Source organism: Triturus cristatus, chromosome 8 (assembly GCF_964204655.1).
Source record: "Triturus cristatus chromosome 8, aTriCri1.1, whole genome shotgun sequence".
In the NCBI taxonomy this organism is placed as follows: Eukaryota; Metazoa; Chordata; class Amphibia; order Caudata; family Salamandridae; genus Triturus; species Triturus cristatus.
Window position 1 is genome coordinate 1069891710 of NC_140591.1, and position 144179 is coordinate 1070035888.

Below are 144179 nucleotides of genomic sequence, written 5' to 3' on the forward strand. Positions count from 1 at the left end.
GTTCAGTCACCGAGAGTTGGAGGTCCTTGTTGATCAAATCCTCAGAGTCGAGCCACAGATCTTTGGAACATTGGTCAGAAGCACCAGCCTGGCAGCCAAAACAGCCATGTGGCAGACCATCGTCGATGCTGTGAATGCCGTTGCGGACACCAGGAGGACCAAGCAGGATTGCCAGAACAGGTGGTACGATCTGCGGAGGAGGGTCAGAGCCAAGAGGCAGGAGGAACACGACCAGGCCAACGCCACCGGAGGAGGGCCCTCCCGCAGAGCCGTACAGTACCATCCCTGGGAGGAGAGGGTGATGGCCATACTGCCGGTGGAGGCAGTTGAAGGATTAGAAGGACTCCGAGACCCGGGTGAGTACACAAACAACGCACCTCACATGGGGGGAACTGCAACCACAACCAAAATCACTAACAGGCACGCAACCACCACAAGCCATCGCATGACTCAACCACACTCCATGAGCATGCACATGCCACTGCTGCCACCATGCCCCATGCACCCAGCTGGACAATGTCAAGTCACAGGCCACAGAAGACAACAACACATGACACGGTAACCCGGATGGCGGGAGGCTGGGCACCAAAAATCACATAGTGCGACTCCAAAGCAGACAACAATGCCCTCTGCCCATATGGCCTAGGTCACAGCCAGACAAACAGTGTGTCCCAACACAGGAATGACTTGCCAGCAAATGCCGGACGCCTTGCATCAACACATGGGGGTGAAGGCACTGGTTTGCACATGACGGCAGCTAATGAACAGCCAACATTGTGAAAGAGTGGCAGCACACACCACCACAGCAGCAGCGCACAGACACACATCACACCAAATGGGTGCCTGGAGATCAGAAACAAACTCACATCAACAAGCCAAGGGCCACTCAAAGATCTGCTAACAGTGTGTGCCCAGGAAGCTGGGCTGAGGTGACAGAGGGTGACACACGGAGGGAGGGAGAGGGGGACAGAGAGGGAGGGAGAGGGGGACAGAGGGAGGGAGAGGGGGACAGAGAGGGAGGGAGACGGACAGAGGGAGGAGGCTGACACACGGAGGGAGGGAGAGGGGGACACAGAGGGAGGGAGAGGGGGACAGAGATGGAGGGAGACGGACAGAGGGAGGAGGCTGACACACGGAGGGAGGGAGAGGGGGACACAGAGGGAGGGAGAGGGGGACTGAGAGGGAGGGAGAGGGGGACAGAGATGGAGGGAGACACAGGGAGTGCAAATCAGCCGTGTGGCGTGTGCGAATGGCTGCTCGTCAGCAGGTAGACTGCGTGCATGTAGACAAGGGTGGCCAGTGCCAGAACCCCCCCTCTTCACCATGGCAAAACGCAGGGCCATGTCACAACCTGTACACGAGCACAAGGACAGCTACCTGCATCATATAAGTGTGTGGATCCACTCCATGTGCACATGTACAGTGCTACAAGGAAGGCGCAAATGCATGGCTCGCCACACCTGCACACTCCACTGCTGACTGCAGTCACACTTGAGGCAGCAAGTAAGACTGTGCCACACATAGTTAAAGGGGCCAAATTGGTGCCCAAGGGACACACCCATGCACAAGTGCACTGTGAGTGGAATGCAAGACAGATCCTAATTCCAAGAGGAAATGTGCCAACTTTGAAACGGATGAAACATGGATGTTGCATGGACCAAAATTAACATTGTCTCTCTCACACACAGGTCAACGTCGTGGTGCACCCCCCAACACTGGGGGGGAACACTCACAGGACCCGGATCTGCAGGAGACCGATCCCACCGGCAGCGACCACTCTCACCACTCTGCGGACGACCCCGACCAACCTGGCCCCTCTGGTGTCCAACCACCTGCAGCACCTGCGTCAGGTACAACTGTGCCAACCACCACCCCCACTCCTGCCACATCCCAGGAGACACCCAGGATCCCTGCCCCAACACCACAATGCAGCCAGGCTGGCCAGGAGGGACACGGTGTCCCGGGCACCCAGGAGGAGGCAGGCGACAACGCCAATGCCACCCCTCAGGGGTCCCGGAGACCCGATGTGCCCACAAGTGCAGGCCAGGCGCAAGTGGGCAGGGGTGGTGGGAGTGGAGGACGGCGGAGGCGTGAGCCTGACCAGTTGGCTGGGGATCCGGTATTTTCCCATGTCCGTAACATCCTGGACTCATACCGGCAGGACACCACGGGCATGGCCCAGGTTGTGTCCACCCTCACTGAGATCAAGGGGAGCCTCGATGAGATTAAGACCCAGCAGGCCCAGCAACATGCGGAGCTACATGCCTGTCTACTGGTACACCAACGGAGGATGGAGGACAGACAGGCTGAGCAAGTGACGGCGTTCCAGGGGATTCACGCTACACTCCGTCGGATGGCCGACACCATGGCCGACCCTCCCTGTGCCAGAAGGCGGAGAACATCACCACCCACAGGGAGGGATCAGGAGGAGGAGGAGGAAACATCCGACGGAGCATCCCAGACGTCGTCACGGCCTGCTGGTGAGGTTCCCCGCAGGAGGCCGGGTCGTCCACGGAAAGGACCGTGAGGGTGGCTGCTACATCACCATCTCCCAGGACACCTGGCCTGGCACCTGGCCCACTGGAGCAACAGCATCACAGCATCAAGAGACATTCTCTGCCACATGGCCCTGCTGGTCACTGGCTGACCAATGTTGACAAAGACTGTGGCATGGACTCTGAGGATTTCCAATGGCAAGGACACCAACTCCCCTACTGAACTTTGGATTCCCTAATCCCGGAAAGCCCCTCACTTTGTCCCCCCCCCCCAATAATAAATCACACTATTAAGAGTAGATGCCTGCTGGTAGCATTATTACCTAACATGTGTCTTGTAAAGTCTAAACATGCCTGAGTCATCTGTTCTCTTCAACCATCCACACCCTGGGGCCTGAGTCTGGCACAGGACACATGGGTCACAGTTTATTAGGCAAGACAGACATGGAGCACCATACACACCCGTGATGGGCACAACCAGCTGAGGGGGTGGCCGAACAACCGTGCTGACAGACACATTGAGTACAGCAACAGTCATGCGCAGAGGTCAGGGATCCTGTCCAGTGTCCTGGGGGGCACCCAGGTATGTGTAGACAGGTGGCAGAACCATGTCCTGCAAGCTTGAGTCCGGTGGATGCAGAGAATGGGGTCATGGACAACGTTGGATGCATGGGGATGGCACATGTCACAATACCCACACAGTCATGGACATCATGCCCAATACACAGTCTCAGCACACACACACAGCTTGCATCTTGCCACTCGACACATTGACACATAGCCACAATCAGGGAATACCATGCCAGACATGCAGGATGCACCGTGCCAACACACCAGCATTGACTGAGAAGAGGCACCTTGGAGGCATAGGGACACCTTTATTAGTCATGTTTTCGGGATTGCAGAGGCAACTTGAAGTACACATGAACACATCATGTGGAGTAACATGTGGGTCCAACACTGGCACCCCCCTTCTGCAGCACAAATGCGTGATAGCCATGGTACTGGCACACAAGCGTCGCCTAACAGCTAAATACCCACAGCTGCACACGGAGAGCCTGCCATACACCATAGATCCGCTGATGTGGAAGTCCCACGCCATGTCAAGCCAATGCTAACCGTATGTGTCCGAGGGCAGTGTCACACACATTGATGCCATCATCACAATCCACTATCCCATCACTGATGACTGACAACCAGGCAGCCCATCTATTCAGGTGTACCCAGCTGCATGTCGTGTCCCATGGGGATGCGACATGTCTGCAGAGGAACCAAACCCCGACCGGGGCAGTGTGCACACATCGTGAACAACTGCCACACCCAATACACCCCAGATGCATCCCTTACCCCATGGAGACTTCCAAACGTGTCCGTGCCTGTAACGCTGAGTCAGCCCACGATGCCATGTCCATGAGGAATAGCAGTGCCACAACAATGCAACCAGCAGATGGCATGCGCAGGTACCTGGGGAAGAGAGACACACAAGAAGTCAGCCACAAAAAGCACAGCCACTTGCATGTGCATTGACTCGACACATGTATGGATGACAACATGCTAGGTCACAATTATGACTGGGGAAATACTACCATCACTTCCACCATCACTCCAGTGACACACCCACACACACCTCTGACTCACGTGCCATACATGCAGGTGGAGACACACATCACAACACATGCCACACGGGGACCAAGGTGTGCACACTCAGACACTGGTACTCACCACTAAGCAAAGAAGTCGCGTCTGAGCCGAGTCCGGATGTCCTCTTGCGGCTCCACATCCTCCACATCACTAGCCCCATTTCCAAGCCCTTCGTCCTCCACGGGTGGATGGTCCTCGTCATGTTGATTCAGGATGAGTGGCACAGCTCTTTCAACTGCCATGTTGTGCAGCATGCAGCAGACCATGAAGATCTTGCAAACCTTCGCCGGGGCATATGGGAGTGCGCCGCCGGTCTTGTGGAGGCACCGGAATCGGCTCTTCAGCATGCCAAACGTCCTCTCTATCACTCGCCTTGTCCGGCCATGTGCGGTGTTGTAGCGGAGCTGGGCCGGCGTGATGGGGTTGCGGAGAGGTGTGAGCAGCCAAGGCATGTTGGGATAGCCAGCGTCCCCTACATGGAAAGCACATGGATATCGTTAGAACTGGCGAAACGGTCGTGCTGCTCGGCTATACAGAATACAGGACAGACAGACTGTACCCACCAACAACACATGCCCGTTCGTTGCGCAGCTGCATCATCATATCAGGCATCCCGCTACGCCGCATGATGTAGGCATCGTGTGCTGATCCTGGGAAACGAGCACAGACATGTGAAATCACCATGTTGGACAGACACACCACAAGGGCATTGATGGAGTGGTAGTGCTTCCGATTTCGGTACGCCACCTCCCGTGCGTGTGGTGGTACCAAAGCTACATGTGTCCCATCTATGGACCCAATGACATGGGGCATCCCTCCCAGGGCATAGAATCCACGCTTGACCTCTGTCATCTGTTCAGGGGTTGGGAACTTGATGAAGTCATCCAGGTGAATCAACATGGCCTCTAAGAAATCATGCAGCACACCGCTGAACATGCTCTGGGACATGCCACCAACATGAGCTATGGTATATTGAAAGGTACCCGTGGCAAGGAAATGTAGGGCAGCCATTACCTTCAGCTGGGGTGTCAGTGCCGTGGGATACCTGTGCAGCGGTTGCAGGTGTGGTGCCAGTCTCGCCGTCAACTCCAGAATCAACGGTTGGGTGAAGCGGTAGAGCCGGATGCTGTCATTCTCCTGCATGGCAGCCAAGTCTGGAATTATTCGGGCAAGAGGCGGTGCTCTGCAGTAATGAGGAAGTGACAAGGAAGAGTGAGTGCACTACGACAACAATTCATATGTACTGAGCACATGTTAATCTGTCAATACACATATGCTACATATGGAGTCAGGTATGTGCTACATGCCCAGGACACGTATGGATGCAAGGTGACACTCCTTCCAAGACCCAGCTACACACGGTGATTGAGAACCTCCCCATGCCACGCCATGGGAATAGCTGTGTCCCAGTGCAAGTGAACAGCCCGACGCAAGACAGGAGTGACATACACCCACACATCAGCAGAAGTGGGATGCCGATTGCAGAGACTGGTAGCGGAACACTGGAGCCACAGGTCACATGACATTACACTAGTCCAGCCCACACACCTTGCCATGAAGGTGCACATGTCATGACTCACCACACATTCCTTGTGAGGATGCTGACATGGCCTTGTCACGCTACTCCGTGTCCCATGCATACATGTGCACCACACATCCGATAACACATGTGGCATGGTGTGCGGAACAGTGTGCAATGACAATCTACACACAGACACATGTTGGTTGCTGCAACGGCTGCAGCTTTTGAGGGTGCTACAACATCAACCTGATGTAAATCCCGGACACATAAATGACATAGTCACATTGTGCACTGTGGGTAGTGACAAGTCATGTGTCATGACCCCTGTACCGGGCATCATGGGACACTTCCGTGTGTTGGTGTCCGTGCCATGCCAGTGACGCTCACCCCAAGTGCGCAGTCCGACATGCACACATGTCAAAGGAGTCAAGGGCATGCCTGGCACACATTGCACCCTCACACAGTACACCTGTACACATCTCATCATACATCTGGTGCCTTCTCCACTCAGGAGGCATGTTCCACATCACAGCCTGTCACACCTGTGCCCCACACATGTAGTAATGCACAGACGATGCCTTGATGTCCATTCCTGGACAAGTATGTCCATCCATGGACAAGTATGTCCGCCCTATTCCTACCTGTGTGTCGCCTATCACCACAGTGATGTGTAAAAACCGCCGTACTGCTGCTAAGAGGGCCTGTGTATGTTCCCAAATCACTGTGGGAGTGCTGCCGTATGTGTACCCATCGTGATGGCGAGCGTACAGGCATTTGTACGGTCCGTACCACTACTTGTACGCATACGCGTGCAGACCCATAGTGATAGGGCCGTACACACGCATCTACGCTCACTATCACTATGGGTCTGCACGCGTATGCGTACCCGTAGTGGTACGGACCGCACACACGCATCTACGCTCACTATCACTTTGGGTCTGCACGCTTATGCGTACAAGTAGTGGTACGGGCCGTACACTTGCCTGTACGCTCACTATCACTATGGGTCTGCACGCGTATGCGTACTCGTAGTGATAGTGAGCGTACATGCGAGTGTACGGCCCGTACCACTACTTGTACGCATACGCGTGCAGACCCATAGTGATAGTGAGCGTAGATGCGTGTGTACGGTCCGTACCACTACGGGTACGCATACGCGTGCAGACCCATAGTGATAGTGAGCGTAGATGCGTGTGTACGGTCCGTACCACTACGGGTACGCATACGCGTGCAGACCCATAGTGATAGTGAACGTAGGCATGCATGTACGGGCCGTTGCCATGCATTTGGGGTGCCCTAGGGCCCCGAAACGCACCGTACCTGTGTGTGATGCTCCAAATTACATAGGGGACAAGTATTAAGGCCTACATGCATGCTGGTTGTCATGGAGACCAAGTTCAAATTTCGAAATTGTTCTGGAAGGTGCACAGCATAAGTCAGTTGGAATTCTTCTACTTTGTTGCAATGTGTTTGTGGGGCTGACATCATGCAGGAGAATGAAACCGATAGAGAACTCACAGACTGCTAGGTTTGAAGGGATTGGTGGAAACATAGGATGCAAATGTGAGTGACCAATCACTCTGTACTCCTGTGCATGAGACTGGGCAGAAGGGCACATATAAGGCAGCCAGGTCCCATGAGGGAGTACTTGCCTGCACTTCTTTGCATTCGTCGACCCAGCTGCTGCTACTGATTCCCTGGAACCATGTCAAGGGCTGTGGAGAGGACACAGCCATTCACCCTGGAGGAGAACATGGCTCTGCTGGATGTGATCCTCCCACAGTACTCCATGCTGTATGGGCGACCAGGGTATCAGGTGAGTGCATAGGCCACTGCCACAGACTGTCCCTATGTTGTGACTGTGACTTCAGGCATTGTGTCCTGGTGTGACACACATGCCATGTACTGTCGGGGGGGTACCAGGGGGGGGTGCCTGATGTCTCCCAGCAGTGCCCTGAGACAGGCGGGGTGGGGGCCTATCACTAACAGCAGTGCCCTGAGACAGGAGGGGTGTGTGCAGAGTCCTCCCAGCAGTGCCCTGAGACAGGAGGGGTGTGTGCAGAGTCCTCCCAGCAGTGCCCTGAGACATGAGGGGTGGGGGCCTATCACTAACAGCAGTGCCCTGAGACAGGAGGGGTGGGTGTGATGCACAGTGTGAGCCTGGATCATTGATTGTGTAGTTGCCCTCATTCCACCTGTGTCCTTTCAATGGCACGTACTGCTTTTGGCCTTCCCCCAGAGGATCATGTCCCTATGACAAAGGTGCAATGCGTTGACTGCATGACATGCCTTGTTGTAACCAGCTAATTTGTACTCATATGTCTCTCTGTGACATGTGGCTGGTGTATTGATGTGGTGTCACTTGTTCTTCCTCACAGGTAGGCGCCACTGCCAAGGAGCAGATCTGGCTGACTGCCGTCAGTGCCGTGAGGGGTGTGGATGGTCGGAGGCGGAGCCTGTCCCAGGTGAGGAAACGCTGGCAGGATATCCGGTGCTGGACGCGGAGGATTGCACGGCTCCTGCTGGGGGACTCACCTGAGAGCCACAAGAACCGCGGCCGCCGCCGTCTGAGCCACCTCCACAGGCGTGTGCTGCCGGTGGTCTTTCCAGACCTGGAGAGGCGCTTACAGGCGATGCAGCAGCCGGAAGGGGGTAGGTACATGTGCGTTTGTTGTGTGTCACCGGCATTTGTAAGGGCACAGTGGCATGAATTCACTGGCAGGGTTTAAAGGTGCTGTGCAGATCCTGTTTGCCCCAGTATAGCGCTGCGCCCCTGCCACCCTTCCCCTCCTTGCAATGTGTTCCCTGGTCTGTGTGTAGTCACTCCTTCACAAGGTAATGTAGGCTGGCGCTTTGTCCACGAGAACAATGACTGTAGCATCATGTCTGGGGGTGGTGTGTAACAGGTTGTGGGACCTTGCCTGTGCACTGTCAAGTTCACTGCATGTGGGTTCCATGTCAGTTGGCACTGATGCTGACTCCAGACATGGGAGTTGGTCTCTCATGTGTCATGCCTCACAGCGCGCATGTCCTATGTAGTGGCCTGTGACATGATGTGCATGAGTGTGCGATACGTATAGTGCAGGGATGGTGACGTGTGTAGCAGTCATTACCATTCAGTAGCATGTAGTTGCGTGCCCACTACTGTCCCCTGGGGCACCTTTTCCTCAGTGTTGTATGTGTCATCATAAACGTGGACACTCTCACTGTCTACAGCGTAGGTTGTGCTCTGTGCCATTGTCCCCTGTCACCATGTATATAGACGTGCTATTATGTACAGGTGTCCACTGTGCAGCCTGACCTGATTGTCCTTCTTCATACTCACAGTTGCCAGTGCCTGTGTGTCTTGTTATACTCATCTGAGGATGGGCACTGGTACCTCATTATTTGTACAGGCGCACCTTGGCTGTTTGGCGTCCAATCTTGCTTTTTGCCTGCCCCTGTGTTTATCACCCAGACTATGAGATGTTGGTGCCACCTGTGTCTCAACAATTTGCCTCGTGTAGGGGTTTGTTGGGGCGGGCAATGCCTATGTGTCAAATCCGGATTGCTACTTGCTGGGACTGGGCAGTGTGTGATGTTACTGGACACACACGCAAGGTGCAGTGACCGAGTCATGTTGGGCATGTTTGCAGCATTACCTATGCAGCATGTGTCTCAAGTTCATGGATATGGTCCCTGGTCATCGGTATTTTCGCGCACGCTGTGTGGTGCAGATGCAGTGCTGGATTGTCCCCAGGGCCTGGGTGCTATGTCAGACTACGTTTCCTGTCTTTAGCTATTGTCTCATGCTCTCCATGGTATTTCAGTGGCATGGTGGCTCATCCAACTGTGTGTTTCATGCCCTACATCGGTACCTTGTTTATTAGATGTTATGGATCTTCCTTTTCAGGCTATGCAGTGTTACCTATTTCGATTGGACTCATGTGACTGATGTGTACAGCTGTCTGATTAATTTCTGTCTCTCCACCCTGCCCACAGCATCGTCGGGGGACACAGAGGGAGACATGGACACAGGCAAGGCGGAGGGACCGAGCACCAGTGCCAGCCGTGACATCGGGGCTGGCACATCGAGTGGGACAGAGGTGGAGGATAGTGCGGCCGAGGACCTGTCGACTGGCACGTCAGAATACGAAGCTGACAGGTCCGAGGAGGAGTTCTCCGAGTGGGCGGTGGCTGCACCAGCAGCTGACAGCGGAACAACACCTCGCACCGCCCCCTCAGTTCCCATCAGCTGCCTCCCACTTGCTCGTGTCCCTTCCCAGCGTGCCCGGTCCCCACATGTCTCCTTCCTGCCAGGCACCGCACCCCCTGCCCCTGTCTCCACTGCTGCCGCCAATGCTGAGTCTGTGGACATCCAGCGGCAACTGCAGGTTGGTCAGGCTGCGATCCTTAATGTCCTCCATGCCCACGGGAAAACCCTCACCAACATCGAGGCATTCTTGGAGGGCATTCATTCATCGCAGGCTGACCAACGCAACTTGCTGAGGTCCATAGACTCCACACTGACTGCAGCAGTGGGTCTCCTGCAGCGCGACCTCCCCCCACCTACCCCTGCTCCATCCACACTTCCCACTCCCATGCCTGTCCCATGTACACCCAGATGTCGGCATGCACCCACATCAACAGACACAGGCACCACACCAGCAGGGAAGGGCCACCGCACTCCTCCTGACACGCACACACAGGGTGAGGTAGGCACACCCACTGGGTCGGGGGGCAAACGTGTGACACGCAGCCAGAGTGGGAGTCCGCATTCCACACAATCCACTCCCTCCAAATCCCCTCCCCTCAGCTCTCCTGGCCACATCTCCCCCAAGGACTCCTTCATGGCCGCTCTGTCCCTGAGCCCCACAGTTCCACCACCACGCAAGCGGTCAAGGAAGTCCTCGGTCAGGGTGGTTGAGTCTCCCCCCCTGTCTCCACCCTCCCCCGGTGGCGCTGCGACCCATCCCTCTGACCCCCCCCCCTCCTTGGGGCCTGAGGTCACTTCGGGTGCAGGGGAGTCCCTGGAGGACCTTGCTAAGGTGTGTAGTTCCATCCTGGTCTCCGCCTTTGGCCATGACACACCCCCTGTGGTTGAGTCCTCCATCCCTGCACCCACAACGCCGCCCCTTTGCCCTGATGTCCCTGCGGTGCCTGTTGCTTCCCCCCCCCTGATGCCCTCACCAGTATGGAAGACGATGCCATTTGACTGTGCAGGCAAGGTAGGGGACACACATCCCACTGTGTCCCCCATCCAGCTGGGAATCATTGACTGCCCTATGGGCTTTGTTAAAATTGAACTGCCTGCGATCCACGGACATTGTGCTCATGCTGATTAAAGCTTAATTTTTTTTTCATTATCACACTCCTGCTATGGTGGTATTGGTGTTGGTGGGGCTGCTACATTGTTTTGGGTGGTGTTTAAGGCTTTGGGTGTGTGGGATTTGTAGTAGTGTGCTGCTCATTGGTGGGACCCTGAGATCTGTGTGCCATCACAAGGTGTTGGCTAACTTTCTTTGTTCATGTAAGCAGTTACTGCATGGTGCACTTGTCCCAGGGTGTATTCCTTCCTCGTGTACCCAGCTTTCTTCCCTGCAGGGTGTTCCCAATGTTTAGCGCAGAGCTGTGTCTACATGAGCTGTGTGTGTGACGGGGCCCTTCTACTTTGGCCATGCATGCAGGGCCATGTCTCCACCTGCAACACTCGAGGCATCCTTGGTGATCACTGTACTTGTGTGTGGAGTCTGTTGACATGAGTTCATGGGGACATGTTCCCTTGTAGGCAGTATGGATGTGGGTAATTCTGGCCTCACACACATGTGTTACACCCCTCCTGTCTCTGGGCACTGCTGGGAGGACTCTGCACCCACCCCTCCTGTCTCAGGGCACTGCTGGGAGGACTCCACACCCACACCTCCTGTCTCTGGGCACTGCTGTTAGTGATAGGCCCCCACCCCTCCTGTCTCAGGGCACTGCTGTGAGTGATAGGGCCCCACCCCTCCTGTCTCAGGGCACTGCTGGGAGTGATAGGCCCCCACCCCTCCTGTCTCAGGGCACTGCTGTGAGTGATAGGGCCCCACCCCTCCTGTCTCAAGGCACTGCTGGGAGGACTCCACACCCACCCCTCCTGTCTCAGGGCACTGCTGGGAGGACTCCACACCCACCCCTCCTGTCTCTGGGCACTGCTGTTAGTGATAGGGCCCCACCCCTCCTGTCTCAGGGCACTGCTGGGAGGACTCCACACCCAACCCTCCTGTCTCAGGGCACTGCTGGGAGGACTCTGCACCCACCCCTCCTGTCTCAGGGCACTGCTGTTAGTGATAGGCCCCCACCCCTCCTGTCTCAGGGCACTGCTGTGAGTGATAGGGCCCCACCCCTCCTGTCTCAGGGCACTGCTGGGAGGACTCTGCACACACCCCTCCTGTCTCAGGGCACTGCTGGGTGGACTCTGCACACACACCTCCTATTTCTGGATATGTACGCTTGGAACATACACGGTGTGGGTGCGCTCCATGCATTCGAGGTGAGGGTACGGGTCTAGTTACACTGGTGTGGTGGGGGTACGGTGCGTGAGTCCGCGGTTGGGGGTACGGGTCGTACTTACACTGTTGGGGTGGGGGGTACGCTCCTTGCATACGCGGGTGGGGGTACGGGTCGTACTTACACTGTTGGGGTGGGGGGTACGCTCCTTGCATACGCGGGTGGGGGTACGGGTCGTACTTACACTGTTGAGGTAGGGGGTACGCTCCTTGCATACGCGGGTGAGGGTACGTGTCGTACTTACACTGTTGGGGTGGGGGGTACGCTCCTTGCATACGCGGGTGGGGGTACGGGTCGTACTTACACTGTTGGGGTGGGGGGTACGCTCCTTGCATACGCGGGTGGGGGTACGGGTCGTACTTACACTGTTGAGGTGGGGGGTACGCTCCTTGCATACGCGGGTGAGGGTACGTGTCGTACTTACACTGTTGGGGTGGGGGGTACGCTCCTTGCATACGCGGGTGGGGGTACGGGTTGTACTTACACTGTTGGGGTGGGGGTACGGTCCGTGAGTCCGCGGGTGGGGGTACGGGTCGTACATGCATGGTTGGGGTGGAGGTACGCTCCATACATACGCGGGTGCGGGTTCGGGCCGCACATACACGGTTGGGGTGGGGGGTACGCTCCTTGCATACGCGGGTGGGGGTACGGGTCGTACTTACACTGTTGGGGTGGGGGTACGCTCCATGCATACGGGGTGGGGGTAGGGTCCGTACATATCCGTCCCCACGCTATGTGATGCTTGTGCGGGCCGTACCCAGGCCTTTGCCACGTGGGTACGATCCGTCCGGCCATTGTTGGGGTGACGTGTGTGTGGGCGTGGTACGACTCGTACCCACGCTCTTCAGGCATGGGTACGGGACGTACCTGTCTGGTTGTGTTGCCGGTTCGCGTGGTGACGGACTTCCGTTGTGGCGGTCGCTGGCTTATCAGGACACGCCCCCACCCCCTCGTGGTGACCAGGGCATGGGAGTCAGGTATGTCCAGGCCATGTGTGGTGTGTAACTTATGTGGTTGTTTTGTGGCCTGCCCTGGTCGTGCAACCCCCACCCCACCCCACTTTCCCCCCTCCCTTAGTTATTCTGACCTTCTGCGGCGTCTGCGTCGTAACCTGTAGAGGAGGTGTACTGCTATGAGGGCAGGGATGACTCGTAGGTTCGGGTCCATGTCTGTCCGTCGCGTACTGGTACTCCTTGATCGCGTCGTCCTGTCGCGTACGGGTCCTCCTTGATCGCGTCGTCCTGTCGCGTACGGGTCCTCCTTGGTTGCGTCGTCCTGTGTGTCCGTCACGTACTGGTCCTCCTTGTTCGCGTCGTCATCTGTCCGTCGCGTACTGGTGGTCCTTGTTCGCGTCGTCCTGATTTCCCGGCAGTTTTTGGCTGCCGCAAAATATTCACCGTGCGGGGTGACGTCGGTGCGAATCGTGATTCCTGGGTCGTGAATGGCTGGCTGCGAGCGTCCCGACGTCAGGTCAGCGCTTTCCCGGATCGCATTGGTAGGTGTTTTTTTGTTCGGTCGGGCTTTTTTACGATTCGTACGGTACTGGTGTACCCGTGCGAATCGTAATTCCTTGTTTGTAAAAATTGACGACCGGGTACTCGTCGGACGGAGATTTTGGTCCGTCCGACGGTTTGTACCCGGTTTTTACAGGATCGTGATCGGCACCATAGTCTTTGAGGTGTGAGAGTGAATCACATGAAGTCAGCGTTGTCTTCCTGGAAGAGCGGTGGGTGTGCTTGATGCTTGATAACCTGTCTGGCCTACTGAGAGATACGAGGGCATGTTGGACCCTGCAGGGAGTTGACGGCCTGAGGAGGGAGGAGAAGTAAATACGTTTTACCTGAAGATTGGGGCAGCCAAGATAGCACACTAAACCAAAGGAGTGTAACCAGTGCTGACCGGAGTGTAGGAGTGGGTCTCTTGGCCTCACAGTAACCGACCTGGCCAAGCATCATATATATGTGGCTGCACAGCTGACACCCTGAGAGTATGCAACCCAACAACAGGAGTGGACTGAGTCTGCCAATGGTGGTGGGGCTCCATATTGTTTGGGTGGTAGGGCCAGCTTGGTCTGTACTTCTGCTCTGCTGGAGTCACCACTTACTTCAAGAAACACTGGGAAAATGAGGCAAGGCCGCCCTTCTGGGCCAATGCTGTGAACCGAGTGCAGGACCACTCATGTTGCTGATGTCTGTGGGCCTCATCCTCATGTTTTCCTAGTGTCCAATACTGCAGCAAACAAACCAGGTGAAGTTGAACACTATCTGTGCTTTCAATGCTGAATTGAATGGATATTTCTTCTTTATGCATTGAACCCCTGAAAGAAATTTTTAATAGAGGGATATGATTGAACTGACCTAGGGGTTACAGAACTATAAAGGCTGCTTGCATATAGTGAGTGCGCACAAGTGGCATAAATTTGCCTAGTAATTTCCTGAGTGATTACAAGCCTGTCGCGCTTCTATTAGTACCCTGTACATGACAGACCTTACCTTGTGTAATATTACATGGTGCTTTGTAATAATAGTACTGCGTCTTCTCTGTAAAGAAAAGCACTGGGCAAGACATATTTATTGTCTAAGTTGCATAACTGTTCAAGTTTTGAATCTCTGTTTCACACATTATCTTCCTGAGAAGCCATTTCATTGTCTCTCTACCCTGAGTCAAGTGCAAAAAGTGTATAATTGGCACACAGTTTGCGATGCCCTAGTAGGCCAGTCCCTGGGGCATCAGTGGAAAAGGACCTGAACCACTATGGTTGAATTCCAGTGAACCCTGCATGCCCCATGGCTCACAAAATTACATTTAAAGCACTCTGTCTTACTTACAGGGCTCTTCAGAACTCTGGACCTTTGTTTTTGAAAAAAACACTAACCTGGTATACACCTACTAGAAATTTAAGATCATTAGGTGCTTTTAAAGTCAATTTTATCAGATTAAAAAAAGTAAGGGGCATATTATCAAGCGGCAGCGATAATTATCGCTGGCCGCTCTTAGCGAGAAATTATTTATCGCCGGCTATCGCTGGCAATTACCGCCACGCTATCGCTGTATCAACAACGCATAGCGCAATGGCGATCATTTTCCAGTGATAGCGGTGTTTTCCATGGACCATCACTGGTTTTTCTGCGATGTTTCATGGAAAACGGTGATAACCTTGCTGATACAGCCCTGTGGTCGTATCAGCATAATCCACCCCCAATGGCAAGTATACCTAAGTCAGCTTTTTTGCAGACGTTAGTTTTCGCCAAAAACTAACGTCTGCAAAAATGCATGGGCCTCCTTGTAAATATCGCGATGTGCACATCAGCGATAATTTACAAGGAGTACTGCCCAGTGACGCCCACTTTGCATCTCATTAGAGATGCAAAGCGAGGCATCGGGAAAACGGGTGCTAACATGCACTAATGCATGTTAGCTTCCCCTTGTAGATAGGGCAAAGTCATTTTCGCCGCTTTTTTGGTTTTTAAAGCCAACAAAGCGACGAAATGGCCCTTGATAATATGCCCCTAAAATGGGGAGGAAGCAGTTTTCTAGTGAGAGCGTCAAGAGCTTGGAGCCTTCTTCCGCTACCCCAAGGGCAGCCCCATCCCTTCTCCAATTCAGAAAAAGTTTAAAGACATGGCTTTTAAATCAGTAGGCTCTCGTTTTAAGTTGACTTACAGTTGTTTGCAAGAGTAGCGCCAAAACACCTCCGGTTAAACGCTACGCTCTATAAATTGGCTAACATAACATAACAAACTGGGTCTCAAAGTGCTATAAAGGGTTTTCCCTTCCTCTGTTTGGCTCAGGGAATTATGGCAGGTAATGCATTTGAACAACGATGTTTAGATTTCGGTAACTCTGTTTACCAGGGAATTACCAATAAAAACATGACTAGATTGCAATATATTCAGAATGCAGCAGCGAGAACCTTGCTGAGATTGAAAAGGTCTTGTAGACTTTTTGTCATCTTCATTGTCTCTCTGTGGCCAACCATATTTTTAAATCTGTTTTATGTCACAGTGACATTTTTTTTAATCAATAAATTTACTAAGTATAAACTACTAAGAACAATGATATCGGCTGTAACCCTTATGTCCATAAATTAAAGCACGCAGATTGAGTTGCAGAGCCTGTGAAATGCGAAGTGTGCAGCTGTGAAAGTCTTATCACTTCACATACACAACAAATCATTACACCTGAATTTTCACAAGTTCTCTTGTTTTCTCATTAGTTATACCTGATTATGTGGCATCTGACTGTGTTTCCTATTGAGCTTAGAATCAAATACAGACTGAGTGTTTCACTTAATAAAACATTTTAGATATATAATTACTAATACCTATTAAATGATAAGAAATTGTTACATTATGCTCTTACTATCAGAGCGGGTCTCAGAGCCAGTCCAATAATGATGGAGATGTAAGCCAGAGTGACAGCTTGTGGAATTTACCTGGCAGGCCTGCAGACTTGCAAAGCTCAGCAGCACACGTGTGAGGATCAGCCGAGACCCCAGTGGAACCACCTTAGCCGGACAATAGGATGATCAGGGGATGCACTTGCTCACTCAATTCTAGGGAATGAGCCAAGTGTTTATTAAGTCTTGTCAGCAGTCCTATCTCAGATTAGGAGGCAGATGCATCAGGTGTCCAGCAGGCCTTCACTGAGTACAGTGAGATAGACCACCAATGACCAGACAGCTGGACAGTTCCTCCCAACTGATCCAGAACATTCAATATACCCATTTCAACAATACCATTTGTCATCATTGAGTTCTAAGTTTCATACTTGTGTGCATATTATGGCAGTCTATAGAACATCAATTCTTTTGCACAATGCAACAAAGTATTAAAATCATTGAAAGTGTTATAAATAGGTTCCGCCTATTTACTCCACCAGGATTTTTCACTTTTGATCACCTGGATTTTGAACCTTTACTGTGGGTGAGTTTCACTACCTGAGTGTTACTCACTGAAATGACATTGCAATTGGACTGAGCATGGAGTCTACCTTTTCAGATAAGGCTGCTGCGGTGTGAAGGCACGTGTGCGGGGTGCATGCGAGCGAATGTTGTCATGCACAGCCCGGTAGCTGCACACAGGTAACATTACTGTGTCAGTTTTAAACTACAAATTCGACCTGTCAAAATAACCCGTTTTGACAGGCATTAACCTTCCTTTTAAATTGTAAGACTTGGCATCCTTAGGGTGGTCTTACCCCTGACTTTATGTCTTCTTACCTCCTCTTTTTGCTGTTTTTGTTTTGTTGGCCATAGGACTCTGAGCACTTTACCACTGCTAACCAGTGCTCAAGTGCATGTGCTTCTCTTCTAAAACATGGTCTGTTTGATGTATCCACAATTGGCACATTTGATTTACCTGTAAGTCCCTAGTACAGTGCACTACCTGTGCCCAGGACTTGTAAATGCCACCTACACAAGTTGCACTGTGAACATGTTTCAGGCCTGCCACTGCAGAGCCTGTATGTGCAGTTTACACAGCCATTTCGACTTGCCATTTAAAACCCTTTGTCAATCCTTAAACTCTCATTTTATTACATAAAATAGGGGTGAGCGACGAATTTTGCTCTGCCGGCAGAGTTCGCTGAGTTTTGACCACTCCGTGCAGAGGAAGGAGTTCTGAAAAACGCAGCGAAGCAGTGTGGAGTGGAGTTTTCCCTCTTGCATGTCTCACCAGCATTAAGTTGGTGGCCGAGCGAGAAAAATAATACTCTAGACCACCTCCAGGTGAGATTTCTCAATGCAGGAGGTCGAGGCCGGTCGCTACCGCTTGTGTTGATAAACCTACTGCAAGCGTTGCGGAAGCTGCTGCTCAAGTAGAACATCTACTCCAGCAGCAGAAAGAAGCTGCGCACTCTTGCGCTGCATGTGGTGCCGTTTGCGCTGATTTTATAGTATCGGACAAACTCCCGGTGCTGAAAATCAGCACGAGCAGGAAAGTCTTACCTCACTCTGCCTCTCGCAGAACTCCATGGAGTGTGGTAGAGTTTTTTCAGCACTTCGCGGAATTTTACATAGCAGAAGTCTGCGCACTCCGCCCAGACTACATATAAGTCACCCCTAAGGTAGGCTGTAGGTAGCCGATAGAGCATGGTGCTATGTAACAAAAATAAGGACATGTACTTGTAAGGTTTGCATGTCCTGGTAGTGAAAAATTGTCAACCTCGTTTTTTCAATACTGAGAGGCCTACCGCTCTCATAGGTTAACATTGGGAATTCCTTATTACATTTATTAACCAAAACACATTTTCAACTTTTGTCAAAACTCCATAATTCAGTCACCCTAGACCGCCATCCTTATTACATTGTCTAAAATAGGATTCTCAAATTCGGCCACGGGCCACTCAGTCTTGTCCACTGTTCTTTCATTGACACACATAATTGAAATGCATTCCTCCTCCTTCACTTTGCCCTCAATAGGTACGCTAGAAACAATCAGCTGCCTTTTTTTCTCTGCCACCCCAAAGATAAACTTTCTAACTCTTTCCATCCACTTACTGATCCTGGGTGTGACCCTCACAGTGCCCTTGCATAAAAATACATTCACCAAACATCTTTGTGAGATGCTGAGTAGCTTATGTACATGGCAGGCCTTCTGCTCTAATACTGAATAAATAGTTTCTGCTCAGTTGAGACAGTGAAAGGCAAAAGTCACAACTCTTTTTTTCCACCCCCACCCCCCACATGGGCAACCACAGTACCTAAACCAAGTAAACAAGCATCCGCAGACAGCAGCTTTTTTCTTCTCATGTCCAAATGTCCCAGTGTGGGCATCTTTCCCATCTATTCCTTAGCAACATCAAATGCTCATTGGCAGCCTTTTGTTCATTCAACCCATTTCGCTCAGTAACATCAATGGATGTAGAGTGCTTGCACCATTTTGAATAAACTTTGATTAATACGCTGCTAAACCAAGGAAAGAACGCAGCCTTGTCCCTGGGACCATGAGCTCATAGTATAGATTCTGCCAGAATCAACTTTAAGTCATATGTCCTTACCAGAAATGGTATGTCCATGTAAACCACTAATACTACATGAAACTGGCATTTCTGTCTCTTAACCATCAACCTATTCTCCAGTCACTTCAAAAACCTTGCCAACACACTGTCATGATACTCCTTCTTCATCCCATACACCCAATTATCATATAAGAGGAACATTACTTGTTTTATTCTTTTCAACACCTCCTTCATGACCCTGTAGAAGCTGCTGCAGATACAAACCTGAATGAGACAAAGATGAAACTAAGTTCCCAAAAGAGTCACAAACAAAGTGAAATGCCTCAACTCCTCCTTCGATAGTGCCTGGTGGTAAGTTGATAATAAGTCCATCACACTAAATATTTGTATTTGTATTTTTCTAGCTCTCTAACTTTTCAGCAACCCTGGTAAGTGGTTCCCTGTTTACCCATATGTTAGGGCTCAGGTTCCTGAGGTGAAAATATATTCTAGTACTTTTCCCTCTATCATTGTGTGCTAACAACACCGGTGCCAACCATTCAGGTGACTTAATTTCCTTGATTGACCACAACCATTCAGTCTTTCCAGTGGTGCCTCAGGCATTCCAGCATCAAGTGTGGGCCCTTCCTTACTTTATGTACTACTGGCCTTGCTCTTTTCTTCAGTACTCTTATGTTAAAAAATACTAAGAAACTATAACCTTTCGCCAGAGTCCTTGGGAACCCTGTCCGTAATGCCATTATCCTACCCTAGTAGCAAAACCAGCAACACCTGATTTATTTATTTTAAACAACATTTCATTATTTTAATATATTAAAAAACAAAGGACGTTAGCTGCCAGGATTTAGTACTTCAGAAACAGACAATGATCTATGGACTGTGGTAGTACAGGACATCAAAAACAGACAATGGTCTATGCGTAGTAGTACCGAGGTAAACAGGTTAATGTTGTGCACATCTTTCAAACTCATACAGCCCGAGTGCACACACATTAAAACATACCATTTCTCCCCTCAGCTAGCAACTAACAAGCAGCAACACTCAACACCCCCACCTTACCAAGCTGTCATATTTGTAGTTCCCCTTTGCCGAGCTGGCATTTATAGAGTTCTATTACCCATTGACAACTTGAGCTCCCGTCTGTAGTACCAAATCCCACATAAAGCGTTTCCCATAAAATCAATTACAACCACCCCAAGCAAAACCTGGGAAATGTCCGATGTATCTGAGCCAATGTCTGGAGCTCCTAGGTTATCTACTAAATGCTCCCATGCTTAATCAATTTTCCCCACCGTCTCTTCAATTCATGAAGCAATACAGCACTCTCAAGTCCTGTCCATTTAAGCAGCTCATCTTGTTTAAGCAGTCGTGGTTCCCCAGCAGATTTCCATTGCATTGTCAATTCTGGATTTGCATGTATCAATGACAAATCAAAAGATCTAGTAGTGTTTCTTCACCTTTTAGGGCGTGGGTAACCCCCAAGTAGGAAGGCCAGGGGTGTATAAGTGATCTCCTGTTGTGTGTTAACACGTTCCACCACTGCATGCCAATACCCAGCTAAAGAGGGGCATGACAATACCACATGGAGCAATTCTGGCCAAAATCTCCTGCATCTTGGACATGCTGCAGCAGCAGCTGCATAGAACCTATTGATCCTAACAGGTCTAAGTAAGCTCTATGCAGAAAATAAAATTTATTAATTTGAATCTGGTATTGCAAGAAACAGTGGGTTTGTGTGCTAGGATCTTTTTCCCATCCATATCAGTAATCTGCAGCTCTATCATTTCACTTTAAAATCTGTGAGGGTAGTTAGAATGTGCGCATGGATGGCTTGATATAGTGACATGTCCGCTTTTGCATAACTTGTCATTGTACGGAGCAGATGAAAGACTTTGTGCGTTGCAGGTTCCAAGTCTCCATTTCTCCAATGATTCTTAACTGTGACTACCATTGACAAGTGCAACAAGAATTGGCCACCAGGAATATCAAAATCCTCCACCAGGTTTTCAAATAAGCGCAATTCTCCGTCCTGATACAGATCGCCAGCACAATTTATCCCATAGGCAGTCCACCCCGTAATTTCACCCAAAGCCCCTTCGCTGGTCACCATCTTCAACCACCTTGGTGGCATATTTGGTGGGTAAGGCTCCAGGATGCGAGTTCCCTGCCGATAACGTCGTCAAATCAGCTGTGTCACCAGGAACTCCTGAGAGGCAGCATGTAGTCGCCTCCAGGGGAACCAAGAGGACCTGCAATAAGTCCCTCAAGTCAGAAGGCGCACTGATAACACCCTCTTCAGGATGCAACCTATAAGAAATCCACTGGTTGAACCATTGCATCTGTGCCACCAAGTAATATGACTCAAAGTCTGGAGTAGCCAGCCCACCTTTTACTTCAGTTTGCTGCAATTTAGCTAATGAAAAACTATGTCTACAAGTCCTTAAAATCAGTTCCAATAGCAGTGATTCCAGATCTCAGAACATCTGTCGAGGCACCAATAGTAGCAGAGTAGAGAAAAAATAAAGTAATCTCAGGAGCAACACCATCTTAGCCACCCCTATTCTACCAGCCACAGATAATGGCAACATCATCCAAATGTTTATGCTACTTCGAACCGCTTCAACTGCTGCCCCACCATTACCCTCCAATAAATCTCAGAGGTTATGATATATGTTAACTCCCAAATATTTAAGGCATGTAGGGGCATAACAAAAAGGACCTTATCTCCGATTTTTTAGATTCAAAAACCAAAAAAGCGGAGATAAAACTATCGCTCTATTTACAAGTGGGTGCTAACATGCATTAGCGCGTGTTAGCACCCGTTTTCCTGATGCCTCGCTTTGCATCTCTAACGAGATACAAAGTGGGCATCCCTGGGCAGTACTGCTTGTAAATTATCGCTGATGTGCACATCGCAATATTTACAAGGAGGCCTACGCATTTTTGCAGACGTTCGTTTTCGGCGAAAACCGTGGTTTTCGCCAAAAACTAACGTCTGCTAAAATGCTGATTTACCTATACTTTGCATTGGGGTGGATTATGCTGATACGACCACAGGGTCGTATCAACAAGGTTATCGCCGTTTTCCATGGAACATCGCTGGAAAACCAGCGCTGTTCCATGGGAAACACCGCTATCGCTGGAATAATTATCGCCATTGCACTATGGGTTGTTAATACAGCGCTAGCATGGCGATAATTTCCAGGGATAGCCGGCGATAAAAAATCTCACGCTAAGCACGGTTAGCGATAATTATCGCTGCCACTTGATAATAAGCCCCGTAGTGTTCCAGGCAAGTCTGTGTTGGTTCCAAAGAGGGGCGGTATCCCCACAGAGAGGAAACAGATGGGATTGCTGCTAATTAATGTGTAGGCCTGAGACTGCACAAAAACGCTCCAGCAGCACCTGATGGGGTGCATTTGGATTTAGTGTATTGGCAAGATCCCACCTATTTCTCCAGCCCAAAATATTATCTACTCCTAGGTGTACTTTGCCACCAGTCTCTCGTAGTCGAAAACTAATGTGCATACTTTTCTTCTTATAACTATCAGGGATTGTGTCAGGTTCAATAAATCTAATATTGTTCTCTCCAAATATTGTATCCCATTGCTGATATTCCATCTGGGTATATCAGGAATCTGAATCTGCTAGCACAGTCACTACTTGGTCACAAACTGTGATGGCACCCTCTAGCATGATGTGTTCTCTTTGATCAAACCTTTCAAACCTTCTACTTTCCCTGCTCCTGTAACTTGCAGAATGTTTTTCCAAGTCCTCTAGCACCTCTTTCAGCAATTGCAAAATACTTCCCCTGAATGCCCTAGCATAGTGGCCTCTCGTGCCACATTACCTACACATACACATCTTCAGAAAGCTGTTCTTACTGTTTGAACTATGCTCAAAGCTGTGTTGACTATGCTATCATAAGCAGCCCTATCGTGTTCCTGTGTGCTCTTATGAGTTTATTTTTCTCTTCACCATCAACATCTTTCATTCTTGCTACTTCTGCTTCACCACTATTCTCCTTTCTTATCTTGTGCACTCAACCAGACACATTTCCATTCCTTAAGCTATTGAGATGGCCTATTTTATAACTGGGTCTCTCCTTATAGTTTTTCTTAAACATAAGAGTTACTGGTGAATTTACTGATCATGTATTATAAAGCCTGTCAAATCACCAAAGTTACAAGTCCTCACCATACTCCTTAAGGATGTGACATAATGTCTTAATGCTTCTGTTCTACATTTTTGGTGAGCAAAACATTTGTGTCTTTCTAAGACAATAATACGTCCACCAAAATATCAGAAGGTAGATGGAAATGGACTTTGGGGGCCCCTAGCAGGGTCCCCGTCCCTCCGCGGCCTCCACTCCGGTGTCTGGAGGGCACCTATGGCGCATGGTGTTTTAAATGTGCATATTTTCTATTAAGGCTGGTGCTGCAACCCGCAGCACAAACCTCAAGAGAAATATACATTTTACGACTGCAGTGAAGGTAGTCACATCATCAAAGTGGAAGTGGAACCACCGACTCTTTGTCGGGTGGTCCCGTTTCTGCAATGATGTCAGTCGTACGCTCTTCCGACCGACATCGTAATTAGGGCCCACGGGCCGTATTATCAAGGAACGGCGATAACATTATCGCCGCTTTAGCGGCAGAAATCTGCCGCTGAAGCGGCGATAATGGGCTTGATAATATGCCCTAGAGAATTCCAATAGAATCCCAGGTTCACACCAGAACATGGGCTTCTATGGGAATTCACAAGGCCATATTATCAAGCCCATTATCGCCGCTTTAGTGGCAGTTTCCTGCCGCTAAAGCAGCGATAATGTTATCGCCGTTCCTTGATAATATGGCCCACATTTCCTTACTCGTGAGAATCTATCGCCTCCTTTTGCAACTAGATATGAGTCATTTCGTTTCTCCCACGTTTTCCAGTCTAACAGTGGTTCAGCTGCTTCAGGAAGAGTCATTGTGGCTACTATCTCCAATAACACAATAAACTCTGCAACAAATAGCCAACACAAAAATATAAAATTAATTAAAATATTAACATACTTCTCTGTACAGATGAAGTTTAAAGTCTCAGGCAGTCTGCTACTAATTTCTCGTTAAACTGTGTGAGGAAACACTCTGCTGAGTTCTCAGTTACATTGGAGTGTTGTGGTTGAGGCCCTCCTCAACCCTGACATTGTTTTCTACTCTTATTATTTTGTCTGTATGTACTCTGGCAACAATTATGAAAGGGTTTTGTTTTGGAGGGTGTTTTATGTAGTGCGAATTCGACCAGAAGGTATCAGAGCGCTTTAGATCAGCACCACTCGCAATACAGAGGGACACATACATTTTTTTAGGCACAGGGAGATTAACCGATTTCCCCAGAATCACAGGATGTTGAGCGTCACTGCCAAGACTTGAACCCAGCCCACTAGCTTTGAGTTTGACCATTCTAGCTGTTAGGCCACATTCTCTCTCCAAATGGTCCAACTCATGAGCAAGGACTGTTAATATACTTCAATCATTGACTTCCTTGGTCACTTGTTACTGAACCAAATGGGAGGAAAAAAACATTATTTTCCCACTGATCCCAAAGTTATCATCTCCTTAGAGTCTGACACTACAGTTTTAGTATACCTTCCATCGTACTTGCACTGGGCACCCATTATTGGACCTATTCAATATGGTGGCTGCACAGTGTGATACGCTGCTTCGCCTATGTTCCTTAGAACTGCTCAGATGGAAGTTGCATTAGTGTCCTGCCCTCTATACTAACGATTGCGCCATGTTTACGACCATTAATTGGCTCACGCTGTTGTCACTTTTGGTTCTTACAAAGTATTTTTCATAATATTTATATAACTGGAACGTATACAGTAGTTACACACTAAGATATCTTAAGGAATTAGTCAACTGCTCTGTTTGTGCAATGGTCACCTTTCATAAGGTGTGCCAGGTGCAGACCGAGATAATGCACCCTATTACAATGAATGTTCTGCCCCTAGGGCAGCCAAGCTGTGAACTGCCGCTGCCTTGGCACAGTGCATTCAGTGAAATATGTAGTGGCTGCTTGCAAGTTGCTCCATGTCTGCACTGTATGCCGCCTGCACCTTAAAGTGGTGAGAGAGGCCCCCTTGCTGGCAGGTGCAGTAAATCACTGCACCAACTTGCAGGGGTTCCCTGGGGTGTTCATGGGACCCTTTTCTACCCACCCAAAACTTACCTTAATGGGCCCACACACAGTGTGCCACCTTTTTGTGTGGAACATTGTCCCAAGGGCATGCTTGCCTTTGTGCACTGATCCATAATATGGCACGAGAGCAGAGGCAAAATGATTCCCTCATTTGATTGGGGCCACACCCTCATTAAATGAGTGAACGCATTCTGAAGACAGCACTGGTGCTTCACGAGAGACAGCGCTATCAGTATTTTATAAGGGGCCGCATATGTATCTGCAGCCCCTACTGTAATACCATAGTGCACACGCCTGTTGCACTCCAAGACGACTATCTGAGATACAGGTCCTGGAATTATTTGCAAACATTCTCAGGGGAAAATCCTGCAATTTACTTTCACGTCTACCAGGGGTAAACCAAGGTTTTCTCAGAGCACCAATGTTTATCTAACAATGTGCTAGTTTGTTACAGTTGTGAGAGACTGTCCCCCACAGTTGTATTCCAGTTTTCTTCCATTACTTGTTTTAGAATAGGCTGGTTTTATCACTGTCTGTGTTAATGCAAATATCATTAAAATCAAAATTCAAAATAGCTTTGTTGTATTTCTTCATATTGTAAATAGTTTTTAGGAATTAAATGGTCTCATTAGATTAGTGGTTCTTAACCTTTCGTCAGGGGATCCCTGGGGGACGCTAAGCCTACTCAGGGGGTCCACAACTGCTTAGAAAATTAAATAATATTTACATATTAATAAAGTTGATATAAAGAACAAAGAAATGTACAATTGAAAATGTTAAACACGTTCTGTAAATGAAAATAAAGGCAAAAAATGGAGTTAGTTTCCACATATTGATTCACAGGAGCAGTGCAAGTATATCTCACAGAATGTAGTATGGACAGTGAGTACCCCCTCTGAATTGTTTTGCCATTCAAATGACTCTATGGGGGTCCCCGAATGTCATTAATGATTCAGTTGGGTTCACCGGTTTCCAGTAATTATTAAGTGGGTGTCCACACAAGTCAAAACATTAATAACCTCTGCATTAGATGATCTTTCTAGAGTAACATGTTTTAAAGTGATCAAATGTTTGTAGCATTCTGAAGGCTCTGTGTTCATAGATAATATAAAATAATGACTTGACATAAAATGAAAATATAGATTTTTCTAAATAAAGTGAAGGAAACTCTGAATGTATTAAAACATATGCAGGCTTTACCTCTACCCTATTTTTAGGGAATGGACTCCCCACCCCTAGAGTCAGTTTCATCAATGGCTCCAGGGAACTTCCATGTGTTCAGCGTTTCATCCTGCTGGCTGAAATCGGATCATTACATTCTTTCCATCGGATGATCTATGGAGAGATGGGTTCTTCCAGATTACTTTTATTTTATCTTTTGCATCAGCAAAAAGTGGATATGCTGGCATAAGATCAGACTAAGAATCGTGCTGCCTTTGGACCGGTTCCTATGAGGAGAACTGGTTCCAGTTGCATATATTTAATTCTGCTACCCTTACTTCTCCATCACTTTATCTCTCCACCTTCACTTTGTGTTCTACAGAAGTTTGCAAGAAAGTTACCCGTTCCTCAACCTTATTTCTTATCTTTTAATTGAATTGAATTACATTTCATTATTACCAATCATTTCTCTAATCCTAACTTGAATTAATAACATTTTTGTAATCCTAATGCTAACCACAGCCCTATAATTAACCAAACTAAAATCCCTGAAAACACGTTCAATTAGCTAATATATTTTATTTTATTCATTCTAACCACAGCCTTACACTTAATTTCCTTTCCATTATCATAAAATATAATACTAAACACACATTTGAATTTTGTTAAATACCTTAATTTTAAATTATGCGATTGTTTTAAACTTACCCTTACCGGAATTATCATTTATTTTTAAACTGAAAACAGCTAAACTAACAGTCAATGGCACTCTAATAATATGTTTTTCATGGAAGCCCTTTTCTGATTTCTCAAACTGCCATGGAAGAGCTGACCAGTTATTTTCCCTCATGTGTATGATGTTTGCCTACTTATGTGCTTCTCTGTGTAATATTACAACAGTCCAGACATATATATTAATTACCTTGACAATAGGTAATATGTTCAAGATATCAAAATCTCATATGTGGTAACCTATACATGAATCTACAGCCCAAGGTTCTCTCCAACGAAACAAGACATGAAAACCCACATCAAATCAATGGCGAAAAGGGCCCGTTTTCACCTGAACTACATTAGAAAAGTGAAACCACTCATTACTACGTCAGACCTCAAATTGGCGGTTCAGTCATTAGTCATATCAAGGATTGAATATGGCTGTACAACATTAACGAGTCTACCTAAAATCTCCAAAGCACCACTAAAAGTCTGTCTCAATGCAGCCGAAAGACTTATTACAGGTTCAAGAAAATATGACCACATTTCCCCACACTTGAAGGCATTAAACTGGCTACCATATGAAGCCAGAATTTAACTTAAACTGGCATGTATTACCCACAAAGCACTCCACTACAAAACCCCAATGTACTTAGCTCAGACAATTGAGTTATCCGGTGGAGGCAGACCATCCCGCAATGCCAGAGACCTTGTGCTGAAACTTCCCATCTTTCAGAAGAAGAAAACGTATGACAGAGCATTCTCCGGAGCTGCCCCCAGAATCTGGAACTCACTCCCTCCAAACATTAGAAAATATCCAAACACTTCAACCTTCAAAAGGGAAGCAAGTATCTTCCTAATGAGCAAATTCTTACCCTAAACAACGATTGATCATCTGCATAATGGTTAATTGCTAGGCGCTGCATAATCCTGTCAGATATGGATACATTCTAAACAAGACAGATCACAAGGACATGCCAGTTAGATCTGATATAGCGGTTTACCTCAACAGGACAATAACGTATGTAAGGATAAACGCACCAGTTAGCTACGAAGGCACTTCAGGCGGTTCACTACTACAATTAATAAACCCTAACAGTGATATTGTTGTAACAAATACGAAAGGTACACATCGGAACCATATGTATAATATTACTGTGATACCTGTTGTACTCCAAACTGATCCTAATCTTGTTTTTGTTGAAACTGATACGAAAAGATACGCACAGGAACCATTTGTATATTATTACTGCTATACATGTTGTATTCTAAATGACTAACGGCATGTAACTGTGAAGCGCTCTGATACCCATGGGTCATGTTCGCGCTATACAAAACTCTATAAATAAATAAATAAAAGAAGGCAACATTTTGGTCTGCAATAAAAAGATGAAACAAATAAATATATGATATTTATGTTATCAAGCGCTTGTTTACCATGAAGTGCATTCTTACCACTGATAAAAGACCTTTATGTTTGCCGAAGTCATTACCTCCTCATAAGTCTTTCTCGCCACATGAAACACAAAGTGAGCTTCAGCTCCACACCAGGACCCTCCAAAGCAAAAGTCAGCATCCCATTCTTCCCATCCCTCCCCAACATAGCCGACCCACCTCACCTCTCACCCACCATAATAGGAGAGCCGGCCCATCCCATGGCCTGTTTTTTTCGTTCTGTGCTGGACTCTCCGAGTGCTCAAGAGGTAAGTCAGGGTCCTGCTCTTGCAGGACCCACAAACCCTTGGTGGAGGCCCTGCCTTAGCTGGCCTGAGTGTGTGGGGGGTCTTCCCCCTTTCTTTCCCCATGCCTCCTATCTGGGTGTTTCAGTTAGGCTCTGCTGTAGCGAGCCAGTGGTTAATAGGAGTGAGTTGCTCGTGATCAGGCATGTCAATGTTCTTCTGGTCCTCTGCGGCTTTGGAGATTCTGGTTGTTGAGCCTTTCCAGCATAGTGTTTCATCGGAACAAGATCCAACTTCCGATCTCGGTTCCTGCCCACACTCAGTCCAATTTGCTGCTGAGCAGCAGTTGCCCGGCAAGTAGCTCTGCTGAGGAGGCCAGTTCAGGCCTTGCGGTTCCCCCTATTGAGTCCCTGCTCACCTGCATTGATGTCCCGGGGGCAGTTGATGTCCAGCTGGGTCCCTTCCCTCCTCTCCCAGCGCCGATTCAGTACACTTCTTTCAGCAGGGAAGGGGGGTGAGGGTTGCCTTTCTTGAAGGTGGCATTGGATAGCGTTTGCAGCGGCATGTCTCCCTGGCCTATCCGGCATCCGGGGGGCAGGGCGGAGGTATTTCCATGTTCCTGTGTTCCATGGTTACCTGGAAACGAGTAACCATGAGGTATTTGTCTATCCACCTCACGGTTACGACAGTGGACACTACTTTAGGTGGTGCGATCGGTCCCTCTGGCATTCTGGTGATTCTTTCACCTACAAGGGCAGTTCTCCAGGAATCTAAGTATTTGTGCTTCTCCTGCCTTTACAGCATGGATCAAGGGGTGGATACCCCTGTGGTGGCAGGTCCCAGCCCCGAGCCACCCTCTAAGGCCCTTTCTTTACATTCTATCCAAGCTATGATTCAGGCAGCAGTGGTGGCAACCTTTGAGGAGTGTGAGGGGGCAGGGATCCTCTTCCCCTAAGATGCAATGCCTGGACCCTCCTCTGGGCACTGCAGGGGATGGTGAGGAGGAGGACCTCAGGGAGCATTACATACAGGGCCAGGAATTGTGTCATGTCCTAACACATCAAGGATAACATGGCATTTCCGATTCCCCTATCGATGAACTGGCTGATGATTTCTTCTTGCAGCGCCAGCGCAGGGAGCCCAAGTCCCTTCCGCTGCATTCCTGTGTGGAGGGTTATTGATAATGAATGGCAGGAGAAAGATAAACAGAGTTTTCATCGTTACCTTTCCGAATGCTACGCCATCAAGGAATTCACAAAGGATTTCCCGTCCTCCGTGAAAGTCAACTCTCTCATGGCAGGTCTGGCTTCTCAGGGTTCCATCATAATTCTGAGGATGATTCTCCTTCAGACCCGGTCGGCAAAAGAGTGGAAGGTGCCGCCAAACGTTCCTATGCGGCAGCCAACTTTTCCATACAGGCTTCCGCCTATTTATCGTACACAGTTCAGTCTTTATTAAAAAACTTCCAATCCTTGGCTGAACTCCTAGAACAGGGGGCTGGCGATCATGGAACAACAGACTAGACTTTTGTCGAATATATCTTTCGACACCTGGAGGGCCACCACTACGGCTGGGGGTGCTGTCATCCAGGCCCATCGCCAGGTGTGGCTCCGCCACTGGAAAGCTGTTGCGGCCCAAAAGGCGATGCTGATCGAGATTCCTTTTTCAGGCACTAAGCTGTTTGGCTCCTCCCTGGAGGAAATGGTTAAGAAGTCTGCTGAGGACAAGAAGCTGTTTGCTCCCGTCCATTCCTCACGGAGTCGTTTTTTTGGTCCTAAACATGCCTTTACTCCTAATCTAATTCTACTGTCATGCGCCTCCGTCTGACCTACAATAAAGCCCTTAGGCGAAGTTGGTCCCTGTGCAGACGTATGCCTGCGCAAGTACAATCTACTCTATACCCACTTAAAAAACCCACCCCTGTCCCGTGCATTCAGCACTGCCTAGTATAGTGTTTAGAACATATATGGTGGCTATTGTATGTATATGGTGACTATGGTATGTCTCTTTGAAATTCATGGTAAAAGTCGTCTTCCATGTACCACAGGAGTAAACATGGCATGTATGCTCAGGAAAGAGTTCAGAATATATTACGGTTTACCGTAAAGTGGATGTCGGCCAACTTGCTTAAGATCAATCCCGACAAGAAAGAGGTCCTGACTGTCCCCCCAAAAAACAGCCCGTGGTGTGAACTTTTTTGGCCACGGGAGCTGGGGTCTGCCCCCTCCCCAGTCCCTGTGGTGAAAAGTTTAGGTATTAAAATAGACTGATCTCACCATGGCTAGGCAAGTTACATCAGTTGTGGAGTCATGCATTGGCCTCCTGAGGCAATTACGTAAACTTTTGCCCCTCCTGTCTACGACCTCATTGCAGATGATTGTGTCTGCTACCATTATTTCAAGGCTGGATTATGGCAACGCCTTGTACATTGGCCTGCCATTAAACTTGATTAGGAAAGTCTGCTGCAGCGCATGGGGGTAAGCGAGGCCTTTATCGGTTACATACGACTACTTTATACAGACATTACTGCAAGGGTAAGGGTCAATGGGTTGATCTCTGAGCCTTTTGCCATTCGGAGAGGCACGAGACAGGGCTGCCCCCTGTCACATTTGCCCCTCTCGCTGGCTGGCCGGATTGCGGTGGCAAAAATGGTGATCCTGCCTAAACTCCTTTACTTATTTGCGAATATCCCGCTGCCCCTTACCGCACACTTTCTGCGACGACTGCGATCATTGATGGTGAAGTTGGCGTGGGGGGGAAAGCAGCCGAGGGTGTCCTGGGAGACCCTCACTCTCCCACAAAGACAGGGTGGCCTGGCTGCGCCAGACTTCTCCTTATATGCATACTGTGCACAGGCACAGTTCTTGCATTACTGGGCGCACCCCACACCGTTTCAACCGCACGTGGCGATCGAGACCGACAGGGCGGCACCGCTGCCGCTGGCGGTTGCCCTATACGCGCCGCACGTCCGACGGTGCACAGAAATCGACCCGGTTCACGCGCTCAGGTGGGCCTGGAATGGTTTGCGAAGCAGGGCCGGCTTAGATGTGCTTTATACCCGCTCGGTGCCCCTGCGTGGGAACCCGATGTGGCCGTCGCTGCGGGCTATGCGAACCGGGGGGCGAGCCGCGGAGCTGGGCCTCCACACTGGAGGCGATCTATTTCCGAGCGATGCCTTCCTAACGATGGAACAGATGTGTGGATCGGAGGCACCGACGCTACTAGACACGCTTCTATATTACCAGCTCCGCAACTCAAGTCGTAGGTTGTTCCCCACTTTCCCGGCGCCACCGCCGGATCTGCTTGCTTTGGAGAATGTGTTGTCTGTGGATTCTGGCCGCAAGCTGGTCTCCAGACTGTATGTGCGAATGCAGGCTAACCACCCCGTGATGCTTCCGGCGGCGCGGGGCGTGTGGGAGGCGGAATTGGGAGCTGAAATCTCTGATGTGCACTGGGATCTGAGCTGTCGGCAGCTTGAGCTTCTATCCCCCAACTACAGGCTGCGCCTGATCCACTTCAAGTACATACACATGCTTTACCGCACACCAAGACGGTTGCACCGCATGGGTCTAAGGGATACCGATGAATGCTGGCGCTGTCATGCACCGGGGGCCACCTTTATGCATATGGCGTGGGGCTGTACTGCAATAGCGTTGTTCTGGACAAGGGTGCTGGAGATAATATGCACTATCACGGGCCTACTGATCCCCTGCACTCCCCAGGTTGCACTACTGGGGATTTTACACATGATTGAGCCCAAACACCGTAAACTGCCAGCAATGCTATTATTATTGGCCAAGAGACAGGTTGCTATACACTGGGGGGCGGGCACATCACCTCACATTAAGGTTTGGATTCAAAGCGTTGCTTACTGCCAAACCCAGTTAGCCCTGTACTGGGAGCTTATGCCGGCGCGGTCCAGACCCAGAGACATCTGGGAGCCCTTCATACACTGGCTGGAGCAAACCCCGCTACAAATGCTGTAACACGCTGCTCTCCCCTCGGATGGGGGGGAAACGTTAATATTTGCTGCTACTCGTGGGGCGGGTTGGTGGCTGTCGAGGTGGGATACCCAGATGGGCAGATGAGGCTGATAGCCGGTTGGTTTGAAGCGTAGATTGTCATGTAAGACTGCCTGGATATCCTGTACATTCCGCACCCTGTGCCTTGTTGGGGGGGGGCCTGTCGCCATTGTCTGCGATGCGTACATAGCAGTGTGAAGCAATGTTTTAAGTTTGTTATTGAAAATGTCAATAAAAAGAATTTTTAAAAAAAAACTTGATTAGGAAATTGCAGGTGGTGCAGAATGATGCAGCCCGTCTGATTTTTGGCCTGCCCAGAAGGGCGCATGCCTCTGACCTCCTTACCAAACTGCCCTGGCTGCCGATGAAGCAAAGAGGCATCTTCAAAGGCCTCTGCATCACTCATAAAGCCCTATACGGCCGGGCACCTGCATACATTAAGGAGCCCTTTCAAATATATACCCCGAGACGTATCCTGCGGTCCTCGGAGGCGGGTCTTTTAGTCCCCCCTCGGTTTAAACTCACCTCCAAGGGGGGCAGGGCTTGTTCGACTCTTCTTCCACATCTCTGGAATAACCTGCCGGAACACCTGCGCAAGGAGCCCGTTCTTTTGAAATTCAGGAAACTTCTTAAAACTACACTGTTTAGAGAGTCATTAGAATAACACCTCACTTTTTCTTATGTTATTGCACGGTACTAGGACACTATCTTCCTCTCCAAAGCGCGAAGAGACCAGTTGGTGAATCTGCGCTATATAAAAATCCTTTAACATAACATATTATTAGTAAAACATGGTGGTGAAATTTTTGTCAAGCAATAACTGATTGTTCAGTATTTCAGACTTACACGCGGTAAAATGGGCTCGCGCGCTGACAAGCGCATAAAGGAACAACACCGTTCTGACTGCACGTTGCCTCGCGCTGCACGCATACAACGTGGCAGTCATTGGGGCGCGGTTCGGGTGTGGCAGACTATAAAAGCCACACCTGAGCTTCGAGAAGGCGCTTAGCCTTCCGTCTGCAGTCGCGTCAACAGCAATTCTACTTACCTGAGTTCCGGATTCCTGCTCTCCGACTTCAGCATTCGTCTTCATGCATCTTCGCGGATACCTGAAAAGGAAAGAGAAAGCCAAGTGACCTTTTAATTCTTCTATGCATAAGGCGCTGTTGCAATCAAAGATGATATCGAGGTGGTAGATCCAAGTTGATGTTTATTAGTTGATTACAGGATGGTAGTTACATAGTAGATGAGTTAGATCAGGTAGATATATGGTCCCACCAGGAACTGCATCTCTGCTGCTCAGCCCACTCTCTCCAACTGTCATACCTCCCAGTCAGCCAGGCACACCAACATTCCATACAATCATCATGCATTCCATCATTCCATTCACATACCCATGCATACTGGCTAAGCAGCAAGAAATGTAGATACAACACATCCTCTTCCTTTACGAAATCAAAAACAAAACTAATATAAACAAGCCTAAATGAGAATAGCCTCAAAATGCAGAAAGCTCGTTAAAACATTACATTCAAAATATACATCATAATTGAAGAAATTATTTATAATGACAAAAGATAGTGAGAATGCTAAGTGAGTGAAGATATATATACAGAAAAGAATTAAAGATAGTGAGAATGCGAAGTGAGTGAAGATATATATAGAGAAGAATTGAGTGCAAAAGAGAATATAACAATTTTACACAGCACCCATCCCCTTTCATTGGAAAAAATAACCTCAAGAAGAATACAGAAAATTAGAAAAGGTAAGAATGGAAAAATATGACACAAAGAATTGAGGAAAAGAAAGAAATTCGCATGGAAAGAAAATTTCACCCTGAAAATGAGAATATGACAAAACCACCATATTAAATTAAATTAAATAATAACATGTCCAATAAGCACTCAACATTTTGACAATTCAAGCATTCAATAATAAATTGTCATAGTGCATTGAACACTTCAATATTTCAACAATTTCAATTATAATTTAAGTATCGGGAACACTGCCCATTGCGCATCAAACCTTCAAATATAGGGAACACTGCCCATTGCGCATCAAAACTTCCAAATATAGGGAACACTGCCCATTGCGCATCAAAACTTCAAATATAGGGAACACTGCCCATTGCGCATCAAAACTTCAAATATAGGGAACACTGCCCATTGCGCATCAAAACTGTCAAATATAGGGAACACTGCCCATTGCACATCAAAACTTCAAATATAGGGAACACTGCCCATTGCGCATCAAAACCTCAAATATAGGGAACACTGCCCATTGCGCATCAAAACCTCAAATATAGGGAACACTGCCCATTGCGCATCAAAACCTCAAATATAGGGAACACTGCCCATTGCGCATCAAACTTTCAAATATAGGGAACACTGCCCATTGCGCATCAAACCTTCAAATATAGGGAACACTGCCCATTGCGCATCAAACCTTCAAGTATAGGGAACACTGCCCATTGCGCATCAAAGCTTCAAATATAGGGAACACTATATCAGGCAAAACAACTTAGTGGCACGTTATACTTAAAACTTGGCTAACACCAGATAATAATAAGAGAATAACTGTAATAAACACAGATATCATTGAGAAACTTATTAACTGTAAATCACTAAGTAACGTTCAATAAAAATAAATAAAGATCTTTTATAATGCAGTCATTTTTCTTGAAATACGCTGTGAAAACTGCCAATAATCTTCTAAATGTCAGATGTCAGCAAACGCGTTGAACCAACCAATGTGATCAGCAAAATATACGTTCCATTAACACGCTGACAGAAAAGCACAGAATTAAACACATTCTGCTCAGATACAAACTTGCCGCGTCGTTAAGTGGATTGCAGCATCTAATTAGTCCAGGAACCTTTGCGTGAGCATGACATGAAAACGGCAACTTGGAGTTATGTGCACACGCTAATGACTCTGATGACATCATTGAAATGACAGGATACAGTACTTAAACAAGATGGCGGCACGTAAGTAATCAAGACGTCGAGTGGTTCACGTACGTCGAGTGGCTCACGGCGAAGATGTGCTCCTCTGCCTCCCGTGAGTAGGGTAAAGTACAAGACAGAGCGTGCTCCATTATGTTTCCTCGCGACACAATGCTGCATAGGTAAGTGGCGCATGGCAGCCTCACGATAGATTTGAAAGTCGCCAGGACGCGCTGAGGTGTTAAGCACCAATTGAATGGTTGGCGTTGCGCGCGGCTCAAAGTAAACTCAAAACCAGTCAAAGTCAAAAATACACCTCGACAAAAACTCACCGAATGATGAGACCTTGTGGTGGCTGCGCACAGTCCAAAATCACGAATAAAACTTCTCCCAGCACATCTGACACTCCTTGAGAATGAGTGTAGGCTCTCCGCTTTCACCATATATCACATTTAAGTAGGAAAATTTTCTCAACGAAAGATTTCTTATAGTTTCATTCGTTCATGGCAGCATCTCTTCTTAAAGGCATTATATCCGGGCAAATCCTCGGCTGTCTTTCTTGTATGTTGCCAGTTTCTAGTAGTTATAAAATTAACGATGGTTTGCTCACCACAGGATGCTCGTAGTTTACTGTTGTTAATGCTGTGTCTTTCCAGCATATGTCAATTAATAATTTCAACTGTTGAAATGAATTTCCTTAAGGAGTGTGAAGCACCCAAAGTAGGCTGTCCGGTTGATGGAGGACACTGGTGGGACAAAATTGGGTGTTCTTCTCCTCTTTTTCAAGTGTAATTTCCTTCAAATTTTTGTAGAATTAGTCTTTTGCTTGTAAATTCAAAATCTTCACTTCAGGTATGCAGGAAATAGTGCACGCAGGTTTTTTTTATCCAGATCGTCGCCAATGTTGCAATCAAAGATGATATCGAGGTGGTAGATCCAAGTTGATGTTTATTAGTTGATTACAGGATGGTAGTTACATAGTAGATGAGTTAGATCAGGTAGATATATGGTCCCACCAGGAACTGCATCTCTGCTGCTCAGCCCACTCTCTCCAACTGTCATACCTCCCAGTCAGCCAGGCACACCAACATTCCATACAATCATCATGCATTCCATCATTCCATTCACATACCCATGCATACTGGCTAAGCAGCAAGAAATGTAGATACAACAGGCGCCCACCGCAAGACAGCAGCAGTAAAAGCCGCGCATAAGAAGGACTCATTTTTGGACACTCTTTTTGTGATACGAAAAGACAATTTAGGCACAGTTGTAATTCTTAGAAAGAAAACAAGCATTGCTAGATATATGTTATTTGAAAAACGAAAGTTTTGTGTGTGTATATATTTTCTCATTTGTGAAAAAGAACAGAACACTAGAGAGATGGAGTAGAAAAACAACGAAGCATGACAGAAGGTGTGTAAAAACAAGTTAGGGTGTGTAATAACAATAATAGAATAAGTATCTTATGAATATAAGAATTGAAAGAGTAATATGTAAATTTTTTTCTGTTCAGAAGAAGAAATCAACAACACTTGACGAACACATCCCAAGAGACTCCATTGATGTGACAACGTTTACGACGACTTCCTCCATCTTCCTGCACCATCCAGGATGCTAGGAACAACTCTGTAGAATCGCAGGTAGGGCAGTTACATTTTAAAAGAAAAACACACCTGATTGTAACTTTAGAGAGTGTAGAGTAGCTAAACTTTTCGTAGGACGAATTCCTTACGGATTTTCTTGTTGCCTCGCAGGTCGACAACAGGAATCTCACAGCGTCTGAACCCGGCCCCCCTCCCTAGTTTCTATTTTGTAGCCATAGTGTTGAACAAATCTTTGGTTATACCTTAGGGGTCTTGGGAGGTTGGCTCATAGCGTCTCTGCGAAACCTCACTGTAGGTAGGTGGAATCTGACTAATGGTTGCCCCCAACTTTTTGCCTGGTATTTGAGTGGTTTTTGACTAGTCTAGCTGGGATCCTGCTATCCAGGACCCCAGCCTATCTGCTTTCTCCCTAAAACCGTTGTGAGTACTCTAGGTACAAACCTAATTGGATGCTGGGCATGCCCTACCAGTCCCTTGTAGATGGTACCCTAGGTACCCAGGGCATGGGCCCCTCAGTAGGCCTACCAGGGCTGCAGCACTTATTGTGCCACCCTGGGACAGCCACACAAACTAACACCACCAGACCACTACTGTAATCTGGGTACGGTGGTGCTAGCACCCCTTACAGGGATGTAGGTACCCTATATCCCACACCATTACAACACATATACTCTCATAGGTCACCCCTATGGCAGGCCCTGGTAATCTTACAGGGCTGGGTGCTGAGGTATGTGTGAGGGGGGACCCCTACGTGAGTAGGGCCTCTCTGCAACCTTCGTAAAATCGTTACTGGGTTGTTTGTAGTGTAGCCATACCATATACTCTTAACCGCATTATAAGTGAATCGCGTCATCGCAATAACTTGAGAATGGCTACACAGAACCATATCGTGTTTGGTGTCAAACATGAAGGAATCATACCCCCAGTCGAGCCATGGGCATGAGGGTACGATTCCCCCTTGCTAGAAGGGCGATATGGGAAAAGCGGTAGAATTTAGACAACAATTTAAAAGTGCACATGTACCACAAAATGGCTACTGTCCGCCACCTACACGACTCTGGCTGGCTGTTGCTGGGGAAAACTCCAGCCTCGCCATCTGGACAATAGGGCTCCTGTGGCAGGGAGGTGCCAGCACCTCCCCAGACAGGATATGTGGATTGGAACAGGGTGGGTGCACCAAATGTCCTTTCAGAGTTGCACGTAGGCAGCTGCAGAGCCCCAATTCTGCATACACCACCTGGAACCGGTTCAGGGGCATCCTGCCCCTCGCCCAGGCGGGAAACACACAAAGGGGAGTGGGTGTAGCCACCCTTTTCCGCCTCTACTCTGATTGGTAGGCTCTGGTTGGGACCATCCCCTAATCTTGGGGATATATGTGAATAACGTGGCCCCAGAGCCTCAGATTAATCCAGAACTTCACAGAACTGACCTTCGATGAGCTGCTGCCCAGCTGACTGAAGAAATCTCCCTTGGGATAAAGGAGTTATCCCCCTGCTTGGCAGGCACCTGAAAGACTGCAAGATACCCGGTTGGAACTTTGCTGCTCTCACGAACTTCGACGTCTTTCAGCAACCTTGAGGTGAGTCTCTAGAGCATCCCAGAGTCCTGTGAGCGTGCCCAGCAAGTCTGAGCACCGTGGGCCACGTGGGTGCCGAGATCCCTGCATACCCTGAGACACCAGCCACCTCTTGCATAGCACACAACCCCGACGAGTGGGGAAGTTGTGCTTTGGCCCATTTCTGAGCCAACCTTCAAGCAGCATCCGTGTCAAATCTCAGCTCCCTAGCCCACTCCGGTGGCCCGTGGGAGCCCTTTTTACGCACTCCATTTTGCTGCCTTCCGCGGTCCCTTGTCTCTCGACTTGTGGGCCCTGGCGGAGGACAATCTTCACATCTGAGAGTTCCCCTGGTTGCTCCAGGCCTGCTCTGCGCTCTCTCCAAAGGAGAGCACCCTCAGACCTCGTGGGTCTGCACCAGCAGCTGCTTTGTTTATCTTGCGTGGGTTGCGGTTGCCAAGGCTTAGTGGATCCAATCGGGACACTAACACCGCAGCGACCCTCATCCAACGTGGGACAGTTGCCCTCCAGAAGCTGGCCTTCCTTGAAGCCTCCCGGAGCCCGTGACTGCAGAGCCAAGCTGCATCTTCCTCACCTGAAGCACCCGACATCGAAGGGCTCCTTGCTTTGAGCCCCCTGGTCACTGTGCCGTGACCCAGACTCTGTCCCCTCTGCTTTCAGGTTCTTCACTACATTTTCTACATCTTAGATCTTCACGACTTCATCGACGCTTTCAGCTAGCAGCAGTTTGGACTACTTTTCCATTGAAAATCAGCCCGCGACCTGACACCAGAATCGACCTATGCACCCGGCTTCCCTGGGGCAGGTAACAGTGGTACTTCGGTACTCCCGTGGTGGTGGGCTCTCCAAAGCCTTAAGTCTCAAGCCTTAACTTTGTACTACTGCTAGAAGTGTCTTTAATCTTTAAATATTCAACCGCGACATTCTCCATAGGCTAACATTGCGATCCGGATAGCAGCTCTTTGCACTGCAAGCGTCTCCCGTGGGTCCCCTTCCTCATAATTGTGGGTGGATTCTGAAGGGGCAAGCGATCCTGAATGCCCTAGGCATTGCCTGTAGAATTGTTGTGGTTCTTATACCACTATTTTAGTATATGGTTTGGTCCCCCCCCTGGGGCCCATTGATTTCTGTGCTATTTATTGTGTTTATAAATGCTTGTTTGAAGTGTAACTTTGCCACTAGTCACATAAAGTGCCTGTGGGATTCTGCCTAGAATAAATACATATATTTTATATATATACCTGGGTGGACTACTCTTTCATTTGGTTATTCAAGAGGTTATTATGGTAAAACAATAAGCTTAACACTCCTTCAAGACTTAGCCTGAAGGCTGCTCTCCACAGCTACCACTAGGATAGCTTTCTTTAAAGGTTGTCTTAAACCTATCATCCATAAGAGTCGAATTGGACTGGTGCAAGGTGTTCCTATAACTAGGAACAGCATATGATAATATAAGAATTGAAAGAGTAATATGTAAATCTTTTTCTGTTCAGAAGAAGAAATCAACAACACTTGACGAACACATCCCAAGAGACTCCATTGATGTGACAATGTTTACGACGACTTCCTCCATCTTCCTACACCATCCAGGATGCTAGGAACAACTCTGTAGAATCGCAGGTAGGGCAGTTACATTTTAAAAGAAAAACACACCTGATTGTAACTTTAGAGAGTGTAGAGTAACTAAACTTTTCGTAGGACGAATTCCTTACGGATTTTCTTGTTGCCTCGCAGGTCGACAACAGGAATCTCACAGCGTCCGAACCCGGCCCTCCTCCCTAGTTTCTATTTTGTAGCCATAGTGTTGAACAAATCTTTGGTTATACCTTAGGGGTCTTGGGAGGTTGGCTCATAGCGTCTCTGCGAAACCTCACCAAGCACCTTGCAGGTAAGAAGAGACACCTTGCAGGGAAGAGTGATTGGTAACCTGACATCTACATCCAGGGCAGTCTGCTCATTCTGAATTTCATTGCTGCCAGGGAACACTCCGTCTGGGACCAGTGGGCCCCATGGATTGTCCGGTAGGATGACTCCATTGTGCTCAGCTCCCTTCCTCCGGATGCTTTCCATTCCACCCCACTGCCTTCTACGCCAGGGAGGTGGTAGGCCCTGCTAGCTGGTGTACAAGACCTCCTGAGAAAAGGGGCTATTCAAATGGTTACTGCTTCTCAGAGGGGAAGGGGCATCTATTCCATCCTATTCCTGGTGAGGAAGGTGTCTGGGGATTTTCTTCCATTTCTGGATTTGAAGCAGGTTAATTCTTGCATTCCCCATGTAAAATGTAAAATGCTCTCATTGCTGGAGATCCTCCCGCTGCTGGTTCAGGGAGAGGTTGTAGCTTCTCTGGATCTTCTGGATGCCTATCTCCATGTGCCCATCCACCCATCCTCCCTGCATTTCCTCCGGTTTTACGTTAGGGTTACCACTTTCAGTTCCAGGTACATGCCTTTGGTTTGTCCGCTGCCCCAAGGGTCTTCACTAAGGTTTTGGCCCCCATGGTTGAGATCCTCGACAGGGAGGGGATCAGTGTTTTTCCATATCTGGATAACTGGCTGATTTCTGCCTCTTCTTTTTCTAAGGGGACTCGTCACATCCGCAGGGTCTGCAAAGTCCTCTCCATCCATGGGTTCCTGATCAACCTCCAGAAGTCTCACCTGTTACCGACCCAAGACTTGGTGTTCATCGGGGGTCGCCTGGACATGATCCAGGTATGGTGTTTTTGCCAGTGGATCGATTTGAACTCTCTTCTGGATCGGGACTCTGCTCCTGTCCATCATTAGTTGAGGGTTCAGGGGTTGATGTCTGCTACTATAAATGTCCTCCCGTGGGCTCGCATCTATTTCTACCCCTTTTTGAATTATCTCCTGTCATGGTGGGCTCCCTGTTCGGAGAATTATGAACTTCCAGTGGTGGTGTCTCCACAGTTTGGTGCCAAACTGGGGTGGTGGTTAGGGGAGTTCCATTTCTTTTACGGTCTTCCCTGCCTGGTATCCCCATCCCGGGTGGTTACGACAGATGCCAGTCTCCTGGGCTGGGGGGAGACCCTGGGTGCCTGGTCTGTTCAGGGTTAGTGGGATCATCTTCAGGCGGATTGCTTCTCCAACTTTCTGGAGTTGAAGGCCGTTCACTTGGCATGCCTGGAGTTTGCCCCTGCTCTCCGAGGTCATCATGTCTTGGTCCAGACGGACAATCAGGTGGTGATGGGGTATATCATTCATCAGCAGGTTGCAGGGCTCGCTTTCTTTGGCTCCCTACCCAGGTGTTCCTTTCTTGGGTGAAATCTTTGGTCTTGTTTCTCAGAGCGGTGTATCTCCAGGGGAAGGATAATGTTGTGGTGGATTGCCTGAGCTGGGTGTTTCCACCGATGTCTGCCATCTCCCTGATGTTCTCCATGTTCCGCCAACTTCTGGCCAGTTTGGTCACCCGACGAAAGGCTTGTTCGCCGACAAGTTCAATGCTCTCCCACCTGGCTTCTGCGCTCCCCCCCTTGCCCGTGAGCGTGGCGGTTGGATGCATTGCCAGTCCATTGGCCAGCGTCCCTGCTGTATGCATTTCCCCGTTTCCCTTGATCCTGCGCATCCTGTGCAAGATTCGCCAGGAGAAAGCGTTTGTTCTGTTGGTGGTTCCCAGATGGGTTCGCCGTCCTTGGTTTCCTCTACTGAGCGAGTTGGCTTTCCAGGAGTGCTGGGCAACTCTGGATCTCCCTTACTCCTTGAGGGGCCCCCTGCTCCCGGTGAAGGTGTTGTGTCGGTTTCTTCTTCAGGCCTGGCGGGGGAAATTGCTGGTGCAAGGTTGTTCTTTAAAAGTGCTGGATTTGCTACATGGTTCCTGCTGGGCTTCTACTCTACTGTCTTACTCTCGCAATTGGTCCTCCTTCTCTCGTTGGTGTGGGAGGAAAAGGGTTGAACCTGTGTCTGTAGATCCCTTGAGAGTCCTTGATTGTCTTGCTGAGGGGTTTTCCTTGGGGCTGGCTCCTTCCACCCTGCAGGCACAGTGGGCAGATTTGCGGGCATTTTGCAGTCTGGTGCTGGACGGGCTTGATCCTCTGGTGGCTCACTTGCTGCGAAGTTGTTTTTTGCAGTGTCCCTGGGCTGCTTGCCTAGCTCCTTCCTGGGATCTTCCATTGGTATTACGGGCCCTCCAGGGTGCTCACTTTGAGCCCTTGGGTTCGGTGGATTTAAAGTTTCTCACCTTGACGGTGGTTTTCCTGGTGGAGATCATCTCAACCGGTCAGATTGGGAAGCTGGGCTCCTTTCTGCTATCTCCTCTGTTCTTGCGGGTCTTCCCCGATCGTGTTGTTTTGCACCCGAATCTGAGGTTTCTCGCCAAGATTCCTTCAGTGGTTAACCACTCCCGCTAAATGGTCTTACCATCCTTCGCTCTTGATTCGGAGTTTGGGTCGGATTCCTCTCTCTTGCTTTTAGATGTTCATAAGACTGCCTCTTTCTGTTGTTGTGACAATATGTTATTGACTTTTGGCCCGGTTCGCTCTGGTCACAAGCCTTCTCTATCCATTTTAAGTCGTTGGATCAAGCAGGCTATCCTGCTTGCCTACGATTCTTAGGGGTCTGAGCTGTCTGTCAGGGTTCAGGGTCAGTCCACCAGGAGTCTCTTTGTTTCTTGGGCATCTTTTAAGGGTGTTTCTACCGAGGATATCTGTCGGGCATCGACCTGGTCCTCCCCGCACGTTTTCATGGAGCATTACCAGGTTGTTTTCGGTGGTCCTCTAGCTGGGGTGTTTGCTGAGGCTATTCTCGGGCTGGTTCTTTCAGCTCGTGATTGACTTTTCTGTCATGTTCACTATGAGGTTTGGTCGATTGTTTGTGCTGTTTTGGAGTAAACTTGATTCTGTGCATCTACTCCTTGTCAATGGTTTCTTTGTTTCGTATGAAGCCGCTTAGCTTGGGTATATGCTCACTTTGTGTTTCATGAGGCAAGGAAGACTTATGAGGAGGTAATGCCCTGGTTACTTACCGGTAACCTTCATTACTCTGATTATTGTCTTCCTCGCCACATGAGTTCCCATCCCTCCCACCCTGTGGTTCTATCGGCTTCATTGGTTTGTGGCTTGGTAGTTTTCAGGCAGTGGGATGGGCCGGCTTTTCTCTTATGGTGGGTCAGAGTTGAGGTGGGTCGGCCATGTTGGGGAGGGATGGGAGGTATGGGATGCTGAATTTTGCTTTGGAGGGTTCTGTTGTGGAGCTGAAGCTCACTTTGTGCTTCATGTGGCAAGGAAGAAAATACTCGGAGTAATGAAGATTACCGGAAAGTAACCGGGGCAATAGTGCTCATTTTACCAAGTTTGGAAGGGTAAAATGTTGAATGGGCCAACAGGATTTTAACCTGTGAACTGCAGACTCCACATAGATCTCTGCGTGAAACATTTAGGTTATGTAGCTGTTTTACCTCCATTATTTTAGCTCAGATCATTTAATGTTGCGGAAGTCCATTAAAGGTGGATGACTTCCTGACTAGTTGCAAAAATCCCAAATAAAGAGATTCAGACCTGGGGTTGGATTTCTTGAATGCTCCAGGAGAGCAACTGGTGTTTGCACCAGCTTTGCGCGCACCCGGGGCACTTCGGTATTACTGAAGGGGCAGACACTTTTGCATCCCCTTCTGTAATACTGATAGTTCTGGCACACATAAAGCGCCAGTGCTATCATCAGAGGGGCATTGCTCCATGCAAATAAGAGAATCCTTTTGCCCCTGCACCTATGCCAAAATATAGACGCATACACAGAGGTAAAAAAGCTGTCAGGAGGCACACTGACAGTGCGCCACGTAAAATGTGGCCCACTGTCAGTGCGCCCCCTGATGGCAGCCTTCTGCAGGGGGTAAAGGGAGTCCCATTGACCCCCAAACTCCTCCTTGCAGGCGGGTGTAGTCACTCACTGAACCCACCTGCAAGGGAATCTCTAATCCCCTTCAAAGTGCAGGTGGGTTGCTGCCTGAACAGTGAAACATGAAGCGGCTTCAAAGCAGCAGCTCTGTTTTTCACCTGAATGCACTGCCCCCAGGTTATTACTAAAAATAATTGAGAAACGTGTAGGCTGCTGTGTTGAGCAGAGTGCAAAGCATAAGTAGTGAGGAACAACTACACGTATAAGAGTGTTGGTACAAAGAAAATAGGCAAAGTTTGAAGGCTGTGTGGAAAGGTAGGCATGGTTTAAAGTTTGGAAAATGCAGAATGTGGTACCACCACCCTTCTTTTCAAGTAGCCATTTGGAACTAACGCTAAGCTGGAGCAAGTGGAAAAAGATGTTTGGGCACAATGTAAAGGTATGTGGTACCACTTGAAGTGCATAACGGAAATGTGCTTTATTGCTCCATTGTCTTGATGGGGAAGGTCAGGAAGATAACTTACCAGAGTTGAGTAAGGAAGAGCTAATAGACCTCAGTGAATATGAGATTTGTATTTTGAAACTTGATAAACATTACTTGCGCGCATCAGCACAATTCTTGAAAGGGACCATTTTTGTCTGAAAGAACAGGGTAGAGATGAGTCCATAGAATAATTTGTAACTAGGCTCAGGAAGTTGGATTCGAAGTGCAAATTTTAGGGGCCAACAGAAGAGAAAATAGGGGACCAACTGGTATTAAGGTGCTGAAGTGACAAAATCAGAGAAGAACTGTAGCTCAACGCTGAACCACCACCAGAAGAAGTCATACTGATGGCTAAAAGGCTTGAGCACATAATGAGATGTGTGGCAGAACTAAAGGTTGAAAAGAGGTTGCAGAATCAGTACAACCAGAGAAGGTTGATGAGATTGTGGGTGATTTGAAGAAAAAAACTAGGGGTTATAGAAGATGGTACGCATAGAGTCAAATTTGCAGGGGAATTTTATCATTGTGGCAGGAGTGGTCACAAAGCATTTGCTAGGAGTTGTCCAGTGGCAGATGTGATATTCCATATCGGTGGGAAAAGAGGACATTTCAGTAAATGTTGTAGGTCCACGTTCAAAAAAGACCTAGGAAAAGAAGTAATAAAAACCGCCACACATGAAGTAGTATTCCAGATTACAAATGATGCTGGGAGGGAGCATCCGTGTGGTTTGGTGAAAATCAATGGGGTTGAGGTGACTATGAAGTTTGATTCATATTCACCCTTAATGATTATTTCTAACAATATGTACAAACAATGGTTTGAAGGCAAAAACAAGTTACAGACTATGGATGTAAGGCCAGTTGGATATGGTGTGCAACCTATTAGTATGTGTGGCTATTTTAATGCATGCATTTAACTGAAGGATAGTATAGTTTAGGAAAAGCTATGTATCAAAGCATGGTGATAATTTAATTTGGTGGTCTCTTCAGCGACATTTTGGTGTGACACTCAATCCCAATGCAAAGCCACAAATACAGGAGGTAAAGGACAAATTGGAGGATTTTGTGTCTGAGTTTGCAAATCTGTTTACAGAAGATCTAGGATGTTTGAAGGGGTATAAACATAAAATAAGGGTAAAAAAAGGAGCTGTGTTGTCTGAAGCTAAAGTAAGGTGCATCCCTGTAGTCTTACAAGAAAAGGTTGAGCTGGAACTTAAAAAGTTGAATGATCTGGAAATAATTACACCATTGAAACAACAGAATGTTTGGCACCAATTGTGGCAGTGAAGAACATTAATGGGGGCATCAGAGTTTGTGTGGACATGAGAGCACAAAATAGAGGTCATAGGTGACATATTTATGTTACCAAATATTGACGAAATTGTGTCTACCTTAGCTGGGGCAAGATACTTTACTACACTGGACCTTTACCTCAGTGTAGCATCAGGTGGAGTTAGTGGAGTCATCTCAGGAACTTACATCATTCATTACACCTATGGGTGCATTTAAATTTGGATGCTTGCCTTTTGGACTGGTGTCCAAAGCTTCTGTTTTTTAGACGGTGATGACAACAGTTGTTAAAGGAATAAAAGGTGTGAAGTGTTACTAGGACAACCTGTTAGTGGATGGAAGTACTGTTCCTGAACACAATACTAGGGTGAGGCTAGTATTACGGAGGCTACGGCTGGGTTAAGTCTAAAACAAGAAAACTAGGTTTTTTGTGAAAGAAGTAAATTGCTTAGGACATTTGATCACAGGGGATGGTGCAGCACGTAAAAAAGAGCTTGTGGACACAATAGTTGGCTTGGTCAGTCCTATTTTAAGAGAAGACGTTGTATCTTTTCTTGGAATGGAAGAGTATTATGGGAAGTTTATACAGAATATGATTGAGAAGTCCTTTCATTTAAGAGGTCTGGTTGTGAAGAATAAGGAATTTGTTTGGACACCTGAATGCCAGCAAAAATGTGTTAGTTTGAAAATGAATTGAAAACAGCACGCAGTTTGCAAGTTTACACTCAAGAAGAAACATTTATAGTAACAGATGTGAGTTCCAAGGGTCTGGGTGCAATTTGTAAACAAATGCTGTTTGCATGTGCTTTGATATGTGTACATGGAGCAGACTCAAACTGTTCTGTAATGGGGAGGGAGGCCGTGGCCATTTTCTGGGCATTAAACAAGTTTTGAAACTTTGAAGTAATGAAATACATTTTTGAGAAAAATGGTTTAGATATCATATAATCTTGTATACGTGATTTGTTGATTGCTTTGCAAGATTTCAAATTTAATGTAGAGCACTAATCTGGTGTTAAGAGTTTATCAGCGGATTGCTTGTCAAAACTGGTGTCCACACAAGATAAACAAATTAAGGAGAAGTTGGCAGACAGCATTAATGTTTGTGAAATAACACTAGGTGTGTTGACTGAGGACCAGTGGAAATAGGAGCTAGGGAAAGATAGTGAGTAAATGGAGATAATGCAGATGATGCACTTGGGGAAGTGTGGAGTTTTAACAAAACCTTGGTCCTCCATAAATGATGAATGTAAGCGAATAGAGGGTTGCTTTAAGGGGAGCAAGATTGCTTGCTCTGTTGAACCTAAGGAAAAGTATTATTTCAGAAGCACACCAAGGTCCTTTATATATTGTAAAAATTAAGGAGAGATTAAGGGAAAGTTATTGGCGGCCATGGTTGGATCTATGTGTTAAGCGAGAAGTAAGAGACTGTGTGGACTGTAAGTATAGCGACAAGGTGTTTGTTGTTTCATGTCAGATACCATTGGTGTGTCGTAAATTACCAACTTGTCCATGGCAGGAAGTGGCAAATTGATATAGTAGGCCCATTGAAGGGAGAACAGGGTACACCCTACCGTGTAGTAATGGATCTGTACACAAGGTGGGTGAAGGTAATTGGGGGTTGAGAAGTAGCTTCCAGTGTAGTGACTGGATTTCTAGGAGAGAGATTCAAAAGAGAGAGTTATCCTGTTTCCCTTCTTTCTCTCTGCTAGTGGCCCCCACTTTGTTTCAAAAGTCATGAAGCAGTTTTTGCAAGCTTGTGGAATAACAAATAAAAAGCTCAACTTATCATCCCGAGATGAATGGTGCCTTGGAAAGGTTCAACAAAGTCATCAAAGAAAATATTCAATTATCTTGAGCAAATAGTCCTTATTGGAGGGACCATTTGCAGAAGTGTAGAACTGCACATAGAATGACACCACATACTTCAAATGTAAGGTCACCCTTCGAGTTGTTTAAAGGTAGTGCTCCCAACACTGCTTTGTGTCCAGGATGGATGGATTGGAACAAAGGGGTAATGAATAATGAAGTAGGTAAGTGGAGAGAACAGGAATTGAGATTGCAGAAGAAAAGAAAGTTGTACTTCGATGATGAGAATGCTGTTAAAAAATATATGGTACAAGTAGGAGAGTGGGTAAGAATAAGAGCACCTGTAGGGTGCATGCTTTGGTCAAAATATACCAGACCGGTTCTTGTGATTAAATGCTTTAATAATGCAGTTAAAACAGAAGATGTCAGGGTCCGAACATAAGTCAGTGGTGGTATTTGAGAGAATTATGAACTTGGAGGAAGATAAACAGAAGATAGATAATTAATTGAAACTAAAAGTAAATTTAAAGCATGGCAAAAAAATCTTGTCAAACATACTGGACAACAGAAAAAGTGCTTGTGAACACAAATGACCAAATTATTTAAAAGACTATGTTCAGTAATATGTTTCTGTCTTAGGAATTCAGGTAGCATGATAACTATGTAGTTTGCAGCAAAGGTGAACTTGTAATAAGGTGCAATGTGCTTATGTTCTGTATTTTTATATATGTTCATCATAGGCTCGGTTGCAAACTACAATTTTATAACAGTTATCTGTTGTATGGTCTTGTTTAATATTTGAATTTTTTATATTTAATCTTGTAACATGTTTTAATATGTTTTAATATGTTTCTATTAATGAGAGGAGTAAAGTGTGATATCTTGTTCCAAGTACTTTAGATGGTACATGGAATATGGGTGTTGGAATGTAGAACGTGGAATGTAGCGCTCACCTCAGGAGCTGGGCTACAGTTGCTCGGGCAGTTGCCCCTAGATCCTGATGGGTGAGGTGCTTCAAAGAGTACCTCTTGTTTTCACTTACCTTACAAAGATGCTTTGCGTGGTTATTGCTTCTTTACAGGTGGCTACTTGTTTCTTTTTTAGGAATATGAGGTGGGAGCAGCACACAGGTAAGAAAAAGAAAACACATGTGCTTCCATGCGCTGAAAGAAAAGAAAGAGTTCCCTTGTGTGGATCGGTTGGACTATACAGGCCCTTTAATCAAAAGGCTGGTTAAGAAGCTTTCTCACGCGGAGGGACAGTCACAAAAGGAGTAAGGAAAGCCATTGAATAAGAAGTAAGGAAATGAGATTGACGAAAACACCAAGCAGTGGTAAGCAATGGGCTGAACCTAATCCCTCTCTATATAGGGTATGTACAAAGTCGGTAATTTCCAAAAGACTGCTAAAAGCAGTCTTCACAGGAGACCTAAAAATGAGAGCCAGTGCATATCACCTGTAACAGTTAGCACAAATTAAGCACTGAGGTTAAGGGTGCCAATGCCATTAATATTAGCATTTATATAATACCTCTTAACCATGACGATTTCCAGAAGTTCCTTGGACGGATGAAGGCCGGGTTACTCATTTGTTGTGCTTGTTGTTAGAGTGTGGGATTATAATATGGCCTACATGAGAAACGTTTGGGTGTCTTAGCGATGCGCCTTGATGCACACAAATGAAACACAGGACTCAAAACTGTCCTGAAATTAAAAAATTGCCACTCACATGGTAGCATCAAGTTTACCAGGCAACTTGTCATCAGCCTGTAGGCATGGTGAGCAGCATTTAATATCATTTAATTCCTCGAGTTTAAAATGGGAATGTGTAGCACTGATTTAAAGAAATGTGCTGACTAAGACGAAAATGATTATTTTTTGCGGAGCCAGATGTTGATATTAATATGTAATATGAGCCACATGTTCATGCTTTTTTTCTCTGCTACACCGGATTTTCACTTTCTCGCTCTGAGTAAATAAAGCTTGACGATTTGTATTTAAATCTAAAGTTTTCGTTCTCTCATCTGCTGCATATTTTTAAATACATGCTAAGTGTGATATTTCCAGAGTGCGTCTCACGCTGTGTGTGCCTGAGACTCAGAACAAACTCTGTGCATGGCATTACAACACATTTTAATTGCTACATGTCCAATTAATATGTCCTCTTTCTTTTTGGGTGCACAGAAGTGTGAATACATGCAATTTCGCATTTATTTTATTGCACACATCTCCCCGTTAACTACCATTGTCTTTTTCATTTGTTTAAATTAGTTATCATATTTCTCACCATGCTCATTTGATGTCAACAAACAAAACACAAACACACTGCTACTCATAATAAATGTTTTACATCAGCTCACTTAGAGTATGAAAGTATAATCATTATTTCTGTTTGTATCACGCTGCCTGAAATGATAGTCTGTGAAAAAAGCTTCAGTGTGTGAGCGTTGCTTTCTGGAGGTTGTACCCTGCTTGACCGTGAACTTTGAGAGTGCTCGAGGCCGTTCTTTGGATGATTGTAAATCCAGTGGCACTGCTGGGAAATAAAAGTGGCCGGCAGTGCGGCGGGCAGTGCAGGGGGCACTGGGGGGAGAAAAAGAAGAAAGAAATAGCATTTATCTGGCGGCCACCTTTTCGGTGCTCTCTGGTCCTCTGCTCCTCTTGACTCCCAGCACTCTATACACAGGCTCCCAGACTTCCTACACCAATCCAGACACTGCTTTCATGCTGGTAATACCCAGTTTGAGCGGTCGGGTTTGACACACAGTCAGGCCCTGGGAGCCTGTGTCCGTTCTCCACCCAGATGTGCAGCACAGCTCAGGTGGAGAGATCTAAGTGCGCATGTTGGTGTGGCTGTCCTATGACAGCCAGCCAAAAAGATAGGCATACTTGCAGCAGTACCCACCACTCCTCCCTTCTGCTGTCCAATAGGATGGCCTGGTCTCGCCCTGCTCTAGATTCGGCTCAGCAAGGAAAATAAATTGATAATAAGCTATTTTATTATCATTTGATTTTCCATGTTTTCACTGCTGAGAGAGCAGTGGGGCGACAATCCTCTGGCTTAATGGAAAATTCGCCACTGTGTAAATTCTATAAGACATTGGGGTGATATTATGGGCAGCAGAGTCAGTATTGGTCATGGGCGAGATGGGCCCAGTCCCAGGATGCCAACATTCCGAGGGACGCAGCAGGGAACTGCCTGACTTAGTGTCATGTACACAGCTTCTCGTCCATCCCACTTGGTCCCAATGGGGTCCCGTTAAAGACTTTCTAATAAGCCCATAATGAACCTCAGCGTAATTGTTAGCATCACATCAATCCCCTGACCTCCTCCCATCTTCCTCACACTCCTGCTGTCACACCACAACGACCTCTGGCCCCCAACATACAAGAAATGTTCTTTACCTTCAGGGCACTGTACCGGTCTATCCAATTTATGGCTGACCCTGATGGGCGGTATCATGAAATAAACCTGCAGGCCCAATTTGGACCTGTGCATCTGTTGAAATAAAATGAAACAGTCTATAGCCATCATTATCAGTGGCTTACACAATCTCAGTGGGTACCATAAGTGCAATTATTTCCAAACCAGGCCTCTCAAAGAATTATGGATTCTCACTTTTGTAGATTACATATAGAATTATAGATGGTTATCAATCATTTTTGATGTCTGAGTGACATCAAAAAGACAACGAGAGCAAAAAACATCCCCATTGGTAACTTTTTACACATGTATAATATTATATTATCTATGTCCTTCAAAATCATCTACTCCTGCTTCCAACTGCTGCAACATAGGGGCGGAGGAGTAACAGGGAGCTACACATAATATGGCTTCTCGCCGGCCCAATTGTAAAATAGAATAAGTTGTCTTCAGCCACCCAACCCACCACCACTCTATTATCCCCTGAAGCTGTGTCCTCTGCCTTCCATCAGAGCAGATAGCCAGTGCTAAACTGTCAGATTCTTAGAGAGGCCTGCCAGAACAGCCTGGAATTCCTTTATGACATAGCAACGGTGGGTAGAAACATTTGTTACCCAATGTTACTATGACATAGCAGTGAATAACCAGATTTAGAACCTATTGTTAATATTAGTGGCTCTAAATACCTAAAATAAACTAAACTGGAGTGTAAACTAAAGTGGAGCGATAGATTCCCCCTCAAGATCATCAAATGATGTTGTTTGGTCAAAGGCAAGTAAGGAATGTGGAGACATTGACCCTTTCTGATTAATGTGTCTTTTTTCAGCACAATGTAACACTAAGAGTTGAGGGTGGTCCCTACTCTCAAGATGTCTTTACTCCGCATTAAATCCTGAAGGTGAACCAACTTCTGATAGAGACTTGCCCTTATAAATGTTTCAGTCTTTGAGTGGGATCTCATTTAGTTATTACAGAATGATGGAGATGTGATTTTGACATCTGATGCGTGCGAAGGCTCTAACCTTACTCTCCTCCTTCCTGAGATCTAGATAGCAAAGGGTGTGCTGGGACAACGTGAAATCAGATAAGTTCTGCCTCCCATGTGGGGTGCCACAAGGTTCAGCACTATCACCTACCCTGATTAACATCTATGTTACCCCTTTAGCCATGCTAATCAGAGAGCATGGTTTCACGTTAATCTCATATGCAGACACCACTCAGATAGTCATATTTATTTTGTCGAGTGTTGAAATCACAGCTGCCAGTTTTCATAACTGTCTGGAGTGCATTATGGGATGGATGAATCTGAATTTCCTCAAACTTAACACAGATAACACAGAGGTCATGGAGTTTGGGAAGGGCTCACGGATATGGAACCAAGCATGGTGGCCATCAGAGGCGGGGAATTGCCCCCTTACATCTGCTAAGGCGAGAAACCTGGGAGTGATGTTCGACAACCAGTTAAACTTCACAGGACAGATTAATCTCCTGACTTCCTCATGCTTCTTCTTACTGAAGATCTTATGTGAGATCCTGCCTTTCCTCCCTCAGGATGTCAGAAAAACAGTAATAAGTGTGCTAACCCTATCAAAAATAGACTACGGTAACTCATTGTTTTTGGCCATTGACAAGTACCAGACAGTTAAATTACAGTCACTGCAGAATGCCGCAGCACGACTTCTACTTGACATTCCTAAATACCACTTCATCTCCAGTAACATTTGGCACCTTCACTGGCTACCGGTTAAACAACATGTTGAATTCAAAGCTCTATGTCTGGTACATAAGGCACTGTATGGTAAGGGAGCCTTGGACATGCAGAAACGATTTATTTGGTACTCCCCACAATGGAATCTTAGATCAGCCAACACAGGGCTAGTTCAGGTTCCTAAAATCCAAAAAGCCAGATGGGGAGGAAAAAGCCTATCCTACCTGGCAAACTCTGGAACAGGCTGTCGACCACCATTAGGCTATAGCCTAATAGGCTTCAGTTTAGGAAAATGTTTGAGACCTGGCTCTTCCTGTACGAAAGTAGGATCCGCTTCTTATGGTTCGCCCCACCTTTTGACGATATTACACTGCTTTGACTAGTCTAACTGAGATCCTGCTAATCAGGACCCCAGTGTATCTGCTTTCTCCTTAAAATGTTATGCCATGTACTTTGGTACACTCCAGATTGGACACTGGGGTACGCTTATAAGTCCCTAGTATATGGTACACATGTACCCAGGGCATAGGTACCCCAGAGGCCTCCCATGGGCTGAAACATGTATTATGCCACCCATGAGAGGCCATGAAAAATGGAACTACAGGTCTGCCATTGCAGCCTGTGTAAGCTGGTGCTTGCACCACTTACTTTAGATATAAGTTCACTATATCTATAGGTCACTACACTTAAAGCTTATGTCATACCTATAGCAGGCCATAACAATCCTGAATGCAGGGTGATAGGTTTTACGTGAGAGGGTGGCCCTGCATGAGCAGAGCCCCTCTGCAGCCTTCGGAGACCATTCTCCCGGGTTGTCTGTGACTCAGCCAGACATATAGGTAGAGGTGCATTATAACCTCAAAGTAAATGCTATCTCCAAAACTTCTGAAACAAAACATGTGTTTGGTATCAAACACCTTGGAATCATACCTACACACCAGTAACCAGTGTGGGAGGTATGATTCACCCTTCTGAAGCGAGCTTCGTGGGGTCACTGGACTTTCCGGTGCCAGCCTTCTCAACCCGGACAGCACAAAATGGATGCTGCCGACCAGAGACACATTTCTGCCCGCCTGCTGCTGAGCCAAGCTCGTGCAAAGGAAGGCAGCGCAATAGGCATCCTGTCAAAGGGAGGTGTGACCACCTCCCAGACAGGATTTAGTGTATTGGGGCTGGGTGGGTGTACTTCCAAAGTGCCTGAAGGTCTGCACATGGGGCACATTTGGTGTCCCTGTCCATAGTCCAGCTCAACCCAGATCTGGGAGCCGTCGGCTCCTGATTTGGCGTGAAACAGGACAAAGGACATGGGAGTAACCTCCCCTCTGTCTGACCCTCCTCTAGGAGGGTCCCTGGAATCTGTCCAACCCTCTCCTGTGGGTACATAAGGGTTTACCTGGCTGTAGGACCTTAGATTTGGACAACATTCTGCAACAAGAAACCACTGACCTTCGACCATCTGGACACTCTGGACTTTGACTGGGCCCGACTTCGTCTCCCTCTCTGTCCAAAGCATTGTCTGTGCCCTTGCACCATACAGGCTCTTTGCAGGACCTGTAGAGCACTCAGGACAACTAATGAATCTCCCTTGGGGTGAAAGAGTCACTCCCCTGCATTCGCAGCCACCATAATGCAACTGACCGGTCTGCTGATTCTCAGCTCCTGTAGACTCTGAAGGCTCCAGCAACACAGGAGGTGGGTTCCAAAGTTCCTTGAGATTGAGCTGTCCTCTCACTGAGTTTGAGGCCAGTATCCCTTGTGGGGACTGCATAAACTGAACCCCTGTGCACCACATACTTTTGCAAGTGCATATGCTTGTTGGCAATTCCCGAGCTAGTAGTCCTGACCCTGAGCAGTATTTCCACAAAAGAACTCTGGCCTCCTCACACCGAGTGCTCCGTGGGCTGGTACTTTGTGATCTTGCTCGAGGGCCCCTCGTGACTCCTGGTCATTTGACCTGCGAGTCCTCTTGAGGGTCATCTTGATTTATATTGGGCTTTTCTGGTTGCTCCAGAGGTTCCCTGATTCCCCATTGCTTGGTGAGTCCCCTGGACCTTGCTGGTCCACACCGTAACCTGCTTGACTTTCCTGCATGGGTTGCTGTTGCCAAAGCTTGTTGGTGCACCAGCCAGACACCGACCCCTCAGCACTCGCCATCCTTTGTGGGACAGCTCGCATCTGGCTTCTGGTCATCCTCAACGTTTCCTGAACCACGTGGCTGCAGAGTCAAGCATCCCTTCTTCGCACCTGATGCACCCAACATTGATGGGCATTCGTCTACCGAGCCCCTGGTCACCCTGAAGTGATCAGACTCGGTCCCCTCTGCTTCTAGGTTCCTTCCATCATGAATCCACCCTTGGATTCCTATGGACACTGTCTTCCTTCCCGGCAGCAGCTCTTCTTTGAAGCCCTCCATTGAAAACAACGGCGGTTTCCGACACCACTCCAGACCTATGCACCAGGCTCCTCTGGGATAGGTAACTCAGGTACTCTGGTATCCACAGGTGGGGTGGTTCTCCAACCTCCTAAGTTCCAAAGGGGTGTCTCGAAGTCCACCGAGAAGGGTCCTTAAACTTTGAAATTGTAACCGCGACTTCCCATAGAATTGTACGGAGCCTGCGGTCATGTTAGCACACTGCGCCCGTCTTCCGTGGGGTCCCTTTCTACTCACCTTGGGTGGTTCCTTAGGGTCCCAGCGATTCTACATGTTCTAGACACTGTCTTGACTTCAGTCGTGGCTCTTATACCACTATTTTAGTATATTGTTTTGTCTCCCCCTGGAGCCCACTGTGTATTCTGCTACTTACAACTGTTTCTTTGCTAAACTATTGTGTGCTTTGTGTTGTTTCCCCCGTGTGGAGGGTACTAGGGAGTGTTATATAAATAAATACATATTTTTTATAACTACTGTGTGGTTCTCCTTTTATTTGATTAATACTAAAGGTGATGTTCTGGTAAAACAAGCTGCTTTACATTCCTTCAAGATTAAGCCTGAAGGCTGTCCTCCACAGCTACTACTAGGATAGCTTTCTAAAGGTTATCTTTGACATCATACATCATAAGGGTCATTTGGACTGGTGCAAGGTGCCCACTTTAATTAGTGGACAGCATATACCAGGCCAACTTCTCACTCTTCCTCCGCAAATAATTTCGTTACTTGTCTGGACAACATGCGACACGTCACTCTCAGTGCCAAGACTCTTCGGCATTCGTGTGCTTTACAAATATACTACTAACTTACTTACAAACCATGTATATCAAACATTTTGAGTGTTATTAGTGTGGCCTTGGTAGCAAGGATGCTAAGGAATTCTGGAAGCAAAAGTTATAAATAGTTCACATCAATTGATATTGAAATCAGAATTTAGGTTACAGATTTTGACCTACCTATTTAGATTTCATTGGCACTGTGCAGATTGAATAATGAGTTAATTAGGATCATGATAGTAGGTATGAGACGGAAGAAAGGTGTAGTGCTTTATGACAAGCACTACACATTCTGGTTTGGCGTTAGTACATATTTATCCTCTAGATCCAGCAATCCCTCCAGTTATATCTTTGAGGAGATTGTATAACATGGGGAAACAGCTGAACTCTGCGGCTCTCCAAAAGGCTTGGAGTACTCGATCGACTTGGATGCCTTTGATTAAACAAACTGCTTTTAGATGGAGAGGAAGAAAGAGTCATCCTAGTACCTTAGCTGTGTGTGTGCGCGTGTGTGTGTGTTTGTAAGTAAACATGTCTTTGTGTGATTTTGTGTGGATCCACATAGCCCTCACTGTGGGGAGATCACTGGTCCTCATGGTCATGTAAAGTCTGACTGAGATAGACAAAAACTATCAGTATGTGGACCATGAGCTACTGTACTCCATGGTATATTTAATTATTTCAAATATTATGTTTTAAACTGTGTTAACACAGAAATGTTTACTTTAGTCATCTGAACAACATTTCTCAGTATCCAATTGGACGTGGACAAGTAAATGCAGAGTAAATTGATGTCAGCAGCCAGACCTATAGGCATACATTAGTCTAGTAGGGTATAGTCTATTCAAGGCACTGCATGAATATGGCAGTGTATTTATTTTCCCAAATCTGTGACGGACCTTGAAACCCCGGATTCAAAACAAGATGTAAAAAAGTGTTGTAACTACTTGGTCATAACAAAACATTTTGACGAGTATATGTGGCATTTTGCAACCCTTTTACCCCATTGTAAAACTGTTTATTGAGTTGTCTGTGTTTATAAACCACATTAATAGAATTATTTACATGGTTTGACAAAGGTTTGTAAAAGATACAATAACAAACAGTTGAAAACAGCTGCTCAAGACTTCAACTGTATTACTAACAAAGATAAGAACAGGTTATGTATCTGGCAACATCAGTTCTCCCCATGACAAGCGTCCTGCAGGAATTTTCTCTATCGGATGTACTGCCTTTAGCAGTTCTGAGACAATTGAACAATGTAGGAAATGAAAAGAAAAGATTGATGAGCAAGCTATGTATCACAGCATTGTGGCATGGTAACGCTACCCTCCAGATTCCAGGTTTATGGCATCAGTTAGTCCAACCGAAAGCTCTGGTGGAGCATGTAGACTCATATCTATCTTTAACAAAAATCTAATCTATTATCAATAACTAGAGAAGCGCTAATATTTACATGTTAGTAGATATTAGCAGATCTGCACTTATATTCTTAAACACTGGAACATCTTGGTGTGTGCTGAATCGCAGAGACAACATTATCTTTTCAGTACATTCCAAAACTAACCGAAATTCAAAATCGATTAAAGAAATATGTAGATATATAGTGATGTCTCCGCCTTTTTTATTTTCTCTATTTTAGTAGAGATGAAAATGAAATGAACGCCTCACTATAGGTATATCATCTCATAAAAAGCAAATTCTGCAGTTGCTACAAGGCAACCCAGAGCCTTAATCCCTCAGTTTATTTTTGTGGTCTAGTCAAGAATGTAGGAAGCCCTCAAAACTCTGTTTCCACTCCTAAAGCTCTTTTGAGAAGCTATGAATGTATTGCATAAATCCACGACAGAGAACTGTGGTTGCAACTAAGTAACATCTCTCCCATAATTCATTTCTAATAAAGTCTGGAAGAGACTCCGAAACAATGTTTGTTTTCATTAACACCCAAAAAACTAACAAATGGTGCATACTCAAATGCCATAAAATATTCTTTCAAATATATCATATTTATCAAGTAAAGCAATGCGAAATCCAGCAAACCAAGAACTAAAATAATCAAAATGTACACACATACAGTTTCCTTAATTTCCAAAATACTCTTTCAATGCCTTTTTAAAGAAAAATAAAAACTCATTATTATTTAGCTGCAAGGCGTTGAACACCACTCCATATTACATATCCATTTTAAAGTCACTCCTTTCTGTTAGGTGACTTCCCTCTTCAAACCCAGTCTTGGGGGCTGAAATCAGTTTGTCAAAGTGTTATGCCACACTTTTTTAGCATGCTGCAGTAAACAGGTGACTGTCTTCATACTTGCCATTTCCACAATCAACGCAAACAACTCTTTCTGTCTCAGCAACCGTGCTAAAGGATTCCTGCTCTTAGCTGACTATCTTCTACGGCCTGGTATAGCCAGTCCGGGCGTGTAGCAAACTCCATGTCATCACAAGCACAATTGCTGTCTGATAGTTAAATTAGATCAACCAAGGGTCATTAGAACTACAATTTCCAGAATGCAGTAACTTGTTCAACGAAGGCACAGAACTGGAGCAGGAACAGGTAGTCATCTAGTAACCCTATGAACATAAAAACAGTGTAATGCAAGACCCCCTCATGAATATGACCAAATTTGGCTTAGATACTTCTGGAACTCCTTGAGATTTCTGGCAGACATCAAACAGAATAGTTAAGAAATAAGGCTCCTGGATGACTCAGAGTCACTAGGGACAAAATTATCCAGCCATGGGGTTTTTTCATTAACAACAGTTGCATTCTGGTAGTTTTAGTCCTGGGTTATATGAACATAATTAGTTGACTAGCCTAGCTGAAAAAGGATTTCTAAATTAAAATCCAGGACTGGAACATGATGTCCCATGAGATATGGAGTCATCTGGTAGCATTTCAAAGAAAAAAGACATATTTTTTTAATAAGAAGGCTATTTGGTGTCCAGAGGCACATACAACACTTGCTTTAGGATGTTTTTTTCACATGGTTTAAATGTGTTCAATTTGAATATTTGCTCAGGGTATGCTTGGCACCAGTGCAAATGAAATTAAACAAACTGTAATGATTTTCCTGAATGTTTGTTGAGGGGTGGGAGCAGGGTCATACAAACTCATGGTTTTGGACGTCCAGTCCACCAAATATCAAAATACTGGAAGAAGGCATCCACGTACTTCTTATCGTTTCCAACCATCCGTGTAAACTGAAGACTACTGATAACATCAATGCAAAGTGATGTCCCAAGAAAATACAGGCGATTATTAGATTTTGTGTCCAGCACAGAAACTAGAGAACCGATGTTTTTAATCCGGAAATTGAAAAAAGGTGACCCTTCCACGTGTATGTCCATTCAACAAGATGGAAGGGGTAACAGAAGTGACATTGTACACCTTTTGACCCCCATGACATTAAAAGATTGACCCCTGGGCCCATGATTACCCCTTCAACAACTACTTATTTGCTTCCTAGGGTAAGGACTGGAAGCCACACAAATAAAACAAGGATCCAAAGTGTGCATTTTAATTTAGGTTCTTGCCACTGCTCTCCTGGCTTCTGAGATGAGTATGGGCAGCATTAAAAGACAGGGATGGCAGCACTTATCCATGAGTACCCCTATATGTGACATGCATGCACCTGCTACTGATGAAGGACAGAAATCAAAATAACCATAAGGAGGCAATTAGTAATGTTACCGGAAGCTGGCATGCTGCATATGTCAGACACTGGAAAAATGAAATCATTGTTTTCTGTAACTACCAGTACTGTTTTGCATCAGCTATTTCTTCACGGAAATATATTGGTAGCTAAATGAAGCTGCGTACCTCACTCCTCACCAGACAACATAAAAGCGGCAACTCATCCATGATTATGCTTTTAATAGCACAGAAAAAGTGAAAATAAATCTGATTATAAGTATCTGTTCAACCTATAACTTACAAGAAAGGGCTCCAAATCCACTCCATATTCTTCTTCTAGGCAACAGATCATTGCAACTGTTTTTGAATGGATGCTAAATCAAATTATTATTAGTCAATCATCAATTTTAATCAATTCTTGAGTTCAGTCAATGATGAGGTTTGGATTGGTTTCAAAAACCTTTATTCTCATAAAGAGATTAGTAAATATTTTTCTCTTCATTCAATTAGTAAGTCAGATAAAATCAATCTACAGAAATTCAAGTGAAAATATAAGGTCAGATTCAGCCATAAATGAAAAACGACAAGAGTGTTCCATAAAGGAATTAGTCCCCATTCTAAATACAAGATCAAAATCAAAAGTTATCATGACATGTAAAGAATACAAGAAAAGAGTGAGCTCAATGGACATAAGTTCAGTATCAAATTGAAGCAGTTGAACTCCTCAGAAAGGGCAATTCACGAAGCTCAGCTGAGTCTCAATATCCATAGGAGTATCAGTAGCTACAACCATCAAAAGCTAGGAATAGGACGGGTTGAGTCCGGGAGCATCACCTTCAAAGTGGCAGGTAACAGCAAAAGCCGTCAGCAGTAGCCATCATCAATAGTAGCAGATCTAAGACAGTCTGCAGCAAAATTCAATAGCAAGAAAGGGTTCAGTCTAACTAGAAACACGAACTAATATAAAAGACAAGAACACATACAATGTTGCAAGTTAGACCATGACCATCCAATGAAAAATAATTTTTTTGAAGGTGAGAAGTCTTCGTTCTTCCCTCCCCAGAGAAAACACATGAAGACCACAATCAACTAATAAATAGATAACAGGCATCACTAAACATTTATGTATTTGGAATCGCTAACCTTGGTTTCCAGGGAGGCTTGCTGCAGAATCTATTCTACCATTTATTCAACGTTTCGCAGTATAACAATGAGCTATACTAAAGACAGAAACCTTTACTTGCAGATTTCTAGTTAGGTAACGCTTTCCGTATTTCAAGTGAGAGTTGTTGGTACATTGTCCGATTTTCTAATCATCATGATATGAACATGAAATAGTTAGGAAGTTCTTACCTAGTGCAAACAAGAACATGTTGCTTAAGAAAGATAATTTAATATCAAATCAGTACATTCTACAGTTAAGACAAAAAATCTAAGCAAGTCACGTTCAGATCAAGAAATCAAATACATTTGCGCACAGTTCAGCAATTTCTAAAGCTTCTATTTGTTAAAAGGGAAGGTTAACCAGAGCCTACAAAAGAATATGGCTTCTTTGTGCATTTTGCAAATTTTACATGCAGTTTCTAAAATATGCTTTAATTTAATGTCTGAGGCAAATTATCAGGTTTATTGATAAACGCCTAATTTTGAAATTTTGATTTTCCAATTTACCCCATCTGATGGTTATCTTAACCATCACACTAATGTCATTTCACATGTGAGTTCTTTCAAAGAGCACTTTCATCACCGTCTTGCCTCTTTCTTTTTTGACCCCGTAATTTCAATGATTTCATGTAATCCTCATGTATGAGACAATTTAATCCCATTTCTTTTCCAAATTTCTTGTTTAATTCCTTTCCCTTCTTTCCTGGAAAATACATCTACAGCTAATGAATGAAGAATAAAGAAATAACAAAAAAATACCTATGTTCATTAGTGGCAAAAAACAGCTTTTATAATATCTCCTCCTGCTGTTGTAAGCCAATTTCCAATTGTACAAACTCCCTTTCCAAAGTTTTCAAAGACACTAGGGGTTTTCAAATTTTCTAACTCAGGTTCCAAATCAGAAATGTTCTTTGCAAAACCTTCAATTGCCTTACTTTCGTCAGGAATATAGGAGCAACAATGAGTTAATTTAAGTATTTTGTAAACTCCGCTCTTTCTCTGTGAGCAATATGTCTAAAGCAAGACGATCCTATTAGACGATTTAGCGTGTAACAATTAGCTCTGTAGTTACTAATTGCAAAGCTCCAGAAGTGCTTGTTGCCATTTTGTCAACAACAGTTTACAGCTTTCTAATCTTTTCACCATTTATTATGATGCCTAGATGTGGAATGGTTGCATTAAATATGACTCCCACTCTTCAGCTGGAGTCATTGTTAATGCATGCTTTGTACATGGTTCATCTTAGGAATTAATACACCTAAATAACAGATACCTTCCCACTCAGCAGGCTGAAAGAAATAAGCATTTTGTCCACAAATATAGTAAAATCCAGGAATTACATATTCTTCTCCATGTAAAAATATTCCTGTTAATTTGAATGTGTGTTCACAACTAATAATCCCTACATGTCTATTTTGTTTAGGTGTTCTCCTTCTGTAAACACAAATGTTCCTTTTGTGTTGAGTATCTTATCTTAATTTGGGGGTAAATCATTTTCTTTCTAAATTAATCTTCTTGTATCTTCCAAACATTTTTCCAAATCTCACTATGTTTATCTTTATTACATGTTATGTTTATGTATTTTTCTTCTAAAGCCATTATGTCACTCTTCTCTATAGATCTCATTAAGCAGGTTACATTGTTTTTAGAAGCCTTAACACTATTTATAGGTCTATGAGGAAAGAAGTAATACCATGCTGTGTCCATTTCTTTTGCTTGCAGGTGTAAAGTTTTGCTTTCCGTTAAAGGAAATTTTGAAAATATAAGATCGTAGTTAGATGACAAATATTGAAAATGCTCTCGCCTTTAAACAAGTGAAAGCAAAATAATAGTATATGACAGCGGCAAGTTACCTCTTCTGATGCAGTGGTGGGTAAATGAGCTCAAACATAACAATCTTTTGCATCTATTGTATGAGTTTATTCTTGTACTAATCTAGAATAGTCAAGTCAAGATACGCTTTATTCGATTTAAAATGTCAAATCATAAAAACACAATAAATTACAATAAATGAGAATATATCAATTCATGTAATTAAAATTTGACAAGTATATGTTAAAAATAGCATCTGCTAAAAATTACAAAAAGAAGAACTGTAAGCTAGTTTCAGTGCACAGTCATGACATAGATAAAAAACATAATCATTTGTAAATGTAAAATTTCTAGTATTTGTAAAGCGTGAACAATTACCCAAAGGTGTCAAGGCGCTGGGGGCCGTCGGGAAGATTAAGCAAGCTATTGCCCAGAGTCACATTATACTGGGCTGACCTGCCGCCAGCACCGGGATCAAATCGTGAGCCCCTGGGTGCTGGAGTTAGCTGCCCTGGCCGCTGCGCCACACCTCTTCCCTCCCTTTAATTGAAGGAAGAACCTTGCATAGTTTTCCTAGTTCTGACCACCCCTTTCAGATATTTTACAATGTGGTCAGTAAAAATGTCATCATCTGGGAATTGTAGCTTAATGAAAGCAGGTTGACATTGTCTTAGTCCCTGCATTTTCAGATAAGGCAGAATCCATATTTTCCTGATTAAAATATAGAACTTGCAGAATAAAAAAATGTGGATTGTTGACTGTGCAGATATTTCATCGCGGGGGCATGGGCAAAGAGAGCATGACCAATCATTTATCTTAGGGAATGTAACCAAGTTATGAAAGTTGCCTAGGCGTAGGCGCGTAAATAACAACCTGTCATAATTTCTTTGGGTAGATAGTAGATAAGGTTGTATCCCCGTTTGGATCAAGAGCAATTGATTAGCTCTGACTGATGTTTTCATAATATTAGAGGACAATCTAATTGTCTCCAAGTGATTGATACATAAAACCTTTAATTCCTTCCTCGTGATAAGAGACAGGATATCGGGGTTAACAAAGTACTCAGAGGGATCTAAGTCATGCATAAATATTTTTACATATGCAAACTAAGGAATACATTGTACCCGTTGCAAGTTCAGACAGTCTTTTATCATATCCCGGTTGAGACCAGTGGTTACGCCTGTTCATAAGAAAATTGGCTGGATTTTAATTAGGTCGGACAGGTATGAAAGTCCCAGTTTGGCGTGACAAATATACGGGGCCGTGCTATTCGGGACAGCTAGAAGATATCTTAGAAACCTATTCTCAACTTGCTGGAGAGACTCTACGTTTACATAACCCCAAATACCATCTCCAAACAGAGCAACTGAAGTACATTTGGCTTTGTATATTTTCAACAGGTCGTTAATAGGACGCTTTCCTAACTTCCTGGCAAAGTTAATCAGAGCACCTATGGCTTTGCAAAAGCTATTTTCTACAATTGATGGCTTTTGCCCATGAGCCCCTTCTATCGAAGACAATTCCCAAGTATGAGAAGTGGTTAGCAAGTTCAAGTTTTTTGTTGTTTATAAAAATGTCACTACACTTGACGCTGGGCTTGCTACATTTCATTATGAAAGTTTTGGTAATATTAACATTAAGGTCTAGGCTTGACATGTAAGATGCAAAGCTCGACACAATTTTCTGCAAGCCGATTGGAGTGCGGGCTAACAAGACTGCGTTGTCGCGTATAACAGTGCGCCAATTGTCCTTTTGCCTAAGCTAGGTAGATCTTGGCATTCGCTCGATAAAGTATTGCCCAGACTATTTATGTAGAGGGTAAAGAGGAGGGGGGCTAAAACACACAACAGCCTTAACCCCTTCCTACAGGGGAGCTGAGACTAAGTTCACCAGTTCTTTCATAGAGAACCCTTGCCCGGGCATCAAGGTAACACTGTTTTAAAAAATTAATTAGTTGCGTTTCCACCCCCTGTCCTCTAAGATGCGCCACAGCTTCTGAGCTCCGGTCAACGAAACACATAAAAAGGCTCTCTTTTTTTGCCTGAGTATTTTTTCCCAGTATGAGGCTCAGGTTCAAGCTCTGTTTCACAGTACCTAAACCTTGATGGAATCCGTACTGAAGTTCTGAGATGACACCTGTGTCCTCAGCCCACGACTGCAGTCTATTTAAAACAACGCGCCCGGCCACTTTCACAAGGGAGTCCAGCAGTGAAATGGGTCTATAACAGGCCTGGTTGTTGCGGTCGCCTTTCTTAAAAATAGGGACAAGCATGGACTCCGTCCAAGTCGGAGTGAAACCTTTTGTACAACAGGCCCATAAGACCAAAGTTAGAAGTGGGCCCCAAAGCAAGGGGCAGGTTTATATAGATCTACTAGTATGCTATGTGGTCCGGGAGCTTTTCCACCTATGCTTGCGTTGATGTCCAGGATCACCTCATCCACATTAAAATTGATGCAGATTGGGAGGTAACTTACGGAGCCTGATCTAACATCCTCGCTAATGTTGGAATATGCATTGTTACAATATGAGCTGGAAAAGTGGGTCACCCATTGATCCTCCCCGACCGTGTTTTCACAGCTTGGTGAGTTTTTAGGGGCCAAGAACGTGGCATTCACAGCCTTCCAAAAGCCTTTCATGTCTTTTGTGGCAGATGCTTGCTTAAGGGCCTGTCACAATCTTTAAGGGACGTTTTATACGCCACTCTGGCCCTTTTTATTGCTTCCTGATCTCTCCTCGGCTTGTGTAGAGCAGATTTCAGAGCTGCATGCGATTTGCTACACTGAGAATCAAACCAGCCTGGCTTACTATTGTAGGATTTTTTGGATTCTGTTATTAAATTATTTTGGATGGCCTGTGAGATTTTGCAGAACGAGTTAAAAATATTGGAATCCGTGGTCATCTTGTCAAGGTAAACTGAGAAGTCTGTTTTACAGTTAATTAAAAGTGACTTAGTTAATTGTAAGGTATCTACTCTCGCCCATCTAATCGTGTATCCGTTGGATCTGTTAATGACAATATCTTGTGAAGGCTCGGTGGCCATATGTCTAATAGATAACGCTTTGGTCGGCAGATCTAAGGTAACTCTATTAGGAAAGTGATCACTGAAGGTGACAGTATGAGTTTTAAAATTATATGTTCCATCGGCATATCTATTTGATAATAAAAGAAAATCTATGATTGAGCACGACCGTTAAAAGTACTACTAAACGGTATGGGTGGTGAGCAAAGGTCGTTGGCGAAAAACAGGTCCATGGTATATTGGCTCAGGTTTAACGTTTCCCCGAGGGCGCAATGCGAAAAATGAGAGATATCTATCTCATCCTCAGGTAATAAACCACAATATCCTCCTTCAGCATGAGTACAGAGACCCATGTTAAAGTCCCCACCCCAAATTCTGCAAATGTCTTTGGTTGTGTTCCCATAGATAGTATCCAGATCCTCCTGTAGCTGCCTTAAGACTTCTCTCGTTTGCATGGCAGGAATATTATTGTAAACATTTAAGAGAACGGGCAATGGGATTTATCAGTATGCATTTTTAAAACTTGATAATGGATATTAGACTCCACAAGGGCCACCCTTTTTTCATTCAACCTGTGAGAAATGAAAGTACATAGCCCTCCCTTTTTTCTTCAGCGACTGGAGGAAACAGCAGGGGTAAAAAAATGTTTGAACCCATTGATATGTTGAATATCATCTACCCAGGTTTCCCGGAGGCATAATATATCAAAATCATAGATGAATTTGAGCCAGTCAGGGTTAGACAATGTAGTAGTTAAACCTGCCACATTCCAAAAAAGTATGTTCATTAGGCTAGACCTAAGTTCTCCCTCAGTAACGGGCTTAGTATATCCACAGGCAACGTTGAGAACTTTAGAATGGTGATCAGTATTAGTTAAAGGATGTAAATGGTGAGTATTTACAATTGTCGAATGAGATCTCTGCTTGTTGTTACCAGGTGCAATATAATCGTCAACCACTACGCTGTCTGGCTGGACATCGGCAAGTGGCCCCACGCTACGATGGATAGAATTATCAATTAGAACTTCAATATTGCTTTGGTCATTATGAGTGGGCTCCTTTAGAACTATGGAAACCAATTTTAGGCTAGGGGGATTATTTTCTATGGTCCCGCTTTGTTCTGCATGGCTAGTTGTGGGAATAAGTCAATCTATATCTTCCAGGGATGGGAGTATGTTGAACCTATTTCGTAAGGGTAAACTAAACTGGTGGTGAGTATTGGGGGTTATAGGTCCCTACTGTAAGGGCTGGTGAGGATGGTTTCTTGGGGGGGTAAAAATATCCTAAAGGCAATACATTTATTCCTCATTGTGACACATGATCACTAACGAGTCTGCATAGAATCTCATGTACCATTCTCGGAGATCCAAATCACCGGGGAGTGTTTTTTCCCTTCTCCCCACCCAGCCTACTCTTCTTGCCATTTTCAACTCACCGAAACAGGCAGCAGAGGGCCTTGTTTCTCAGTGCCTCCCATGTTTCATTTGCCTGGGGGGTGGGAAGCGGTACATTCGCAAACATTATGGTATGTGGGGTGGCTTTGGGGAGCAGATTCAGACTCACCTCCTCCCTATGTCCATGGGAATTGCATGCGGAAGAGATGGCAATTGAGTTACACTAGACTTAATGTGGGCTAGAGTGTAGTTATGTTTTAAGCCAATAGTACACTTGGGTTGAGGACAATTTATCTGAAGTGTGCGGGGGACTAGCCTTGAAAGAAGATGCCACAATACCATCATCCAATATACGGTCTGAGGGGTAGTAGCACATACTCCATGACCTTTTCTTAACAGATCCTTAATGGCTGTTACCCTAGTCAACACTTTTTCTAAGGGGGCTGTGGCTAAGATATGAGGTGCTTCTATATCCAGACTCTCCCCTGTAGTAGCAGCAGTCTGTGATGACCCATTTAGGCTGATCATTTTACTTATTACAGCGTCCAGGTGATCTAGACGACCTCGGAGTAGAACAAAGCTGTTATCAATCAATTCTTTCAATTGCGCAAAGGCAGTGTCCTGAGTAATTACCCCAGCAATATCCGGCACAGTATGCCCAGGAGCACTGCATATGGGTACAAATGGAGCAGCGTCGGTTTGTGTACTGATGGTGCATGTTTGAGGCCGATCAAAGTTGATTCGTCGAGGCCGCCTCTGTTGTTTTCGTTTATGAGTGCCCGCCCCGTCCGCTTCCCTGATGGCTCTCTTAACTTATCCTCGATATCCTCGGTATAGGGCATGAGGGTCCGCAACCTTGTGGCTATACTGGGCCCATTTAGAGTGTCCGTGGAGGGTGCTTCCAAGTCAGTTGTATTGGAGGGTCAAGGCTGACCATGTGCAGTTGAGGGCTAGCAAGTTGTGGGAGCATCTCTGCAGGGATAGAGGTTCTAAAGATTATTGCCTCTCTGTCAGTTCGATCTCGTAGCTAAGCATTGATTCGGCCCTGACGACAAAAGCATCCAGCGTGCCCACAACTCCCTTGCGGTTACTCATTGTGAATAACACAAAGGGACAGCACCACAAAGCGCAATTATGGAGCACAGTTAGAGATGGTGGGTACACTGGGAGATGAGCAATAAAGCCGGGCTTAAAAAGGTACAAGGCAGAGTGCTACCCATGTGTTGGGAGGAAATCAATAGAAATGTCAAACAGTATCTTGTGGCTCACAGCCCGAGTCCATGTGCTGCAGATGTTAGGGGGGTGGCCCAGCCCAGTCTATTCTGGGCGATGATGGGCACAGGACAGGCCCGCCCTTGGGCCGGGGCCAGGCACACCCACGCATCCCACACTGCGGGAACCCGCTTATGAATTTAAATGCGCCTCCTGGCACAGAATGCAGGCATCGGTGGTGGCGTCGGGGGCCACAAGGGAGACTGGAGCTTGAAGTCCTGGCTTCGCTCCCCCTCCTTTTGGCAGGCAGGAATACAGTGGCGGCAGTGGTGGCAATAACTGGCTTCCTGCGCTGCGGGAGCCCGCTGATGAATTTAAACGCACCTCCTGGCGCAGAATGCAGGCGTCGGTTGTGGCGTCAGAGGCCACAAGGGAGCCTGGAGCTTGAAGTCCTGGCTCCACTCCCCCTCCTTTTGGCAGGAAAACAGTGGCGGCAGTGGCGGCAATAACAGGCTTCCCGCGCTGTGGGAGCTGCTGTTGAATTTAAACATGCCTCCTCACGCTGAATGCAGGCGTCGGTGGTGGCGTCAGAGGCCACAAGGGAGCCTGGAGCTTGAAGTCCTTGCTCCGCTCCCCCTCCTTTTGGCAGGAAAACAGTGGCAGCAGTGGCGGCAATAACGGGCTTTCCCTGGCATTAACGGGCTTCCCCTATTCTAGAATAAACGGTAGTGGAATAACCATCTTTCTTGTAACTAACAAAAGAAGCTTTTAATTGATCTTTGTCATTAATGTATGCATGTGGTTTAATTGTATTCTGTGATCTAGGCTCTACTTATGGGGTTTAATAAAATCCTACTAATACCATGGTATTCATTATTACAGTTATCACAAAAATGTAACAAATAATATATTTACACGTGTTTCTAATGTGACACATTTCTCTAGCAGCAAGCTAAGTAGTTAAGTTTCACAGTTAAGTGTAGAGTTCTGTAGGTTGCATTTCAAGACGTTAGCTTTCAACAGTTCAGTTCCATAATTAGACAATCCTTATCCCTATTCTGTGTTCTTCTAAAAATGTTATCTCTATTCGTCTACTGCAGACTCGGGCCTAGGCTGATCTTCTGTAAAATAAGAAACTAACATAATAAAGGTCTAATAGGACAATTCTCATCAATCAGATATTGTTTTCTTCTCATTTTCTCAATGCTTTTCAGTTATTCAGTTCGACTTTTACAAATTTTCTTTTTTATTACTTTTCATGGGAGTTCATACAGTAGAGATCTCATATCACACAAATCATCTAATGTGACTTGTAGTACTCGGTCCATATATTATGACCACTCAGGTGCTGAATACATTCAACAAGGAACTTTTGCTCTTTTTGATCTTCTTAAAGATTGTGTATTTTGCTCTATACCATTTTTATCAGGTGACTCAGTCCCTTCAAGTATTTTTTCTGGCATTCGATAGACTGATGTTCTCCTGCTTAATCTCCTGCTTAATCTTTGGCCACTCAACTCTCTAGGTAACTTTCCTTATTCCAGAGCTTGTTCCTTCACCCAAATCTTAAAGCTGTACTAATGAATTATCAGTATTATTTTCCCCCTGAGGATCAGTTTCTGATTCTATTTTGTTACAGACTTTGATATCACTTTGTATTACATCAGGCACTTGAAATTTTTCTGCAAAGTGAGAATCTTCACCCCTTTCATCCTTTGGCTGATGCTATGCTAACTGTACCACTGGTCTCGGTGGTCTGTCAGGTGTTGGTACAGTCACCAATGCTCGTTGTTGAGGATCAAAGACCACAATTGCTTTTTCTGTGTTTCTCACTTTCTTGGTGTGAGAAACATGAATCCGATTTGGAACTTCAGCGCACTTACCAGCAGTATTGGTTATCAGTATTATTTGGAAGAGGCCTTTCCATCTTGGTTCAAACAATTTTTCCGACCGTGCTTCTTGATCACGACCCAATCAGCAGGATTGAGGTCATAGCACTGTTCTTGGTGTAGATCTCTTGTGACAGCTGTAAACGGGTAAGAGACATAATGGACCACATTAGACAATCCTTTGCAGTAATCGAGTATCATATTAACTGTGATGTTCAAGAGTGCATTTGCAGGTATAGCAGGCAATCTCATTGCCCTGCTCATCAGAATCTCATGTGGCGATATACCAGTCTTCATATCTGGGATACTTTGAATAGTCATCAATACCAAAGACAATGCATCTGGCCATTTCAATGATTTTGAAGCACATACGTTTGAAAATCGGGACTTAATGGTTCCTTTGACCTGTTCAACAATTCCAGAAGCCTCAGGTCTGTAACTGAAATGCAATCTCTGCTCAATCTGTAGTGCTGTACAAATCATCTTCAGGACTTCATTGTTAAAATGAGTCTCCCTATCTGATTCCAGAGAAACCTCAGTATCAATTCTGGCAATAACAGTTTTTCTACAGTGAGGCTTTCATTTCTTCTAGTTAGGTAGGATTCCACTCATCTCGAGAGAACACATACTATGACTAGGATATCTTAGCCCATTGTAAGCAGGCCTTTCAATAAAATCCATCTTCATTCTGTTGAAAGGACCACCTGATCTCCCTATGTGACTGGTGTTCTCTTCCCTACATTCATTTGTTGGCTTATTACACATCTGTGGCAAACCTCTTCAGCTAGTGCGCTGAATCTGGGATTGAACCAATTTTGATTAAAAAGTCTGATCATTGCATCCCTGCCTTAATGTGTGTATCCATGATAGTACTGTGTCGTTGCAAACAATAAACTATCCCACAACACAGGTCTCCCAGCAGCAGACATCCAAATGTCCTTGGGATTTTTATCACAACCTGCTTTAATCCAGCTGTTCTGCTCTGCTTCTGAACCATTTTCCTGCACCCTCTTTAATACATCCCAAGTATCAGTCACTTTCATCAAGTTGAATGAAGTTTCCTCTTCAGTCTCACATGTGAAATTTCCATTAAAGGTACAGGTCAACAAAGAACAATTTCTTGTTTAAATTAATTTTATTATTATAGTTCGATAGTTTACATTACATCTGGTACATCTGCAATCCGATATAATTTACATATCAAGGTTGTATAGGCAATGCAATTATAGCGTTAAACATCACAGTCAATATCCACTGGTGCAGATCCAGTGTACTATTAGCTGGAGTAGCGTTTTGAGTATTGGATATCAACTATAACCAATGGAGCTTGTATAAAACATAAAACTTTTACCCTTCCCTTCAAGACGTTTTACAGCATATCTGCGCATTTCCACAAGCATCACGTCTGTTGTTACTTCACTTCATTGTATTAACCCAGCCACCCATTGTGCCTTTATATGGTATGGACTTAGTCCCGTATGTCTGCCAGTGCCCATAGTTTGAAATCCACATGATTATTTCTGGTGTTACAGGGGCTGAATGTGTATCAGGGGGGTGAGGGGGAAGGAGGTAAAGAGGGGAGGGTTGCAGGGAGGAGGGCAGGTCAACAAAGAACAATACGTGCATCTGAATCAGCATATTTGTTTCCCATGGCCATGCAGCCAGTACCACTTAGATGAGCTGCACAGTTAACTAATGCAATCTCTTCAGGTAACTGCAAAGCTGCCAACAAAGTTTTAATGTACATTCCATTCCTAATTGGGGTACCTGACGAAATTAAACACCTCTTTGTGACCCGAATTGCACCAAATCATGGACAACATCAAAGCCATACTGTAAATATTGTCACTCTCATATGTGAAGTTAAACTGCATGATTTGGTAAGGGCAATGAATTCTGCAACTCATGCAGAGGTACCTCGTTGAAACCAGGAAGCTTCTATAACATCATTTATAGTGTACATGGCATATGCTGCTCTCAATATGCCCTCATTACTTCTTAAAAATGAGTCATCTACAAAAAGGACATGGTCAGGCTCAATCAGGGGTTCATCCTTAATATCAGGCCTTGGCTTAGTGCATAAGTCCATGACATCCAAGCAATCATGTTTAATTTCATCACAAACAACATCATTTACAGGCAGAAGAGTTCATGGGTTAAGCATACAGCATCTTTTTAGGACCACATTATTTGAAGATAGTATAGTCTGCTCATACTTGATCAAATAATTGTGTGTCATGTATTAGGTTTTTGTTCTTGTCAATAAAAGCTCCACTGAGTGTGGGCCCACAGCAGTTAATGAGTATCTCATCACTATGTTCTCACTCTTTCCAGACTGGTGCTCACCATGGTAACCGCTTTCAGGCAGCAAAGCAGACCTGCAGCAACGGGGTGAAGAGTAGTAGAAAAATAAGACACAGGCTTTCGAGCCTCTCTGTGCATCTGAGTCAGCACCGAGAGAGCCCATCCCTCTCTCTTACTGCAAATGAATGTAAACTCTTAAGTATAATCTGGCATTCCTAGTGCTGGGGCTGGACAAAATCTTTTCTTTCGGCTCTAGGAAGGCTCTCATACAGTCATTGACCCATGGAATCGGATCAGTCACATCTCTGTGTGTCAACCTCAGTAAAGGCTTTACCACCAAGGAAATGTTTGGTATCCACTATCTACAGTAGCCAACCATTTCCTAAAACATCCTGAGGTCCTTTTGAGTTTGAGGTGGATACTTTTGAAGAATTGCTTCCACTCTGTCTGATGACACCTTTCTAGCTCCTTTTTCAATTATGTGTCCCAGATATTTAACTTCTTTTCGACAATGGGACACTTTATGTCAGTTTTCAGTCAGGTGATTCAATAAGGCAATGGTACCTTGTTTACAAGCTTTTTGTGTTTCCAAAGCTACAAGCGTTTCATCAATGTACTGCACGAGTACTGATCTATAAGGCATTTGCAATGACTCCAGATTTCTTTTTAGAATCTGGGGAAAAGAAGGAATCTCTATATACCCTTGTGGGACACAACACCATGCCAATACTCTCTGCTGGACTATGAAGGAAAAAAAGAATTGGATTTCTTCTTGCAAGGGCATTGAAAAGAAAGCCTGGCACAAATAAATAACTGTAAGCCATTCTGTAGTACATGGCATCTGGAATAATATCTTTTTCATGAATCTTTCTAAGATCCTGCACTATCCTATATTTTCCATTGCGGTTCTGCAAACCCATGATCAGAGAGTTACATGGACTCCCAATCAGTTCCCTTAAAGGTCCTTTCTTTAACATAAACTCTGTTACCGGCATCATTCCTGCAATTGTTGGACTAAAATGGTATGGTGATGTTCTGGGATATATTGCATTTGCTTTTACAGTAATCCAGACTGGTTTTACAACTTTAATTAGTCAGTTATTCTTTCTGTGAGATCCCAAACGTCTGTATTCACAGTCTCTCTCAAATCAGGAGGTACCTCTTCAACTGTCAATAGGGAAAATGTCCCTGTAGCTGTCTGTTGTTGAATCATTTTATATTACACATTCCTCTCATGTGGTTGGAAGGCTGCACCATCTGGTGTACAGTAAATAGTGCAATTTAACTTGCACAGCAAATCTCTCACTAGCAAATTCACAGGACTTGAATTGCAAACAACAAACTAGTACTTTTCTTCAAATGAACCTATTTTAACTGGGACTTTCTGTGAAATCGGGTTGGGAAACTGTTTATTTGTCACTGCTACAACTTGGATATTTTTCCCTGAGAGAGGAAGGTCTGGGACTTCCACTCTTCTGACAGTAGCTCGGGTAGCACCTGTATCAATTAGAAATGATATGGGGTGACCATACACTTCAGCCTCTACATATGGACTACTCTGGTCTTCCTCTAAACTGTGCCATGTATGCAATCTTCCTCCCCTCTCAGGTACCTTCATTGGGAAACATTAGATCCTGAACCATATTACTATTCATTAAGGCATCTGATTTAAATTAAATCTGGGATTTCCCATGCTTTGCAGGACCATTTTAGCTGGCGGGACTGGCATCATTCGAATTTGTCTTTGCATAGGCACCTGCATCTGTTGTGTTGGTATATTTTGCATCTCCACTCCTCTTCACATTTGTACATTTCCATTAGCATTATCAGGATTATATCTACACTCTCTCCTCAAATGGCCAACTCTGTGACAGATGTGACACGGAGTAACCTTTTCATACCAACAACATCTGCTCCTGAATCCGCATTAACGGGAACACCTCTAACTCTACTCTGAGACGCATTCAACCCTCCTTGATTACCATGGCAGCCAACCTGTGGAGCTGCAACACCTTTCATACCTCCTTGATTTCCTGTAAATGAGGGATTCTGAAAAACTTTCTGTGCCAACCTTGTTTATGCCAATATACATTTCTCTTTTATCTTTTTCTGCTTCATTTCCAATTTGTCACTACAGTATTTTGCATATCTCAGGACTTCATCAAGCCATTTATTCTGCCAGCATATCACACTTTGAGTTATGTGCGTACTGATCTCCGGTTTCAGCCCTAAAGCAAAATATGACACTTAAATTCCCATATCCTTTTCTTCAGGATACTATCAACCACTATGCTGCTGGAACACCTGTAGTAGTCTGTCATAAAACTTATAAAATGATTCTTTTGGTTCTTGGGTCATCCGATTAATTTTAACCCAATCCAAATCTTTTGTAGGCACTTAGCCTTTCAGTAAAGTGATCCCCACCTCATATTTCTTCATTACTACAGGAGATGGTTCATTAGTACTAGCATTCTGCACTGGTTGTTGATGTGGCCATTGCACAGCAGTCTTGCACTCAGCCCACTAATCAGTAGGTACTACAGTAGCAAAGAACGTATCCAAATCAGCCCACAACACCTTCAAAATCTTTTTAAATCTCTCTACTTGTGAGTGCCACTGCACAAGTTTGTCTTTCAATTTCGGAAAATTGTTTGCAAATGCTGCAGGATTGCCTCTGCTCCAAGGTATATGTACATATATTCCTCCTGCTATTTCCCTCAATGGATAAGCTGTAGTCTCTCCCTCATTCTTTTCATCTTTCTTTTCTGTCACCTTAGCTTCTTTCTTATCATGTTTCTTTGTCTACTAACTTTACAATTTTTCAGTTTCACTCCATTTGTGAATGCATTTTATCAATTCCATAATATATTAATTCCTTCCTGTAGCATGCGTATTTTCAATTGCTGTATCATCAAATTGAACCCTATAGCTCTTCTACATGTGAACATTTATAGAAAGATCAATTTCATATTTCTGGGTAAATTCTGTCAATTTATTATGTATGACAACTGCTCGTCTTGTAATCTCTTTACATAGGTGTTGGAAATGGAGTCTCTAGTTGGTAATGGTTTGTGCCCTGTCCATGTAGGGACCCTCCCTTTAGTCAGGGTAAGGGAATCAGACAGCTAAGATAACCCCTGCTCACACCCTTGGTAGTTTGGCACGAACAGTCAAGCTTATCTCAGAGGCAAAGTGTAAACCATTTGTACATACACAGAGAGTAACACAGTTAAAACACTACAAAAGGACACCACACCAGTTTAGAAAAATAACCAATATTTAGCTGAATAAAACAAAACAACAAAAAACAACATACACATGTAAAGAAATCACTTTCAAAAGGTACAATATAGTTCAGTCTATAGGAAACTATGGTTGCGTCACTGTTATCACAAAGCACCCGGGATGCATCAAAATCAAAGACAAAAACAGGCCCTGATACTTCTTAACAGGAGGAAAGCACACACAAGCTGTTGGGTACTTTGGAAAGCAGGATGTAGAAAGCAAAGTCCAGTCCTTTCACTTGCAGGACAGAAGCAGCAAGCAGAAGGCCAGCACTACAAAGCAACCAGCACAGTATCAGTTCCTCCTATAAGATCCAGCTCTTCTTTCTGGCAGATGTCTTCTTAGTCCAGAAGAACTGCATTAAGAAGAACTGCACTTCATATCCAAAATAAGAAAGATATATCTGAGGGGATCTTGTTGCGCTTTGAAAACGGTCCGTGAATGTGGGGTCTAAACCCTGTCAGTGAAGAAGCTTCCCCCAACAAATCATATTAGAACACGCGCCTACCAGGTCACACCAAGTCACAGCCCTGAAGAGAGTCCCATGAATACTAATGGGATTCGAAACAAGTCGGCATTCTTTTTCCATTGTGGAATTTTCCTTTATGAGCTTTAGCAACTTTGGGATATCTTGCATATAATTAACCCCAGCTGGTTTTTGAACTTATTCTCAATGGGCAGCATCCTAGTAAAAAGGATTGTTTGAATTATGCACAATAGGATTGCCGCATACATGAAACTTACAAAATGTTTGACTGGTGTATTACTTTGAATTTGATGTTCATGTATTGCTATTTATGATGTTATTTATGTACTGTCGTTTAGTTTGTACCTCATTTATCTCAAGTATTTGTTTGAAACAAAAGGTGTTTCCTTAATTTCAGACATATATGATATTTAAAAAAAGCATAAAAAAAGAAAAGAAGTGGTTTAATAAATAACCAAGACCAATGAAGTAAGGTATGGGTCCTTTGTCTGTTCCAGTAGAGAACAGCACAAAACCTGGTAGCTAGATATCTTGTTGTGAACTTTCTAAACGTGGCATTTTCAAACATGCAATTTAAAAAACAACTTCACTAAAAGATGTGTTTTTAAAATGTGAGTTCAGGAGCTCCAAACGCCAAATCTCTATCTCATCGCAATTGGAAGTTACACTTATAAGAGGTTACAAGGCAGCTCCAATGATAACCTATGGGAGAGATAGTCCTTGCAATAGTAAAATCTTTAATTAGCAGTATTTCACTAACAGGACATGTAAAACACACCAATGCATGTCCTACCTTCTAAATTCACTGCACCCTGCCCATGGGGCTAACTTGGGCATACCTTAGGGGTGCCTTACATGAAGTAAAAGGGAAGGTGGGTGCACTTGCCAGGTCGACATGGCAGTTGAAAACTACTCATGCAGACACTGCATTGGCAGGTCTGAGACATGGTTGCAGGGCAACTCATGTGGGTGGCAGAACAGTGCTGAAGGCCACTAGTATCATTTGATTTACATGCCCTGGACACACACTGTGCACTTTACTAAGAATTTACCAGTAAATCAAGTATTCCCATCAGGGATAACCAATTACAGATACAATCAACACACAACACAGGGAGCACTTGCACATTAGCACGGGTCAGCAGAAGTAAAGTGCCCAAAGTTCTAAAACCAGCAAAATTGAAATGCAGCACACAGTCGTAAACAGGAGGTCAGAAGCAAAGAAAGGCAGGGGAAAAAACACCAAAGATGCCAAGTCTAACAAGTGTCTCCCCCCAGCTGAAAGTGAGGAGAACTTCCCAACCTCATGGAAGTCCTCTTCACTAAGGTTTAAGAAGCTGGACAGACCATCAGCATTGACATGTTCTATGCCAGGGCGGTAGTCCACCATGAAGTACATTACCCGTAGGGAGATGGCCCACCTCAACAGTTTTGGGTTCTCATCCCTCATTTGCATTAACCATCCTGTGGTCTGTTGAGCCCGGAAGTGAGACCCAAACATGTAGGGTCTCAGCTTACAAGTAGGATCTCAGCTTCAGTCAAAAACAGGAGGTCAGAAGTAAAAAGACAGGGGAAAAATATGCCAAAGATGCCAGGTCTAACAACAAATAAATTCATTCTTTCTTTTGATAGTGTTCCAAATGTTCTAATTCCAAACACCCTCTTATTATTTCCTCCAATTCCACTTTCATTTTTAGTAATGTTTGATTGTCTTTCTTTTTCAGGATCTAAATACACTTGTTAATCTGTGCTTTCCATCTTTCTTAATCCTACCGCTTCCTCAAACCTAGGTGGAAAAATTCCAGCCTCAATTAAATTTATTTTTCCTAGACTTCTAGGTGCTGTAAAAACAATGTTCCTCCATCTTTGAATGCTTGTATTGACTGAGGTGGTCTCCACACCCCTATCTGAGAATCCTGTGATAGAGGAACACACCCTGCCGCTACTGGACCTCCTGCAGCTCCTTGAGCTTGTGCCATCAAATTAATATTTTGTGGGGAATTTGTAACTGGCCTTTGTAAAGTCTGTACATTTGCTGGTGGTGTCTGTACTGTACTATGCAAAACAGATGTACTAGTCACTGTAGGAACTGTAACTGGTGATCAAGCCATAACTGGTGGAAAAATACGGAGTATCTGCATAGGTCTTTCAATCGGTACTACACTCGGCTCTACAGGGGCAGAAGCCACTGTACTACAAGTACTAGTACTTGGTACACTTTGATCAATGGATGTGGCAAAAGCAGGCATGCATTGCAAGGAAATTAATCAGAATTTGCTTATTAATCCCATTTATTTTCTAGTATCACCTTTTTTCTTTTGGCTATTTTAGTAACTTTTCTTTATAGTTTGCCACTGTGTTTTCCATTTTACGGGTGACAAGTATCATCCCTATCATGGTACATTTGTGTGTAACTGATGTCTATACTCTACTAGCCATGTCTTTAGTTGCTACCTTTTATGTCAGTAATATTTATTTCTCAAATGTTCACACACGTTGTTTCTTAGGATCGTCTCCCTGTCTCCTCAATGAATCTGAAGTGTGAATATATGTTTATTAATAACGCTGCTCCTTCCACTGATTGAAACCCAATTTTGAACTGCTCAAAAAAAAGATTTGACATGGTGATAATAAAAATGTTTGCTTCTTGATATCACTATAGATGCAGCTATTTTTAAAGAGATTGTAATACGGTGTAGTAACGAGCCAGTTGCGAAGAAGTTGAAGTAAGTCTTTATTGAAGAATACAAGCTCCCACAGACAGACAGCGAGTGCATGCAAGCACCACAGGGGCTGGAACCAACTGTCACCACAACTCATAGTCAACCAAACGTCACTCTGGAGACAGGCTCGTGCACCAACGGGCAGTGCGAGGCAATTAACAGAACAGTGACATCTCGTGCGCTGCGCGCGATGGGAGAACACTACATATATCTTCTTTCCTTAAGAGAGGAAAGACGGAGGAGATGAGAGAAAAAGGAGAGAGAGAGAGAGAGAGAAAGAGAGATGTTAGGAAATCACCTGTACCTTACGGGTAATCTGACAACTCTAGAACTCTTCCTGGGTGAAACAAAAGGGTTGTTGAGAGCATCAAGATCACGATATCTAGGGACAGAAGAATGTGGCATGGCTTTTTCAGAACCTGCCCTTGGCCACCCACCAACTTTGTCATTGACCTTAACAATCTTGTTCATGTTCCACCAATTACACTATTGACACGAACAGCACTGCCACATATTTTATCAATGGAGACAGCATCGCTGAACTTAGAATCACCCTTTTTCACAAAGCCCTTTCTCTTTATTTTGACTGTGCCACCTACAGCAAACTCTCTGTTGAAGACATGTTTCCTGGCATCAAAATATGTCTTTTGCTTGTTTTGAACATCGCTAACTTTGTTTCTAACCATTGCATCAAGTTCCTGTGCTGATGGACTGCGTTTGAACCACTTAGTCATCAATGCAGGCCTAAAGTCGGAGCTGGGCTTCCTGCCTTTGAGCAGTTCAAAGGGGGGACACCTGTCAATGAGTGAGGTGTGGTCCTGTAGAACCACAGCATAGTTCTTACAGCAATGGGTATGGCTTTGTTGTGACTGATTGCCCATTTTATACAATCCCCTATGACTCTGTTAAGTCTCTTTACCAGCCCATTTGTTTGGAGATGATAGAGTGAGCTTTTGAGGTGGATGATAGAGGATTCTTTAAGGAATCCTTCGACATCAGCCGAGACTAACTGTACCCCGTTATCAGAGATGATAGTTTTAGGAAAACCCTCCCTCATGAAGATCTCTTTCATAAACTCGAGAATCTCATTTGAGTCAGCTTTGGGTACAAACTTGATTTCGGGCCATTTAGAGTAGTAGTCAACTAAAACTATAGCAAACCGTGTCTGATGGGGTAGGGTGCGGAAGGGACCCAAAACATCAATTCCCAATTTTTCCCAGGGACCCTCAGGAAGAGGTATGGGAGTGAGGAATGGATTGGTTGTGCGTAGAGTCTTATTACTACCCGCACAAATGGTACACTCTAGGACCAATGCATCAATGTCTCTAGCCATATGGGGCCACCAGAAGTATTCTTGAATCCTACATTTGGTGAGAGTAGCTCCCAGGTGTGTCCCTCATGGGCCTTTGTCAACAGCGTTTTCCTTATATCGAATGGAGGAACTATATTATCCAGTCTGAAAACAAGGCCATCTTCCAGCGATAACTCATCACATACTTTTAAAAATGGTTGAATATCAACATTTACATTTCTCTCTTTAGGCCACCCCTTCACAATGTATTGTTTTACAACTTTCAATGTTTCATCAGAGTCCATGGCAGCATACCAATTGCTTTCACCAACGGAACACGCATTTTGTAGTTCTACCCTTGCAACAATGCAGTCTTCATGCTCATCATCGTCAATATGCTTTTCTCCGAACACTGACTCATTGGGAATAGAAGGCAAACGTGAAAGAGCATCTGCTCGAATGTTCTTTTCTCCCAAGATATGTACAATATCGAAGTTGAATTGGAGCAGTTTAGATGCAAGACGGGCTATCCATGGCGTTGAGTTGCAATGATTGGTGTTCCCCAAAATGACTACTAATGGTTTATGGTCTGGTTGTAGGGTAAACTTCCTGCCCCATAGGTAGCACTTGAACTTTTCGATAGCCCACCAACAGGCAAGGAGCTCCTTCTCTATGACAGAGTAGTGGGACTCTGTGTCCCTAAGAACCTTAGACGCGAAACCTATTGTGTGTTACTGAGTCCCTACTTCCTGAGTCAGGACAGCACCCAAACCATAACAGCTTGCGTCTACAGTCAAGGTGCAGAGTGTTGATGGTTCAAATGGTTTTAAGGCTTTGACCGTGGTGAGTTGAGTTTTGAGCCATTCAAATGCATATTTACATTCTTCATCCCACAAGAACACAGTTTGATGTTTGAGCAAGTTAGATATTGGTCTTATTTTGGTGGCATAATCAGGAATGAACCGTGAATAAAACTCAGTCAACTCCAGTAAGGATTTCACACCTGTTTTGTCCTTTTAGGCAGAGGCATCCACAATGGCTTGGACAAGGCTGGGTTTAGGCGTTACACCAGCACTGGAGATCGTGTGACCCAGGTATTCTACAGAGTCCTTCGAGAACACACATTTGTCTCGTTTAAGCACAACCCCATGCTCTTGAAAGGCGGAAAGTACCCGACCTAGGGCCTCATGTAGGTAGCATACCAGTTACCACTTCTAAAATACCGAACGATACCGAATCGGTATTTTAGAAGTGGTAACTCGTATGTAGGTAATGAGTCGGTATTTTTTACCGATTCGTTACAATTCGGTAATTACCGAATCGGTATTTACCGATTCGGTAATGAGGCATACCTTCCCATTGAGGGGAAGGTATGCCTCATTACCGAATCGGTAAATACCGATTCGGTAATGGTGGAGAAAATGCAAGGGTGGCAGGGTGTCACATTGACACCCTGTTGCACCCCTGATTCGGCCATGTGTGCACATGTGGCACACATACATGCCCTAAGGGCATGTATGTATGCCACATTGCACACTGCTACGCGCTTCCAAATGCATACACACATACATTAATTATTTACCACCAACAAAAAGTTGGTGGTAAATACCGACTCATAAACACACACACACACTCCCCCTACATATCATTTCTGAAATCGGAATTTACCGATTCGGTAAAATTACCGAATCGGTAAAATTACCACATCGGTAACGTTACCGATTCGGTAATTTTACCGATTCGGTAGTTTTACCGATTCGGTAAATTCCGATTTCAGAAATTGACCCCCTACATACCAATAGCCAATATACCGGTCGGTAACGGTATAATTACCGAAAATCGGCCTTTACCGACCGGTATATGGCTACCTACATGAGGCCCCTAGTGTTTTATCATGTTCATATATGAGGACATCATCTTGGAAAATCGCTACATTTTTGATGCCTTTCAGGAGATTGACCATGAGACGCTGAAACACTGACGCTGCCGAGGCCAAGCCAAACGGCATGTGACAGAATTGATACATTCCTGAGGGAGAATTGAGCACTGTGAGATGACGTGAGTCCCTGTGGAGTTCAACCTGATGATATGCAGACGCCAGGTAGAGTTTTGTAAATAGTTTGGCTCCTGCTACCATGCCCAACATTTCATTGATGTTAGGTAGAGGGTGCGAGTCAACCCAAATTTCTTTGTTTAGGCTGCGCCAGTCAATGCATATCCTCAAATCGTTTTTTTTTCGTGCTACGACTAGTGGAGATGACCAATCTGATGATTCGGCCGGCTCGATCACTCCTCTTTTACGCATAGGCACCAGCTCTTTTTCCAGGTCTTCCCTTATGCTGAAAGGTACACTTCTCAGCTTATGTCTTACTGGTATAGCGCCTTCATTGACCTTTATTCTATGTTTGAAACCTTACATTTTTCCCAATTCCCCTGAAAAGACTTTAGGGTATTTGTGAAGAAGTTCGTCCACTTGCATGGAATCTCGAATGGCTAGGACCTGGTCTTTAGCACCTGGACATAACATCATGTCAAACAACCCTTGGTGGAACCACTCTAGGATATTCAACCCATGTATTGCCACATATATTTTCCCATGAACGCGTCTGTTTTTAAACTCCATAACATCTTCAAAGTACCCTAGGAGATCAATTTTATGTCCTTCGTAGGACACAGGGGCACGATCTGGGGGAAATAACGGCCTCTCACCCCAACTTTCTTTAAATAGAGACTCATGGTGATACGTGCACCTGAATCCACAAGAAGGCGTATCACCTTTTCTCCAACTGTTACATTAACATATGGGTCTACACAATCATTAGGATCACCTGTTCTGATATCTCTGTCCTTTACAACAAGAATCATATCTTTCAATTCTTCCAAGGGATCTTCATTTTCACTGTCACTGTTGTCTTTGACACGTACAATTCTCACATTTTCTCTTTTCTGACTCTGGCATACTTTGTCGAAATGGCCCACTTTACCGCATGAACGACACACCACATTTTTAGCTGGGCATGGCCTACCATTTTTAGTATGAACAGAATTGCCACACCTAAAACAAATGTCAGTTCTTCTGAAAAAACTGCTCTGTGGGTTATCTTTTTTTTTCTTATAATTGGAAAGGCGTACTGGAGTGACAACTTCTGCAGTCTTGCTCTCAAGTTCCTTCACTGATACTTGAGAAGTTTCAAAACTTTTTGTGATTCGAATGGGCTCTTCCAAAGAGGGATTTTTAAGCGACAATAGCTTTTATCTAATTGTTCTGTCAGAGCATTGGCTTATGAACTGGTCACAAACCAGCTGCTTACTGAAATTTTCGAATTCGCAATCAGCAATCATTTTCCTAAGAGCTGGGATGTATTTGTCCACATCTTCATCACTCTTTTGCACTCGTTTGAAGAATTTATGTCTCAACACAACTATCTCGGCTGACCATCATATCTCTTAGCTAATTTCCTAACAGTGCTCTGATATTCATCTTGTTCTTGACCTTCCATAGGTTCTGTCTCTGGCAAGTGCTTGAGAGTAGCTCTCCCTTCAAATCCTAGAGAGTGTAAAAGTAAAAAATGTTTCCTTTCTGGTCTGAATCTGTGTGCACGAATTGCCCCTAAATAGGTCTCAAATGCATCATACGGTTATATGCATTTTACATTCAGTTGAAAGATAGCATTGAATAAATGACAAATAAAGTGAAGAATGAAGGAAATAGGTCCTAGATTTATCAACAAGTTGTGTTGTCCTTACATCACGCAAGGTGATGCAAGGCAGCACAATTCAGATTTACAAAGCCACGCAAAATCTGATTAGTGCCGCCTTGCGTGGCTTTGTAAATAAATGTCACACAAGTAGCAGCTTGCGTGCGCAGAGTTAGGTTGCATTTCAAGCTGGTTGGCGTTCTAAGGGTGATGCAGGGGCATTCTGGTGCATCCACACATGAATTTGACACAATTCCAAACGTACAAAGGTTTGTAAATCTGGGTTTTCTTGAAATCGGTACGCTCCCAGAGGACTGCATAAGATGGAGAAAGATCTATTTTCTCCTCGTTATTTCCTCAATCTATGCATGATGCAGTTTGCATCATGCATAGAAATAGGAAAATTACTCTTTAGTTTTTTTTGGTTCAGGTAGGTAACCTTTCCTGCACAAAAAGCCAAACTATCTGTAATGCAGGCATCGTTCCAACATGGCACAAGGGTTCCAGCATTGGCACTAGGCAGCATACAATACGCCAGAGCTAGGAGGGAGCAAAAGTGCTTAATGCATAGTAGATATGGCGCATTCCTGCTCTCTCAATTTCATGCAATGCAGTGCAGCAACCTTGCTTGCTGCCCTCTGTCGCATCAAACTTTAGTAAATATTCCCCGAAATATTGAATGTTGCCAGAGAAAGGACCAATTACAACCACAAAATCCCATAAAAAAGGAAACTCAAAAATCAATATTTTAAGGAAGGTCCTGATTTGAAGCTTTCTGTCTTTCGATCTGCAATGGAAGATCCAAGATGCATGTAATGGAATCACATGGTGCAAATGTTTCATAGCCGAGAGACCAAGGGCCAGGTGTACAACCGTTTTTAGCGGTCACAAATGGAAAATCGGGCTGTTTGCGATGCTAAAAAGGGTTGTAGCATGTACAAACCCTATTTTGCGAGTCAGTAACCTATTACCGACTCGCAAAATAGGGTTTGTGAGTCGATATTAGTAAAGGGCATGCCACGGACATCCCTTCCTAATAGCAGGTTGCAAGGGGATGTTCGATCGTTTTACGACCGCAAATGTGGGTGCAAAAGAATGGCCGTTACCACCAATTTCAAATTTGTGGTAAGCCTGCCCTTAAAAATTAAACGAAAACTTTTCATTTCTTTCTTTTAAATGCATCCCGTTTTACTTTAAGGAAAAGGGACTGTATTTGAAAAAAAAGTTCATTTATTTATAAAGCAAACACAGACATGGTGGTCTGCTTTTTCCAGCAGGCCTCCGTCCCTGTGATTGCAGCCCATTCACAATGGGTCGCAAATTGCAATTTGCCTCGTGAATTTTGATGAGTCAGGTCATTTGCCACCCCATTGTGAACACTAAATGTGTTTGAGACACATTAGTACATTCCGTTTTTGGAGATAACAAAATGTGAGTCGCAAAAAATCGCAAATTGTGACTCGCAAAACGTAATGGTCGTACAAATCCTATGCTAATAAGAATAATTCACTCATGTGTGCTTAAGGGAGAGACACCAGAGCTGCATTTGAAAGTTGGCATAACTTAACAGTATATACAGTAACACTTCTTCCAACAGAAGAGGAAAGGAGAGATAAAATAAAAGAGAAACGAGTACCTTTCTCTGTCAATGAGCCTTCCTGGTGAAAATCTCTTATATTTTCTCATAGGTTATAAAGAGCTGCACGTGTATATTTGGCCTGGTTCCCCTGGGCACCCAGGCCTGCTTCCCAGCAGCACATACAAAGGCGTTTCTCTATGTCTCATCAAATGCCTTTAGCACGGTACACCTAAAAATGAACAGCTTCTCCAACCGGGAGGAATAGATGTGACTTTAATAACTGAAGCGCGATTTTTATTTCTTTTACAGGGGTCAAAAGGTTTCGAAACAAACTAAATCTATCAATTATTTAGCGCTGATTTGTTTTGAAGTGGTATTGCTAAGATATCATTGGGTGGATAAATTCAATGTCCTGGAGGCCAGCAGCAGTACTTTATTCAGAACAAATTTCCACTAAACTAATTTTTCCGGCTGCAACTTAATTCTCACTATTTCGTTTGTACTGTTTATATTTCAACTCTGGGCTAATTTGGCCTAGCATGGTGGAATTTTCAACAAGGAAATACAATAAGGAGTTACTTTATACGAGTGCTTACTCATCACTATACAGTGTTCTTATTTATATAAGTAAGAAATTGATTTTCCAATCTGTGTCTGTGACAGAAATTAATATACCGCCAAAATTCAGAAAGGCATCGTACCTCTGAGCGGAACAGACTAAAAATGATCAGTGTGCCCTGATTTAGTGAAAGCAAAAGTTTGATGGCGCGATCATAAAGCATATATAATGAGTAAGTGAATCAATTTGATGATAGCATGCACAGAGCGAAACTGACTTCCTCTAGGCACTGTACCAGCAATCCGATGAAGAAAAAGCAGTCTAAGATTGATAAACAGATTAAATATAGCAGCATTTTCAGTCACTGCAAGAAGTCATTGCATGAAATTTGACTGCAATGTAATAAATATACAGTTGCACTGGTCATAAATCAAGCCACCATAACTATAACCTGTGGAGGTGAAGTCCCCACACTGATTCAGGGAGGTAGCATGGGTAATACAGTTTTCTTTTATTTTGAAGATTTTTCTTTTGGAATACTGTTTTCCATTCAAGGGCAAACACAAAAAGTGGGTATTCATATGAAAAATCTGAAACAATGTCCCCCAAAGAGGTGTGCTTTATGCCCTTCTGTGTACCTTACAATGAGACAGTGTTTATTTAGTAATACAATAAGTGCCAGGGCTATCATTCGGAGGCCACTGCAGCTTGCCCCAACCGATGCCCCTGCCATGCTGCCAATGATAGTAACAACACAACTACTAACCATCACACTCCTACAAGTGTGACAATTCAGAATATCACAGTCCCCCCAACGCTATAAGAATGGCTTAAGCGGCAGGTAGTAGTCATTTTAATGTACATTGAATTATTAATTAACTGTTGTTGTGGTCATCTCTAAATTAGCCTGACAGCGCCACCTTGTAACAGACTATCACAAGCGCCGGTGTTGACAATTAAGTGCCGGTGCTAAGCACCGGAAACCACCGGCTCAAATTAAGCACTGAGGAATGGCCAAAAGCCATGACCTTGTCTGTACTAAACAGAGTGATATATACCAGGTTTAGTTTCAGGCCTTGCACTCTAGGCTCTGTGCAGACGCGAAGGCACCTTTATTCGCGATTATTACAAGATTTTGGCTCCAGAAACTGCATTGAATGCCTCTTGCCCATATATGTAGGAAGCATAGGGCAGGCCCAAATGCCACACCCTATACATGCTACAGATAGGGCACAAGTTGCAGTCTGTGTTCTCTATGGACTCTCTGAATCATTATTGAAATCATTGTTATTGAAATCACACTCAATGCTATGTTTGACGACATCATTTATGTCATAAATGATGTCACTTGTGTGGTATCATATAAGAGATCATAAGCAATGGATTAGGAGGGCAGCTGTGGGTGCCTGCACAGGTATATTTTATGGGTCGCATCAGAAGCGGGCTTGTGTATTTATGACTGCTTGGGCTGGGAGCATGTCAGGTGCCATGAAAATTCCCCAAGGAATATTTTCCTGTTTTTTTGTGTACCATTAAACGTATAGGTGCTTTTTTGGTGTTTCACCTATTTGCCTACTCAGTCCTTAACCCTTCTGGCAATTCACCTATTGAATACGGAAAAGAGTTTCACCTCTTTCTTATCCACATTTTTCGTACCCTGTCCCATTTGTTCTATGCCCACATGTTACAAAAGCCTTGTACAGATTTTTTCAACCACAACCCTCCATTTCATTCTTTGTGTATCATGCAACTATTGTGCACACAGATATTGTGCTATTTTCTGGTAGCTGGCAATTTGCGTGTGCAAATAATTCTTTAATTAATGTAAGCACCCAGGTTATTTCTAACAAATCAGATTGTCTTTTTAAAATAAAAGCATCACTTTTGTTGTGCAGAGACCTAACAGAAATTCAAATAAAGGTGATCTGCCAATAACTTCTACTAATAAAATCAGTTTAGACAATAACAGTTATTTTCTATTTTTTGTGTCCCAAGTTAAAATGTAGGATCAATAGCATTTTAGAGCATCTATTGGTATCAGAGCACTAAGAAACAACGGTGCACGCGCAGTGAATAAATCAATAGAACAAGAAACTTAACATAAACAGTGTAGGTTGATATAAAAACTGTTACGCTCAACTTTTAATTACCTAACTGCTTAGGAAGCATACTCCATCAAAACATTTATTCAACATCTGAAAAAGGAGCACACATAATCACAACTAGTATGTCTCAATTTGAGCAATGAATGTTTTAAGTATGATATTTTGTCATCCAAAAGTCGCAAATAACATCCATTCAATCAAATTCAGTAAAACAGGTATCAAGTATTTATGTTCAGATCCAATTATATTGATTTGTTTATCAAAAAAGTCAATCATCCCAGCCAACGCCTTTTGTCCAATAGCACTTCATCAGGGCTGAAAATGTTAAACATATAAAGAAAACATATGATATATGTATGTATGTACATATTTTCAATAATAATACATATAAAAATTGAATACGTTACATAAAAAAACAATTTACAAACACTACACAACTCTTTACCTAGATGAACAAGTTCCAATCAATGCACCGCGCACTCAGGCAGAGACGGTGAGATGATGAACAAATAGGAATTTATTCACTTCATAAATCCTCCATGTCGCTTTTCGACCGGTATACGGTCTTGATCACACAACAGAGTGAATTTCAAAACGTCATTACATACATAATACTCAAAATCGACTTAGGACTTAGACCTGTGAATGGACAATCAGAGTTGAAGAAACAATGGCGGCCATATTAGAACATGTTCAGAGTAAATTTATGCCCTGAAAAGTAGGTTGTCAAGTACTAAATGACTGCACAAAATATTCTGGTTTGCATGTAATTCCTGTTATGCTGTTAATTACGAGATAAGAGCCCACCCATTGCCTTTACAAAGTGTTCATTAGAATCTTCATGGTGATGGACACTGTAATTCGTTTGTTGGTGTGTTGGACATCACAGCTCCCATCGGCAGCGGTTTTAATCATTAATTAGAGTAAGTGTAGTAAATAGGCAGATCCAAATAGGGATGAGTTGGTAGTTTATTAGCTACATGGACAGCAGAGACAACAGGACTGGCTCTGCCAACAGCTCCAGCGAGAATGTCCACACATCATTACTAGGCAACCATTAACATTCTAGATCATGACAACAAGACAGGTTGCAGTAAGGCAGTAGGTAAGCTGGAGTACAACACATCTTCTCTTCTCACAAATAATAAAAACAAAACAACATAAAATGCAAAAATATATATATATATATAAAGAATAAACGAAATGAAACACAAAAAACCTTGAGAACAACAATAAAATCTTATGACCTGTACCTGGCAGGTTTAACAATATTTCTAGAACTTTTCCTTGAAGTAAAATGATTAGCACAAGGAAGCGAACTTCCTTTTGAAAAAGAAACATTAGTACAATCACAAACTTTAACTATTCTATTAAGGTTCCACCAATGTCCACCATCAACCATAACTGCATTACCCAATATTTTGATAACTTTAACAGGCAGACTAAATTTGCTGTCACCTTTCTTAGAATGTACACCACTTTTAATCTTAACAGTGTCTCCCACTCCCAATTGAGTCATTTTTACACCTTTACGGGCATCAAACCACATTTTTTGTTTAGATTGAGATTCAGACACATTCCCATTAACTAGGGATAACAAATGGGCAACATCTGACTCAGATCTTACCTATCTGCTCATCCAAGCAGGTCTGAAACTAGTGTTTGGTTTACGACCTCTCAATAACTCAAAGGGTGAGATCTTGGTAACAGAATGCGGTGTAGTTCTGTAAAACCATATCTATTAAAACTAGAATGAAATGAGCCCCCCCTGGGAGAACCTCGTAGGGACCCATCACATCTATTCCCAGTTTTGACCAGGGATTTTTGGGGCATTCAATGGGCATCAAAGGTGGAACAGATACCTTTAGACTTTTGTCAGAAGCACCACAAACACAACAACCAGATACCATGGAATCAATCTCAGAATCCATACCTGGCCACCAATAGACATCTCTGATGCGGCGTTTAGTGAGTGTGGTACCCAGGTGACCCTCATGAGCTCTTTCAATAATAGTTTTCCGAAATAGACCAGGTGGAACAAATTTATCTCCCCTAAGTAGCAGTCCATCTTCAATGAAAAGTTCATCTTCAATTTTCCAAAAAGGTTGCAGAGGAGCAGAGAGTACCTTTTACCTTGGCCACCCACTTTTGACAAAACGAGCTACCTCAGACAACACATAGTCAGATTCCAGAGCTCTTTTCCAATCGTCCTCAGAACCCAAACTTAAAGCAGGTATGTCAAGCACTGCCAGTAAACAATCATCACAATCCTCACTGGAAAATTCTTCAAGATTAACATCATCAATCTCATCTGACTTGACAGGAAAACGGGATAAAAAATCTGCCCTCCCATTCTTTCCTCCAGCAATATGTTGGACCGTGAACTGGTACTGTAGCATTTTCGTAGCCATTCGCATGATCCTAGATGAACAGCATTTACTCACACTTCCACCCAAGATGTTCACTAAGGGCTTATGATCTGTCAAGAGCTTGAAGCGTTTACCCAAAACATAGGGCCTAAAATTCTCGATAGCCCATGCACATGCATGCAACTCCCTTTCAATAACAGAATACTGAAATTCAGGAGTTCTCAGTACTCTCGATGCAAAACATACAGTACTTTCATTGTTATTGTCAATCTGCGTCAAAGTTGCACCAATTCCAACTTGACTAGCATCAACAGTCACACAACAAGATAAACTTGGATCAAAGGGTTTGAGTATGGGTCCATCAGATAAAGCAGACTTTACGAATTTAATGGCGACTTCACAATCGTGGCACCAATAGAATTTGACTCCTTTTTTTAGTAAATTGCTGATGGGACGAACAACTGTGGCAAAATTAGGAATAAACTGCGAATAATACTCACATAAACCCAATAGTGACTTAACTCCCGCTTTGTCTACAGGGTCTGGTGATTCTGCTATAGCCTAAATTAGACCTGGACGTGAACTTACCCCTTCTTGTGATATCACATGTCCCAAGTACTCAATTTTAGTGCACATGAATTTACATTTTTCCTCCTTTAAGGCAACACCACGTTTCTGGAAAATGGTCAACACCTTTCCTAAAGCAATATCATGAGAAGTAACATCTTTTCCAAAGATAAGCACGTCATCTTGAAATACAAGTACACCATCAACATCTTTTAATATACTGCCCATTATCCTCTGAAAAACCGACGCCGCAGACGCAAGTCCAAACGGCATGCGACAATAGCGAAGGTTCCCAGAGGTGACACAAATGCAGTTAGATGGCGTGACTCAGGATCAAGTTCTACCTGATGATACGCGCTGGCCAGATCTAATTTTGAAAAATAGCACGCTCCTTTTGTGGAGGAAAATAAGTCACTAATTGTGGGTAACGGGTGGGAGTCAACCCAAATTTCCTTATTTAGGGACCTCAAATCCACACAAACGCGAAGATCTCCTCCCCTTTTTCTTGCTACGACCAATGGAGAGAGCCACAAGGAAGAGTTTGTGGGTTCAATGATCCCTTTGCTACATAACTCTTTCAACTCTTTTTCCAAATCATCCCTCACACTGAAAGGAACTCCTCTGAGTTTGTGTTTGATGGGGAGAGCACCCTCCTTAACAATTATCTTGTGTCGGAAACCTTTAATTTTTCCCAGCTTGTTGCTGAAAACCTCAGGATACTTCTCTTTCCATCGCAAACCAAAATCTTCATAACCAACCACTAATACTTGCTCTTTTTGGCCAGGTTTCAGTATCATCCCAAAAAGGCCCTGATGAAACCAACCTAATATATTGAGTCCTTTTACTGTGATATACATTTTTCATTCAATTCTCCTCCCCTTGAATTCTAATTTGTCTTCGAAATAACCTACTAAATCTATTCTACGCCCCTCATATGAAACTGGCGAACGATCAGTAAAGATTGACAACCACTCCAGGTTTCTTCAAACTATTTTTGTGTGATCATGGTGATCTTTGCTCCAGAGTCGACCAAGAGTTTGACCGTATGGTTACCAATCTTGATATCTACAATGGGATCAATACATGTGGAAGGATCCCCAGTGACAGCCTTGGAAGAGGAACCATGATCAACAGAGTTCAATTCATTATCACATCTTATAATAGAAACCACTTCTACGTCTGACTCACCATCCGATTCCACACTGCAAACTACTGGTTTGGTTACATTCTTTCTTTTTAAACAAACTTTCGCAAAATGACCCATCTTTTCACAGTAGTTACATATGACATTGTTAGCAGGACAGCGTGAACCTTTGACGTGTGGAGGATTACCACATCTAATGCACAGATTTCTAGAAAAGGATTTAGTAGAGTTATTGCTATCTGAGTTAGGTCTAGATGCTTGATGAACTGACTGTGAGGACTTACTATGCTGTTTACCATTATTATTACTATTAGTGGCAACGACATTAACTGCGTCCTGTGGTTTGTCATCAAGTTCTTTGAGGGATACCATGGAAATCTCTATGCTTTTTGCAATTTTTATAATTTAATCTAGTGACGGATCACCTAACGTTAGCAACTTTTGGCGAATGTTTTTGTCCCTGCACTGACATACAAACTGATCTCTGATTAATTGATCTGTAAAGTTCTCAAACTTGCACTCAGCTGCTAATCTGCAAAAAACAGAGATGTAGGCATCAACATCCTCTCCTTCAGATTGTTTTCTTTTAAAGAACTTGTGCCTCAAAACCATGAGGCTCGGTTGTTTATCAAATCTAGTTCTCAATTTAATGACCGTCTCTTGATACTCGTCAATTCCATTGAGTTCTTCTTGTGAAAGAGATGGTAAATGTTTGTGAATGGATCTACCTTCAAATCCTAAAGAGTGTAGCAGGAGACATTTTCTCCTCTCTGCACTGAAACGTAATGCAGCTATGGCTCCTAAATATGTTTGGAAGGCGTCGTACCAAATTTCCCATCTTACAGGGGGATCACCCGGTGATTCAAGGAATGAAGGTGGCAGACTGACGGATTGCATATTGCACAATTCTGCTAAGGTTGGAAAATTAGAGAGAGAAATGGTGGAAAATCAATACAAATGTTGTGACTATATTGTATTAAACTTGAACAATCTGTATAGAATTGTATGGTAGCTACATAAATATTCAATAAATTTACTATACAATTACTTGTGACACTGTGAGGTGAATGGATCAATGAATGCAATAAATTTCATAAGACAATGTGTACTACAGTTATGTAAGAAAAATTGTTACTCCCCCAAAAAAAATAACAGTGTAAAACTGTATACTAATTGATATTGTATGTGTATCTTAAGTCACGAAGATGTACTTGTACTAAGGAAAACAAAATCATAGTTGACTGGAGTAACTTGCCAAACACACTTAAGAACTTAGATTAACATAAAGGTGTGCGTGTCGCCGAAAAATGATTAACTCAAGGTGTGCGTGTCACCGAACTCAGGATGAACGCACTTAATTTGGCATAAGGCAAATGTTGTCCTTTACTTTAACGTAGACTTGATTAATAAAATGGTGTGCGTGTCACCGACACGCGTTGGTGTACTGAAATGCTTTTGTCGATTTTCACAGACACGCGTTGGTGTAATGAAATGCTTTTGTCGCTTTCTTGAAATGGTATGCATGTCACCGACACACGTTGCTGTAATATTTATTTCACTGAAATATCTTGAAATGGTGTGCATATCACCGACACGCGTTGCCAAGATACCGTGTTTTGCTTGACCAATAGAAACGCTTTCCTCACTCGTTCGTGCTTACGTCATTCAGACGTCGGGTCGGAATGCATGCAGAACATGGAGGTTGATTAACAGGAAGGCTCGAAGTGTATGGTGAACGCGCTATGTCTTCAAAAATACCCACGGTAGGCGCGCAGCGACTTCAGTTAAAATAATGAAGGATGACGGCCGTCTGTCTGTAGGACACAGTCAATTATTCAATGTCATACAAATTGAAACGCTGCAAAGCCAAAAGAATCTTAGGGAAGACCTCAATGTTCAAACACAGCTGGAAACACCGTCAGAAGCCAAATCCAACGCAGCCTCCTAAACGAAAGGGCAACTCTGCGATCCAAACCGCTGCAATACTTGACCTCAAACAGTAAACAACGAGGGTGAAAGTGGCTAGGGCCAGAGGGCAGGCAGCTGATGTCACAGCAACGAAGAAATAGTCATAACGAGCTGGAGGGATTTTTTTAAAATATGCCCAGAGGCAAATGTCAAATGCCAAATGTCAGTATTTTGACAGCGTGACTGTACTAAGTCACAGTAACACAGTGCAAACAAAATACCTTACAATGAGTGAGCAGGATATCTTCCTTAGTATACACCATAACATTTTGATTGAAGATCTTTTCCTTATTTAGAAGATGGCTGCGTGGGTTCTTCCATGTAGCTAAATCGTCGCCAAAATTTTGTAGTAAATAGGCAGATCCAAATAGCGATGAGTTGGTAGTTTATTAGCTACATGAACAGCAGAGACAACAGGACTGGCTCTGCCAACAGTTCCAGCGAGAATGTCCACACATCATTACTAGGCAACCTTTAACATTCTAGATCATTACAACAAGACAGGTTGCAGTAAGGCAGTAGGTAAACTGGAGTACAACAGTAAGCATAGTGCTTGAAAAAAACCCTGCCTGTGAAAATAATACATAACGTGATTGTCAACATAATACAAACAATGATCGTGGGTATGCTTAATCGATCTGCACATCTATAATTTAACGGTATTGTACTTATGATACCAATATACACTATACCATATTTCATAAGGGTGCTCTCATGGTGTCACAATACCAGCTCACTTAGGTATTATTCCGCTAGAACTGCAAATGCTGCCTAGATCAAATGTCCAACAAATACACCAGAAGCACACCACTCAATCATTACTCTTATCCTTGGACAGTAATCTGAGATCCAGCCAATCTTAAGATTTTCCTTAGAAGAAGTTCACAACAATTGATGAATCAGGTCACTTTGATCTTTTAATGCATTCCATTGCAGATAGAAAGGAGCAGCCGACGCACGATTCGTCCTCCTGGACTATCTCAAGGCTTCACTCGAAATTCTCGGAATTAATTCTTTTTCATCGAATTCATAAAAAGTGTTCCTAAATTCCAATAGATTAAAAGTCGCTATGTATGTGTCCAATAATCCGAGTCAATGATGCGCATCAGTAGCAGCCGCTACAAGCATTAAAAAGCCTTGACTTATCCTGAAGCACGCAATAATCTTTTAGGGGCTCAATTTTCATCCAAACATATGGGACCTTGATAAGTCCACTCTCAAACAGGGCAGCGTTCCGAGTCCTCGCACCGTAGAGATTGAGTGGTTGTCAACATAGTGCCTAATACCTTAAGGTGCTGTAGATGATACATGAGCAAGTGCAGCACTGGTGCAGGTGTCCAAAAATCTATTAAGAAGGCAAAACACATGTATAAAATATAACTTTCCTGCAAACAAAGAAAGAGGCTACTGACAGGAACATGTATATAGAATGCAAAACATATTAACAATGAAAATGTTATATCAATCCCAAAGGACTCCCAGCATAGTGCATAAACATACTGTGAAAAAAACAACAATGATGATGAAAAAGCAATGATAATAAAAAACGTGAGAATGTCTAATCTGAGGGGTACGATACACCTGATGGATGTCTTGAAGAAAAGGGAGGGAACACAAAAAGTTGCAACAAATCCAATCCCGGGTCCCTTTCTTTCCTCCTGATAAAGATAGACATAGCGACAGGTAAGTTCTAGGAAATGGACTTAAGATTCATTCTTTACATGTAGCACAGGGTAACTGCTTGCATAAGGCTATAAAAAGCATGTGCTGAAATATAAGTCATATGTTGCATGTTGTTACCAAAAGCAATGCTTTGACAGGACATGTCATGTCCTGTTGGGAGGAGCTTCAATACCTAATGATCATGGAGCGTCATGGTCATATGGGTAAAAACGCAAGAAAAGCATGAAAAAAGCAATGGAAGAAAAGGAGAAAAAGGACAGATTAGATAGAGGATAGAAGAGAAACAATCACTGGAGCGGATGAAGAACCAAGTAGAGCCATCGACCTAAAAACATAAGGAAAGCTTAGAAAAGGCCCTTAGAGGGCAGTAGGAAGCTAAGCATTGTGATATCTACTCTTCATAGATGTGTACAGCCATTTCTTCATCTATATTGTGACCTTCTGGAAAACGGGTCCCAAGGCTTATAATATGCCTAGACTCCCTTTTCCTGAGTTGGAGCACCCTGTTGCCACCTTTGATGTTGATATTGACTTGTTCGATGGCATAGTTTCGAACAGTCGGAGAAATCATGTGTTTCAAAGTGCCTGGCAATGGGGTAATGTTGGTCTTTGTTTGTTATTGCCCTTGTGGGCTCTGGTATTCTCTTTTTGGCCATGTGTGTGGTACTGCCCACATATTTGAGGTTGCAGGGGCATTCTAAAATGTATACCACAAATGTGGAGCTACAAGTCAGAAACTGTTTAGTGGAAATCATGGTGCCAGTGCTCGGGTTATAGTATTCTTTTTTCATCCGGCTGCTACTGCAAGCCTTATAGTGGCCACATGGAAAAAAGCCCTGTAGGTGGATACCCCTCCTCTGGTCTGTGTTGGTAATGTCACTGTGTATCAAAAGGTCACGGAGACAGCGGCTTCTCCAATATGTGAATTTGGGCCTTTCTGGGATGGTGTTCCTTATAATGGGGTCTTTGATGAGCATATCCCAATTAATGGATAAGATTTTCTGAATGTCAATGGAATACCCATTGTAGGTGAGTATGACCCTGGTTTCGGTGTTTTCACTGGTGAGTTTGTTGTCAACAACATTGTCATCCAAGGTCTTGCCTCTACTGACCCCTTTTACTATCTCCATGTCCCTCTGGAGTACCCACTTCGGATAACCTCTTTCAATGAACCTGGAGATCATGGTCCGTTGTTCACTCTCAAAGGCAGTGTCAGAGCTACAGTTACATTTGGCTCTCAAGAGTTCCCAAAGGGTATACTCCATTTGAGGTTATCAGGATGGCTGCTCATGGCTTGTAGCAGTGTATTTCCTGCAGTGGTCTTCCTGAACAAGCTGGTGTGGATCTCAATGTTGGTGATTTCCACCTTGGTATCTAGATATTCCACTTCCTTCTTGCTCTCAATACTGGTGAGTTTGAGATTATGTATGTTGGAATTTAACCTGTCTACAAAGTCCTTGGCTTCGTATTCACTGCCTTTCCAGACTAGAAACAAGTCCTCAATATATCTGAGCCAGAGAGCCACTTTGTTAAAGTCATTCACAAAGGTGGTGTCCATCCTGAGTTCCTCCTCCCAGGCACCTAGGAACAGGTTTGCAAAGCTCGGTGCAAAACAAGTTCCCATGGTGGTGCCTAGGGTTTGTCTGTAAATATTGCAATCGTACAAGGAAAAGTTGTTGTGAAGGTAATACCTGATCATGTCCAGGAGCATCTGGGTGTGCAGGAGCATCTGGGTGTGCTCCATGTGCCAAATTAGTCTTCTGGACTGGTACTTGGCACAGGCAGCTATCCCCTGTTCATGTTCAATGACAGTGTTTAGAGAGTTCATATCCATGGTAAAAGAAAATAATCCTGCCACTTTAAGTTGTTGATGTTTTTGAGAAAATCTTTGTTATCCCTGACAGATGAGGGTAGAGTGATGGCTTGGTCCCTGAGGAAGTGGTCGACATATCTGGAGACATTCTCAAGAGCACTCCCTCTTGAGGAAACAATGGGTCGCCCAGAGGATTGGTCTTATTCTTGTGGATTTTGGGTAGGAGGTATAGTACCGGGAGTTTGGGAAAGTCTTTTTTGAGGAAAGAGTATTCCTCCCATTCTAACAGACCTCTGTATTTCCAGTCTACTAGTCTGCTCCAGATGCCTGTTATGCTGTTACTGTATTCAGTTTTGTTGGTGGTAACAGAAGCAGAAGGGTCATTGAGTTGGCGCATAGTCTCCTCAATGTACATCTCTCTGCTAAGCAAAACAATATTCCCACCCTCGTCGGCTGGTCTTATAATTATACTGTTGTCACCTGCCAGATCTTTGATGGCATTTCGTTGAGCAAGGGTGAGATTGTGGCTGAACCTGCTCATGTCATTGAAACAGTTATTCTGTCTGAATTAGAGTAGCTGTTTGCTTATCATGTTTTATAAAGTATCAATGTTGTAATGTGACATGTTCATCAAAAAGGTGGATTTGCGTTTGAAACTCTTGTTTGCAGCTTTATCATATAATATGCTAAGATCATCTAACATTTGATAAACATTCTCAACCATGTTCTCTCCACCTCCTTCCAGGTTGTGTAGTGTAACCAAAATGTCTATTTCTCCAATATTAAGTTTGCAACCAGCAATAGCATTGCTGGCATTGTCAGATTCCCTGTTGATCACAGGTTTCAGTTTGCGCCATTTTTTAAGTTTAAGTTTGCGGCAAAATGTAAAAAGGTCAATGCTCATATCCACTTAGTTGATAGGTTCTGCCGGACAAAAGGATAGGTCCAGACACAAGGTTCTTTTTTCCAAATCATTCAAGTGTCTCTCAAAGAGGTTGGTAATAGTGCAAGTTACCATAATTTCATCCATTATGATGCCATCTTGAAACGTGTTGTTCATTTTCCCATTTGCTCTGCATCGCTCCCCCTTCTTTCTCCTCTGTTTATTTCTTTTCCTTCTCTTGACCTGATACCCCGGCCTCTTCCTCGTTCTGCCTTCATTAATTGTTTGGGTTTGTTCTTTAGTTTTGGAGTCGTTCTGGTCGTCTGCCGGCCCCTGGGTAGGAGCCGGTATTCATCTAAAAAGTTTTTGGCCTCGTTACAGCATCAGTTTCTGATGTTCTGGATGTCAGTGATAAATCCATTGTTGTAGTCACTGGAGCTCGCCTGTTCTTCCTCCGGTGTTTTGCACACTCCAGTGGCATTGGCTGGCATATTTTACGGAGTTTCAGAAAGGTGATCATATTTGTGACTGTAGGTCAGAATTCTTCCTGATTCATAGTGCCCATAGTCACAATGTAACTTTCTTTGCTTCCTCGCTTTAATGTCATCTTCTAGATTTTATAATCTAGACTTCATCTCCTCCAGGAATCTGATGATTGTATCTTGTTCCTTGCTTTTGTTCAATTCCTCCTTGATACAGTTGATTTCTTCTTTGACAGTATCTCCGCCTGACCAAGCATATTTGGCCAGTATTTCCAACATTGTTTTAGAACTCTTGGCTGAGTTTGCAGCCCATTACCAGGCGTGGATTGGGGAAATTGTAGGATGGAGTGATATAGATCCTCAGACCCCTGGGTCCATATCCTTGTCTATATAATCTTGGTGGGAGATGGCTCCCACCATTTCGAGATCTCAGTTTTGTGCAATTTCTCCAATTTTCTCAGTAAGTCCTTAAATGTAGATTCCTTTTCCCCTATATTGCCAATATAATAGACAAGGATATGGTCTACAGAACAGGACAGGACTACAAAGAGGGGAATCTCGACCAAACAAGGGTATTTCCTCCTAACTATATCAACTAAGTGCTTCTTTGTTTGCTGGAGATTTCCTCAACATTCCTCTGCATCAAGAACGTGTCACCACAATCACTGCAAAACCGGCTCAGAGGCCTTTTGGTAAGCTGTGGGAAAAGGTGGGAAGACGTTTGCATACTACTAAGGAAAATGGGGCAGGCCCAAACATGCAGACCTTGCAGATTTTATGCATTTGCATACTCAGGGTAATTCAAGATGATAAATGATGCATTCACCTTCATTAAGGATGTTTTTCAAAGTGGAATACGAGAAGGAACACATTTGCTTTGCCTACGCCAAGCCCAAGAAGTTGCGATCAATGGTGCTTTTACAGAAGTAGAGCATCAACTAGGGCACCTGCTGTGTTTATATCTGTAAGCGCTTCCCGTTGAGGTTTAATTGCTGTGAAATGAGGATCAGGGCCAGAATGGGACCTCATTTTTTTCAAGAAGAGTCCATACTTTTGCTGAAAAATGTTTACCTAACTGGAGTATTTTCTAGTGGTTACTTAGTAAGTGCTACCTCATTGGGTAAATGTCTGGTGCATATTCTCCACTACAGCTCTATCAAGGACCATAAGGTAATATGTCCATTAACCTTGTGTGCATGTAATTTCGGCACTGTGATTGTTCTGGCAGCGTCTTCATCCACAAATCTGTTGTAACATGAATCATCATCAAGAGAAGACAAAAAGAATACGAGGAGGTGAATCTCCACCAAACAAGGGTTCTTCCTCCTAACTATGATGTAAGTGCTTGTTTGTTTGGTGGAGATGACCTTGTATTCCTCTGCATCAAGAACATGTCACCAAATTGTCAGTAAATGTACTCAGGGGCCTTTTGGTAAGCTGTCCTTCAACGTGGGAAAAGGCAGTTAGACCTTTGTGTACAAGTAGGGAAAAGGGGGTAGGGCCAAATGAGCAAAGCCTGCAGATGATTTTGGGCATGTGCATACTCAGGGTATTTAAAAGGGAGACCCATGGTCCTTCCTCCCCAGGCCAAATTCGCCCCCATGGACCCCATCCCAGGGACTGGCCTAAAATAAATGGGGCCCACACGGCCCTCGCCCCAGGCAATTTTGGCCACAGGAGCACTATCCCCCTGGGCCCACCCAAAAATCTTTGGGGAGGGAGGTAATGTGGCCCCCCTGCCTGGGCCTATTTAGGCCCTGGGGACCCCATCCCCTAGAGCCTGACCAAAAATCAATGGGGGAGGGGGGCCATGCATCGCACATCCCCAGATTGAGTTCGGCCCCAGGGCACCTGGTCTTCAGCATTGGGGACCGCAGGGGGCATTAATGCCCTCACAGTCCCTGCCCGCCCCCCTCCTCAATTAGGAGCTGGCATTGCTCCCACACATAGGGAGAAAAAAAAATGGTGCTTCCTGCATGTGAGAGCAATTTTTTATTTGTTTTCATTGTGTTTTCAGCGAGAGGGAGCAGTTTACCTGCTCCCACCCACTGGGAGCGGACCTACAGTTAAAAAGCAACTTACAAACCACAATATGAGCAGTATTGGGATGTCATCACCAAACCCAGGGATAGATGTTTATATTTTCAATTCCGGGTAGGCACACTACCCCTAAGTGTATTCACATGTAAGTGGCACAGTGATAATGATAGTTTGTGTAAGATGTGTCTGGAACATGACAAAAATTATTCACACATTCTATTTGTCTGTCTGGCATATCAGGCTCCACGCAACAAATGGTTGTGTCCACAATGCAAAAACTTGGGCGTGAGGAGCAGTGCCATTGCGCTGATAATATTGCAGACTGACACTGGTGCCCAGTGTGTAGTAGCTGTTGCAAAATTTTTAAGTTGGGCATGGTCAATACGGGAAAGAAAAATTGCAGTTTATAAAGAGAAAACCAAAAGGAAAAAATGAGGTATCAATGGTAACGTGGGTATTGCACCAGAAAAGTGGTTGTTACCATGATACTAGGTGCCATTCCCGGTTATACTGCAGCAACATCTTCCTTATTGTGATAAACATTATAGCCTTTCTTTAGTGTATCTACTACTAGTACTTCACAAAGTTATGAGCCCCAAAAAAGTACTTCCCTTGCTTCAAAATGCCAATTGTATTATAGACTAATTTATGTCCTTTTAACATAATTATGAACTTCAGATCAATTTGTTTTATTAATCGCAATTCTTAATGTATGGATTTTAATGTATGGATTTTTTTTACATGATTGATATCATTTTTATAAGCGCACATTGTATTTAGATTGTAGCATTTTATGGAAGGTTAATTGCTTTTTTTACTGTACATTGTCTTGTATGTTCTTAATTGATCGAAATAAAGATTGACTGACTGGCAACTTACAATCAAAAAGCAAACTGCTATTTCCCGAGGGTGGGCACATCAGGAGATAGGGAGCCAGCCCTGGGTGTGGCAGACTCCAGAGCCATTAATGGCTCCAAGAGGGGGCTGCACTGCTCCCCTCCTTTAATTGTTAATGTCCTACCCCAGGGAGGTGGTGATCCTTAGGGCAGAGAACGGCCTGGCAGGTGGACCACGTGGTCCCCCTCCTTCTAAAAAAAAAGAAAGCCCGAGGGAAGTTGTGGTCCCTGGTTATATACATGGAGCAGAAGGGAGTCTGCGCAGCCCTCCTCCCTCTGTTATATCCGTTGCCCCGAGGAGGTGGTGCCCCTTACAGGCTATGAGAGCCTGATTTGATTTGATTTGGTCTGTGTGGCCCCCTTCTACTTCATGAGCAAGCCCCGGGGAGGTGGTGGTCCCCGGGGCTCTTTAGAGCCCATGGAGTGGGGGTTCATGCAACCCCCTCCTACATAGAATTAAATGCCCGGGAGATGGTGGTTCGTGGGGTACTTTTAAGTGCACAGACGGGGGCCGAGTGCAACCTCTCCCTTTGAATTCATAAAACACTTGCCCCTGGGACTTGGCCCTCCCGGGAGCTTAAAAAAAAAAACAAGCACAGGACACCCTGCTAACAAGCACTGGAAACCCTTCTTGTTTAGTTTTTTTTCCCACTGTATTTAAGGATCCACCCGTGATTTTCGTTATAAATGAAAAATTGCTCTTTTACTTGTTGGCTCTTGCCAGTAGGTAGTTATAGTTAGGACCATGTTTCAATAGGAAAATCATGTTTTACTTGCCTATATCTTTACCGCCGTTTGACGGATCCTTACAAGATTTTCCCCAAAGAATCTACTGAGAAAAATGGGGTCAAAAAAAGGGTGCATTTGCAAAGTTAATTCCCATAGGACCTGTCAACACGCCTACAGCCCGAACCACTGAACGGAATGACACTAAATTTAGCAGAAAGCTAGATTTGTTGAGCAGATCACGCTTTCAGTTATTTTGTGTAAATCTGTGCAGTAGTTTTTAGGAAATTTAAGAAGAAAAAGTTAGCTATATAAGTGGTCATGAAGCCACTGAGTAGAAAAAGATGAGCTTGTGCAGGGTAATGCACAGCTCTGATTGGCTGCCAACACTTTAACCAGGAAGTGCAGGCAGCCATTTTGGAACTCAGCTTCATGCTTGTGTTTAAAAAGCCCTGGGCTGTACCGAATCTCGGGGACTGCTAACTGCCCGGGCCAATAAATTTATAGAAATGCAGGGGTGCCCTTGTGACCCCCCTGCAGTCCTGGGGACCACCACCTCCCTGGGGCAATCAATTATAGAAATGTGGGGGGCCTGTGTGGCCCCACTGCAGTCCCGAGGACCACTACCTCCCCGGGGCTTAAATATTATAATAGAGGGTGTCTGTTGCGGACTCCCGACCCCGGGGACCACCACCTCCCTGGGGCTAAAGTAAAGATTACAGGGGGGCTGCACAGCTCCCCTCCTGGAGCCATACATGGACATGGAGACCGCCAATCGCTGGCTCCTACTATGTCCCGGGGTGCCTACTGGGGAGGAGGGCCACGCTGGCCCCTCTCCCAATTTTTTTTTGTAAATGATGAAGGCCTGGCCCTGGGGGGATGGGGTCTCCGGGGACAAAATTGGCCCGGTAAGGGAGGCCATGCTGCCCCACTTCCTTTATGTTAAACACATTTTGTAAAAGGAAAAGGCCAGGCCCCAGGGGATAGGGTCCCCGGGGCTGCAATCCATCTCCTTTCCCATTTAAAAAAAAGAGTGACCCCGGGAGATGGGGTCCCCATGGCTGAAATGGCCAAAGGAAGGGGGGCTACGCAGCCCACTTGCCTAAAAAAAAGTTTTATAAAAAAAACTCCCGAAAGTCGCTGGGGGCACGCTCCCTTCAGCACCACTCTTCAAACGCACCGCCTGGCGTAATGATGGTTGGAGAATGGAAAGCACCTTGAATGCTGAGGGTCTTTGGGGGCCAGCAAGCCTTCTTGTTACCTCCAGCGAATCCCAGAGAGCAGGATTGCTGAGAGGACTTGAAGGCCACGCCCCCTTGCTCCACCACTCTGCAAAGGCACCTCCTGGCAGACTTCTGGTTGGGGAATGAATTCCACTTTTCTCCTGAGAGCCTCAGGCCAAAGTGGATTACTTCCCCTAACCGGTAGTGCATCAGGAGGTGTGTTTACAGAGCAGTGGTGAAAGGGGGCATGGCCTCTGACAACCTCTCAACAATCCAGGTGTGTAGTTGATACTGGAGTTGGCAGGAGGGGTAGTTGGCCCTCAAGGACGTTGAAGAGCCAAAGGGACTTCATCCACCTACTAGTAGTACACCAGTGGTGGAGAAAGGGGGTGTGGCCTCTGACAAATTCTCAGCAATCCTTGAGGGGCAACTACCCCTCCTGTTACCTCCAGTAAGTCCCACATAGCGGGATTGCTAAGAGGTCTTTGGAGGCCATGCCCCCTTTCTGCTCCAATCTGTAAGTTCGGCTCTGCTCATGGTGCACTAGTGGTTGGGGGGTGAAGTCCATTTTATTCCTGAGTGACCTTAGGGGCCAAGAATCCATCCTGCTACATCCTGTAAGTCCTACATAGCAGGATTTCTGAGAGCTGGTCAGAGGCCAAGCCCCCTTTCTCTACCACTCTGCAAATGTGATAAGTAGTTAAAAAAAACATAGAAATTCACTAAAAAACTAAGGTTACAGGTACGATATAGAAGGGGGAGACCTGAGAGACTATGGCAGCCTTTCCAGCAACCCCAGAAAGAATTTTCGTTTTTTATCTCTACTGAAGACAGATAATATCCAGAAACACATGTGTCTAGAGATTCACAGCACTAACCTGCACCAACTTTGGTGAACCACTACAGCTAAAATTCAAGTAAGAAATCACTGTGAACTGCATTTACCACAATGCTAAGGGGCGAACTGTGCTGGGTGGTGTGACAGTGTGCTCCCATCCCCCATTTGTTTGAAAAGGCTCCCTTGAGCCACTGAGCTGACGAGCTCATGGCGATGCACCTGTGCGCAAGAGAGAGGTACTGAGACCTGAGAGACTATGGCAGCCTTTCCAGCAACCCCAGAAAGAATTTTCGTTTTTTATCTCTACTGAATACGGATAATATCCAGAAAAACATGTGTCTAGAGATTCACAGCACTAACCTGCACCAACTTTGGTGAACCACTACAGCTAAAATTCAAGTAAGAAATCATTGTGAACTGCATTTACCACAATGCTAAGGGGCGAACTGTGCTGGGAGGTGTGGCAGTGTGCTCCCATCCCCCATTTACAGGTACGATATAGTTAGGAATTAGCAATTTAAAAAAATTAGATATTCACTGAAAGAACCAAAGGTTACAGGGACGTTATAGTTAGGAAATGGAATTTAAAACAAACTTAGAAAGTCACATAAAATACCAACGATTACAGGGATATTATATTTAGGCTGACATTTCACTCATACAAAATCATAGAAATTCCTAACTATAACTTGTGCCCCTGCAATGCACTACTTATGACCTCAAATATTACATCACTCATGACATGGTCACTGATGACATCACTGATGTCATCTCAAATGGGCTGCTTTTTTAAATAAAAGGGTAGGGGGCCTTGCGACCTCCCTCCCTGAACCGTTTCTGGCCCTTGGGACCCCATCCCTGAGGCCTGCCTTAATAAAGATGTGTGCCCTGGTGCCCACTATACATTTGTTGGGGGCCATAGAGGGAGCCCCAGAGCCCCTGCAGCCCCAGCTGACTCCCCACATATAGCGGGAGCCGCCATTGCTCCCATCCACAAGCTGCTCAGTCTGGACAGGAGCAATATTTCATATGTTTTCCTGCCTGAATCAGTGCATTTTCAGCCACTCACTAGGAGCAGACTTGTTATTTCTCTCCCATTTTGCAGGATATTCAAAAATACTCTTGCCAAATGGAAGCAAACACAGGTTTCCCTGCCTGCGCTGGAGCAGGAATGGAAACCAGTAGATCCTGGGGGTGGGCTCCTCGGGACATAGCTAGTGATCCGGGCTATTAGGGGCTATGGGAGGTGGGCTGCGCAGCCCTACTCCTTTTGAATTAGTTTGTGGCCCCGGGGGATTTGGTCCCCGGGCGTTTAATGGCTTGGGGAGGGGAGCCACGTGGCCCCCTCCCCTTTTTGACAAATTTAAGCCCCGGTGTTGATGGCTTGGGGTTGGGGGCCACACGGCCCCTCTCCCCATTTTGAATAATTAAGGCACTGGGGGTGGACTACGCAGGGCCTGTGATGGCTCACTGAAGGGGCTTATCAGATTCCATTTAAAAAGTAGGGCATATATTCTTAAATCTTACATGTCCTGGTTGAGAAAATCTCTTACATTTGTTTTTCACTATTGCAAGACCTGCTTCTTCCCGGGAGAACATTGAAGTTACAGTATTACATTTAATAAGCTGCAATTTCCAAATGGAAACAGGTAACCAGTTCATGTTTGGTGTCGTTTGTAATGAAAAATCCTAACTTGTGGTGAAGTTGGATTTTAAATTACAATATTAAAAATGCCACTTTTAGAAAGCTAGCATTTTTCCTGTCTTAGCCAATTCGTGCTTGCAGGCTGCCTCTGGGTCACATGGTGTGTGGAGTTGACAGTTGTGTAATCTTTCACCAGTACTTAATTTGTGCCGGAGCTTTCCGGTGCTCAGCACCGGCACTTATTTTCCGGGGCTGGTACTACAGCTTTCTTCATGCAGTGTTAGGCTATCCCCAAATAGAACGTAAAAGTCTTAACAAACCATATTTTACAGGTTGATCACAAACACTTCCAGGCAAACTTATTTTGCGCATTGTATTTTAAAGAGCTTGATGCCCCCTTGGATCATGCGCCGTAACAGTAGTTACGGCCGCCGTCTTGCCTATGGCCACCGTTTAATTAAAGTCAAGTGCTTGTGAATAGCGCAATATCCAGCTCATGAGTATCCTGAGTAGCACACAGAAACCTGGTTGAACCAAGGTAGGAAGTGTGCTTTGGCGCTCGTTTTGGAATGAACCCTTATTTTGGTCCATTGTATGTGGCCATAGAGGTCACGCTCACTGGCACGGAGTTTTGGAAACGCCTGCAGGCACTGCACCGTCCGCCTGCCTCATCAACCTTTCCCTCCCAGGCAGATTGCCGTGGCTCGGCACCCTTGCCAGATTGAGTGGTAATAGTCACCTGCCCTCCACGTGGGGGCCAAGGGGACATATAATTGCTCTAAGGAAGGCAGTTTCAGAGGCACCTGGAGAGCAGCACAGCTCCTCTCAGACCCTCGGGAGTCACTCAGATTGACCGCCTCTCTTCTCGGGCCTCAGGTAACCCTAGGCGTAGTTCACGAAGTAGCGCTACGCGTAACTTCGCAAAGTGCACTTCGCACTACGCGAGCTACTCGAAGCACTTCACGAACTGCTTAGTAACCTGTTCGCACTGTGCAAGATGCCGTTTTCAATGATTGCACAGTGCGGACAAGCATCCGGCACTGTGCAATCATTGAAAACGGCATCTTGCACAGTGCGAGCTGTAGTTTTCTGCCGCTCGAGTAGATTTTTACTCGAGCAGCAACTTTCTCAACGTGGACTGGTAGTTTCTCATCGCGAGCAGTTGTTAGCATACTCGACCACTCACAATGAGAAACCTGACCTCCCCGCATTGAGAATCTCGCCGGGAGGTTTATTTTCCATGCTTGCGATCGCCAACTTGATGTTGCTGATCGCGAACAAGGAAAAAGTCTCGCTGGGATGTCATATTGCTTGCTCGCGGTCGCCAACTTGACATTGAGGATCGCAAGCAAGTAAAAAATGACCGCTGCACTACGCAATGCTACGCGTGTTTGCACTGTGCTACGTGCAATTCGCATAGTGCGGAGTAGCGCAAACTTCGCAAACTACGCAAGTGTAGCGTAGTGCTTTGACCAGGCTTAGCCTCAGTTCTTTTGAAAACGATACGAAGGTCCGGTTCCAAGTCTACGGATTTACAGCAGTGCTGCAGAGCTCAAAGAGAGCGTCTTCTGGACCATCTACAGCATGCAAACTCCGTTAAACACCGGCATGGGGGACACAGGCTGGAGCTGACACTTGTAAGTATGTATAGCAGCAGTTCCTCAATTGCTGTTAGTTTCTTTCAGCATTTGGCCTTGTGGCAAAATATACAAGTGAGAGGAGCTGTTTTGATGTACCGATAATTTGGGTTCCCTGTCAATATGCTATTATAGTAGCAGTGGGCTGCATCCATATCTAGTGTATTGTAATTTGAGATTACCGTTTCCACATTTCAGGGGGAGCCAGCCAAAAAAAAGCAATTTTCGCTTTAAAAATCGGGAGTCTCCCATCTGAATCGTATCTATTGAAATGTATGAATCATCTGAATTTATTTTAAGCATGGCTTTTCTGTCTTTCTTTACTTTATCAGTCAAGGATCATTGACGCAGCTCAAAAATATTTTTTAAAACATTCTTATAATTACAGTTAAAGTGTGTACAGATGAGTGTAAAAAATACTGGCTTCTGGTGATGTTACTTTTTGTTGACTGTTTAAATAGATGTCATGAAATGTCCATAACGTTACTGGAAAGTACTATGCTCAATGACTCATGAAGCCGTGTACTACTCGTATAAAACAGTTGTTACAGTCATGTACCTAGAGCGTAAAAGAACTATGGTCATATTTAAGATGTTGCTTACTACCGATTCAGCATTATTTGTTTACATCTTGTGTCGTATGAGTCCTTCTTCCTATGTAAAGAAATCCTGCCCACTCACATGAATTTCTACATTGAGATGTTCACAGTGCCATGGTCCTTGTGATATCTCATCTGCCTCATACCTTTTCCCCCTACAAGTTGGACATGGGCTTATATTTGTTATAATGTGGTTAGTTTAGCTTAATTACGTGTGTTGGAACACAAGGGTCTAAAGAACATCTCATTGCTCAAATGGGTGTACTTTCTGATATATGTTTCCCTCGTCGTCATTGCTTGATTTTGCTCACAAAAAAGTGTCACTCATAGTCGTTGAAATGTCACTCATAGTTGCACTGAAATGATGAAAATGTCCCACATTGCAATCTGAAACCTTGGCAGCTATGTATGTTACATGGTTCTACGGTGAGCAGGGGCCTGTTGCTCCGCAACATTAGTTAACTGGCCAGCAGCTCTACATGACCTTCTCCCCCATCCGCTCCTTGCAAGGAAACCACACATTCTCTAATAAAGTATTCTTTATTTTAACAACACCTTGATATACTTGGCGTGTCAGCACAATTACTCTCCTTGCAGTGAGGCAAGAATCTAGATTTTGTGTCCTCTCAACACCAGTCAATCCGCAATAGTGCTAAATTCTGATCTAACTCTCCAGGGCATTGCACATGAAATACTGTTCTGTAATCTGCATGGAGCACATTCTTTGCATCAGGCACAATGTATATAGGACACCTTAGAATGATCCTTACTTGTAGGGAAATTGCTAATTAGACTGTTCATGATGAGTGACTTCAGAAAATCCGCCATTCACACCAGAGTCTGGAAGACACTCCTAGCAAGCATAAGGTTCATGGTAGAGTTTATCAACCAAAACAAGACTATCCTGAACAAGTCAGATAGACAGGAACCTAACTGGGAAAAACAAAAGGTGTAGGAAACAATTTGATCCTTAAAGACACCTTTATCTGAAAGGGAAGTATTATCTCTTTCTATAGTCCCCTCACTCACCAGGGTTTCCCCACGGTGACATGCTTCATCATAGGGGTCCTCCCAGTCCTCTACGGACTGAGGCGTGCTGCGACTTGCGGTGTTACGTAGGAGCACTGAAAATTTTGTGGACTATGTGTGGTGTGAGTGAAGTAGTGGTGGATTGGGAAAATTAAAATAATCAGCTAGTGGGCTACGAAATAAACTTTATTGGTGCTCTAAGCTGAAAAAGTTAAAAACGGGGTAATATGACAAGGGACCCTAACTATGATGGGAAGGTGTGCCTAGCATATTAAGAAGTCAACTAGTTTCGAGCTCCCCAGCTCTTCGTCAGGACTACACTGGGACCAGCCCAGTGTCGAGAAACTTGCCACTCCTAGTCAACCTTGATAAGGTGAAATAAGTGTGATGCCACAATAGTAAGGCATGCGTTTTAAAATATATACATACGTTATATACGTTGGTACACTGATCTGTAAATTACAAAATCACAGTTAATGGCTGGAATAAATATATACATATATATGCGTATAGTGTAATACGTAGTAGTCGATAAAGATGTGAACACACTACACACAGGTGAATGCACACTTCATTGGTTGGCGTGCCGCTAAGTGAAAAACAGAAGGGATGCAGTTATTCACTCCATGCCGGCGTGGTGTTGGAAAGGTTGTGCTGGAATTGAATTGATTATTAGGTCTGACTAAACACACACAATAACATACAACAGAAAACATTTAACCTACTTAAGAAAAAGCAACACTGTGCCTCATGGTCACTGGAGGGGATGCGGAGATCTCGTACATCTAATGGACGAAGGGAATCAAGATCGTTAAGGAAAAGCGGCGTGTTCCGTCTTGACGGATCGCCCAGCGTGGTATGGGAAAAAAAGAGGTTTCCACGCTTCATTCAGCAGGTTAGAAAGGCAGCACTTACTTGTACGTTGAACCCCACATGCTTCTGACACCTAATGAAAGCCAAACCTCAGGACCGCATACTGGCGTGTCCTCGTAGCCGCAATGTTTTTATGTGCTGGCGGGCGTGTCTCAAGGCTAAAGATAGAAATGGAAAAAGGGCAGGTTCCAAATGCCGGTGTGCAAGTGGAGCCGCCATTTTGGAAAGGGGTGAAACAGAACGTCATGATACTATTAAGTATCAAAATACGTTTCTGCACGGACTTAATGGTCCAGCCGGTGGTTTAGATCGCTAAAAAATATAATAAAATTAGGTTATGAGGGCTGCACAATGATAAGGCTCATATTAAAAGGAAAATTCGGACTATGATAAGAAGACAGGTAGGACCCGTTCCGACCTGGGTCAGTGGGAAGGGCTAAGATGGAAGCCGCCATATTGGGAAGGGAAGCGAACAGGATTAATGGTCATGAGAAATTAATTCAAATGAGTGCTAGAGATAATTCGCTGTGGGGCATTAAAGATAGTGGACACCAATGAGACACAGATAGAGGGAATGGAAGGAGGAATTCTGGCTAATGGGATAACGTAGATATTATCATAATGAATACCAACATACGAGGTTATTTATCAAGTGCATCTTGATGGAAATAGAAAACTAAATCAGCAAATGTTTCAATGATTGTTGTTTAAGTGAACTGGCCCCAGGGTATGCCATCATTGAGACCCCTGTCGTCCGAGCGTAGCTTGAACACCCAACGTTGTTCCTTCTCATATAGCTGTTTCTCTATGTTGGGATGATTCTTGATGTGTTCTAAGACAACCCAGTTGAAGTCATTAGGAGTATGGCGTTTTTCCAGGAAATGTGTGGTCATCTTTGTGTTATCCCGCTTGCATCTGAAACTACTACGATGCTCGATCATTCGGGTGTTTACTTTCCTGGTGGTCATGCCTACGTAGTGCAGATTACAAACGCAAGTTATTAGGTAAACAACACCTGTTGTGTTACAGTTAGTGAATGACCGAAGGTTCCAGGTTATCCCATTGTTGCATTCCACTGTCTTAGTAACCTTGGTCAGATGGCACACACTGCAGTTACTGCATGGAAAATGGCCCTCTGGTAGGGGTTGGAGCAGGCGTTGGGGACCTGCGGTTTTTGTTATCATTGGTCGTGTATGGACAAGATGATCCCTTAAGTTGCGTGCTTTGCGATGGCTGAACATGGGTACCTGTAGGTCTAGGCCCCCGCTGTTCAGGGTGCGCCAGTGTTTCTTGATTATTTTGCTAACCAAGTTGGAAGCAATATTGTATGTAGTAATACAAATTTGTCTTCTTGGCTCATCCTGTATGGCTACGGTTTTAGGCTCTAAAAGAGCCTCCCTGTTGTTATTGAGAGCTCTTTTCCTGGATCTGGATACGAGATGTTGTGGGTAATTCCGCTGTATCAATTTTTCTGATAGTTCCTTTGCCTGAATGTTGTAGTCTTGTGTTGTTGTACAATTCCTTCTGAGGCGCAGAAATTGGCCAAAAGGGAGGTTGTCCTTAAGGCTGCGAGGATGGAAGCTGTCATATACCAGCAGGCAGTTCCTTGCTGTAGGTTTGAAATGTGTGGTACTGTGGAGACGTCCGTCTTGTGCTGATATATTAAGGTCTAAAAAGACCATGGTGGATCGGCTCATTGAGGAGGTGAATTTCAGGAACGGGTCTTGTTGGTTAAGCCAAACAAGAAACTCTTCCGCTTCCTGTTCATTGCCTTCCCAAATCAACAGTACATCGTCTATGTACCTTTTCCATAGTTTAATATGTTCAATGTGAGGATTGTGTTGGTGGAGAATACTCTGCTTTTCCAAATGGTGCACATACAACCCTGCCACACTCGGCGCAAATGTGCTTCCCATGCTGGTACCGTGGGTTTGCTTGTACAGGACATCATTAAATTGGAAAAAATTCTCAGTCAAAGCCAAACGGCAACATTTAAGGACCACATGTCTGGGTGTATGATAACCCCAATCATTAAGATAGAGGACCTCTTCAAGGATATCTAAGGTTTCCTTATGAGGGAGACTCGTGTACAGACTCTCAACATCTAAACTGATCAAAATGTTAGTTGTGGGGTTGAATTCGAGATCCTGGATTAAACAAAGGACTGCTTTGGTGTCCTGTAGATAGGTTTCAGTAGCCTGAACCAAGGGTCTTAAGAAGGCATCAGCAAATTTAGACAAGGGTTCTAAAATCGAACCGATCCCTGATACTATGGGTCTTCCTGGTGGAGTATCCATAGATTTATGTATCTTTGGGATCGTGTAGAAGTAAGGTGTTATTGGTTTTTTGTTTTCTAGGAAATCTGCCTCTTTCTTGCTGATCCAGTCGTTAGTCAGAGATTCTTCCACTAGACTTGCGATCTCTCTGCGTAGTCGTTCAGTGGGATCCTGTTGTATTGTTAGGTAGTTGCGTTCATCACCTAGTAATCGTAGGCATTCGTGTTGGTAATCAATAGTATTCTGTAGAACAATAGCTCCGCCTTTATCGGCTGGTTTAATAGTCAGGTCTTTGTTATTAGCTAGTTGGTAGATCGCTTCCAGCTCAATTTTGCTCGTGTTGTGAAAAACTTTGATTGTTCTTGGATCTATCTCCGTCACCTCTTTTATAACCGCTTTCTCAAAAGCCAGTAATTCGACTGGAAGGTTATGTGGTGGAGGAGTGAAATTAGATTTTTTATGTAGTCCAGTATCGGTGGTGGTATTATCGCTAGGATCTTTATCTTTGAAATAGACTTCCAGTTTGATTTTGCGAATAAACTCCTTTAGTTCGCATATCAGCTTAAATTTGTCCAAAGCCGCTGTGGGAACAAAGCCTAATCCTTTTTCTAACACTCTTTTTTGTATAGGTGTGATGGTTATGCTGGATAGGTTCACTGCTAGACTTGGTTGTGGCTTGTTGATGGCAAGTTCGGTGGTCCCATACTCCGGGTATGGCTCCTCGTCACCTCTAGAGGTTGGGCCCACTGCACTTGTTGCCCCTGTCTGGTTTTGCCTCTTCTTGGGGTCTTGCCTCTTCCTAAAAAAGACTGATTCTGTCCTTGATTTTGTGGACCATCCCAGTATGGGTATGGTTGGGGTGGGAAAGATTGATGAAAAGGTGATGGTTGGTTGATAAAAGAGTTTATCAACCAACACTAACACTGCTCTGTGGGATGCTGCTTTTGTCATGTAGATCCTTTTATTACTGTGCAGTTCATAAGTTATAACCTAGTACACTGAGCTATGAACTGCCATCAAAGCGCTGCATGCAACCAGCATGGTACAGGTTAGAAAGTTATGTTTTTCCCCAGTCTTTGACTAACCTAATTTTACTAAAAAGGGTTTGTTTGGGTAGAAATACATTGTAATTAGTAAAGTCAACCCTGACCACTGTGTGGTGCTGCAGAAGTTGCATTAGCCATTTTAGCCAATTTATTCCAAAATAGTGCTTTACATGCACTTTTGCATTCATTTTTGTCAAACGTTTCTCAGGAACAGTGGGAACCTCCTATCAAAATCTTACCTGAGGAAGGCTCCCTTGCTGAAATTCAGATCGGGTGTTACATCTGGCTTTCAGAAGCACCATTTGAAGATTTGGGTGGAGTCAATATAGTAAGTGGGTGGTGCCAGTGGAGGAAGTGTGTGGAGGTGGGGCAAGAGGGTGGAGCCAGAGGAAGTGGATGTGGCCTCCTAAAAATAATTGAGCACCTGGACCTAATATTTTACAAATTAAGCACTGTCCTCCACACAGAATGGTTAGCTTAAGGGTGCCTGGATGGGCCATCAATGGCAGGTTAAGAGGGAAGAGCTAGGCACAGTCCCCATTGCACTTGAATAGTCTGTGTCTGGCCTCCACACAAAGGACTGCATACGCCTGGTAGTTAGTCTGGAGCCAGGGCAAGAAAAGCAGGGCAAGCCTCTAGAAGCTTCTCCCACTTTAAAGGCGCAATTGGGTATGAATATTGGGCCCCAGACACCAATTCTTGAGTACACTTTTGGGCCTGTGGATACTCTGCCAGGAAGACAGACAGTTGATTTGCTGTAAGGGCTGTCACTGTGCTGGCTGGATTGCTGCTCTGAAGGAACTGCTGCCCTTTTGTGCTAACCTGCTGGCTGCTGCCCTCTTACTTCAGTGAGATGGACTGGACCTGCATATGTTGAACTCAGGACCCGGAGTGACTCCAAGGGCTAGTTGGTGGGCCTCCTGGCTTGAGCCTCAGGGACAGAATGCTCCAACAACCGCAAACTCATTCAACCTTGACCTCTGTCATCTCTGAGTCTACCTTTGGAAGGAGTGCCACCCTAGTCATGGACCCTTGGAAGTGGGCCTAAAGGGTGTTCTGCCAGCCTCAGTGGATCCAGCGGAACTGACATATCTTCTCTGCTGTGTGGCATAACCCCAAGTAGAACCAACACATCCCACCGTTCTGTGGGTCTTCCCCATTGCAAAGTCCTGCATCACATTACAAGCCTCATCGGACCCACCACTGTTCAACGCATCCCTCATCGACATCAGCCTCAACAATGACACCAAACTCCGCATCAGTGCCTTACAGCTCCTTGGAACTGATGCTTCACCCCGACTGCGTGACGCATCCCAGACGCCGGACTTCGAATCGCAAGCCCCCGTCATTATCCTCGATGACGATGCATGCCTTGCCAGTGCCCACTGGAGTGTTGTTACTCCATATGAATTTCTTTGCCTTAAAGTAGGGAGTTTGTTTCTGATACGTGATAATCCTTTATTCTAGGTTGGTCAATCATCACTGCCCTTGCACTATAGTGTTGCTAACAGGTCATCCAATTTTGCACGTCACTTATTTTATTAGAACGTTTCTGAATTTTCAACGTCTTTTCACTTCTGTCCACTCATTGGGTCAGAGGCTTCATGTTCTTCCAGGTCACGTCTCTCTGGTTATTAGCGTTCAGCAATGCCATGCCCTAAAAGATACAGAAATAGCTTCTCTTTTTATGCCCAGGAATCTATACAAGATGCCCAAGAAGGCAGGTTTCAATAGTCTAGTTATGCTAGTTGCTTGGGTGATCATTTCCACCCCTCTCTTCAAGTGTTCAGATAGTACTGGTCATACCCACATCATTTGACAAAATACAATATCTGGGGTGTCGCTCCTGGCCCATTTAGTGTGCTGTCATTTAGGCCTCGTCTATGGCTGATTGAATGCTGTCAGAGAGTTCTTGCAATGCAGTCATCTGTAAATAGGGAGGTAGAAAAGAGAAGGCTGCCAGTTTGGCTGAAAATGCTAGCTGCTGTAGGGTGGAGAAGCAGGAACGAAAGATATTGTAGAACATGAATACACTAGGTCAAGCACCTACTTATCAACAAGTAAGCATTGCAGCTGTTTCATGGCCCAAGTGACTTCAATGTCAAAATGATCTTGGTGGCATTTATGGCCCATGTGATGCCCTGCATGGCTACAATCATGTAATCTGCAAAGTACAGACTACCAGACATTTCTGGCAACGTTCTAGGGTTAAGGGAAAATATTATGAGGAGTAAGTCCAGTGAAACTATAGAATGAGTTATATATGATTTATCTTTATAAAGTGTTCTTAAGACATTTAAATTTGTCGCATTGAAATCATTGAATCGCTGTAACGTTTCAGAAGCACAACTGCCACCAATTTATCATGCAGGGAATTATAGGTCTTGTGCTGTTTATCCTTAATTTGCCTATTTTTCCACACAAATATTAAACAAATGCAGCCATGCCCCATAGTAAAAATGTAATTTACTACTCAGGAATGGTGCAAGGGTTTTCAGCACTGTCCATAGACTGAAAAAACCAACTTTCAAATCTTTTGTAGTAATTTCCCAAGACTAACAGGTGGCGTCTTTAGGTCTTGGGAAAGTGTCAGTCTTGTTTCTAGGTGATGATGATAGAAAACATATACAATATATAAATGTAGAGTATTTGAATCTTCAATGTCATTCACAAAGAGTGCACCAAAGTAGAGGGGCCTGAGTCAAGGCAGGCTCAAGCCTGAGGCCCTCTGAGACTCTAGAACCAAATGTAAGTTGAGTCTTCTTAACATTTGTGACTCACAATTGGGGTCTCACACCATCATTTACAGACATTCCACAGGCCCCTTGAGTGCAACAAATGAGGGTCTGGCCCTACGCTGTGGGCTTTTTGCATTTGGATTATACGCGATGTGCGTTAAGATATATCTGCTCCTTCATCCCTATACTGAGGCCTTCTGTCCCATCTGAAATGCATGGGGAGGTGAGAGCAGTGGGCTCCAATCTGTTCCCTTGAAACGGGGTTGTGATGCCTGCCATAGTACCAGAGCAAAAAACCCACAGTTGATGGATGAAATGCGGAACAAATCAAAACATTCATCCCCAGTCAAGAGTCCATCAATTGTGTGTCTTTTGCTTTCTCGCCCTAAGTGCGCTGGGTATGCCCAGATGTGGGCCCCGGGCTCACTGTGCCACTGGATTCAAGCTATCCTGGCTGATGAGGGGTGAAACCCCGAAACCGGTCCTAGGATGCTTGTTTCCGGTCCAGGGAGGACCTGGCTTGGCAGTTCGGGCTGGACTGTTCCCATTAGGCATGGGGTCAAGACTGATTTGCATATAGCCAGGTCTAAACTGGGGTGGCATGGTGAGCAAAAGAATGATGGATTTAACCCGGATCTCTTGACTGGAGGTAAATGTTTTGATTTGTTGTGCTTTCCGTCCATCAATTGTGTGTCTTTTTCATAGTACCAGAGGCTGCCATTTTCCTCAAGTCACCTTCAGCTCTCCAGCCCTCTTAGGAGGCTACTAGAGGGCTGCAAGCCCTGTTCTCCGTTTCACCTTCTCATGTTTGCACCATCATGAGATGGGTATGGGGTATGGGTGGGCAGTTTTACAAGAAATTGTGCTTTTTTTAGGTGGGACATAGCTGCTTTTATCTGTGGCTGATATAAACTGAGGGGCATATTTACAAGCCACTTGCGCCACTTTTGCGTCACTTTTCCCATGTTAAAAGTGACGCAAAAGTGGCGCAAGGGCTTGTAAATCTGCCCCTTAATGTCTGTGTAACCTAAATTGTGTAATCAGTGTGCATTCTTGTTTGTAGCTCCTTCTTCGTTTTTTCTTGACAAGGGTTGCTCATTCTTTCACATCTTTTTAATAGCTTAGGTTGTGACTTCTTAAAGTGCACTGTCTGGTTTAAGTGGGAAGGCCCAATGTGGTTCAAGGGACGTATGACTTAATTGCGATGAAGAGAAATGGGAATAGAGAGATAAGAACAGAAAGATGGGGGCAAAGGGGTGTGTCACTTTTATTATTAGTGCCCAGAAGCCTTAGGGTAATATTTACTCACTGCACACGAAGGTCTATTCAATGGGACAAATAGTCAGCAAGTGTGGATTTGAAAGACAAAGATATTGTACAGTGAAGGGAGTAGGAAGGAGACAAAAGGAGAAAGGGACATAGCAAGTTACTTCAACGTAAAGAATTTCTCTGACTTGCTCACTTCTGCATCTTTCTATGTGCTTTATTTAGAAATTGTAGGATAGGTTACTCAGTCACAAATGTGATGGATATTTCATCCACCTTTTTACAAGTGCAATAGGCTATAATGTCCTTTATCATCTAGCTCTGTCTCACTTTCTAGGCCCTGACCACAATGGTGTCCTCCTGTTATCTCCTATATAGATGTGGTGACTGCAGTTTCAATTTTGTTTCTCCTAAAAGTTCTGTATTCATTAGTTTAGGTGCTTTTAGTCATCTCATTTACCTTGCAACTGCTTCTGCACACAAATGTGTAAATTGTAGATAACTTTCATATTTCAAAGGGCACGGGTAATAAGATTTTAGCTTAATGTGTTTACCTGGATGATAATGTAGAACCAATTCTTCCCTAATTACATTGTTGCACGTAGAGCATTTAGCAAGTGGAAATGATCCAAATTTGGCAGTGCTTCAGAAACTTTGTTCTTCACCACTGTTGCATTAAAATAAACTAATCGTTTGGAAGATACTGTGTGAAAACAAAAATGTTTTTGTTGTCAATTATAGTTACTGCTCCTACAATATTTAGTAGTACAGACCTATTAAAAATGAAGTTTTCTAGTTGGCGTGTTGTTACCCTGTCCAAGTAGGGACCCTTCTTTCTAGTCAGGAGAAGGGAGTTACACACCTAAAATAACCCCTTCTCACCCCCTTGGTAGCTTGGCATGAGCAGTCAGGCTTATCTCAGAGGCAGTGTGCAGAGCATTTGCACATAAGCAAGAGTAATACAGTGAAAACACTACAAAAGGACACCACACCAGTTTTGGAAAAATATCCAATATTTTATCTGTTCAAAACAAGATCAAAAACGATAAAAATCCACCATACAGTTCTAAGAAATCTCAATAACTGAAAATAGACTTAAAGTACAGTTCATTGAAATCGATAGCTCTATCCAGGGCTATCACGGTGTCGTGAATGACAATTCCAAACAGTTATGGCTGACTGTGGCATTGTGGGCCAGCTACGGCATCAGGAAGACCCGCAAAACAGTACCTTTGAAAATGCGGGGCATTAGTGACCTCTTGTTGAACTCCAAAGAGCTGGCATCGGCAGGCGTCGGTGCTTCAGGTCGGGGCAGGAGTCATCGGGTCCTTGAAGTCACAAGTGTTGCAGATCGAACTCCTCGTGATTGAAGTTGGGAGCACTGGCGTCGGTGGGCGTTGGATGCTGCAGTGCGAAGGCAGCAGCTTGGTGACAGCCACCCAGCCGTTTCGGTGAGACCAGGGCTGCGGTGAGAAGTGATGCGGTGCTCGTCGAGGTACTGGAAATTCACACTGCAAGCAGCAGCGTCATCTTTGCTGATGCGTTGTTGTTGGATGATGAACTGAAGTCGATGGTGCCGGCATCAGTAGGCCAAGGCTGTGGTGCGGGATGAGGATGGTGCATTGTTTAACGTACAAGCATTGCCCTCAAACCACGGTGCAAGCAGCGCTGTTGATGTCGATGTGGAGCGGCAGGGATACCAAGGCGGCAGGCACGACGCGGTGTGAAGTGCAGTGCCCGCAGGTCACGGGGCAAGCAGCAGCTCAGTGGCAGCATCGTTATCAGTGAGACTAGAGTTGTGGTGCGAAGTTCAGCGATGCCCTCCGCAGTGCTTTCAGGACACGGAGTCGGCAGTGGTGTTGTTGACGGCGTCGGGCTGCTTTTTCTTATGTTGCAGCACAAAACCCACAGTTCCCAGTGCTGGTAGCAGATGAAACTTGAAGTCTTTGCTGTTCCTGAGACTTCTTGAACAGGGAGCAAGCTCTACCTCAAGCCCTTGGAGAAACTCACACAAAGAAGTTGCAGAAAGTTCAGTCCAGTCCTTTCACTGCCCAAGACATAAGCAGACACTGCTGGCCAACACAGCAAAGCACCCAGCAAAGTGGTAGTTCTTCCTCACAGCTTCTCCAGCTCTACATCTTGGCTGTCTTCTTGGTTCAAAAGAGTTCTAATGTTCTGGGGTCGGAGCCCTATCAGCCTTTCCTTTGTTCTCTTGTTCCTCCCTGGTCTAGCTTCCTGGCAGGAGGTAGAGACAGCATTGTGTAAGACAGACCAGGCCTACTCAGGTGCAAGGAAATCTCCTCCCACTACTCTAAATGTAGCCCAGGTCTATTCAGCCCAGCCCTGAACCATCCAGGAAAGGCAGGACAAACCTCAACCCCCCAAGTGGCTGTCTTCAGCAAATGCACATCCCCTCCCCCTGTCACTTTCAGAGCCAGACAGTCAATTGACAACCCAGCAGAGGCACACAGGATGGTTAAGCAAGAAAATGACTACTAAAGTGGCATTTTGAAACACACAATTTTAAAACCATCTGTCCTAAAAGATTTGTTTTTGATTTCTTGGTAGATGTTGAAAAAGTATCTCCCATTCCATCCTATAGGACATATAGCCTTTCAATAGTGAAAAACGAAATACACTGTATTTCACTATCAGGACATGTCACACGCACCAGTACATGTCCTACCTCTCACATACAATGCACCCTGCCCATGTCGGTACCTTGGGCCTACCTGAGGGGTGCCTTACATGTAAGTAAAGGAAAGGTTTGGGGCCTGACATGTGGGTGCACTTGTCAGGTCGATATGGTAGTCACAACTGCACACAGACACTGCAGTAGCAGGTCTGAGATACCCTTACAGGGCTACTCCTGTGGGTGGCACAACCAGTGCTGCAGGCCCACTAGTAACATGTGATTTACAGGCCCTGGCACACCTTGTGCGCTGTACTATACTAGGGACTTACCAGTAAATCAGATAAGCCAAACATGGAAACACAATCCATAAACATAATTTACCATAGGAGCACTTGCACTTGAGCACTGATCAGCAGTGAGAAAGTGCGCAGAGACACTAAGCCTACAAAAACAGATTCAAAACCGGGAGGTCAGAAAGAAAAAAGAAAGGGGAAATACACCAAAAGATGCCAGGTCTAACAAGACCTCAGAAACATTCATGTTGTTGTACCACACTACAACATTAAGGGCCCGATTCACAGAACTAACTTAAGACAAAATCCTAAACTTACTACCATTTTGGTATTCACAGAAGGCACTTACTCATTTTGGTATTCACAGAAGGCACTTACTCATTTCGGTATTCACAGAAGTTAGGAGTCCTAACTTTAGGACTCCTAAATGCCTTCTGTGAATACCGAAAGTCTTAAAATTAGGATTTTTCTCAGTTTAGTAGTAGTATAGTTAGGACTCCTAACTTTAGGACTCCTAAATGTCTTCTGTGAATACCGAAAGTCTTAAAATTAGGATTTTTCTCAATTTAGTAGTCCTAAGTTTAGGACTCCTAACTTTAGGACTCCTAAAGGCCTTCTGTGAATACCGAAAGTCTTAAAATTAGGATTTTTCTCAGTTTAGTAGTAGTATAGTTAGGACTCCTAACTTTAGGACTTCTAAAGGCCTTCTGTGAATACCGAAAGTCTTAAAATTAGGATTTTTCTCAATTTAGTAGTCCTAAGTTTAGATTTAGGACTACTATATTGAGAAAAATCCTAATTTTAAGACTTTCGGTATTCACAGAAGGCATTTAGGAGTCCTAAAGTTAGGAGTCCTAACTATACTACTACTAAACTGAGAAAAATCCTAATTTTAAGACTTTCGGTATTCACAGAAGGCATTTAGGAGTCCTAAAGTTAGGACTCTTAACTTCTGTGAATACCGAAATGAGTAAGTGCCTTCTGTGATTACCAAAATGAGTAAGTGCCTTCTGTGAATACCAAAATGGTAGTAAGTTTAGGATTTTGTCTTAAGTTAGTTCTGTGAATCGGGCCCTAAATCATCAAATAAATGTTTTCTTTCTATTGTGACAAAAATTATATATTTTTTTATAGACCAAGAAATATTATAGCTGTTCTCTTTTTTCCTCATTGACTTGGTCAAATAAAAAGTAAAAACTGCAAGTTTGTTAAAGCAAAAGTCCCTGGAAGTCTTTTTTCAAACTAACAGCATGCAGCACTCTATCACTGCCCCCAATACTTTGATGAAGCAATATATATCTTTGAGGAACATATCCCACTTGACTAGGTTTCAAGGGAGACCTACTTTGAAACATAACAACATTTATGATTAATTGTTGTTTCTTAAATTTCTAGTCACCTTCAAGAAAGAAAATGAGAAAATTAATGTTTAGGATGTACGTCGTTTTAAGTTAGTGCTAATTTCCTTTCCCTACAAAAATATCTATTTGTGCAAAGATTAGAGTTATGAGAAATCTGGTAACCACCCACAATTTTCTTCACGTAAATTTTTGGCAGGTCAAACCTGCCCACATATGCTGGGGAGTATTAGGAAGTGAGATGAAAGGTCAATTCCGAGACCTGTGGGATTTGGTGCAGAAAGCACCATTTTTGCACATATTTCCAATTTTTTTATGTATCTGTATGTGTGTGTGTGTGTGTGTCTGTGGATGTGTATATATATATATATATATATATATATATATATATATATATTTTTTTTTCAAATACCAATTTCCTCTCTCTCGCAGAAATAATCCAGCACTCCGAGGGGATCAGTTTACTCCAATTACATTTGAACGATGGCCTCTACGTGTTCCGGCTGTCAACGCAACCTTGTTCATGATGCATAGTGCCATTTTTTTTAACTTTAAATACACATCTAATAAAGCATAGACATTGACAACGGACATTCCCAAATGTACAGCTAAGCCTCACTTTCACAGTAAAGGTAGGCGCCATCTTAGAGTTGGTTTTCACCATTGCATTCCAATTGAGTTCTATGCAAGCGCATCAAAATACAAGCATTTTATCCAACTTTTGACAGTGTAGTATTATCACTGCTCATAAAAATTCAAAACGTAAATAAATACATTTTAAAATTATTTTTGGTTTCTAAAAATGCTTCTTAATTTACTTTTGCATCCTGTCTTTATGCACACCAACTAAAAATGTTAGTACATTTTATTCTAATGTGATAATGGCCTAGTTAAAATTCCAAGTGCTACAGTCCCAATCTAAAGTGCTAGTGCCTATATAATTTTTTGGGGAGAATTTATTTTTTCTTTTTTATACATAAAACTATTCATACCTCCTTATTGGAATAAATATGTTTTTTTACATAATAGCAGCCTTATCAATATATTTTAACTCATGTACTTTCAAATTCATTTAAATTGTTTTATAAAAACAAGCGGAAGGTAGAAAAATGATAATACGTAATAAATGCTTAAAGTGCTAGTGCTTTTTTTAAAGTGCTTAGTAATAAAGTGCATGTGTCCCTTGTCCTTCTCATCCATATCTAATTAACATAGTTTCAAAAAACAGTTCTTGTGAGTGCTCAGCTATACTTCCAAAATGTCTTCAATTTTATTAATTCTTTCTCTTTCACAGGCATGTAAATAAATCTTCATCAACGTTGAGCCCATTGGGCTCTCTACTGTCATATTCAAGTATGAAGTAGGTCTACAATTTTCGAAGCTCTCTCTCTCTCTGTTGCCTTCCCTTCATTTTCTAGTGATCTCTGTTAGGCAACTATATTTCATCAGATTTTGATCACTCTGGTGTACTTTCTCAAAGTGCCTGGCAACAGGGTAGCTTCTATCTCTATTTATTATTGATCGTCAATGTTGCAGGATTCTCTGATATACGGGCAAGGTAGTACTCCCTATATAGACCTTATCACATGGGCACTGTAATGTATACACTACAAAGCTAGATTTGCAGGTCAAATGGCCTCTCACTTTAAAGGTTTTGTTAAAAGGAGTTTTAAAATCAATGATGTTCTCACCTTGCTGACAAGCTTTGCACTTAAAACATTTCCTAAAACCATCCTTAATCGATAACCAAGATTCTCTTCTTTTTACATCCCAGTACTTGCTGTTTACTAAGTGGTCCCTGAGGGATTTTGATTTTCTGTAGGCTACCTCCGGATATTTTCTGCTCTCAGGGCCTAGTACCCTGTCCCCGTTAATCAAATACCAATGTTTTCTCAAGATTGCTCGTACTTCATTAAGTCGACTGTTGTATGTTGTTATAAATCTATGGGATTTGATATTGACTTCCTGTTTTCTTCTTTTACATGTGCCAAATGGGTCAAAGAGTATCCTATCTCTATCACGTTCCCTGGCTTTTTCGGAGGCCATTTGTATTACTTCTTGGGGATATCCTCTTTGGAGGAAGCCATCAGTCAGCTCTCTCTCTACTCTCCCATACTCGTCCAGGTTACTACAGGTTTTTCTTGCTCTGTAAAATTCTCCGAAGGGTATACTTCGAATCAGAGGGGCGGGGTGAGCACTCCCCACGTGTAAAATGGTTTTACCCGCCGTAGGCTTACAAAAGATAGTAGTTTCTAGCCTGTCCTCCTTGGCGGTAACCCGCACATCTAGGAAGTCAATAATTATTTTACTATATTGACCCACAAACTTAAGATTCAGGTCATTCTTATTTAGATCATTGATGAACGTGTCGATGTTATCCTCCGTACCCTGCCACAGCACAAACACGTCATCAATGACCTGACCTACAACAATACATTTAGTATCCAATGATCCAGCTCGGAGCCATGGAGCACCTTCTTCTACAAACCAGCCTAGATGTAAATTTGCATAACTGGGGGCGAGGCAGGTGCCCATGGCTGTTCCTTGTTCCTGCTGGTATAGGTCTGCTCCAAACATAAAAATATTTATATTCTTAGTTAGGCACCATTCTATCATCTCCTTGATCATTCTATTCTGGTGCACAAATCTCATTGGTCGTTTTTCCAGGAAATACTCTGTAGTCCTCATTTTATCTGCATATCTTATGCTAGTATATAATGTTGTGATATCTAGCGTGAGTAACAACAAGTCATTGTCCCATTGTACCTCACAAATAATTTTGAAAAAGTCTGTTGAAGATATATGAAGATAACGTTCGAGTAATGTGATTAAAAAATTAATCAATATTTCGGGAAACGTTCTCAAACAGACTACCACAGGAGGAAATAAGTGGTCTGCCTGGTGGATTTCTAGTGTCCTTATGCACTTTAGGTAGCATGTAGAATACTGGGACAATGGGATTTTCCTGCTTTATGAATTTAAATTTGTCCCAACTTAGTAGATCATGTTCTTTCCAATTTTCTAACTTCTTGTAGAATTGGTCTTTAACTGTTTCGCATTCAATTTTAGTCACTCTTTTATAGCATTATTGAATATTCAGTTGTTTCAATGCTTCTTTACAGTAAATGTCACGGCCCCATAGTGCAATGTTGCCCCCCTTATCTGAGGGCTTCACCAGCGGACCATCCTCATTCTTTCCTTGGGAAGCAGCTTTTTCTGTTGTTTTCCAAGTTGATGATATAACTGTTTCAAATCTGTGGTTACATTTTCAGAAAAGATATCCAATTTGTCTCTCATAGTTTGTGGAATATATCTCGACCTTGGGTGGAAAGGTGTACGATCACTTCCTTGTAATTGAAAAGTGGGAGGATTAGGGCTCGCAGTTTCTATTTGGTTTTCAGCAGTTGAAGGTGCATGTGCACTTCCTTCATTATGTAGAGCCCACAGTTCCTCAAATGTTGGCAAGTCCAGCACCTTTAAAGTATTTTGTCCATCTGGGGTCACAATTCAGGTTGAGGTAATACTGGAGTTTTTTTGAGGTTTTTATGTAATTTTGATAATTTCATTTTACGGACAAATCTGTACACATCCATTCTACATTCTGCTTAGTTAAAATCATTTCTTTTGCAATACGAGAGGCCCAGTTCCAAAACTGATCTTTCTTCCTCAGTTAACAATGTATTGCTTAGATTAATCACGGTATTGTCGGTAACTACTTTTTGGATAGTTGTCTCGTGTTGGAGCACATTGATCTGTTTGTTACTCCGCCTGCTGCACCTTCGGTAACCTTCTCCTCCTCTTCTCTGTTTCCTCTTCCTCGTGCTCCCCATCCTCCTCTTTTCCCCCGACCTCTCGTTACTTGATGGTCCGTTTTCTGATCTAATTGTAAAAAACGGAGCTCATCCGTTACATTAAGGTGCCGATCATGAATCGGCAAAAACCTGGTACGAACCGTCGGACGGAGCATATTCTCCGTCCGACGCGTACCCGGTCGTCAAAATATACAAACATGGAATTACGATTCGCACAGACACAACAGTTCCGTACAAATCGTACAAAAGCCCGACCGACTAAAAATACCATACAAATGTGATCCGGGAAAGCGCCGACGCGACGTCGGGACGCACGCAGCCAGCCATTCATGAACCAGGAATCACGATTCGCACCGACGTCATCCCGCACGGTGAATATTTTCCGGCTGCCAAAAACTGCCGGGAAATCAGGACGACGCGAACAAGGAGTACCTGTACGCGACGGACAGACATGGACCCGAACCTACGTGTCCTCCCTGCCCTCATAGCACTCGACCTCCTCTACAGGTTCGGACGCAGACGCCGCAGAAGGTCAGAACAACACAGAGAGGGGGGAAATGGGGGGGGCAGGAGCATGGGCAGGCCACTAAACCCCCACCCAAGTCACACAGCACACATGCCCTGACCATACCTGACCCCCAGGCCCTGGTCACTACGAGGGGGTGGGGGCGTGTCCAGCAACGCCAGCGTCCGCCACAACGGAAGTGCCTGAGGACGCGAACCGGCAACAGTACCATACAGGTACGTCCCGTACCCACGCCTTAAGAGCATGGGTACGAGTCGTACCCCGCCCACAACTACGTCATCCCAACAATGGCGAGACGGCTGTACCCACGTGGCAAAGGCCTGGGTACGGCCCGCACAAGCATCACATAGCGTGGGGACGCACATGTACGGGCCGTACCCCCACCCCGGTATGCATGGAGCATACCCCCACCCCAACAGTGTAAGTACGACCCGTACCCTCACCCGCGGTCCCATGGAGCGTACCCCCACCCCAACCGTGTAAGTACGACACGTACCCTCACCCGCAGACGTACGGACCGTACCCCCACCCCAACAGTGTAAGTACGACACGTACCCCCACCCGCGTATGCATGGAGCGTACCCCCACGCCAACAGTGTAAGTACGACACGTACCCCCACCCGCGTATGCATGGAGCGTACCCCCACGCCAACAGTGTAAGTACGACTCGTACCCTCACCCGCCTATGCACGGAGCATACCCCCACCACAACCGTGTATGTACGGACCGTACGCCCACCCCAACAGTGTAAGTACGACACGTACCCTCACCCGTGGACGTACGGACCGTACCCCCACCCCAACAGTGTAAGTACGACACGTACCCCCACCCGCGTATGCATGGAGCGTACCCCCACTCCACCAGTGTAAGAACGACACGTACCCCCACCCGCGTATGCATGGAGCGTACCCCCACCCCACCAGTGTAAGTACGACACGTACCCCCACCCGCGGATGCATGGAGCGTACCCCCACCCCACCAGTGTAAGTACGACACGTACCCCCACCCACGTATGCATTGAGCGTACCCCCACCCCACCAGTGTAAGTACGACACGTACCCCCACCCGCGTATGCATGGAGCGTACCCCCACCCCAACCGTGGATGTACGACTCGTACCCTCACCCGCGGACGAATGGAGCGTACCCCCACCCGTGTATGTTCCAAGCGTACATATCCTGAAATAGGAGGGGTGTGTGCAGAGTCCTCCCAGCAGTGCCCAGAGACAGGAGGGGTGTGTGCAGAGTCCTCCCAGCAGTGCCCAGACACAGGAGGGGTGGGTGTAGAGTCCACCCAGCAGTGCCCAGAGACAGGAGGGGTGGGTGCCTATCACTCCCAGCAGTGCCCAGACATGAGAGCGGTGGGTGCAGAGTCCTCCCAGCAGTGCCCAGAGACAGGAGGGGTGTGTGCAGAGTCCTCCCAGCAGTGCCCAGAGACAGGAGGGGTGTGTGCAGAGTCCTCTCAGCAGTGCCCAGAGACAGGAGGGGTAGGTGCAGAGTCCTCCCAGCAGTGCCCAGAGACAGGAGGGGTGTGTGCAGAGTCCTCCCAGCAGTGCCCAGACACAGGAGGGGTGGGTGTAGAGTCCTCCCAGCAGTGCCCAGAGACAGGAGGGGTGGGTGCCTATCACTCCCAGCACTGCCCAGACATGAGAGCGGTGGGTGCAGAGTCCTCCCAGCAGTGCCCAGAGACAGGAGGGGTGGGTGCCTATCACTCCCAGCAGTGCCCAGACATGAGAGCGGTGGGTGCAGAGTCCTCCCAGCAGTGCCCAGTGACAGGAGGGGTGTGTGCAGAGTCCTCCCAGCAGTGCCCAGACACAGGAGGGGTGTGTGCAGAGTCCTCCCAGCAGTGCCCAGAGACAGGAGGGGTGTGTGCAGAGTCCTCTCAGCAGTGCCCAGAGACAGGAGGGGTGTGTGCAGAGTCCTCCCAGCAGTGCCCAGACACAGGAGGGGTGGGTGTAGAGTCCTCCCAGCAGTGCCCAGAGACAGGAGGGGTGGGTACCTATCACTCCCAGCAGTGCCCAGACATGAGAGCAGTGGGTGCAGAGTCCTCCCAGCAGTGCCCAGAGACAGGAGGGGTGTGTGCAGAGTCCTCCCAGCAGTGCCCAGACACAGGAGGGGTGGGTGTAGAGTCCTCCCAGCAGTGCCCAGAGACAGGAGGGGTGGGTGCAGAGTCCTCCGAGCACTGCCCAGACACAGGAGGGGTGTGTGAAGAGTCCTCCCAGCAGTGCCCAGAGACAGGAGGGGTGTGTGCAGAGTCCTCCCAGCAGTGCCCAGAGACAGGAGGGGTGTGTGCAGAGTCCTCCCAGCAGTGCCCAGACACAGGAGGGGTGTGTGCAGAGTCCTCCCAGCAGTGCCCAGACACAGGAGGGGTGGGTGTAGAGTCCTCCCAGCAGTGCCCAGAGACAGGAGCGGTGGGTGCCTATCACTCCCAGCAGTGCCCAGACATGAGAGCGGTGGGTGCAGAGTCCTCCCATCAGTGCCCAGAGACAGGAGGGGTGTGTGCAGAGTCCTCCCAGCAGTGCCCAGACACAGGAGGGGTGGGTGTAGAGTCCTCCCAGCAGTGCCCAGAGACAGGAGGGGTGGGTGCCTATCACTCCCAGCAGTGCCCAGACATGAGAGCGGTGGGTGCAGAGTCCTCCCAGCAGTGCCCAGAGACAGGAGGGGTGTGTGCAGAGTCCTCCCAGCAGTGCCCAGAGACAGGAGGGGTGGGTGCCTATCACTCCCAGCAGTGCCCAGACATGAGAGCGGTGGGTGCAGAGTCCTCCCATCAGTGCCCAGAGACAGGAGGGGTGTGTGCAGAGTCCTCCCAGCAGTGCCCAGACACAGGAGGGGTGGGTGTAGAGTCCTCCCAGCAGTGCCCAGAGACAGGAGGGGTGGGTGCCTATCACTCCCAGCAGTGCCCAGACATGAGAGCGGTGGGTGCAGAGTCCTCCCAGCAGTGCCCAGAGACAGGAGGGGTGTGTGCAGAGTCCTCCCAGCAGTGCCCAGAGACTGGAGGGGTGGGTGCAGATTCCTCCCAGCAGTGCCCAGAGACAGGAGTGGTGGGTGCCTATCACTCCCAGCACTGCCCAGACATGAGAGCGGTGGGTGCAGAGTCCTCCCAGCAGTGCCCAGAGACAGGAGGGGTGGGTGCCTATCACTCCCAGCAGTGCCCAGACATGAGAGCGGTGGGTGCAGAGTCCTCTCAGCAGTGCCCAGAGACAGGAGGAGTGTGTGCAGAGTCCTCCCAGCAGTGCCCAGACACAGGAGGGGTGTGTGCAGAGTCCTCCCAGCAGTGCCCAGAGAAAGGAGGGGTGTGTGCAGAGTCCTCCCAGCAGTGCCCAGACACAGGAGGGGTGGGTGTAGAGTCCTCCCAGCAGTGCCCAGAGACAGGAGGGGTGGGTGCAGAGTCCCCCCAGCACTGCCCAGACAGAGGAGGGGTGTGTGCAGAGTCCTCCCAGCAGTGCCCAGAGACAGGAGGGGTGTGTGCAGAGTCCTCCCAGCAGTGCCCAGAGACAGGAGGGGTGTGTGCAGAGTCCTCCCAGCAGTGCCCAGACACAGGAGGGGTGTGTGCAGAGTCCTCCCAGCAGTGCCCAGACACAGGAGGGGTGGGTGTAGAGTCCTCCCAGCAGTGCCCAGAGACAGGAGGGGTGGGTGCCTATCACTCCCAGCAGTGCCCAGACATGAGAGCGGTGGGTGCAGAGTCCTCCCAGCAGTGCCCAGAGACAGGAGGGGTGTGTGCAGAGTCCTCCCAGCAGTGCCCAGACACAGGAGGGGTGGGTGTACAGTCCTCCCAGCAGTGCCCAGAGACAGGAGGGGTGGGTGCCTATCACTCCCAGCAGTGCCCAGACATGAGAGCGGTGGGTGCAGAGTCCTCCCAGCAGTGCCCAGAGACAGGAGGGGTGTGTGCAGAGTCCTCCCAGCAGTGCCCAGAGACAGGAGGGGTGTGTGCAGAGTCCTCCCAGCAGTGCCCAGAGACAGGAGGGGTGGGTGCCTATCACTCCCAGCACTGCCCAGACATGAGAGCGGTGGGTGCAGAGTCCTCCCAGCAGTGCCCAGAGACAGGAGGGGTGGGTGCATATCACTCCCAGCAGTGCCCAGACATGAGAGCGGTGGGTGCAGAGTCCTCCCAGCAGTGCCCAGAGTCAGGAGGGGTGTGTGCAGAGTCCTCCCAGCAGTGCCCAGACACAGGAGGGGTGTGTGCAGAGTCCTCCCAGCAGTGCCCAGAGACAGGAGGGGTGTGTGCAGAGTCCTCCCAGCAGTGCCCAGACACAGGAGGGGTGGGTGCAGAGTCCTCCCAGCACTGCCCAGACACAGGAGGGGTGTGTGCAGAGTCCTCCCAGCAGTGCCCAGAGACAGGAGGGGTGTGTGCAGAGTCCTCCCAGCAGTGCCCAGACACAGGAGGGGTGTGTGCAGAGTCCTCCCAGCAGTGCCCAGACACAGGAGGGGTGGGTGTAGAGTCCTCCCAGCAGTGCCCAGAGACAGGAGGGGTGGGTGCCTATCACTCCCAGCAGTGCCCAGACATGAGAGCGGTGGGTGCAGAGTCCTCCCAGCAGTGCCCAGAGACAGGAGGGGTATGTGCAGAGTCCTCCCAGCAGTGCCCAGACACAGGAGGGGTGGGTGTAGAGTCCTCCCAGCAGTGCCCAGAGACAGGAGGGGTGGGTGCCTATCACTCCCAGCAGTGCCCAGACATGAGAGCGGTGGGTGCAGAGTCCTCCCAGCAGTGCCCAGAGACAGGAGGGGTGTGTGCAGAGTCCTCCCAGCAGTGCCCAGAGACAGGAGGGTGTGTGCAGAGTCCTCCCAGCAGTGCCCAGAGACAGGAGGGTTGGGTGCCTATCACTCCCAGCACTGCCCAGACATGAGAGCGGTGGGTGCAGAGTCCTCCCAGCAGTGCCCAGAGACAGGATGGGTGGGTGCCTATCACTCCCAGCAGTGCCCAGACATGAGAGCGGTGGGTGCAGAGTCCTCCCAGCAGTGCCCAGAGACAGGAGGGGTGGGTGCCTATCACTCCCAGCAGTGCCCAGACATGAGAGCGGTGTGTGCAGAGTCCTCCCAGCAGTGCCCAGAGACAGGAGGGGTGGGTGCAGAGTCCTCCCAGCAGTGCCCAGAGACCGAAAAAGGCTGGAGTACCCACAGATCCAATTGACACAATTGTCAGTCAGGTGCACAAAGACCCTGCAGTTCATGTAACACATGTGTGCGATGCTGGGAGTACACACATGCATACAGCCGAAAAGGGAACATGTCCACATAAAGGTCATGTCGAGGGACTACATACACAAGTACAGTGATCTCCAAGGATGCCACGAATGATGCAGGTGGAGACATCGCCCTGCATGCATGGCCAAAGTTGAAGGGGTCCGTCACACACCCAGCCAATGTAGACACAGCTCTGCGCTAAATATTGGGAACACCCTGCAGGGAAGATATCAGGGTACACAGAGGAAGGAATACACCTTGGGACAATGTCACCATGCAGTAACTGCTTACATGAACAAAGAAAGTTAGCAAACACCTTGTGATGGCACACAGATCCCAGGGTCCCCCCAATGAGCAGCACACTACTACATTTCCCACACACCCAACACATGAACACCACCCAAAACCATGTAGCAGCCCCACCAACACCAATACCAGCAAAGCAGGAGTGTACCAAGGGAAAAAAATAAATTGCTTTATTCAGCATGATGTAAAAAAACGTGTATGTAGCAAGGTCAATATTTACAAAGCCCATAGGGCAGTCCAGAAGTCACAGCTGGATGGGGGACACAGTGGGATGCGTGTCCCCTAGCTTGCCTGCACAGTTACATTCCGTCGTCTTCCACAGGGGTGAGGGCATCATGTGGGGGGGAAGAAACAGGCACCGCAGGGACAGGAGGGTGAAGGGTAGGCGTCGTGGGTGCAGGGATGGAGGACTCCACCACAGGGGGTGGGGCAGGGCCAAAGGTGGAGGCCAGGAGCTCGCTGCACACCTTAGCAAGGTCCTCCAGGGAATCCCCTGCACCTGAAGGAACCACAGGCCCCAAGGAGGGGGGGTCAGAGGGATGGGTCGCAGCGCCACTGGGGGAGGGTGTAGACGGGGGGGGGGGAATCAACCACCCTGACCGAGGACTTCCTTGACCGCTTGCGTGGTGGCGTCACTGTGGGGCTCAGGGACAGAGCGGCCATGAAGGAGTCTTTGGGGGAGATGTGGCCAGGAGAGCTGAGGGGAGGGGATTTGGAGGGAGTGGATTGGGTGGAATGCGGACTCCCACTCTGGCTGCGTGTCACACGTTTGCCCCCCGACCCAGTGGGTGTGCCTACTTCACCCTGTGTGTGCGTGTCAGGAGGTGTGCGGCGGACCTTCCCTGCTGGTGTGGTGCCTGTGTCTGTTGTGGTGGGTGCATGCTGACGTCTGGGTGTACGTGGGACAGGCATGGGAGTGGGAAGTGTGGATGAGGCAGGGGTAGGGGGTGGGACGTAGCGCTGCAGGAGAGCCACTGCTGCAGTCAGTGTCGAGTCTATCGACCTCAGCAAGCTGCGTTGGTCAGCCTGCGATGAATGAATGCCCTCCAAGTATGCCTCCATGTTGTGCAGCACTTGGCTGTGGCCATGGAGGACATTAAGGATCGCAGCCTGACCAACCTGCAACTACTGCTGGATGTCCACAGACTCGGCATTGGCGGCAGCAGTGGAGACAGGGGCAGGGGGTGCGGTGCCTGGCAGGAAGGAGACATGTGGTGACCGGGCACGTTGGGAAGGGACACGAGCAAGTGGGAGGCGGCTGATGGCAATGGAGGGGGCGGGGCGAGATGTAGTGCCGCTGTCAGCTGCTGGTGCAGCTGCTGCCCACTAGGAAAGATCATCCTCTGACCCATCAGCTTCATACTCTGTTGTGCCAGTCGACAGGTCCCCGGCTTCACTCTCCTCCGCCTCAGTCCCACTTGATGTGCCAGCCCCGATGTCACCGCTGGCACTGGTGCTCGGTCCCTCTGCTCCGTCTGTGCCCATGTCTCCCTCCGTGTCCCCCGACGATGCTGTGGGCAGGGTGAAGAGACAGAAATTAATCATACACCTGTATACATATGTCACATGAGTCCAATCTACATAGGTCATAGTCCATAGCCTGAAACAAAAGAAGGTACATATGTAGGGCATGCAAGCCACAGTTGTTTGACCCACCATGCCACCGAAAAACTATGGAGAGCATGACACAATAGCAAATGAGATGGAATGGAATTTTGACTGAGGAGCAAGGCCCTGGGGACAATCCAGCACTGCATCTGCACCACACAGCGTGGCAGGAAATAGGGATGAGCAGGGACCATATCCAGGAACAAGAGGCACATGCAGCATAGGTTATACTGAAAACATGCCCACCATGACTGGCCCACTGCACCTTGAGTGCATGTCCAGACAAACATCACACACTGGCCAGTCCAAGCAAGGAGATATCAGGTTGTGACATGAAGGCCATGCCCGCACCACCCACCCCCTACATGAGACTATTATTTGGAGACACAGGAAGCACTTACATCCCTTAGTCTGGGTGAAATACACATGGGATGCAACAAATCAAGGTTGCACACAAAATACCCAAGGTGCGCCTGTCCAAATAATCATGTACAAATGGGCATCATCAGATGATTGTAACAAGACACACAGGCAATGGCCACCGTGAGTATGAACAAGGAAAATCAGGTCAGTCTGTACAGTGGACACTTGTACTACATTTCACGTCAATATACATTTGGCCAGGGGACAATGGCACAGAGCACAACCTATGCTGTAGACAAAGAGATTGTCAACATATTCCGATTACACACATGAGACCTAGGAACATATGCCCCTGGGGACAGTAGTGGCCACACAACTCCATGCTCCTGAATGGGAATGACTGCAACACACGCTACCATTCCCGCACTATGCGTACCGCACACTCATGCACATCATGTCACAGGCCACCACATAGGACATGCGTGCTATAAGGCCTCACACTTGAGAGACTAACTCCCATGTCTGGACTCAGCATTAGTGCCAACTGACATGGAACCCACAAGACCAGAACTGGACAGGGCACAGGCAAGGTCCCAAAACCTGTTACACACCACCCCCACACATGATGCTGCAGGCATTGTACACGTGGAGAAGGTGCCAGGCTACATAACCTTGTGATGGAGTGACTTCACACAGACCAGGGAACACATTGCAAGGAGGGGAAGGGAGGCAGGAGAGCACTGCAATACTGTGGGTAACAGGATCTGCACAGCACCATTAAACCCTGGCAGTGCATCCATGGAACAGTGCACTTACAAATGCTGGTGAAACACAACAAACACACATGTACCTACCCCCTTCCTGCTGCTGCACCTCCTGTAAGCGCCTGTCCAAGTCTGGAAATACCACCGCCAGCACACGCTTGTGGATGTGGGAGAGACGGCGGCGCCCGCGGTACTTATGGCTCTCAGGTGAGTCCCCCAGCAGGACCCGTGCGATCCTCCATGTCCAGCACCGGATATCCTGCCAGCGTTTCCTCACCTGGGACAGGCTCCGCCTCCGACCATCCACACTCCTCACGGCACTGACGGCGGTCAGCCAGATCTGCTCCTTGGCAGAGGCGCCTACCTGTGAGGATGAACAAGTGACACTACATCAATACACCAGCAACATGTCACAGAGACACATATGAGAAAAAATTAGCTGATTACAACAAGGCATGTCATGCAGCCAACGCATTGCACCTTTGCCATAGGGACATACTCCTCTGGGGAAGGGCAAAAGCAGTACGTGCCAGTGAAAGTACACAGGTGGAATGAGGGCAAAGACACAATCAATTATAAGGGCTCACACTGTGCATCACACCCACCCCTCCTGTCTCTGGGCACTGCTGGGAGGACTCTGCACCCACCCCTCCTGTCTCTGGGCACTGCTGGGAGTGATAGGCACCCACCCCTCCTGTCTCTGGGCACTGCTGGGAGGACTCTGCACCCACCCCTCCTGTCTCTGGGCACTGCTGGGAGTGATAGGCACCCACCCCTCCTGTCTCTGGGCACTGCTGGGAGGACTCTGCACCCACCCCTCCTGTCTCTGGGCACTGCTGGGAGGACTCTGCACCCACCCCTCCTGTCTCTGGGCACTGCTGGGAGTGATAGGCACCCACCCCTCCTGTCTCTGGGCACTGCTGGGAGGACTCTGCACACACCCCTCCTGTCTCTGGGCAGCACCTCGAAGCAGTCACATGCCACAGGCCACTGACGCCACCTCAGCAGAGTACACAGACACACACAGTCACAGGACATTCACCTGCCATTGCCAAATGCAGCGACATACCTCACTCTGCACATGTGCCACTAGACGGGGGGGCTCACAGGTGTGGGGCTGGCTCTGCACGTCAGACACACAGCACTGCTCACATCAGATGGCCAGGTAATATCCATCCCTCATGCAGCCCAGGTGCTACACTCAACATCTGCACTCACCCACATGACAGGGGACTAACACACACACACCAATGTCCAGGCGACAAACACATCATTTGGACACTATCAGCACATGTACACTACACAAACACACATCTGTGGGTACTGCCACCTGTCACACAGGGTGGGACACAGATTCACATGAGGACTGTAGTAACAACATTACCAGGAGGATTACACAGGCTGAGCGTGTGATGCCACATGCAGTGATTGTCACAGTACACACAATGCAAGTGAGGAGAGCAGACATGCACCACAGCATGCACTGGCTGGGAGACATCAGGCATTCCCCCCCCTGGGACCCTCCCTACAGTACATAGCATGTGTGTCACACCTGGACACAATGCCAGAAGTCACAGTCACAACAAAGGGACACAGTCTGTGCTAGTAGCCTCTGCACTCACCTGATACCCTGGTCGCCCATACAGCATGGGGTACTGTGGGAGGATCACATCCAGCAATGCCAGGTTCTCCTCCAGGGTGAATGGCTGTGACCTCTCCACAGACCTTGACATGGTTCCAGGGAATCAGGAGCAGCAGCAGTGTAGTCGAATCAGAATATGTGCAGGCAAGTGCTCCCTCATGGGACCTGGCTGCCTTAAATCTGCATTGCTGGCCTGTTTCATGCACAGGAGTACTGAGTGATTGGTCACTCACATTTGCATCCTATGTTTCCTCCAATCCCTTCAAACCTAGCACCCTAATTTTTTTTAAAGACTTTTTTTCTTCTGCATGGTGTCAACTCCTGAACCACATTGCAACAAAGTAGATTAATTCAAACTGACTTCTGCTGTGCACCTTCCAGAAGAAATTTAAACTTTAAAAATGGTCTCCATGACAACCAGCATGCATGTAGGCATTTATACTTGTCCCTCATGTGTCCCCTATGTAATATGGAGTTTCACACACAGGTACGGTGCGTACTGGTGCCCTAGGGTACCCCAAATGCATGGCAACGGCACGTACACGCATGTGCATGGCCCGTATCACTATGGGTGTTCTCGCGTATGCGTACTCGTAGTGATAGTGAACGTACAGCCGTGTGTACGGTCCGTACCACCATGAGTACGCATACGCAAGCACACCCATAGCGGTACGGGCCGTACACAGGCCTGTACGCTCACTATCACTATGGGTGTTCTCGCGTATGCGTACTCGTAGTGATAGTGAACGTACAGCCGTGTGTATGTTCCGTACCACCATGAGTACGCATACGCGAGCACACCCATAGCGGTACGGACCGTACACACACCTGTACGCTCACTATCACTACGAGTACGCATACGCGAGAACACCCATAGTGATAGTGAGCGTACAGGCCTGTGTACGGTCCGTACCGCTATGGGTGTGCTCGCGTATGCGTACTCATGGTGGTACGGACCTTACACACGGCTGTACATTCACTATCACTACGAGTACGCATACGCGAGAACACCCATAGTGATAGTGAGCGTACAGGCCTGTGTACGGTCCGTACCGCTATGGGTGTGCTCGCGTATGCGTACTCATGGTGGTACGGACCGTACACACACCTGTACGCTCACTATCACTATGGGTACGCATATGGCATCACTCCCATGGTGATACGGGAACGTACACAGGCCCTCTTAGCGAAAGTAAGGAGTATTTGACACATCACAGGGGTGACAGGCAGCACACAGGAAGGAATAGGTCTGACATACTTGTCCGTGGATGAACATCAAGGCATTGTCTGGGAAGTACTACATGTGTGGGGCACAGGTGTGAAAGGCTGTGATGTGGCACATTACTCCAGAGTCGAGAAGGCACCAGATGTATGATGAGATGTGTACACATGTAATGTGTGACGGTGCAATGTGTGCCAGGCATGGCCTTGACTCCTTTGACATGTGTGCATGTCATACTGCACACTTGGGATGAGCGTCACTGGCATGGCACAGACAACAACACAGGGAAGTGTCCCCTGAGGCCCCGTACAGGGGTTACCACACCTGACATTTCACTACCCACGGTGCACGATGTGACTATGTCATGTATGTGTGGTTGATGTCCATTAGGTTGATGTTGGAGCTCCCTCAAAAGATGCAGCTGTTGCAGCAACCAACATGTGTCTGTGTGTAGACGGACATGGCACACTGTTCCAAACACCATGCCACATGTGGTATCGGATGTGAGGTGCGTATGTATGCATGGGATACGGAGTGGCGTTACATGGACATGTCTGCATCCTCTCTATGAATGTGTGGTGAGTCATCACATGTACACCTTAATGGCAAGGTGTGTGGGCTGTCCCAGTGTGATGTCATGTTACCTGTGGCTCTAGTGTTCCGCTACCAGTCTCTGCAATGGACATCCTACTTCTGCTGATGTGTGGATGTATGTCACTCCTGTGTTGCGTCTGGCTGTTCACTTACACTGGGACACAGCTAATCCCATTCCATGGCATGTGGAGGTTCACAATCTCCGTGTGTAGCTGGGTCTTGGTAGGAGTGTCACCTGGCAGCCATACGTATCCAGGGCATGTGGCACATACCTGACTCCGTATGTAGCATATGTGTATAGACAGATTAACATGTGCTCAGTACAAATGAATTGTTGTTGTGGTGCACTCACTCTTCCTTGTCACTTCCAAATTACGGCAGAGCACCGCCTCTTCCACGACCAATTCCGGACTTGGCTGACATGCGGGAGAATGACTGCATCCGGTGCTACCGCTTCCCCCAACCGTTGGTTCTGGAGTTGACGGCGAGACTGGCACCACACCTGCAACCGCTGCACAGGTATCCTACGGCACTGACACCCAAGCTGAAGGTAATGGCAGCCCTACATTTTCTAGCCAAGGGTACCTTTCAATATACAATTGCTCATGTTGGTGGCATGTCCCAGAGCATGTTCTGCCGTGTGCTGCATGATTTCTTAGAGACCATGTTGATTCACCTGGATGAGTTCATCCATTTCCCAACACCTGAAATGTTGACTGCTGTCAAGCGTGGCTTCTATGCCCTGGGAGGGATGCCCCATGTCATTGGGTCCATAGATGGGACACATGTGGCTTTGGTACCACCACAGGCACAGGAGGTAGCGTACCGTAATCGCAAGCACTACCACTCCATCAATGCCCTTGTGGTGTGTCTGTCCAACATGGTGATTTCACATGTCTGTGCTCGTTTTCCAGGATCAGCACACGATGCCTACATCATGAGGCGTAGCAGGGTGCCTGAAATGATGACGCAGCTGCGCAACGAGCGAGCATGTGTTGTTGGTGGGTACACTCTGGCTGTCCTGTATTTTGCATAGACTTCCAGCACGACCGCTTCTACTGTCCTACTAATGTGCATGTGCTTTCCATGTAGGGGACGCTGGCTATCCCAACATGCCATGGCTGATCACACCTCTCCGCAACCCCATCACGCCGGCCCAGCTCCGCTACAACACCGCCCATGGCCGGACAAGGCGAGTGATAGAGAGGACGTTTGGCCTCCTGAAGAGCCGATTCAGATGCCTCCACAAGACCGGCGGCGCCCTTCCATATGCCCCGGCGAAGGTCTGCAAAATCTTCATGGTGTGCTGCATGCTGCACAACATGGCAGTTGAGAAAGCTGTGCCACTCATCCTGGATGAAGATGACCAGGACCATCCACCCGTGGAGGACGAAGGCCTTGGCAATGGGGCTAGTGATGTGGAGGATGTGGAGCCGCAAGAGGACATCCGGAGTCGGCTCATACGTGACTTCTTTGCTTAGTGGTGAGTACCAGTGTCTGAGTGTGCACGCATTGGTCTCCGTGTGGCATGTGTTGCGATGTGTGTGTCCATCTGCATGTATGGCACGTGAGTCAGAGGTGTGTGTGGATGTGTCACTGGAGTGATGATGCCAGTGATGAGTGTATTTCCCGAGTCATAATTGTGTCCTAGCATGTTGTCATCCATACATGTGTCGAGTACATGCACATGCAAGTGTCTGTGCTTTTTGTGGCTGACTTCTTGTGTGTCTCTCTTCCCCAGGTACTTGCGCATGCCGTCTGCTGGTTGCATTGTTGTGGCACTGCTATTCCTCATGGACACGTCACCGTGTGCTGACTCAGCGTTACACGCACGGACAAGTTTGGAAGTCTCCTTGGGGTAAGGGATGCATCAGGGGTGTATTGGGTGTGGCAGTAGTTCACGATGTATGCACACTGGCCCTGTCGATGTTTGGTTCCTCTGCAGACATGTAGCATCACCATGGTACACATGACATGCAGATGGGTACACCTGAATTGATGGTCAGACTTGTTGACAGTCATCAGTGATGGGATTGTGGAATGTGATGATGGCATCAATGTGTGTTACACTGCCCTCGGACACATACGGTTTGCATTGGCTTGACATGGTGTGGGACTTCCACATCAGCGGATCAATGGTGTATGGCAGGCTCTACGTGAGCGGCAAGGGGTGTTTAGCTGTTAGCCGACACTTGTGTGCCAGTTCCATGGATATTACGCATTTGTGGTGCAGAAGGGGGGTGCCAGTGTTGGACCCACATGTTACTCCACATGACACGTTCATGTGTACTCCGAGTTGCCTCTGCAATCCCGAATACATGACTAATAAAGGTGTCCCTATGCCTCCAAGGTGCCTCTTCTCTGTCAATGCTGGTGTGTTGCCACGGTGCATCCGGCATGTCAGGCATGGTTTTCCGTGATAGTGGCTATGTGTCTATGTGTAGAGTAGCAAGATGCAAGCTGTTTGTGTGGGATTAGACCGTGTATTGTGCATGATGTCCATGACTGTGTGGGTATTGTGACATGTGCCATCCCCATGCATCCAACGTTGGCCAGGCCACCATTCTCTGCATCCACCTGACTCAAGCTTGCAGGACATGGTTCTGCCACCTGTCTACACATACCTGGGTGCCCCCCAGGACACTCCACATGATCCCTGACCTCTGCGCATGACTTTTGCTGTACTCAACATGTCTGTCGGCACGGTTGTGCGTCCACCCCCTCAGCTGGTTGAGCCCATCACGGGTGTGTATGGTGCTCCATGTCTGTCTTGCCTAATACACTGTGACCCGTGTGTCCTGTGCCAGACTCAGGCCCCAGGGTGTGGATGGTTGAAGTCAAATGAGAACTCAGGCATGTTTACACTTTACAAGACACATGTAAGATAATAATGCAACCAGCAGGCATCTTCTCTTCATGGTGTGACTTTTTATTTCAGGGGGGGGGGGGGGTTTGACATGAGGGGCTTTCCGGGTTTGTGGAATCCAAAGTTCACTAGGGGAGTTGGCGTCCTTGCCATTAGGAATCCTCAGAGTCCATGCCACAGTCTTTGTCAACATTGGTCAGACAGTGACCAGCAAGTCCATGTGGCAGAGAATGTCTTTTGATGCTGTGCTGCTGTTGCTCCAGTGGGCCAGGTGCCAGGCCAGGTGTCCTGGGAGATGGTGCTGTAGCGCCGACCCTCACAGTCTTTTCCGTAGACGACCCGCCCTCCTTCGGAAACCCTCGGAAGCAGGCCGTGACGATGCTTGGGAAGCTCCGTCAGATGTTTCCTCCTCCTCCTCCCTCCCTGTGGGTGGTGATGTTCTACGCCTGGTGGCACAGGGAGGGTTGCCCATGTTGGCGGCCATCCGACGGAGTGTACTGTGAATTCCCGTGAACACTGTCACGAGCTCAGCCTGTCTGTCCTCCATCCTCCGTTGGTGTTGCTGTAGACAGGCATGTTGCTCCGCATGTTGCTGGGCCTGCTGGGTCTTGATCTCCTCGAGGATGGACACAACCTGGGCCATGCCCGTGGTGTCCTGCCGGTATGTGTCCAGGATGTTACGGACATGGGAATATACCGGTTCCCCAGCCAACCGGTCAGGCTCGTGCCTCCGCCGTCCTCCACTCCCACCACCCCTGCCCACTTGCACCTGGCCTGCCCTTGTGGGCACATCGGGTCTCCGGGACCCCTGAGGGGTGGCATTGGCATTGTCGCCTGCCTCCTCCTGGGTGCCCGGGACACCGTGTCCCTCCTGGCCAGCCTGGCTGCATTGTGGTGGTGGGGCAGGGATCCTGGGTGTCTCCTGGGATGTGGCTGGAGTGGGGGTGGTGGTTGGCCCAGTTGTACCTGACGCAGGTGCTGCAGGTCGTTGGACACCAGAGGGGCCAGGTTGGTCGGGGTCGGGGTCGGGTTCGTCCACAGAGTGGTGAGAGTCGTCGCTGCCGGTGGCTCCGTCATCACGCCGAGCCGGGTCCTGTGAGTCTTCCCCCCCAGTGTTGGGGGTGATCCACCACGTTGACCTGTGTGTGAGAGAGACAATGTTAATTTTGTTCCATGCAACATCCATGTTTAATTGGTTTCGAAGTTGGCATATTTGCTCTGGGAATTTGGATATGTCTAGCATTCCACTAACAGTGCACTTGTGCATGGGTATGTCCCTTGGGCACAGCTTTTGCAACTTTACCTATGTGTGTCACAGTCTTACTTGCTGCGTCAATTGTGACTGCAGTCAGCAGTGGTGTGGGCAGGTGTGGCGAGCCATGCATTGCCGCCTTCCGTGTAGCACTGTACGTGGGCACATGGAGTTTTTCCACACACTTATATGATGCAGGTAGCTGTTGTTGTGCTCGTGCACAGGTTGTGACATTGCCCTGTGTTTTTCCATGGAGAAGAGGGGGGGTGCTGGCACTGGCCTCCCTTGTCTACATGCACGCAGTCCACCTGCTGACGAGCAGACATTCCCACACACCACAAGGCTGATTTGCTCCCCCTGTGTGTCCCTTTCTCCCTCCCTCTCAGTCCCCCTCTCCCTCCCTCTGTGTGTCAGCCTCCTCCCTCTGTCCGTCTCCCTGTGTCTCCCTCCCTCTCTGTCCCCCTCTCCCTCCCTCGGTGTGTCAGCCTCCTCCCCCTGTCCGTCTCCCTGTGTCTCCCTCCCTCTCTGTCCCCCTCTCCCTCCCTCTGTGTGTCAGCCTCCTCCCCCTGTCCGTCTCCCTGTGTCTCCCTCCCTCTCTGTCCCCCTCTCCCTCCCTGCCTGTGTCAGCCTCCTCCCTCTGTCCGTCTCCCTGTGTCTCCCTCCCTCTCTGTCCCCCTCTCCCTCCCTCTGTGTGTCAGCCTCCTCCCCCTGTCCGTCTCCCTGTGTCTCCCTCCCTCTCTGTCCCCCACTCCCTCCCTCTGTGTGTCACCCTCTGTCACCTCAGCCCAGCTTCCTGGGCACACACTGTTAGCAGATCTTTGAATGTCCCTTGGATTGTTGATGTGAGTTAGTTTCTGATCTCCAGGCACCCATTGGGTGTAGTGTCTGTGTCTGCACTGCTGCTGTGGTGGTGTGACCTGCCGCTCTTTCACAGTGTTGGCTGTTCATTAGCTGCTGTCATCTGCAAGAACGTGCCGTCACCCCCATGTGTTGATGCAAGGCGTCCGCCATTTGCTGGCAAGTCATTCCTGTGTTGGGACACACCGTTTGTCTGGCTGTGACCTA